General features: G+C 41.8%; 1 long non-coding RNA gene across 1 annotated transcript; it reads left to right on the plus strand.

Moving 5' to 3' along the window:
* Nucleotides 1–19,141: 19,141 nt before the first annotated feature.
* LOC132251927 (uncharacterized) lies at nt 19,142–100,205 on the plus strand. The gene is made up of 3 exons (XR_009463669.1): nt 19,142–19,405; nt 20,526–20,637; nt 99,788–100,205. It is a non-coding gene; the product is annotated as an uncharacterized LOC132251927 (long non-coding RNA).
* Nucleotides 100,206–144,179: the final 43,974 nt, after the last annotated feature.

The following is a 144,179-nucleotide window of genomic DNA, read 5'->3' on the forward strand; positions in this document are numbered from 1 at the left end:
GTCTCCACCCAGGTACAAGATGACCATCAGTTTACTGTTGCCTGCACGCAACAGTATGCAGTCTCCATGGCTGGAGACTGAAGGATTCGCTAGTCCTGTCTCCATCACCACTCATCCATTACTGCAGGGCATTTGGAGGTTGGTACAGGAGAGTGTGTTGCTTCCTGTGATAGAAGTCTGTGTGTGACTGTTTAATGGGAGGAAGCTGGTGTGCAGAAACAGTAACCACATGATGTGAGTTGAGTGGCAAGAGAGAACCCTAGACAATAGACCTCCATCTTGTTGCAACCTTCTTTCATCTTTACAGCTGTTAAGATCCTGACATCTTCTTCCTGATTGAGGACTTGGATTTGTACTGTGGTCTGTCTGCTACCTCGCCTCAGGCCTGTTTGCCATGGATGATTCTGCCAGAAGTGTGAGACTGGGTGACATAATTCTGAGGATCATTGGGACACAAAAACCTTTCTAACACTACAAGGTCTCAGTCCGAGAGGGACAGGAATCAAAGTGGGGATGGATATGCCTGTGTCTGGAAACTCCTGAGAAACATTCACTATTGGGGTGGAATTTAAAGTTGCCTTCCCCTACTGCATGGTGCTAGCAATACCACTGCAAGCTCTACCACAGGGATAAATGCTTCCCCAGGTACAGCTTACCTTATGAATGGAGGATATGCTTACAGTAGGGGTGTCAAAGATCCAACATCCAGGGATCAGAGCCAGGTCTCTTACTGGTGTGCTGCATGCAACATGCGCTGGTCCTGGCTTCTCATACTACATGTAGCATGTATAGCCTGTGTGAGGTGGGTTGCAGTAGTGCAGGGCCAATCTGGAATGTTCATTGCATGTGGTGTCAACATCAGACTGGCCTTGCATGATGGATCATGGACCAGGTTGGATCAGGCCCAGACCCTGGCCCTGCATGCCAGGTCTAGTGTACAGAGCTGTGTGATGTGCATGTTCTGTGGAGCTGGCGCCAGTGCATGGGGCTGGATTTGGCACACACACTGCAAGCAACATGTATGGCTGGTCCAGGGTGCATGCTGCATGGGGTGCCTGCATCAGACCACGACTACAGATTGGAGCTGCCATGTGGGCTTGGTTGGTGGGTCTAATCCAATCAGCAGACTGACTCTGAATACTTCATCTGGCCCATAGGACCAATTGAGTTTTTCAACCTGGTTAGCCAGGGGTATTCTGTGTCCCCTTACTTCATATTTGGCTGGATGGACTTGTTGGGCACATCCACACATGCAAGCAAGTGCACTTGCAGGAGCTCAAATAGAAGCTGTGCAAATTTGAAGCAGGGGTTTTTGCTTCAGCACACGTGCTCAGACATGCACTTTGGTGTGGAGCAAATTGTTCCACTTGGGGCAAAATAACCCTGCCTGGTTCCTCCCACATCTGCAGTCAGGGGGAGCTAGAGCCTGGGGCCAGCACCTGTGCTACCCCAGAAGTATAAAAAGCTGCCCTGTCCTAGCCCCATCACTACAAAAAACTGCCCTGGTAAGTAGCTCCGGGATACTCGCTCTTAGGAGCTTCTGGGGCTGAGCCAATTGGTACCTGAGGACACTACCCCTTGTGCCAGCTGGACTGCTGAAGCAGCCCTGAGAGTTCCCTGCACCTTTTACCCAATGCAGCAGTCTGGCAGTGGGGGCTGCTGCCTGGCTGTGCACCTGCCAGACCCAGCTGAGGCATCTGCCCCTCTGGGTCAGCTGCCAGTGGGCTGTGGCTGCAGAGTTGGCCTTTGTGTGGCACTGCTGCCATGTGTGCCCCCTGCCCAGCCATCTGAGCAGCTATCACCTGGAAGATCTTCTGGGTGTGGTGGCCTGCTTTGAACTATCAAGCATGTCTTCCTGATCCCAATTGGCCAGGAGGTCAGCCACCTCCAGTTGGGTCCAAGGTGCCAGCTCTGAGCAGGCAGGGTCCTGCCACTGGCCTCCCTAGCAGGAATTCTGGTGTTCCCTATTGGAAAACTGAAAAATTCCTTACAAAATAATCCCAAAGTCACTCTATAAAATACCCCCAAATCCATGTTCCTTCACAATTAAAACAAAAGACCACTAGAGAGAGAGAGAGAGAGAGCGATCAGTTGGGCTATGTTTTATTAATATATCTACAGTTTTAGAGCAATTTGGAAGACTACCACTATCTCTAACATAATAATAAAGTGAGTTCTAAATGTGTTTAATGAATTCATGAATATATTAATATATATTTTGCTGTCCCCCACAGGGGTTACAGTCCCCACAACTGGGGCTACTTCCCCTTCAGGGCCCACATGCCCCACCCCACCCCCGCTTGCTCCCCCAGCCCCCTAGATTGCTGCCCTGCCTGGCCCCATCCCCCACCAGCTCCTGCAGCCCCCCAATGGCTGCCCCACTCAGTCCCTCCCGCTCCCCCAGGCCCCCCAATGGTGCCTCACCTGGTGCCATCCCCCACTTGCACCCTCAGCTGCCCATGACTGCCCCCACAACTCCAGACTCTGGCACTTAAAAAAAGAACAAAAAACCCTCTACTTACTGAGCAGAGGCTGTGGGGGCTTCAGGGCCTCCTAGCAGAGTCCCCCACCCAGGGCAGCATAGGGCAGCAGGGGGCAGCAGGGCCTGGGCTGGGGCCACTAGGGCTGTCACCCTGCCCTTCACTGTGTGGGCAGGGCCCCAGTAACCACTATGGCAGCTCAAACTTCTGTTAAGTGCCAGGGGAGTTGGTTCCCCCCCCCCCACCAAATGGGATGGGAGGCAGGGATTGGTGGGCTTCAGGGACATGGGGCCAGGTGGGGAAGGGATCAGGGGGCTCAGGGGGCAGGCAGGGGGTGGGGCCAGGTGGCGAAGGGATCGGGGGACAGGGGGGGAGTGGGGCCAGGCAGAAAAGGGTTTGGGGGGCTCAGGAGGCAGGCAGGGGATGGGGCTGGGCAGGGAACAGATCGGGGGGCTGGGAGGGTGGGGCCCAGGGGGGAAGAGATCAGGGGGCAGGCGGGGGGTGGGGCCAGGTGGAAAAGGGATTGGGGAGCTCAGGGGGCAGACGCATAGTGGGGCAGGGAAGGGATCAAGGGAGTGGGGGAGTGGGTGGGGCTGTTCCCCCCCATGGTCTCCTTCCCCCCCTCCAACTCCCCCAGCCCCTTACTTACCAGCAGTAGAGCCTGGGTCAAGCTCCGTGCTGCTGGCATGCTGCCTGACCTGCATGGGCAGGAAGCATGCTTCAGCACCAGGGTGAGGGATAACCATAGAGACGGTCCGCAGCCATAGTGTCTCTGTGGAGGACCCAACCTCCGGTTGCCTCAGGGCATGGTCTGTGACCATTCCCTGCCCTGCTTTTTTTTTCTGCATGGTTTTTGACCTCTGGATATCCAGAGGTCTAATGTTCTGCCTGTGCTGCAAATTTGCAGTGCGGGGAACATTTTCTCGTTTCTGCACTTGCCTATTGCAGTGTCTCAAAGGTGTCTGAGACACTGCAAGAGGCATGTGAGGGCTCATCTGGCCATGCCCCTTGGGTCCTCCAGAGGGATAGAATGCTTCACTGTCACTTCACACTCACTTCACTGTCCTTTATTACTTACAGTATAGTACAATATGGAACATGACACATCCTTCTGCACTTTTCTGTCTGGACTGGCCTATGCTGGGTGCTTTAGGAGGAAGCAGTTCTTTCTGTGCTTCAGAAGCACAGGGACTTGCACTGGGCCTGACCCGTATGTGGAGAACACAAATGTTGGAAGGGTGTGTGTGCATGTATATTTGTGTGTGTGTGTGTGTGTGTGTGTGTGTGTGCGTGCGTGCATGCATGTGTTTGTGTTTATAAAGTTTGTGTTTTTTTGTTCATGCTTCTTAAGATATGCACCTTGGTGATATGTTCCAGTGTTTACTTGATAGCAGTTGTCACATGGAATTATAATAATAAATATTTTAATACAGAAACAGTACTCTGTGAAGGAGTTTTGACTGCTGGCAGTGAGAGGAAGATTGTGGATTCAAAAAACTGGTGTCAATGAATTTTGCAACCTTCTTTTCCTCAAATGCCAGCACATAACACTAGCACATATCAGCCTTGGTTTATTGGCCAGAGAACTCCATCTCTTCAGAATCAGTGAAGCAAAAATTCCTGGCGCACAAAGCTATTTTTGTTCTGTTGGTTGCTTGTGGAACTGTAGCAATCTGATGACGATGAAAACATGTGCTGGGCTCATTCTATCCCAACCCCTTTGGCATTCCATTCAAAAAGTGACGTAAAATAATTTTGCTGCCCAAGAAAAGGGTATATTTAGTGATGTTAGACATTATATTTGGGGGTTTTTTATGTGATGAAATACGCAGTAAATACCAATCAATGCCATGCCTGCAGACACTGTAAAAATGTTCTGAAATTAATACAGCAGACTATGCAAAAAAATTTTGTATATTTTTTCCTTCCAAGGCATGCATGGAAAACCAATTAATGCTAATGTGTACAATGAGGGGAAAATTAAATGCCTCTGTGTGTAGACAGATACAACTAAGGTGCACTTGTACATGCAACAGAGGTTTAGTCCCCTAAATTGAAATGGTGGTTTTTAATTACAATGATTAAAAACCCACTGCTTCAATTTAGGGGCTTCCTTTACTGTTACAGTGAGGGGCCTGATCCTTTTTTTTTTTTCTGTGGCTCCTGCTCATGTCTCCCACAACTGGAAGGTGAGCTGCCAATGGGCCAAGTGACCTCTGAGCTGCAGAGGGCTCTGTTTCTTTCTTCCATGGTGGTGGTGCCCCAGGGGCTGCCTGGGTGGGCTGCTAGTAGGCAGGTGCTGCCCTAGCTCCGGCTCAGGGAACAGTTGGATTGGACTGGGCACTACTTCTGAGCTGGGGCAGCACCCACTAGCAGCCAGCCAGGTGGCCTTGGGGGGGGCACTGCTGCCTTGAAAGGAAGGACCAGGGCCCCCTGCAGCTCAGGACCTGCTGGCAGCTCACCCCCCAACTGCAGGAGAGGAGGGCAGGGTCTGTGGAAAAAAATAAGGATCAGGCCCCTCATCACTTTTTTTTTTCAAGTGGAACCTTCCTGCATGAACTGCTGCTTGGCTGTGCAGCTCCTGAGCTTCAAGGGGCCACAGTCCTCCCCTCTGCAGCAGTGGTGCCCCCCGAGGCAGGCAGGGCAGGGTGCTAACTGCACAGGTGCTGTCCCAGCCCACTGGGTGCTGCTCCCTGGGCTGGCTCCCAAGACAAAACACTTTAAAATATTACCAGAGGTCAAACAAAATCTGATTTTTTACCTAAATCCAGATTTTCTTCTGTTTCCTTTCTCTCCTTTTCAAATTTTGGAGTGTTCAACTTCTGGTTTTGCATTTGTTTTTGCTTGGGTCCAATTTAGTTGGAAGTAGCTTATTTTCATGTGTTTTGAAAATCTGGTTTTATAAAGTGCTGTTAATTAGCATCTCCCATTGAATTTTTTGCTGCGAATGAATTGGTTTTTATTCATAAAGCAGTTTTAGCTCATGAAATTGGAGTAGAAAACCTGTTACAATTTCAGCTGAATGCTTGCTATATCTGTGTTTCTATGCTGGTGGTACAGCTTATGAAGGCATATAGGACCAGATTCTTTTCAATCTGTTACATGAATAAGTGGACTCCAGTGCCTAAAGTGCTGCTCAACACCCTGAAAAATATTTAATGCAAAAGATAAGGTCATCATTCTCTTCCTCACTGCCTTGTGAGACTCAGTTTTCAGAGTGGTATGATGGTGTGCTACAAAAGTAGATGCATTAATGGATTTTAGAGCCTTGAACAGGTTGGAATAGAATTGAACTTTAATAGGTGAAATAGAATCTTGCTGTAAGAATAATGAATATACCATACACAAAGGCAAGTTAGTGTCTTCTGTCGGCACTAGGCCATTAAATTGAGTACTTAAATAAAATCATACAAATATTCTTTCACATATAAGTAGGCACTAGGTTATCTGGTTGGATGGAGAGGGAAGAGGGGGAGGAAAAAGTTAGTTATGTTCTTTTGCAACACATTAAAATGAGCATCTCTTTTTGTGGCTCTTCTTTTATATGGCAAAAGTTATGCCTTTACACTCACTTGCCTAACCAAAAAATGATAGCAGTTCCATAGTTACTAGGCATGAAGGTGAACCTTTGTGAAAAATCAAGTCTGGGTCTCAGTGGCTTCAGGTTCACTATAAAGACATGGGTTGGGATGATGTCTTGTTAGATATGAAAAAAAGTATTGTCCTTGTAAAAAAATAATTTACAGCACTAAGAATATACTGAAATAAAAAAGAAAGAGCATTAAGAAAAGTTTGAAGCCATAAAAGGCCTTCAGAGCCCCTGAAGAGCCTAGGCAAATGCACTTTGTCCTGAGAGATCTATGAAAAAAAGAATAATGGTAACCCTACATGCCATGTAGGGTTACCATTTCTCCATGTGACTACTATGCATAATTTGCATTTCATAAGCAACTCATACGTGGTGGATGCCAGCCCCAAAACATTAAACAACCTACTCTGAGGTTAAACCTCAAGTGACTTTATCATCAAAATTCCCTACTCATGGCCACTCATGAAGTACCTTTCTCAACCGTGGAGCCATGTTCTGAATGAAAACTCCACCTGAATTGTATCTTTTGCCCCAGATCTGTTACCACAGTGCAATCACAGCATAGCCATACTGGTTTTCTGTCATACGCAGCTGCAGAACTGGAAACTGGAATTAGAATTTGGATCTAATTGAGCAACTTAAATTGTTCAGGTAAATAGGTTGTGAAGTCTGGCATTAAAGATCAGAGCAACTTTTTGTAATGATTCATGGGATTCTGCTTCCCTCGTGTTCCCCCTACAAATGCTCTGGTTGCTTGATTCTTTATACACATCAATGAAGTCTTTTTATTGCCATTTAATAATGAATGGTATTTTGTTTGCCTACCTGACATTTTTATTAACTTCACTTTTTTTCTATGTGCATTTCTTCAGGCATGATAAAAACAACCCCTTCTCCCCCTGCAAAAAATAGTGAAGCTTTATTTGAAGAAAATTTGTCACTAATCTGTTGCAGCTGTAGGGGACTGCTCAACCAATTAAAGAGAACAGACTTTGGCTCCGGCCCAAATGAGGTGACCACATGTTGTACTTTGATTGGTCACCTCAGGGGAACAAAGGGTCACAGGGGCATCTGTTTGCCATTTCCTGTCACAACAATACAGTGTAAGGAAAGGGTAAAGCAGCAAAGAAGAAAAATGTGGATTTTCTTCATCTAATGTCTTGTCCAGCAACACAAGAGGATCAAGTAACATCTAGTTAGAATAGAAAGCCTTTTCCTGCATCATACTAGGATTGGAGAATCCAAACAGCACTTTCTACTACCTTGGTTTTAAAGTGTTTTGTAGGCTACTACTTGCTCTTTACTGAAATGGTGTAAATCTGAAGTACCTATTACATATTAACGTCAATAGAGTTACTCCAATGTAACTAGGGTGAACATCATTTTAACTAAGAACAGAATTTGGTACTATTATGCTGTGATTTTCTATAACTCAGGGATAATAGGGGAGGTACCTCATTTATGAGGCAGTAATCCATTTTCTTCATGGGCAAGCTAAATGGCTAAGAGCCTTGACCATGGGATGAGAGTTTAATGTGAGGACATGAGGATACTGTGTTGGTAGGGGAAAGGAAAACTCTGCGGAAAGAAGCTGTGAAAAGGTCTCCCATGAATTATGTCATTCATTAATCTTAACCTCACCATAGAATATACATGATAAAAGAATAAGTTTATAGTCTCTCTGTATTTTGATTTTCTAGAACAGATGTTCCCAACCACAGGGCCACGGCCTGGTATTGGGCCTCCAAGGGTTGGCTGCTGGGTCATGTCAGGAGCCCCCTGCTCAGACCCCCATTTGTCCACCTGGGCAAGTGGCTTCCACTGCCAGCAGTCACATGTGGGGTTAAAGCTGGGTGACAGGGAAGCCCCGCGAGGGAGGCAGCTGGCTCCATGTGCCCCATCCCTCTCCCATGCTGGTCCACAGTATAAAAGAGGTTGGGTATCACTGCTCTAGAAATCTTTACTTAAACTGACATATAAGGGTACGCATACAGAATCAATACTCTCATAAATTTTGGATCCAGCTGGCTCAAGCTTAACCTAAACAAGAATAAAGCTATACTAATTCTATAGCAGAAATGCTTCAAAATGTTGGCCATAATACTGAAGTCAACTTACATTCAATATGTCCCATACCAGTTGTCAAAGCATTGTGAAGCCCTGCTTGATTTGTTATTAACCTTAGCTAATCAAGTAGTGTCAGTAGTAAAAAATGCCACTTTGTTACTGGGAAGCCTTGTCCCTTTCTGCTAGCCACAATAGTCTATGTATTAACTATTTCTATGCAGCAGAATCTCTGAACCTAAAGCTAAAACTGGGGAAACAATAATGCAGAATTCAACAGCTCATCTTCTCGGGGGACAGACATTGTACATTGCGTGCTGCCTCTACATTTCATTTCTACTGCCAGTTCAAGGCCTCAGACCTGGACTTTTAAATCATGAATTGGTCAGGAACTGCTGCATCAGTGACCTCACATTTCTCTATAGCTTCCTGAGATAGCTGCATTCCTCTGAGAAAAAATAGTTTCAAAGCCCAGGACAGAAAGTAGGACAGATATTACCAGGGTTTTAGATATTATTAATTATTATATATATTAGTGTTTAGAACTTCTTGTCAGGCTGGCTGGCTGAAGTTTTATCTTTCCTTGGCTTCTGTCATTCCACCCTCTCTTGGTTCTCCTCCCAGCTGTCTAATCATTCTTTCAACATGCCCTTTAAGGATTCTTTTCTTTCTCCAACTTTCTTCAGATGTTCCACAGGTTTCTGTCCAATGTCCCTTCCACTCCCCTGCATAACTTACCTCTAGGCAGTCTGTTTTGCAAATACTAATGCTTTACATAGACAAGTCACAAATCTACCCTTCTATTCCAGGCATGTCATCTTCCAAATAATATATATTCTTTCTTTCTGTCACCCGTCATAGGTATCGAGTCATTGGCTCCAGCTCAACCTAGGTAAATAGAGAATTAATCTTTTCTAGCACATCTACGCTGCTGCTTCCTCCTTTGTCAATTTTTGTGATGACATCACAGTACTATATATTATTCTAGTCAACAGCTTTGGTGCCATTTTTTAATCCGACCTCACTGTACAAATGTCTGTACTGCAATGACTGTGTGCCCCTGACTGCTGCAGGTTACATACAGGTTACTTACAATCCTGGAGGTATTCCTGTGAAGGTGACACACCAAGTCCAAGACTCAGGTCTTAGAAGTGACTATGGCAAGATATGTCAGCAATATCAATAGCATATTTTTGAGTCTGAGGCGTGCAAGTGGGGAGAGGTTGGTAAGGCAAGCTCGGGAGTGTCTTCCAGGACATATTGCTACTTCAGTTTAGACATACTCTTGGTACTTGCAGTTTGAAAGTAGTCTTTCATATCTAGAGAGCAATTGCAGAAGGGCACTCCCAGACACTTTCTCCAATGTATTTTTGGGTGTGAGGTTTACAAGCAGAAGTTCATGGACAATAGATGCTTGAGGCTGACTCAGCTGGGGGCATGCTTCCACCATAATGTAGACATGCTCGCAAGGGCCTCATCTCCAGGCTATGTTTAAGCCTTCCATACTCCTCCTGCCTAACATCTTTAAGATGAAACTTTTTTTGTATTCACACAGCTAAAGCTCTCATCTAGGATTTTATTATTTCATATCTTAGTAACTGCAACATCATTTCTTCTGGCCTTTACAAATGCAATCCTATCTTACACCTAGCTGTTTGGAGTGCTGAGGCAAAAATCCATCTCCTAGCATGCTTCTTTCACCACATCACCATTTTTGCATCCTTCTACTGGCACTCCTTTGTCACAAACATCAACGCTGTGTCCTCACTTTCAAGGCTTTTCACAGTCAATCTCTATCCTACTTAGAATCTTCCATTCAGTACTGAGAAGTTAATATTCTATTTCCAATTGGTCTATGATGCCTATTATATAAGATGATTCTGCATGGGTTATATATTTTCCAGAAAAAAAGCATCACTACTAACTTAATATAAATAATGTTTATTAACCCTGCTTTACTTATGGTAATATTTTCTAAGGGAAATGTTTATATTTAGAGGTGTAGACATTTAAGAACAGACTTTGAGGTTGGGGGATATGGGTCAAGTGGCTGGTATTCCTGAAGAAAAGGCTAAGCTTTCAAAAGGAAGGAAAATATTGGGTTATGCATAAAAGAGAGTTAGTTTCAAGGAATGGACTAGGGGCAGAATCATGTACACTGGGTGGAGCATGAGAACAGGCCAAAGGAAAGCCCAGGTCTGTTCCTATTCTGTTTCAGCTTAGTGAGTGGGGAAAATCAAAGAAAGACAAATACTTAGTTTCCTCCTCTAATCATGATTTTTTTAAACTTGGACTGTATATATCTGAAGCCTATAACCCAGACTCAACCTGACATTTCCAGTGGAAATTGGCATATCTCCCATCTCATGTAAGTCCAGACATTTATCAAAGTGTTCCACTGCACTATTATTTGTTCTAGTTTTCCACATGGATTTTGCTTTTTAAGATCATGCTGTATGTGAAAAAATCTGTCTGACAGATCCTAGCTGACCCATCTACCTTCCTACTGGGTGCATTAATTTCCCGGGTGAGGAACTGTTTTTCTCTATAACTCATTCTAAATACGATGGGACACTGGTACTGAAAATGCACCCATCTCATTCATTCATTATTGATTCTTATTTTTCAGGCTTTAAATATAAAGTAGGAAAAAATTACTTTTATCATTAAATTTCACTCTTTCCTATTGTCTTTCAGCTCCCTTTTACCAATGACCACTAATGAAATCACTGCAATTTTACAAAAGCCTTATCTACATTTTTTGAATAAAAGCTAGAGGATCATTCCTTCAGCTGTTATTAATGTGAATAAATCTAGACCTGTGTGATTTTATGTGGTTTTCCTTTAGAGGCATACAGATTTTGAGTTTCTCACCCCTACCCAGCTTGAACTCTGGGTTGGTTTTAAATGGCCTCAACAGAACTTTTAATTAGACACAATGGGTTTTTATTAATCAGAATCATGCTAAAATTGCAATTTTGCTTGAGTTTGATTCAAAACCATGGCCACTGAGAGTTACCTCCAGACTGACTCAAGCAATGTGTGGACCTTATCAAACAATTTGGTAAACACCGCTTCTAAGGATGCATAAAATCAGTCATGTTTCAAGTGGTTTTGTGTCTCATTGTGAACTCCATTTTGTTTTCAAAAGGAGGATGATTGTGGTCATCTCAGAAATGGCATTTTCAGTTTTTCATCTGGAAGCCAGGTGCTGCTTATAGTTTCTTGCTTTGCTCTGTATTATTAATACATACACATCCTGTGGTCGTGCCCACTGGTTACAGTTGGAATTGTTAAGCTCAGTGTTAGGTGCTGAGCAAACACATAGGGAGGCTTGCCCTAAAGAATTTACAGTTTATTTTGTATCAAGGCCAACAAGTAGGAAGAGGAAGGACATATGGTTGACAGGTCCATTGTTTTAGTGGGACCTACCAGCTGAGAACCATCAGGGTCCCAAACGTGAGGCATGCTCTAAGCATGGGTGTTTTCTGTGAAGAGCTGTGAAGAGCATGCGAGAAACCTGATTCAGTATTCAGCAGAGAGCCAGTATAAAGAGCTGCAAAGTGGGGTGAAGAGCTTTTGGTTGCTTTTGCTACTAAGCAGAATAGCTGCTACATTTCGAACCAAATAGAACTTTTTTTTAAGTCAAGCAGTTTCACCCTTGGGTATACTGTGTTTCAATAATAAGATCTAGAGGTCAAAACACTTTCTAAGACTTTGATGTCCTTTTAAAATCTGAGACCAATGTCTGCAGCACTGTAAGTGAGGCCTTACATAATGAAATAATTATCTCCTTTGATATACATTTAATTCTCCAATTACTGCAGTTTGTTAGGAAGGTAAGAGGCAATTTTAGAATGATGATAAGGCATACTTAGCAGAGCTTTCTTTCAGATTGAGATCCTTGACAGAGCCTATTAAAATGCAGTGCTTAAGTAATTTCCTTTTTGACCTTTCAAGAGGAGAAGTATTTTAGTAATCTTTTCTGGAAGATGACTACAATGGAGCTATGCTTATTTACACCAATGGAGAATCTGGTCCATAGCATGTAATCAAAGATGGTAATTGTGCACTGTATCTTCAATCTGATACAATGCCAATGAAACTGTATCTCTAAGTCCTTTGAAGTTGATTGACATAACTGAAGAGCTAGTAAACTGTACTGAGCTGGTGTGGTTGTGTAATCTTGATTAAGACCAAGATGGAGTTTCACGTAGAAGTCTGGTAAAGGAGTTCATAAGTCCTATTTGATTTCATAAAGAGAATTAGAAAAAAGAAGAAAAGAATACATTAGTAGCTCTGAGAAGAAATAGTGAATTCAGCACAAATATTTTTTTTCAAATGCTTTCTTCTGGTATACAAAGATGATCAAATCAACCCCCAGTGTTTTAAAAATAAGGCATTGGATGAATACACTTTTTGCTAAGATTGTACGGTATAATAAAAACAAGTGACAAATACTGATCCTTGGCAGATCAGACTTACATTTTTCTTGTACAGCCTACAATTTTCCTACTGTATTTTGTGGTCAGCAATGCCAGTTTCAATGACTTTTCAAGTAAGAAAATGAGAAAGGACTGGAACTAAAACCTGTCTCTTTCCTTTTTGAGGCATAGACATCTTAATCCTGATTTACACATTTGAAAAAAATGTATAGCTGCCTTTAACCCCCTTGTGATTTATCAGTTTTGATAATAGTCAAAATAGTGGATAATACATGATACAAGACCATTTGCTCAATTTTTCAAATATTCCATTTGTTACATCTCAGATGCCATTCTTCAGAGTCTCATGGTTCTCACTGTTTTACCTGGTTAATATTAGAGCTTAAAGAAAACAAGCTCTGGCCTTCTAACCTTTGGAATTTGACTGACATCATGCTAAACTAACATACTTCTACCCTAAGAAAATACAAAGGCAGCTTTTTCCAAGGTAGGAGGAAACTTTTTTTTAGGTCAGGTTCATTTTCCCTCTGCATAACCTCATTCATAATATCTCTCAGGAGCACTGAGAAATGGCAGGTTTGTTTTGCATTATTAAATAACTGTATGGTATGACTCAAATGAAATATAAACACTAGTAAACATGACTGGAAAAAGTAGAGATATTGGGAGGCACAAGAGTGAAGGTGACTTGCACAGGGAACAAAACATGTTCTTTAGCTGTACGGATTCAGTGACATGTAGGACAGCTTGCTCATCTGATTCCCTTTCACTTTTTTAGATCAGATAGATGTTCTACAATGCAAATACAATATAAATATCTGTTACAATTTTTCAGTGTTAAATTAAGGCCCAGTCCTGAAACTCATGGCATTAACTCCAATAGCAAGACTTCATTATAAAAGCCTGATCGTGTGAGGTTGTTCGAGGTTGCTCTATGCTCTCTTCTCCCTTCCCCTGCCCTCTCCTTTGTAGAAAGTTTGTATAACATTCCAAGGAAAATATCCTATCAAGAATTATAACTTTTCCATATGACTTTCGTACTTTCTATAGTATTTACTGAAGAATCCTATTATAGAATTCTATACATTACAAAAAAATACAAAATATAATATTGTCTATTAAAGTGGTTTAGTATAATTTTTATAACAAACCTTAATCTTGCTATTTATTCCTAATAAATTGGATTGAAAAATTCTTTAAGAACAATATGAACTGATGACATTAAACTAAATAAACCAGACGCATGTGATGGCCTGAAGCTAAAGTCTCAGATCCAAGAAACTCTAAAATTTTTTAGACACCAGGAATCCAAATCTGGATCCACTTCTGAATGTTTAGGCTAATTTCTGTCTATGTGATGGGCTGAATTGAGTTCTGAACATCCATGACTTGTTGCATGTGGGAAAGGCTGCTTCAAGATTTGGAATAGTATTTTAACTTTCAGGCCCATCTCTAACATCTAGGAAGTTGCAATACAGAGAAGTGTCTATGCAAATGTTTCTTGTGCTTTCTCAAACATTAAGTAGAACAAAAAGCAACAGACTCAATGAAAATAAAATTAAATGAAATAAAACAGAAGCAAACAAAGGCACTGCAGATATCAGGAGGGTATTTGGGGAAGATTGTTTAGAGTCTTATTACTATTTTTTTATCGGTCTAGTACCAGAAGGTTGCTTTGGTCTTCCTTTAAAGACAAGTAGTAGCTTTGTATCAATATTATTGATTCCATAAGCACTATTGTGATATTTTATCTTATAAATCTACAACCTATGATGGATCTGCATCTATAATGTGACCGAAAGTTAAAATATACCTTAAGCTTGTTTAAATGAGAAACCTGTAATGCCTGTATTGTATTTTATACTTTGTTTGTGTAAGAACTCTAGTGAGCATGCACTATTTGTTTGGACAAGTGCTACTAGATTTCAGAACTGGCCTAGAGGTCAATATCAACACGTCCAGAGCATGACAGAAAATGTTCCAAGAATTTTCTACCCAGGTGTACCAGTCAGATTTTTCTGTTTGCCAGGGAGTTAATACATTCAACTCAAGCAAAACAAATATGTTACTTTTGTGTTTTCTATTGCATTTTGCAGTTAAAATGTAATGGTAATAACCTCCCAATATATACCTTTATATTATTATTATTCCAGCAAAGTAGGGCCCATTAATTTTACCCTGCAAAAGTTTTTAAATGTGTAAGTAGTTTCCACTTCTTTAACAAAAGATAAACAAGTCATATAAGCTTAATAGAACAATGATTTTGACCATGACTAACAGCCATGTACAGACATTCCACTGCTCTTCCAGGAGAAACTAAAAGTGTAAAATTGTTCAGGATATTTCTCCCAGAATAAAAATGGCTGCTCCAAGAGAAGAATAACTTAGCAACAACCAGGGTTAAATCACTCCCAGGAGAGCTCTCCTAGGAAAGACAATATCTGTATACATTTGTGAGAGAAGCCACAGCATAGTTCTCTGGCCATGCAAGGTACTTTGCTTCCCATCCCCCTCCAGGGAGACTATTGCTTGCTGTACTCTGCTTCTTCAGTCAAGCATGGAACAAAACACATCCTGTTCATGATCTCCTGTGCCTGCAGGAAAATACAGAGAGTATGAGTCAGTCAATCAGGGCTGCCCTGTGTACTATTGCAGTTCTATCACTGAGCAGACTGAGGGAGCCTATAGAGTATCCTGAGATGTATGCACAGTGGCCCCTGGCTGCACAATATCAGCACTGTAAGCTCTCTGCTCTTCCAAAGCTCAGCATTCAGAATTCTGTAAGTTTTTCTACCAGGAGAACAAACCTGGGAGAATTCTCACAGACTATTTGAATGTGTGCATGCAGCCTAAGACACAGCTAGCAATATCTGAGATGTCTGTAAGTGGATACAATTTATTGTCTCCATTTCACTCATTTGAAAAACTGAGAAGCTAAGTACAATCCTACCTAAAAACATCTTGAGAGTATCCAAGGTGATAGAATTTTTACTTTTTGCAAGTTTTCTCAATGTATTAAAACATCCTGTAGCTGTAGCTGAGTTACCCTAGTTCTGCTTATTCCTCCAATTTCTTCAATCTCAAAAGGCCAAATTCACAATTAATATGCAAATTAATGTTCCCTTTGGGTTGCATAGTGTCGCAGGGCACCTCAGTGCCTGCTCCTAGAGAGGAGAAACTGCCAGGGAGAGAACCCTGGCAGAGCCAATTGAGCACAGCTGTGGGTTGCCGGAGCAACTAAGGGGAGCCAGCTGGCCAGAAGGGGGCAGGGCCTGGCCTTTATAAAGTCCAGGGCCGAAGCCAGGCTGGCAGTTCTCTGCCAGCAGCCAGAGAGGCAGGAGCTCTTTTGGCTGAGATATGGGAAGGAGCCTAAGTCGCAAGTACAGCTCATGATAGTCCTGGAGGCTTGAGCTATGATGATGAGTTATGGCCATGTGGCTTGCATTTATGTTACAGCCTAGGGCCTTGTGGTTTTGCTTTGTGTTTGTATTATTACACCCGGAGGCTTGGGTGAGGCTGTAGGGGTTGGAGGAGGCCTCAACTATAGGGACCCCAGAGAGTGTGGGGTGCCCTAGCGCCAAGAGGGCGCATTATTTGCATAGCGCCAAGGAAGGCGCAGCTCGCACGCCAGTGTGTGAGTAACTGGCGGCGAGGAGCGTGGCCAGTGGGTCGCAGGCGCAACCCGTAGGTTGCGGACGGGGACCGAGACCCCGGATTGCATGTGGGGGAACATAGCCCCCGGCCCCAGGAAAGGGGTGGTATTACTGAGTAGCCCAGTGTGGGCGCGGCGAGCCCCAGAGAGGGGGAACATCATTGTGCTTTGCTGAGTAGCCCAGTGTGGGTGCACGGGCATAACGAGCTCAGCCACAGGCTAGTGCGACAATACCCCTCAGACCAAGGCAGGGCACTGCGGTTGCCCCTGAGAAGACAGGGAGTAGCAGCACAGTGAGCCAGAGTCAGGGAGGGTATCCGTGCGGTTGGCCCATAGGACCGGAGGCCCGCTAGAGAGTCCTGGAGTGGAACCACACCGGCAGGGGAGGCCCAGAGTGGGCTAGACGGGAGTCCCAGCAAGAGGCTGGGCACGAGAGAGGGAGCCCAGAGTGGGCCACATTAGAGAGGAGGCCCAGGAAGCGGGCGTATAGACTGGACAATGTCCATTACATCTGCAAGGCTTGGGGCGTGGTATTGGGGCTGGTAGGAGCCACGCATAGCCCATAAGGCTGGGGCGCTTGGGTAGCGCCCATTGTACGGGGAGACCCACAAGGGGTCCAGGAGCTGACAGGCCCGAGGAAACACAAGGCAGCCTCCCTATTACATATTCGATCAAGACCTGGCGGGCGAGAATGGAGGGTGCCCTCAGGCCGGAGTAGCGTGGTGAGAGGGCCTCAAGGAGATCACGGCCCTCCGTGAGGACTCCACCGTGACACATAGATACAGTGAAATCATGCAGAGCTCATTGTAAGACTGTAGTCTGAGACTTCTTTTTGAGCTATTTCTATTTATCCTGGCAAGGTTTGAAAAGGTGCTTCTCAGCAGAGTGAATTAGTATGGGCATAACACCCCACTTACATGGATGTGTTGGCACATCTGGACCTAGTAAATGCAGGATGTGTCTGCATTGTGTTGCCTTGTTTCTTTTACATATACTGTAAGATTAACATTTTTTAAAAAGTTTAGACACATAGAGGCAGATAGGCAGTATTTGGCAAAACATCAGCCTACCTAAGATAGATGGAGGAAAAGTAAAACCAAATAAGCAGCCAGAAAAATGTACAACTCTCTAAACAGCTTCCTATGAACTTTCATTCTAAATTCTATAATCCTTGATCTTCCAAATTCTGATTTTTGTGAAACTCTCATTACTCTACTCTAAACATTGTCATATTCTTCTAGCAAATGATTTTTTTTTTTTCTGGCAATTTTAGGAAAGCTCCGTGGACTGCAAGGAAGACATCTGATTTTGTTTAAGGAAAAAGGTGTCCTGAAAAAAATCTCTAGCTAATAAGATGCTAAAGAGGGAGAGCACTGAGAGAAGGAAAAAGGAGGGCAAGCAATTTTCTTTTGTGAGAAGACTTTGCCAGCATTTCAGGTTATTTCTAGAAATGATTGTGATGCTTTTCCATTAAAGAGAGTTCAAATAGCACAGAATTCTATACCCTTTACAACTTTTATCAAATCAATACAAAAACATTACCAAAGCATGATCCATACTACTACTGCTGTTAATAGCTTAACAATTACAACTACAAGCATATACTTTACGTTGAGTCCACAGGCACATCAGCTACATTAATAACAAAGTTTCATGCTCAAAACAAGATACAGAGAGACAGGAAAATGCTTTTGTTGATGTGAACATAATGAAATCTCTGCTTGAATAACTAGCTGCAAATATGTCATGTCAATACATCTTTCTACAGGAGTAGTCTCACACTAGGGTGCCATTTTTGTCCCTTTTAACATGCTGCTTTAATCTCTGTGGTCTGACCTAGCTCCCAAAGGAATTCCGTGAAAAAATTTCCTTTAACTTCACTGGGGGTTGGATCAGACAGTATAGAAGACCAGCCTCTCTCTCTAGTGGACAAGAGCTGTCAAGACCTCACTAACAACATGCTTTGGAGTTGCAAAAGTCAAGGGTTTACTGCTAATTTTCTCCAGATCTCTACTGATCTGAGCCTAGTGTTTCTGGCAGCTTTCTACCTCCTAGCTACCTTAGAGACTGGAGAGTATGAGCTTAGAGTTTGTCTTTGAAACTCAATTAGTGTAATAGCTTGAACATTTGCTACATCTACAGTCTATTTTCATTTGCATGCTCTATCTCTGCCTGTCACTACATTTAAAAAAAAATGTATATGTGATTCATACAATGAGCCCTTTTTTTCTACTCCTCTGTGGGTAAGAAAACGGATGTTTTATAGAAACTACTACTTCTTCAAAGCTCCATTTCTTTGAATAACAAACAGAAACAAGGTTTTTTCTTTACCAAATCACTTCTCTTGCAGATTTTACAAAGGGAGTCAACTACTGTATTTAGCTGCTATTGAGGTGCAGCATAAGACAGTTAATAAACAGTTAATAAATACCACCCAAAGAATATTTCACTTGACCTAGTTATTGTCATTTACATAACATTTCAAATTGACTTGCTAAGGCTGAGAAAAACAGGTTGACTGCAATGCATGCATGAGGGAGAGGTGCATTTTTCTTTTCCAACCAGGAAGTACTTGTTCCATAAAAGAGAATACAGTATCTGATCAAATATTCTGTGGATTTAATACAAGGAAGGTCATTGGAAGTGTAACTCTAAGTATGACAAAACCTGAAAGTGCTATAAGGAAGCATTGATTCCTTAATGGAAAGGCTGCTTCCCCACCTCATGCTAGAGGGGAATGAGTAAGAACATGCTAGAAAGGCTAGGGATTTGCCAGCAGAACAGGTGATAATGTAACTGGGGAAAATTAAAGTCTAATTATGTGAGGCTAGCAATTGGCTGTCAGGTGTTCTGAGCCACATCAAGAGACTAGAAGGGGTAGCAGTTGAGTGAGTTTTGTTCTTGGCTCAGGGAATGGGCTGGAATGGAGGTGCTTTAGCTGCACTCTAAGGTCTAAGAGTAAACTCATGTTTGTTATAGCTGTTTAAGTCAAGTTGTGTGTGGAATGGATATACAAGCTACTATTGAAGTATAGTTATGCTTTGGTTATACTTTTCCCTTTGAAGTGTAAAGGGGCTAATTTTTACTTTAGCTTTGGTTTATGCCCACTGTTGTGTTAATGATTGTTAATGGACAATCATTGTACTTGCTGGCACGTGTGTGGAATATGGAAAGGGTGAGTAGGCCTGTGACTTTTTTTTTTTTTAATTGGAACATAGATGTAGTTAGTTTATATTGTAATTAGAGATTTTGTCACTAGCTGCAGGCTTAAAAATAAATAAAAAAGCTTGTGGGGGCTCTATTATTTAAATATTTTAAAATTCCTTAATTCCAAGGTATAAACACTGTAAGAGTGAGATAATTAGATACACTAAACAAAAGTTACAAATTCTAAATTCCTGATGTCTATGATAGGCAAACAAGATAGTGGTCCAGCAGACTAGGCATAGAACTGAGAAGCAGGTGTTCCTGAGATGTAACCCAGACCCTGTTCCTTCCTCACTCGCTATGCTATGTCTCCCTGGGCAGTTGCGTACTTTATATGGATCCCTTATTAATTAGGCAATGTCTAGAAATATGTCAAATATGTAAAGTGTTGCAGGAATGTTTCAGAAGCATGTTGCTTCTCCCTCACTCATCAGGCATAGGAAAAAGTTCTGTTGAGACATCTGATGGTAGACATGCTTAAAAAGGGGTATTAAATGATCATTTTTGAATCTTCACCCTACTCAAGTAGGCTATAAGCTATGGCTGCTACTCGTTTATATTACTTAGGCTTGTATTGTAATCTTGAATGTATTTGATAGATAGCTGACATAGTAATTGGCTTAGTATTATATGTTGGTCTCAGCTACTGATATTGATGCACTGGTAGGATCAATACTTCCTTTTATTTCACCATAAACTTTATTAACACCATGAATACTATTTACTGCCTGGCAATGCAGAATGGTGAAATAAAAATGTACTATTTCTAAATGGCAGGGAACAGTACACATCTTAGATACCCTTGTCTTTTTCTCTGAATGTCTGTTTGCCTGACCAAGAGGCCAATATAATAATGTGCGTTTGTCTTTCAGTTTATTTTATGAAAATAGGCATAAATATAGACTGTTCATTTTTATTTCTAAAGGTGTTAGGAAAGATGATTCTATGTTTTCAGCCAAGTCTTCTCAGATTTCCCGCAGTTCTTAATTCAGCAATTTAACTTAGTTTAAAAGGAGTAAGTTTTAAAAAATGCTAGAATGTCAACCACGTCACTGCTCAGTAGTGTGATATGCTTGTTTTAAAAATAGGTAAACTTCAAGATAATGGAGCTGGCTTCCATTTTTATCTGTAACTGGAGGAAATGTCCTTTTCCTAAAACTGGTAAAATGCAAAGACAAGTTGTGGACAAAAATCATAATTGTAAGTAAATATAAATTCATAATGTACTTGTATAATTGCTGAATATCTTCTGAGTATCACAGGAGCCCATAATGTCCGAGGCTCAATAATTATATTTGGTGAATAGCATACATTTCACAAAAGAGTACAAAGTCTTCATTATTTCAGAAGTGTGATTATATATTTGAAGATACTTTTTGTTTTGGACATAAGAATGCATATGTCAGCAAATCAGGCTTGCTTACATTTTGAGTCTTCTGTAGAAGGGTCTTTCTCCAAAGGTGACATAATCAGGGGTAAATCTACTTTATTCATTACTACAGGATATCTGTAACAGAAGCTAAAGGAAATAATTGGGTTTCAGGTGTTGTCCAAGATATAATGTACATAAAAAATTAGTCGCACCTCTGTAAAGCACTAATTCCAGTCCAGTGTGGAAGCAAATGATTTCAATTAGTTGATGTTTTCTGTTTCTTCCTCCCTTCCCCTCATTAGAAAACTTGTACTTGGAAACACTGCCAGAATGAATGTGTGAGGGTTTTCTACCCCCTTCTGTCTTACTGCTTGAGTTTCTAGTTCTTTTTGGCATAAACATAGTCTATCTAATCAGAAATCCTGAGGTTTAATTGCAAAACTTTAAATAAAAAGTGTGTGTGTACACGCGTGTATTTCATGTATAATAGTTACTTTGTCATTGAGTTTAACCTTTTGATCGTCAATGTAGTGTAGGATATTGTATCAAGCATATACCTTGTTTTACTTCATGGGACATCCATCAAATACCAAATGTTGAAACACTTATGCTAATGTAGCTTCATTAGCAGAAAGATTCTATTATATGATTCCAGATACCAATTATGCTGCCATAAAAAAAAAAAAAAAAAAAAAAAAAAAAAAAAAATGAAGACCCATATCTGTGCCAGCCGGATTAATGAAACTAGCTTTGTTTATATAGTACAATCTGGTCTGTGTTCCTTGAAACTCAAGTGTCATCTAGCCTCTTCTCCCAAAGAAAGGGCAAGATGATGTTTTATTTGGAAGTGCTGCCCTGTATTTATGAGGGGGGTAGAATATTTTTAGTTAGTCTCCAAGCAGAGAAGCATTTGCAATAGAAGTGCAACACCTCCAAATTAACTTTTCAGTGCCAGATTGTCAGATTATGTTCCTGCCTCTTTTTCCTTTTTTCCTTAGGGGTATCTTTAAAACAGTGTTTGTAATCCTTGGAAAATAGCATCATGTACTAGCAAGCCACCCCTGCACTCCTGGGTATTTTCTACTTTGTAAGGGTAGATGTTAAGACATAGTACCTTTGGGATGATACCAAAACAAACAACAGTCTTTTAGTCTGCCAGTGACCTGAGGTCAACTAGGTCAATCAGATCCATAAGAGAATATACATAAGAGAGCAAATTCACATGTTTGAGGAATCCAAAAAAAAATAAAGGGGGGGGGGTAGGGGAGGGGTTAAAGCCCAACATGAATAATTCCAGCCACACACTTTATAGGTCCCTCTCCAACCTGGCTAATGCACTACTACATACAAATAATTGTTGCTTTGTAATTTATAAAGTTATCTGAAGCCAAACCAACTCTAGTACCACTGAAAGAACTAAATGGTGCATATACTTCCTCTTTCTTTGCTCTTGCTGAACCAGAATATTCCAATTCCTTTGGGGGATCATACAAAGCCTATTTATTTACAACATTCTTTTCCTTTAGGGGAGGATTAGTGGTCACTTCTTGGATGCTTGAGGACTGACTGCACTAACTTTGAATTACTGCTTAATAAGTGTATTTAACACTAAATTGTCCAAGAGTTTTGGGGAAATAATCATGAAGCAATCGGAAACGTAATGTGCATAAATTAATCTCCAGTACTATAAAGTCTGTTAGCTTTTTTTTTTTTTTTTTCATTTTAAAACTATGAACACAAATGGAATATTAAATGTCCTCTTTTCTTCTAGCTCTGGATTGTATTAATTCTTTTTGTCAGTTTAATCTAATTCAGAATACCACACTAGCATTTGGGTCTTAGATTATAGCTCTTTTCTTTTGGAAAATTATGAGGAAAATGCTCATTTTCCAGCCAGTTACATGTCTTGCATTGCATCTTCACAACTTTTTGTATGTAACCTGATATCCATTTTTCCTACTTTCTAGGACACACTATCCCCCTCCCCTAACATTTTCACAAAATTCTAAGCCAAGTGAATATCATGTGGTCTCATTCTTAAATTTTACTCTTAGCATTAATATAGTAATAACTGCTATAACAAATACTAATACAGACTGCAAACAAAATCTTTGAAATAGAGAAATATTCTGAATATTAATTTCGTTGAAGAACAATAACTTTGTCTCAAGTCTACAGATAAGCTCATCAGAAGAAAAAATTCTGCATTCTTTTCGGCTATGTAAGTCCATACCTTTTGAGAAGAATTAGAAAGAGCTATTCAGTCCAATAAGCCTTTACATACCTTTCTGTCTTATGCAGTTATTCAACATTAGGGATAAAAGACAGAGAAAATGAATACGTGTCTTAGGAATTAGTTACCATTAGCTTCTGTTTTTTATGGAAGTGATGATTCAGCCTCAGTTAGAGGTGCTACCATTAGTGCTATCATTTGCATATCAAGGACAGCTCCTCTGAAGTTGAGGTAGTTAAGATCAGCACCTGCAATGGGATTCAGCCTCCCTGCTCAGGCACAGCCTATATAATAGTGATGCATACAAATAAACCCACCAAAATCTCTTCAAATACTGTGTTAGAAGTTAGAAACAGGAAATAATTTTATCTGATTTTTTTTTTTGTCAGATTGAGCCAAAATAAGCTTGTCTGGTAAATCCTCTACTACTTTGTACATTGTGAAACCAGCTCTTCTACTTATCCACTCAGTAATTTATTTATAATAAAATAAGTTGCAGTATAGGTGTGACTATTTGGGAGGCAGGGGGAAGGACAGAGAACAAAATCTCATACCCTGAATTAAGGATTTTTGTCTTTGTTTCTCCTTATGTTTTTACAGAGAATATTAATTTTAAACAGTATTGGATTTTACTTAACATGTTAGGATTTTGGTCGTGGACTTTTAAATATCAACAAATACAAATTATCAAATGGTGAATTCATTTACAACGTATTTAGATGTCTATTAAAATATAGCTGAGTAATTAAGGTTAAAAATAGTCCTTTGCCATGTGTATGTTTGTATGTTTTTAAAGGAATCTTCTCAACTAGAGTTGATGCCAAGGGTCGCTAGCCTGCAGCGCAGTGCCATAAGTAGCACATGCAGCCTCAGTGTGTGTCATGTGGCAAACTGTGGAGGGGACAGGTGCCACAGTAGCAGACTGGGCAGAAAGGAGAATGAAACAATGTGCTGCTGACAGGAAGCAGATTGCTACTCCAATCCCCTCCTCCTGTCCATTTGGGGAGGGTGTGGGGTTAACTTGTTCTCTACTTCCCAGAAAGATTGCCCAGTGGTGGGTGCAGAAAAGATCAATTTCCCTTCCCCTTCCCTGCCATGCTGGGTAACCCCCTTCTTCCCCCACACTGTAGCAGGCTGGGTCAACACCACCCCCACCTGCAGCAGCTCACCAAAACTCCCTAAATGGCCCTCTAGCTGAAATAATTGCTCACCCCCTGGATTATACCTTATAAAAATAAACCTGTATTAGATTTGTCACTTCAGATTTCTCAATTTTCTGAATTACAAAATTAGTACTTGTCTACATTTTTGAGATGAAGAACTATTTTCTTATCACTTAATGAATGCACTAAAGCTGACTATAAAGATTCAGCTGATTAAGAGGTATAAGATTGAGATCATGTAATTATTTTCAGTAGCCAGAATGTGGGTAGTTGTCACTCGCTTAGTTTGCAGAAATAAATATCTGATGCCATCATATTTTCATGTTTACTCCTGACAGCAATCCACAGTGCTTGTTTTTCTTCGTTTTGTTTTGGGTTTTTTTGGTGTTTTTACCATTAACTTTTTTGTTAACTTTGTCTTCTGATTTGGCCACCCCTGACTGGGAAACCATTCTCGCTGTTCTATGCTTTTTGAAAAATAAGGTTCAATCTCAGTGATTGTCTTGATAATGAGAACCTTATATGACACGGTTGTTTTCTGAAATTGCTTTCTCTTGCTGAATTATTATTGCTTAAAATTGTAATTTGACCTTTATTCTTTGCATACACACCAGTGTTTGAGTGAGGTGACTTTTATTTACAAACAATATTTATACTGGAATTACTTGTCTGACAGATGCTTCCCTTGTATAAAGAAAGTGAATTCATATTCTCAAATACCAAAGGCTCTTTTTTTTTTTTTTTTTTAAAGTCCAATCGTATGTCCCCTTGTGGTTTGATGCAGCCTAGCTTGTGCTTGTGCAACCAAAACAGCTTCACTAACGTTGTCTTATCCATGCTTCCATGGGACTGAATAAGCCATAGACTTAGCACCCCTGAGAAGAGTTAGTTCAGATTATTTAAAATGGAATAGATTATTTAAAATGGAACAAATAACCATGCTGGAAAAAATGGAAGTTGTAAGTAAGCATCCAGAACTAGGAGTGTTTTAAAAGCATTACAGTAGACAAAATAACCAGATTTTAAGCCATACATTAGCTATAGACTTATTTCTATTTTCAGAGATGTTCCATGAAAAAAACACATTTGCTGCCAGTGGGGAAAAACAGATAGAGTTATCAATAGTCATGATAGGTTGCACATTGGTCTTTTTAATGTGTTGTAATCCTATGATGATTTCTGATACTCCTATGTCTTTGACCTAGTGGTCATCTAGCCATGTAAACATGCTATCTCTTTCTATCCTGGGAGATGCTGCTTCTACGACTTGTAAGACTAAGAAATCTAAGCTTGTTTGTGTTTATTTCATTTGCTTTCATAAAGCAGTTTGGAGTTGTAAACCCAAGTGTAATCAATGTTGCATGATTTTTCTTTGAATGGCATAATTATATTCAGATGCTAAGTGCGAAGTGCCTTGACAGTCTCTCAAAAGCCTTTCTTCAAGGCTTTGATGAAGTAAATTCAAGGCATGGAAAGCCACTATTGAATCATAATCATTACTATTCCCATCAAAAAACAATTGCACTTAGCCACCAAATTCCACATGGAATGGTGTTCGTTTGATCTGAACTGTTTACAGTGTGCTCTTAAAATAGCAGCTTATGGGACCATATCTCAATGCACACTGCTAGGCTTGGGGAGCTTACCAGATAACATCAGTAAAATGGACTATAAAAGCAATCTGTTAAGTAAAGTTCTCAAAGATGCTTCAAAAAGTGGATTTTAAAGATACACAGAAGAACTGGTTCGCCTCTTTCCTTTTGTCTGGCAAATAAAACAGAATGTTGAGAGAAGCATGAGCACATGATGTTAGGCTAGGACTAAAATCCAGGAATGGCTTGCTTCTATTGAAGGTTGTGCAGAAGACAAATTCTGTGTTTGTGATGAATTTTAAGTTCCCAACACTTTTTTTTGTTTTCTATTGTTCCAATTTTTTATAAATAAAAAAGAAATTGTGTATTATTATAAACTTATTTGAAATCAAATTCAAACCTGTTTTATTCCAAAAAATTATCAAGTCAGCTAGAGGAAAGAGATTGAGGCTAGAATTCTAAAATACATTCACTAGTCACTTTGCCCAGAATTTGTAAGAAATGAAGCCTCCTAGGTGGAACTTTAGCAGTTTAGAAGCAAGTTTAAGGTTTTTACAAAGAACTTGCAGGCCCAAAACCAGGCATAGCTGCAATATGCCTAATATGCAAAAATAAAATGAAAACACCTGACAGCCCCAGCCGTATTTCAGGTGATGTAGAATGTTACCATAGTATGGAAAATATAATTACTTCTGCTGTCTGTTAGCTGACTTGCACTCTTCTTTCAAAGAAGCTAATCAGTACATATCCTGAGGAAAAGGCTTAACTGAGCCTATGGGCCCTGACACACATTACATTTAAGGTATGACTATGGTGTTAGTTGTGCCATTAATAGCAATCCTGCCAAACTTTTAAAGCCAATTTACAATGTGATAATATAGCAAACAGGCCACAAAGATCTTCCACATATAGTGTGTTACATCTTTGTGTCTTGTTCCATTTAAGCTGCGATACAAACATGTGGCATGTCCAGGCTGACTTATTCCAGACCTCAGCACTCAGCTGAACACTGGATCTCAGCATCTGAGGAAACAGCTACTTAAACCTGATACCAGGTAGCATCTCCCTGATGTTGGGCTCACTGTGATTCAGACTTTTAAAAAGCAGGCATGCAGCTGGGAACCCCTGTGGGAGCTAGAGCTGGGGAGCGGAGAGCTCCCAGCTGCGAGCACCACTTCATGGTGGGGGCATGGGCAGCTGGGAACTCCTAGCTGCCGCTGTCCTGTGCTGTAGATCCTGAAGCCAGAAAGCTTAAAAGAGTGTGTCTGCAGTTGGGCTGCAACCCCTTTTTTTGTGTTAAACCTCCTCAGATGTTTGAACACTGACAGTGGTGGGAGGCTCTGTGGTCTCTGGGTCCCAATGACTGGAGAGCTTCAAAGAGAGCACCAAGGCATACATGCTCTTTAAAGCTCCACAATTGCCAGGACCCAGAGACCACTGAGCCTCTCCTAGCAGTTCAGGAGGTCTAACCACCATGGCTACAGCTGCAGGCATGCTCTTTAAAGCTCCCTAACTGTTGGGACCCAGAGACTGGGTAGCTTCCTATCCTTCCATTTCCTGCCAATGAGGAAGCAGCAGGTGGGAAGTGGGGAGCTCCCTGTTCCCCAGTTACAGCCTACTTTATAAAGGTGCAGTGCACTATGACCCCAATGCTGGGGAGACTCTCCCCAGTGTCAGAAACACAGCACCCTGCAACTTTGAAATTTATGCCTGCTGCTGGGAGCTTGAACTTCACACCTGGGTGATCTTAGAAGTCCCCATGAAAGCAGCATATCAGGAGTGAGGAGCTCTCCACTACTTCCCTCCCTGTCCAACTTCAAACTGCCTTGCTCTGAAAGTCATGCAGGGGCTGCAAGACAAGGCAGGATTCCTGACAATGCTGGAGAAGCCTTGTGGGCTCCGGACGCACTGTTTTCCCATGTGTACTCCTTGCATAGCAGGCCATGTGAATTGGAGGATGGGGTGTAAAATTCCTCAAACACCAATTGCACTATTGTCTTAACATCTGCCAGTAGCTTATGACTCCAAGTACATTCTTGTATGCTTCTCACCCAAGGGGTTCAATCTACACATTAAAACAGTCCTCACATTCTAGCTCCATCTCTCTCTAGCTACTGCATGCTCATGTAAAGGTATACTAGTTCCTTAATTTCTCATAGAAAATATGAGATGGAAGAATAAATCATATGAGCAAAGTATCATCTTTAATCATTACATTCCAAAGCTACTGAATAAAACCAATTCTTTCAAAAAGGACTGCAACCTGCACAAGCAGAACTAGGGAATTTGAACTGTTTAACAATATTGCAACCATATTGTGGTTATACATACTGAAGCTGATAATGTGGTTGAAACTAAAACTCTTTTCAGAAAAGAACAGTTCTAATGCAAATTTCATCAGGGAAGGTTTCTCCTATCCAAGATGAAATTTCTAGTAAAAATATAGACGGCATAAAGAATTGCTCACCTCACAATAGTCAATAACCCTGAGTTTAAGGGACTAGCCTGTGATGTGCATGACTGGATCAAGTGGTCTAAATATCTGAACCTGAAATTCCTACACTTTAGCTGAGTCCAATACATTGCAGAATAATGGCTGTTTGGTGAGGTTCTCCTTCATTTCTTCCAAAAAAAGACCTTCAAAATTTTGGTTTCACTCTGAGGCAGAATTGGGAAACTTTTGAAATTTCAAATTTGCATAGCAAAACATTAGACAGGAATACTATCCTCCCTAACTTATACAGATTGAGTACTGGATGCTTAGGTCCAAGTGGTAGATGTTGATACTGATAGTCTACACTCTTTGCACATACAAAGCTGAAACAGGGATCCCTTGAATAAGTGAAGAGTAGAATCATGTGAATGTAAGAGGAGAATTTAGCCTTGAGCATGAATCGGTTTCAAAAACAAAATTTAAAGCAGGCTACACATTAATGAATTACAAAGTCTTTATTTTTAAACACTGAAAGTCTGCCTGACTTCCCAGAAGGAACTCATTTCTTTGTACATGAACGCATGGAAAAAAACGGAGAATATGTAAGTGGTACTTTGGAAGAGGTGGGAAGTCTGGTTCCAATATGGATTAAGTTAGTCACTTTATGTGCATGAAATTGTACTGTAGTTTACTGATTAAATAGAATGTGCATATTAAAATAGCTATTTGCCCTCATCAGCGATGATGTATGTTTATGAATATCTATAGAATTGAAAGCTGATGTTCTAAGCATCTATCAGGCACAGCTTGATAAATAGGTTGTTGAAGGAAATGGGATTCTTAAAATGTGAAAGAATATACAAAGCAGGTAACTTGCTTCTGTAGATGCAGGGTGCTGACAGATGTGAAAGTTTGTTGTGCGATCAGCCACTGAAAGTACTGTACAGTCATGCATTGACAGAAGTGCATAGCTGCAGAATACTTAAAAAATGTCTGATTGAATGACTATCTGAACCCCCATTGTATGTCAGCATAGTTGGAAGCAGAGTTTGGTTGACTCAGTCCAGCTCTGCTCCACATGCTATCTTCAGAATGGGAAGGTGGGGTGCTCTAATCCATCCCTTACCCTCCAGTGAATAGGCCTCCTTCCCCACCCTGCCTTCCCCCCTCCCATCCTGATTGAGCACAAGAGCTTGGAGGTGGAAGCAGGGCTAGGGGGACAGGTGTTGCAGATATGCAGTTTCTCTCCCCAGATTGGCTCCAAAAAGGAGTTTGATTGCACACCTCCCTAATCCAATAGTGAATGTCTGTTGGACTAAGAGGGTCAGTCTAACTCATGGCACTTTCTGTGAATCACCGTGAGTTAAAGCAGGGATCTTCAAGTCTGTCAGTGGCTGCAGAGTACGTGGCTTTCATGTGGTAGTCAGTTTTCATTGCCACTGCCCTGCAGAGTTCTTGAAAAGATATTTAAAGGACAGGTGCTTCCATTTCCTTTTAAAATCAAGTAGAGATTATAATTTTTTTCTAAATACAGTAGATACTTTTTCAAGATGAGCTGCACAACTAATATGGAATTAATTTTTTCCTGCCCACAGGAGTACACTTAGCCAGAGTATGAGGGATAAGGTAGTCTGGTTTGTTTGTTTGTTTGTTTCCCCCAAAACAAACAAATCATTCACTCCATGAAATCCTTCCCAGCAATTTTCCTGCTTGAGGAACATACCTCAGAATGTGACAGTAGAGCTTAAAACTGCTAGTGCTGCTCATGGGTAGCAGCTGTGCCATTTTAAGCACCAGTTCGACAATCAGCGCCTTGTGGGCTGTCTGTCATGTCCCACATAGGCAAGAGTGTTTTATAGCTGACTCCTGTCAGAACTGAAGCCATCATCTGAACTTCCCAAAACCCGTAACAGATTTAAGAAGAACCTGCTCTGTAAACTCAACATGGAAACAAATATTCTTGCTAACTGTCCAGCAGTTCATTAATCCAGGAAAAAAAGAATGCTAAATAAGGAAATAATGATCTGTTCTGAAACGCAAGGAAAAGGGGAAGAGGTTTGAGACGTGTGCAGATACATAGATAGAATATTCAGCATATGAATATTATTTAACTTTATAATTGAACTTGATTTTTCTTTAGCTTTGTAGTTTACCTTTAAGAAAAAGCAGAGCACAAGCTGCCACCCAATGAGTGATTTTGTGCTAGCTGCTATGGAATGTGAAGTCTTTTATATAAATTAAAACCAGTGAGCCAAAACATCTGCCCATCTCCTTCAGCGTTCCATTTGCCTGTTGTGCCATGATTATTTTTTAAATTTAATAGAATTTTTACCACATTGTCTTGTTTTCAAATAATTTTTTTCAACTTTTGCATTTTAGCAGTGGTTATACTGTATTGCTAAACATAATTTTTTTAATGACTCTTTTATAAATATTAATTAACAATTTTATACTGAGTTTCTTATGGTATCACAGTTATAATTGAACCTTCTATACACTACCTTTGTATAGATTTATATTTTTCTTAATTTGATTTTTAAGGGAGCTTAATCAATAAATGAACTAAAAATTCTTAATCTTAAGAGACTCCTAGGAAAAAAGCATGTGTGTATATATATATGTATATCTTTAGCCTTTCTAATGTATGTGTGTATGTAATAGAAAGGCTACTAGTAGAAGCATCAGTGTAGAAAAAAGTCTGCAGGCAGTAGTTTGAAAATAAATAGTTTAATGAGTGGAATGACAAGCTAGGATGCATCCAGCAGTGAAACAACAACGTGCATGATTCAGACAAGTGTTCTTAACCAAGTATGGTTAGTATTTAATTTTTTTAGATTTGCTAAATAAGCATCTTCCCTTGAAAAAGAAACAAAACAAACATTGTCAATCCTGTTAGACCCTATTTGTCAGAACTTTAGCTGATGGTAATGTGTGTAGCTTCACTGTCTTCAACCAAGGTATACTCATTCACCTCCATAAGAATGTCTTGCATTCAAAAGTTTGTCTAAGCACAAGAAGGAGGGTTGTTTTTGAAAGGGTTTCCCTAATGCAATTATTGTTCAGAGTTCATAGGAATAACCCAGGGTCTGTGCATCATCTCGATCAAACTAAGCCCTCCTTTGCCCATTAAATCAGAACTTCAATTGCACAAGGTCTTGTGCAATTCACCCACTGTATGTCTGCCATAGATAATATGGATATTAACCTTCCCAATTAATCTAATATTGACATCACTCAATGCCAGTGACATGCAGGCTAATTAATTATGCTTTAGAATGTATACAGTGCTTTTTTTTTTTTTATATATCTTGGCTTCAGCTTCCTGCAGTGGAACGTAGGAACTCCAAATCTTGAAGCATTTTTTCCAGGATTCTTTTCCAATCTGATGTGAATCCCGTGTTGGGAAACTAAAATCAAGAGTGGGAGGGATCACAAATTCTTGCTTCTTGACGTTTGGGAATTTATGGAGGTTTGTCTGGTTTTTTTCAGGTTGATGTTTATAAGTAGCGTGATAAATTTCTTTGGAGGAATGAGTTATGAAAGCAATACTAATATCAGATAGACCTATATTAGTAATGAGGAGTGATTACAAATATTGTGGGTAACTTTAAACCATTTATAGCTGGTAATTCTTAGTGGATTTCTAGATCTTTAACTACCCAATAAAACTATAGAGAATTTTCTCTCCAGTTTTATTGGAACTTGGACACTTTTTGAAGTTTGGTAGCTGACCATTAAAGTATTTTCAAGATGACAGAATTTGTATTTTACTTTTGTGTTATTGGGTTACTGTTCAAAAATGAAAGCAATTAATAGGGTTTAAGTCGGTTATGATGCAGGGATTCTGGTTTTCTCTTTTTTTTTTTTTTAAACCAGAGAATTTGAATTTTTTTAAAAACAACGTTTTGTTCCACAATTAAAATGTGTGTAGCTTCACTGTCTTCAACCAAGGTACACTCATTCACCTCCAAAAATGTCTTGCATTCAAAAGCTTGTCTAAGCACAGGAAGGAGCACTTGTCTAAGCACTATATTAAATATATAGTGTGCATAGTGGTGCGTACACACACTGCAGTTGAACACAATGTGTTATAAATATATTTACAATTTGAAAGCCTCCCAGTGCCTCAATCATGAGAATAAAATAAATCCTAAATACCTATATAGTTTGGCTTTTGATTTTTTTTTTTGATTTTTTTTTTTTAATCCTAGAAAATCAGAACTTGCCCTGCCCCCTTCATTTCATGACAATATGGGCCCAGCTGCAGATGTCTCCCCTGCTGCTTTTATGGTGCTGAGCAGCCCTTATATACTGATGCCCCTTACTCTCAAACCACAGCCCCCCCCCCCCCCCCCAATCCCTACTGGTGCCCCCTACTCCTATTCCCAGACTCCAGTCCCCCAGTGTGTAGTGTGGGGGTGGCCAACCATAGTCAACATCATAGGTGATGCATGGGAGGGTACATGCACCCACTGTGAGCAGGGGGCTGCAGCTTCATCATACCAGCATGGGCAGGAGCCACCTTCATAGCCCAGCAGATGAGACCCAGTGTGGGTGGCTGAAGTGGGGCAGCAGCACTCATTGCCAGTGCCACCACCAAGACCCCTGTGCCAGCCATGCTGCCAGCAATGCAAGGAGTAATAGACTGGGTAGTGAGCCATGCTGCCCTCACCTCTTCCTGCCACCAGCTGCTCACAGGCTGGGCCACAGCTGTACCACAGTGTCATGGCCTAGCTGCTGCTGCCACTCCCCTCAGCCCCCCACTCTGTGTGGCTACCTCTTTAAAAGCAGTGTGTGTGTGTGTGTGTGTGGTTACATTTGCCCAGGGGTTGCAGGAGGGAACAGCACATCAGTAGGCTAAGAAGGCTCACTGAATAAACAAGCATTATCATTTTATAAGTTTAAATCCTTGGTCTTTTGAGAATAACACAAACCACACCTCTCCTCTGGGGTAGAACTGGCTTGGGCTCTCCACTACGCTGCCTGGCTCCCATGTGTATGTGTGTGTGCCAGCATGCATGTGATGTCCTCTGCCTGTGATGACTCTTCTACTCTACCCACTGCCAAGCAGCCCCTTGCAGGGTGGAACTCTGCCAGCCTGCAAGAGGAAACCTACAGTTTCCTGTGGGGCTTTTTTCTCTTTTAAAAGAGAATCCATGATTTTCTGCCTTTTTTCCATGGCAAATGGAAAACCTGCATTCCTAGTTATGAGGTTGAGAAAAATGAACCAAACCAGATCAACAGTGGTCAAGAAACTATTATCTGGTGAATCGAGAGCAAAAAAAAGAACTGAAAATAAAATCGTTGGGAAAGAAACCCTCATTTAGTAACATTAAGCCTTAGGATTGTGCCAAAGCTGATATAATATTGATAAAAGTAGAATCTTGAAAAATAGTTTCTAGCTCCATAATTGAGGCATTCTTTTCTGGGTTTTTTTTGTTTTGTTTTGTTTTGTTTTTTGTTTTTATTGAGAAAAGCACTAAAATGGCCAATGCAATGGCTGGGACAATGTAAGAAATTCCTGTGGGTACTTGAGAACCTACATCATTGGCTAAGAATGAAAAACTAGGTAAAAATGTAGAGATTTCTGTGGAGTTGGTGATATAGGATGAGGTTTTTAAAGACTTAGCCTTTTAATATGCCTACCTGCATTTAATTTAGTTTGTTTAGTAGAATACATCACATCTACCCAAAGAACCTTGTGCATTTACCAAACAGATTGACTTCCACTTAGGTTTAAGCCAAGATTTCCAAATATAACTCCTTAGTTTGGCTCCCAATTTGAATTCCTAGTGCTGAAAATCTCGATTTGAAAATCTAGCTCATATTTTGTAAAACACTCTGTAATTAACCAGTAAGAGCTGTTGAGTATGTAGAACCTTTGAAAACTGGGTCACTTCTACATACTCAACCAATGTTTTATTTGGCCTATACATCATTAGTAGTGGTCATTATGTTGTAAGTTTGACCAATTGCAGCATTTGAAATGTCCATAGTTCCATCTTATCTAACATAACTGCCTACAAGGCAAAGTAATGAAGTCTAATAGCAATGGGACCTGATTTGACTGTCTCACATAGGTAAATCGCAAGTTATTGAAGTCAAGTGGCTTGCAATACTATGTAAAACCAAGATAGAAAAAAATAGCTTAGTTGCTACACACCTTAAGAAAGCATGATCTTACAAATGCATTTTAAATCACTAGGACTGCTCACATACTTAATTAGGCATGTGCTTAAGTGCTTTCCTGGATCAGACTACTGTGCTCAACACCTTTTTTTTTAAAGATCAAATTTGTAGTAAGCTGACTTCCTGGCCAGGCAGAAACTGCTGCAGGCGTGGTAAACTTCAGTGAACAGGGGTCTGGAATAGGGAAAGCTATGAACGGTCTTATGTTATTGACTTGTTGTATAATTTCTTGTTTCAGTAGCTCTCTGGGGGGGGGGCAGAGAGAGAGAGAATGGGGGAAGGAAGGGATGGTATTTGACTGTCTTAGTAAGGTGTTTTAAAAGACAGTGATAAAAAGTTCTTAGATATGTGCTGAATACTGGGAATATTTTTTTCTTTGTCTAAATCTGATAATATAGCAAAAGTCAGAAGTAGAGCTTTCCTTGAAAGAGGAAAGAACAACACATTTTAGATAATTTATTCAAAACAACTGAAATTGAGCAAATAGAAAATAAACACCTATTCTTTCTTCATGTGGAATTATCAATATGAAGACTCCTTATAAAAATATTTCTGAAGGGAGGAAAGATTACAGAGAATTACTCAGAATAATTGTATAGACTCTTTTTCAATTACCTTTTAAAAAAACCCTGAATATTTGCAGTTTGCTTTATACTGGCATAGTCCAGACCTGCTGGGCTAGCCTTGCATTGAATGGAGCATAGAGTACTCTGTGCTTTTTCTTAGATCAACGTGCTCGGGCGCAAAGATCAAGCTGCCTGAGATATTTTTGTAAGTGCTAAACTACTCCCCTCACTACAGATTGAGTTTCTTTTCTCCCAGGTCCATCAAGGAGTTACAATGTTTGTGTGGGTTTGGAACAAGTTCCCTGTATAAAGTCTTACTCTTTAATTTATTGAACCCAATAGAGTTGGTGCCAAAACTTAATGGTATGTACGTGAAAACTATTTTGAAGCCAGTGGAGATTTATTACAGTACCAATTTGCCTGGTAGAGACCTTCATTAACAGAACTAGGGCAAAAAAGCATATGTATTTCCAATTTTCTTCTTCTGCATTAATAGCTATTCTACATATAAGCTAATAAACAACTGAAGAATATTTTCATCTGAAAGCCATAACTTGTATCTGCCATTAGCTGCCGATCATGTATAGACTCACATGATTACTACTTTGTCATAGCACACTGTACAGTGATGTAATGCATTGCTATGCTTATGTAGGGTGACATGTTCACGTGCCCATTAAATTATTGTATATCATTCTCATAGCCCTACCAGATTCTCAGGACAGGAGGTGGAGATGGAAATAAGATTTAAGTCCCTATCCATGTGTGGGGGAGAAGGAGAGAATTAGCCAAGACCTTTTTTGCTTCTTCCACCTCTTTCCCATCTGCAGTGAATATCTTACAGCAATATAGATGAAGAGCTAGGAATCTTATTGATAGAACTCATCAGAAACTTTCTTAGAATTGTGTTTGTTGGAAAATGGCAATTTGTCAAAACTAAAATGATGGCAGCAATGTAACTGTTTTGAACTATGATGAAACACCAGAGGCATAACTATCTCTATCAATGCCTGAGCCAGAGGTTGTGTCAGAGGGGTATTATGTTGACCATTATAGGTTGGGAACAGGAAGGAAGCAAGGAAGTGTGTCTTACTTGCCTGGCTTTCCTTACTGCAGCAACACGGGCTTGGGCAGCTGCTGCTAGAGGACTGGGATAGATGTGGGCTCCCCTCTTCCCTCCAGGTGCAGGGCTGTGCCTCCCATGATGAAGTCTCCTGGGGGGGGAGGGGGCAGGCAGTGAGTCCTTCTATCCCCCTCCCCTCAGATACATTACTAGGCATGAAGCTGTATCTGTCTGGTTCCAATAGCCAGGGATGCAGGGTTGTCCTTGCAGTGTTAAAGACTCCAGTGTTAAAGCCACCATTTATAGAGACTAATTTGCTACATATCTTTTTACAAATTCAGAGATTCACAGAAGTTTAGGGCTGGAAGGGACCTAATGAGATCACAAGGTCCAGCCCTCCTACTCTGGACAGGAAATACTGCTGGGGTCAAATAACCCCAGCAAGGTGTGCATCCAGTCTCCATTTGAAGATCTGCAGGGTAGGTGCCTGCACCACCCCCACTGGGAGTCTATTCCAGAGTCCGATCACATGAACCATGAAGAAGTTTTCCCTTGGTATCCAGTCTGAAACCTTCTTCTAGGAGTTTATGACCATCGCTTCTGGTTTTCCCCTGGGATGCTTTACCTAGCCCCTGATGCTCTCCCTTGATATATTTGTAAGCTGCCACCAAATCCCCCTGAATGAAGTCATCTTTTTTTAGACTGAATAGTCCCATATCTGTCAACCTTTCCTCATATGGCTAGCTGTTCAGGCCTCTAATCATATGAGTGTCTCTTTTCTGGACTCTCTCAAGCTTCTCCACATCCTTCTTGAAGTGTGGTGCCCAGAACTGGATGCAGTATTCTAGCTGTGGTCTCACCAATGCTGAGTAGAGCAGAAGAATAACTTCCATAGTTTTGCTTGAGATGTGCTGGCATGCATCAACCAATGCATTGTTTGCTAACTGTAGCATAACACTGGTAAAAATAAAATAAACTTAGGGAAGTAAGAAGAATTGGACTCTACCAAATAGCATTAGACATCCTAGGGACAATGTAAACTTATATCTTTTCTGGTTTTGCAAAATCGCGGGAGCATTGCTGTAATCTCTGTTCTGTTCTGCGCATGTCAAACCTGGAAATGTGGGAATGGAGCTGTTCTGAAGAGGTCCCTGCCATGGTCCTTGACATGCGACTCCTGTGTGCTTTTAGCAAGATCATTGAACATACCCATAGAACTGTTTTGCCACCAAGTTTCCAGGTGTGGCTTATGTAGGGTGCATGAGTAGTGTATATTTAAAGAGTTTCATCCTTTGGAATACTGCAGAAACTATATAGAACTACCCCGGTTAGGAGAAGACTAACATGAAAGGAGTGCAGTGAGGAGAAACCAGCATGCCTTCTGTAGGAGAAAGTGGTTAACTTACTGGTGTGAAAAAGTTTTTTAAAATAGTGGCTACGTAACATTTTACTTGGATTCCAGAAAATGTTAAAAAGTTCCTCAAATATGTATAGAAACATAAAATGTGGAGCCAAGTTTATTTTAATTAAAATCTCCTTAAGGTTTGCTAATGGCTTTTCTAATGACTACTAATAGAAAAGTCCATGGCATGGACTTGACCCATGAGTCAGTATTGGGACCAGTATTTAATGTCTTCATCACTCATCTGCTGGACTAAGCCAATAATGAAATAGTGAAGATTTCCAATAATATAATCTTTTTGATTAATAAAACTGCACAAATTCTAATATGGACAGATAGTGGGAGAAGCTAGGAATACAGCAGATAATATTTACCTCCATGTGAGGAAAACATTCCTAACCAAATGAAATATATATTTAAACCAAAATTCTCTTATACGGTAAAAACTTCAAACCTATTGCAATGTGAAAGGCTTGAGTATCATAGAAACAGGTGATCAAGACACTTTTTAAATGAAATGTTCTGAATCGGAAGGGGATGATTTCTCAGAAAGCAAACACTTTGTGGGTATGTATCTAGTTCTGATGGCAAGGCATTTTGGGTCTATAAGGGACTATCTGTGAGGAAGACTCCCTCTACCTGCCCTCTAGTGAAGACAAAGCCTGGGAATAATTCCACTGAAGCTAAGAATGTGTGAAAGTCTTTGCAGAGTTAAGATGTATGAGTTTCACCTTTTACCCTTTGTGTGAATAAAATTGCATGCCTAGTTGGAAATTAAAATATAAATGCCTTTCAGTGATGGAAATTGAACCAAGTAGGGTTTTTTCATCTTTGACTTTGGTTTTATCACTGCTTCTATATAAAATTCACACACACCTTACTGTGAGTGCATCCCATGCACTACAAGGTCCCAAAAGCAGGGAAGAAACCACATTTTAATGCTTGAGGAGAGGGAGGGATCACCCACATTAAAAACCTAATTTCTAAGGTCTAATGCTTGCTCCTTTTTCTTTTTAAAATTTATCTAAATAAAATAGAGCGTCTGATTTTAGATTTCTTATTTAGAAATATCTGAGGGTAAATATAAACTAAAATGGAAAATATTTATAGTTAGATTATATGTAACGTACGATTAACAAGGCAAACAATTTCTAATATATAATGATTAAAATTAAACATCACAAAAAGATTAAATAGCTGGCTGTAGGTTTTTCTTTTTTTTTTTTTTCTTTCCTTTCTTTTTCCTTTTCTTTCTTTTTTCTTTCTAAAATCCAACTCTGTATTTAATACATTTGGTGTCGGGTACCACTTAGTTTTTCTTCATCCTGTAGTATCTTTGATTTTATAATATATGATAACCTTTCACATGCTGAAATAAAATCTATTAACTGCTGAAACATTGTAATTGCCCTGTCTTGTCTTAGTTGATTTGATAATAATACTTCAAATGGAAGCAGTCAAATGAAGGTGTTTAGACCAATAACAATTGCTTGAAGCACTTGTAACACTAATTCTTAATGTGTTAATTTTTTTAGAAAAAGCTTAGTCACTTTAATATTGCATATACATTTTCATTCATGCAGTGCATTGTAAACATTTTTACACAAAGCCCACCAGAATTGATAGAAAGCCTTTCAGTAAGGTTGCTTATCTTTGGATCAGGCACAACAAGCATGCATACACTGATTATATTCAAGTCAATGTAACAAGAAGTGATTTCTTTAAGCATTACATTTGTATGTAGCTTATTGGTACTTCAATAAAATATATCAGCAGAGTAATATTTCCAAGGAAGATCTAAACCAGGCTTGTCCAACATATGGCCTGCGGGCTTCCATGCAGCCCTCCAAGCTGTTTTCTGAGGCCCGAGGTGCTGTGACAGGAAACAAAAGTAAATGCTGTACTTTCATTTGGGGGGGGGGGGGGGTGATGTGATACTGCTTCCTGTGAGGTCTTTGAATATGGCTCGCCAGCCCACTGGGTGATAAAGTTCATGATCCGGTCCCACATTCAAGAAGGTTAGACACCCATGATCTAAACACTTAAGCTAAGTAAAGACAGTCCAATATCTTGAGGTTGAATCAATTCAATCTTCACAGGTTAGTCTAAGTTGTGTATATTGAACCAATAAGTAAGTGAACAGGCATTCATTTTTGGTTCTGGCAATGCAGCCACATGACTGCAGTGGCTCAGTCATCAGAGCCATGGCCATTATATTTTTCAGGGCCTGTCCACATTGTCTTACCATTGTAAGGTGCCTGTAGAAGTCTGTAGGCTGGATATGACCTTCCTAATTTTGGAGTTACTTTTGCCATTGGGGAATATTATAAATTCTTATCATTAGAACTAGTTAAGTGATTATTTGAACTAAGAACATCTAGTGCCATGGGGTTAAATCAGTGGTTGTCAACCTCATTAGACTCAAGGAATCCCTTGGAAAATGCCAGCTCTTGGCTACCATTCATTTCTTAACTATGGAAAAATAATAGAGCAATTCTCCTCTTGCAGAGCACTCAGAAAGACCACAAGTCAGAATTTTTTTGACACTATGGATTCCTATTTGATATCTCTGGGTTTATATCCTGAATCATGTATTGTTTGCATACCCAAGATTGGTGATATTGTGCAGCACCTCACATCACCCTTAAGGATCTCGTGGCACCCTGTTTGAGAATTTCTCATTTAAATAAAATAACCTTCTCCCTCCAACATCCATATAGGTTTGAGTACATAGTACTAAGCATGGCATATGTAACCAGACAGGATTTATAAAATGTTATTTAAGCTACAAAATTGTATAAATGGAGGTGGGCTAATGTCAGGCATCATGTTACAGATACTTCAAACTTAAGCTTGTTATACTTTGATCACTGAGTAAGGTCAGATGAATAGAGTTGCACCTAGAATTTGGAGATTTTTTCCCTAGGAAATGAGACCACAATGCCCTTCTTCCTAATTAATAAAATGCCTTCCACTCTGGCTTTTCAACAATGATATTACTATAATTAATATTGATTATAAATTAAGCTGTCTTCAAACTAAGATAATTTAATTATGGCCAAAGTCATGTATAATATTATAAGTTATTCATTTACTTTGAAGTAAAAAAAATTATTTGAAGTGTCCCTGAAGTTGTTGTAGGGTCAAGGAAACCCTATTGTGTCCATTTATTATACTTGGAGTTAAGATTGGATTTTTTTTCTCCTTGCTATGTCCTCAGATTTTGCACCCATGCTTGTGGAGACTTTATAAAATGCTCAAATAAATGTCTACTGTGTCTACTGCACATTTGCAATATTCAGTGCTTTTTCCCAAGAGTCTTCACATCTAATACATGAGTTTAAGATCTCATTTTATTTTGACAAATGTGCAGAATAAAAGTGTTCAGTAAAACTTGAAACAGTTTCTAAAGTGGATTATGTTTTGGCAGCATTTCCCCTCCCCACTCATATTCCATTACTGTAACAGCGGTTTTGCTGCACTGCATGATGCATCAGAACACCACACTGTGTAATTAATGTTAATGTTTTAAGTCTATCTGGAAACCCCAATAGTTCTTCATTAAACAATGCAAATTTTCAAAGCTCAAAAACAAGTAAAAAATGTACCTGTGTTGGTGATGAATAAATGTTATACTTTTTTTTTTTTTTTAAAGATGTGTAAAGTATGATGATGTCCTTACATGAAGGGATTACAAATTAATTGGAAATGTAATGTTCTGGAAGCATTTAATTAGAGAGGGAGGTTAGGGGGGGAAATGAAGGTTCTTCAACTAAACATGATACATGCTTGGAGAATTCATTATCTGCTGCATCACAGAAAACTAGCTGATCAAGAGAGCTCACAGTATCTGTCATGATTGCTTTTTCCAGAAACCAATCACATCTATCAGCACAGACACTGATAAGTTAATCTTTTTTTTTTTTTAATTGATGTTGGGTAGAGAAAAGTTGCCATAGATACTTTCTGTTGTGATTGCTCCAGGATTTTGTAAGTTTAGAATTGGACGTGACAGATTTCTTCATTGCATAGTTAAAAAGCCTGTGAAGAGAAAAGAAGGGGGGGGGTTGAGTTTTTAGGATGTGTATAAAAAGAGTGAGGTGAAATGCTTAAAATTTGCTAATAAGCACTTCAGTTGAACAGAGCTTGATAATACTTTTATTATAGTTACTGTAGAGTAAATTGTTTGCTTGAGATTTTTGCTGTGGATAACAGCTCCCGTAAAGCTTGCTCATTTGGTATCATGTGTCCGTTGGGTTTGTTAAAATTGTCCTGTCATGCTAGTGGAAGATTTCAAATTGTCTCTGTTAAGCTTGGGAAGTAGCAGATGCACTGAAACCATCACTTTCAAAATCAAATTGTGCATCATTCTTTTTTCCCCCAAACGTTTTGGTGAGCATATTTATAAAGCCCTTCACTAAAACTTGCTGGAGCCCTGCAGAGAAGTGTATGCAATTCTGCTGGGATCCTGCTGAGTTTCTTTCTATGGTACTACTTACAGTTTTGTGATTTCCCTCCACTTTTTCATCTGCAGACACTCACCTGTCCACTTGCAGATCATGCTGCATTGCAGTGCATTCATAACACAAATCCCACATCTCCCAGCTTCACTCCCAAATAGGGGGAGTTTAAAAACATGCTGAATTCTCTTATTTACATTGCTGTACAACCCAAGTACTCCATTCAAACTGATTCTCTTCTTCCACTGTTTCTACATATGTCAAACTCAATTAACATCTTGTTCATACACCAATATAACAGGGAAAGGATATGGTACAAAATTAAGTAATATTCTACAAGATGTTGCCTTTTTTTTCCCTGTTCTATATTTGTTCACTGACTTGATAAAGCCTAAACTAGAACTTTATTAATTTAACTCATTCAGCATAGAAAATAGAAAACCATGAGGCTAATCTTTATTGTGATTAGTGGTCTTGGGGGACACAAAATAAAATAATCAACATAAAAGAATACCCATTGGGCCCTCTGTTTTAAAGACACATTGGCTGTCATATTGGATGTATTCATCACAGTTTCCTCAACAGATTCCTTCTAATATCCCTGTCATATAGGTATATATTTTACTAAGTCAGCAACTGCTGTAGGAAACAAAGTCCTTTTGTCTTCTGTGGAGATTGGCCATTGTTTTCCACAGAGCTGCACTTTAAAATTATAACAGGATCTGAAATCATGCTTAACTTTGCTTTCAGATTTTTTCACAAATTTGAAAATAAACACTATGCTCAGTGGTGACACACAGGGGGTGCAGGGGCACCCCCTGAGAGTGCCTGTGCACCCCCGATCATCCGTGCTTGCCACTTATGTGATGGGAAGGAGGGGGCAGGCGGGAGCGGTGATGCCCTCCCTGCAAGTGCTGGCTGATCTCTGTGATCACTGCAGTCACCTCTGGGAGTGGCTGTGGCCGCTACAATCACAGCGATTGGCTGCAGCAATTGGCCATTGCAGGATCGTCCGCAGGGGATCCACTTTCCCCCAATCTGCAGGAACACCCACTTTCTCCCTGGTCTGCAGGATTGTCCACGGGGGGTCAGCAGGACTGGTCGCAGGGGGGCATCAGTCACCCATGACTATTCTGAAGGGTTTTATTAGCAAAGTTTCAAGCATTCCTAGCCTTATTTCAAAGCAAATATGGACCAATTAATTTTGTATTCAATCTGTAAATTGTGGGATGGGGTGGGGCATTGTGAACCTAATGGGAAAGTTGGTGTGTGTGATGGGGATTAGTTTTTGGAATTCTTTTTGTTTGAGCCTGAAGCTCACAACTAAATATTAGTAGGAATTTGTATTTGAGTAGGGGAAGAACATGTTTCCTCAAATGTCTTCAAAACAAATTATGGAGATTCTGTTGCTCTAATTTAACCTTATTCCAGTTGAACCAGAATAACATTTAAAGATTATGGCCAGGTACAGATATTACACTTTCTGGTGTAGGAGGTTGGAAACTAGTCTATACCTATAATAGAACAGAAGTTCAGAGAATATAGATTGCTTTAAATTGGTGGATCCTGGTCTAAGGTAGACCTGGATCGATGTGGTACCAGACTTAATTGATCTAAACTAGACTAGTAAATCAAACTTCACTACCAGGTCTGTTCACAAATCAAGGTAAGTCATTGTCTGCCAGGCACCTTGGCAGCCTTCCCCCCCCCCCCCCAGTTAACCCTTGCTCTCTCAGGGAACTGGGTAAGCTGCAGAATGATGCCACTGATGGACTGTGGGGAGCGGGGACTCGGCTGTGCTGGCTCCCAGGCCCTGCACTGGCTCAAGGTGCCATGCTGTCTTGGGGGGGGTGTGGAAGCCCACTGAGAGACGCCCATCATACCACAAGCAGGCAGAGTGATGGATCCAGGCAGGCTGTTGAAGCCTTCTACTGACAATGCTGCTGGGGAGGGGTGGGGAAGAGAAGAGGGATTTGGCTGTGCCTGGCTCCTTGGCATTGTGCTGGCTTGCAGGAGGTGTGGGTATCTCTTGGTGGGTGTGCAGGACCCCACCAAGAGGCACCCATTTGCCACAAGCGGGCAGTACCATGGAACTAGGCAGGTTGCAGAAGCCTGTTGCTGCTGCTGGGGTTAGGGTTGAGGGAGAGGGGGTGTGGAATTGGGGCTCAGCTGTGCCTGGCTTTTTGTCACTGAATCTGCTCATAGTACCATGGAGGTGTCTTGGTGGGCTCCTGAGAGGCACCTACAGTGCCATGAGCTGCTGCAGTGCCAGGGAGCAGATGCCTGTCACTGGCAGGAGATGCCTGTCACTGACTCAACAGTGTTAGGCAGTCTCTGGCAGCCCAGGTATGCCAAAGGTCATGATAGGAGGTGTGTTTGAGCTCTCTTAACTTGCTGGCCTCAGGCAGTGCAGGCAATCTTGTGTCCTCCCTGCTCCCCTCACCCTCTACCCCTGACTGAAGAGTAAATTTCTGTTTCATAGGACACTTACAGAAACCTATGTAGGTTTGTTCCCTGGGCTTTTTTTAATGTCTGTAACCAGACTATAGGTAAGAATTTTTTTTTTTTCCAAGCACTTAAAGGGCTTTTTAGGATAAGTGATTTCACTGCCATTTGGGCCTTTTGAAAATCTCCTGCTTCATAAACAACCTTCTCTTTTTGTTTTTCCTCTCAGTTCTTTTGTGTATTCACTCTTGTTTTTCCACACTAGACACATTAGATTTATAATTTGCTGGGTATTATGTCTTATTTCTATATTACTATCCATCTGGGTATTTTAGACTGTTAATTGTTTAATGAATGAAATTTATACATACTGTGGAGGCCTCGACTAGCACTGTGGGTATCCCCCTGCTCCTTGTGTCAGGCCCCTAACTTGTCTGCCATGACTTGATGGAATTTGAAACTAGAAGGAGGGGTTCAGTCATGTTCTCCTCCATGACCCAGAGGTAGGGGTACTTGCAGACTCACCATGCTTGGTCCTGGGGCTCTGCCTCCCCTACACCCTGTCCACTCCCCAACCGCCAGCTGTGTTGGGCTGTTGTGCCAGCTCCTGGCACGTATCCATCCAGTGGATCTTGGACTCCTTGGCCTCCACTCAAAGTGCTGGCTTGTAGCCACAGCCAGCCCTTCACTTATGCCTCCCTTCTCCTGGCTCTACCCTAGGATTGGATCTCTGTCTGCTGGACCCATGGCCAGCTCCAGGCTGGATATGCCCAGCCTGGGCTCCAGGGGTGATAGCCAACCCTGAGCCCCTTCCCCTGGGACTGGAGATAAGGATGCCTTGCCCAGCTCCCAACTGCTGCTGCTGCCCATTCTCGGCAGGGCAGTGCCGTGTGGGGAGTCAGCTCTTCTGGGCAACTCTCCAGCAAGCTCAGCATCTTGCCTTCTGCCTTTTTCCCCTGCACCCAGCTCAGGGGTCCCTGACCCCTCCACTGGGAGTGTTAGGGCTTGTCCCTCATGCTTCCAGACCCTGAGGACAACCCCTGCCGCTACGCATACATATATAATTTAATGAAAGTATAAGTATATTTCATTAATTAAACTCCACATGTGTATACATTAGGGCTGTGTGAAACAGTACTGTTTCATTTTGACTTCTGTTTCACCATTTTGAAGGGACAATGTTTTTTGTTTTGTCCATTTCATTTCATTTCACTTCAAAGTACTGCTCCGTTTCATTTGATCGAAACTGTTTCTCTGTTTCACCCATAAGATATAATGGGGAATCATGAAAATGCCTGTAACTTTGTCATTTCTTGTCTGATTCATATGATAATTGCAGAGGTGGTAGTCACTTCTAAGGGCATGAAGCCTACCTTGTTTCAAGGAGATAGGTGCCAGGGTTCTGGAAAACTGCACCTCAAACTGTTCAAAGCAAAACTTATATCACCCCAGGAGGGCTGCAGGGCTGTGCTAGACTCCTCCTGGGTGGGGGAGAGGGGGTGGATCTGTGCATCAGATGACATTAGGCTGCCACTACCAGCTGGGGCCAGCAGCATCACCAGGCTTCCTAGCGCTCAGCATGGGCTGTGCCCAGCTCTGTTCCCAGATGGCAATAGCAGCCTGCTGTCATCCCGCATCCTCCAGGGGCCTGTGCCCCTCAGAAGAGCTGAGGGAAGTGATCAGAGAGCTATCAGAAAGACTGGGGAGCTGGGGAATCCAACTGGGAAATGGGGGAATGTTCAGGGACCTGAACATTCCCCCCAGCTCTCTGATTGCTTCCCCAGATGTTCCTGGGGGGTGCAAGACCCTGGATTGGTACGCTGGGTTTCAGCAGGCTGCTGCTGCAGTTCTGAGGCAGCCTGCTGAAACCCCATGTGCGGATCAAGGGCCTGCATCCCCCCAGGAACAATGGGGGGAAAGCGATTAGAGAGCTGGGGAATTGAACGGGGAGCTAGATGTCAGTATTGGAAAGCAGTCCTTCCTCCCTCTTCCCCCTCCCTCTCCTTATTTTCTGTTTAGCTGCAGCAAGCCAGGCTTCAAAACTTGAAACATTTCAAAACTTTCAAAGTGTTTTGAGAGCCCTTGTTTAGTTTCAAAGCCTTTTGTTTCATTTTGATTCCACTGTTTCAAGCTTGAAACGCATCGGAAAGGCTTCGAAACAAAACACCAGTCAAAATTTTGCACTGCCCTAGTATACATCTGTGTATAATATCTGATTTGATATAGCACAGGGCTGCCTGGGTGCTAGGTCCTGGGAGCTGGCTGGGGTGAGGGGGGGGAGGATGAGGTGAGAGGTACATACAGCAGAGCTTTCCTGAGTAGTGCAGTCCGCAGCTGTTCCCACTGCACGCCACACAGGGCTGAGTCTTGCCCAAGGCAGCCCACACTGCCCTCCTTCTGGCCTGGACCTGGCCTCAACCCCAGCCCCAGCTGATTGTGCAACTTCTAGCAGAGCTGCTCCTGGTGTGGCTGAAGCCAGCCAGGTGCTGCTCTGCTTCTCTCACCTCCAGTGGGAACCACCCATCTTAAGCTTTCCCCCTGCTCTGGGTGGTGCAAGAGGGACAGGGGCAGGAAGAGTAGCCACCACTGGAGGCAAGGGAAGCAAAGAAGCACCTGGCTGCCTGTAGCTGCCCTGGGAACAGCCAGGCTGGAAACTGACCCAGGCAGGTGGGTCTGCTCTCCTCTGATATCCAGCAGTGGGTCCTGCCCCTGCTACACTGCTCCAGGCAGGTTAGTGGGGGGAGGGGAGGAAAGCTTCAGTTGGGCAGCTTCTGCTGGAGTCAAGGGAAGCAGAGCAGCACAGCAGGCTGTTTCTGGTGCAGCTGCAGCCAGTCAGGTGCTTCTCTGCTCCTCTTGCTTCTAGCAGTGGTTCTTCTTCCTGTTCCTGTTCCTTCTGTACTACTCCGGGGGGGGGGGGGGGAGCAGCTTCAGCTGGTAGGATCCAGGTGGAGGTAGAAAGGGAGCAGAACAGCACCCAGAACACCCTCACCAGAAGCTGCATGTGCTGGTTGGGGCCTGGGCTGGCAGATGGAAGCATGGCGCAGGCTGCCCCAGTAGAGCAGGTGGGGCTTAGCCCTATGCATAGTGGTGTGGAGACAACCATTTGCTGGATCCAGCCCCTAGGCCATATTTTGCCCACCCCTGTGATATATAGTGTATCATATATGATGTGATATAGTATATTGTATAATCCCAAAAGATGTATTTTGGAGTGAGAGGACAAGGTTTATGAAAGTGTTAAAATTGACTTTTGATTGCAATTAAAATAACCTGCTGGATGAAAAAAGCTGTTTCCTCAAAAAGCATATCTTTTTCTGTTTGGTATACAAAGACTTCAAAATGAATAAAGTTAGTTGAATAACAGAGTCTCCCCACATTCATGAATATACTCATGAATAAACAATTCAAATGTGATTTGATGTTGTTCATGTGGTCAATGCTATTTGTTATTCATTAATACTTAGGGTACTGCTACATATTCTAATGCAAATCTGGAAAGTTTTGAAAATTTGTACCAATGTACAATTTATTGGTTATTCTTTTATGTACCATGTCACTTCTGTTTATCTCTGACACCCAGTCAGGTAAGGGAAGTAATACCATGTGACCAATAGCACAGTGAAATGTTGAGCATCAGACAGACATTGTGAAATAACCAAGATACTGAGAATTATTTTTTCCCAACTACTCAGTGAATCTTTATAAATTACTTTTTGGTAGTGAGGAAAAGATTAGCAAATGTGGATATTTCACAAGATTACTCTCCCAAGTAAAGCCTAAATTCAATAATTTTATATTATTCAACCATTGCTAAAAAAGAGGTAGAGATTTTGTGGCTTTCATTACTATAGTAGCTGAGTCCTCTCAGAAATGAAATGAGCAATATGACTAGCATCTGTTGTGTGAGATTCTCTCTCCATTTGGGAAGATGGATGAGCAACTTTAAATGGGTTGGTTTGAATTCTGTACCTCACAAATCTTCATAGTTCTTTCCTTTTATGCTGAAACATGTACCTTAATTATTTAAAAAAAAATAAATTAAAAAACACACATACACCCCCCCCCACCCCCCCAGAAAAATATATAATGCTTCATATGTAATGGTAAGTTTACAGGGGAAGGTACACTAAAGAAAAAAATCACTATTTACTTAGCTTGTATTTAATGTTATAGTTTTATGATTTTTTTTTTTTTTTTTTTTTTTGAGACCACCCTTTCTTTACTATCCAGGACATTCACTTAGCTTTCTGAAGTATAGCCAGATACAATCCTCATGGTTGAAGCAGATGATATATAGTGTAAAACTTTGTAATATTGCTCTAGGTCAGGAGTTTGCAACCTCTTTGGCTCAATGTACCTCCGGTGGCTGGACCCCAGGGGGGGCTGAGGAGGGGAGGGGTGGCCAGGCAGGGAGTGGTGGCATGTGGCTGGATGCTGAGCGGGGGGGGGGCATGCGACTGGACACAGAGGAGCAGCAGCTGCTGCATGCAACCTTCCCCTGCCCCCCATGTCCAGCCAGGTGGGCGGCACCTGTGTGGGATGGTGCATGGCGGTGCTGCATCCTGACCCACCCACATGTACTCCCTAGGGCCTTCTCAAGTACCCCTGGAGGTATGCATACCCCTTGTTGACAACCCCTGCTCTAGGTTATTTGTAATACATTGTAAAATGTCACTTTGGGCCTTGTTACACACTATGCTGTGAGCCACACAGATATTGATCAGTGGTGGTGCTAGCTTGAGTCTGAAGCAGTCATACATTAAGGCCAGTAGGATCCTGGAGGACTGAAAGATAAGAATCTATCCAGTAACAAGTAAATTGGTCAATGTCAATAAGAACTTGGGCACCCAAAAGAAGGCCGTAAGGGCATTCACAGATGTGGTCGAACATCTGAGCTTGAGCACCACAGCTGTATGCTTGCCTTAAACTGCCCAATGCCCATTCTGAGATGGTTAAAGGAAGTCCAGGCCCTGTGGAACTACCCAAATACCACACATAGGATGGCTGTAGTACAAAAAGAAAATCCCCATGAATTGCATACCATTAGTTATCACTTACCATCCTTCCCTGGAACATATATAGAAAATCCTCAAGCAATTACAACCACCCATCCTAGCTTTTAAACAAGCACCAAACTTTGCTAACCTGATCATCAGAAGCAAACTCCCTATGCCTCAAAACCACACCAAATGGATCTAGACCATGCCAGACAAGAAATTTAAAACCTGCCAACACATTTCTGCCACTCCCACAATAACTACACCTCACAACAGGACCATCACCATTCCTGGATTTTATACCTGTACCTTTCCAAATGTAATATATCGCATGCAGTGCACCAAATTCCCCAATGGAAAATATGTAGGAAAAACCAAATGTCAACTGCGAACCAGAATAAATGCACATTGAAAATCCAGAAAAGACAAAAATATCCAATTACCTGTGGGTGCCCACTTCTCTCTGACAATTGCTTTCTCTCCAGTCTCTCATTTCTAATCCTCAAAGGGAACTTAAAACACCTTTCATAGATGAGCCTATGAACATCACTTCATAAAGCTACTGGATACAAAAACATCATGGACTTAATATAGACATTGGATATATGATATGTTGCAACCTGCCTGACATCTGATTTACTAGGTACCTGCCTGAAGCTTACCACTTTCATTCCTTCACACATTTCCCAACCCCTTGGCCCCCTCCTCTCCTGTTTCTACCCATTTTCTTCCAAACTTCCACCTATTTACATTTTCACAGACTTCTTATCATGCTTTTAGCTTCTTTTCTACCTTGGAGAACTCAGAACAATGACAGAGTCTCCCAATGCCTGCAGAAGGGTGTTTGAGCCTGAAAGCTTGCCAAGAACTCTTTTCTACCTATTTAGTTGGTCTAAGAAAAGATATCACATCTACTCAAAGACCTGTGCCTGCCTAAGTTGTTAGCAGTGTTGTTGGTTGCAGCTGTGTTGGTCCAACTGAAAAGAGAAGGTTTTGGTTTTGGTCTTTCTGAGGGAGATTTTTCAATGCATCACTGACTCTTCAGTCCGGTTGTGTACCATCAAGCTGACCAACCTCTCTGACTCATTTTGGTCTGCCTGACTCTTTGCCAAAGCCCTGACTGACTAGCTGGACCTATACTCTATCCATTTTGCTTCATGCTTTTTGGCTGAAGTGAAAGCTGTCCTTTTTGTGGATGCACTTGCTACTCTAAAGTACTAACTCTGCACATGACATGACCTCCCTCAATAGACAACCCCCCCTTATTGCTGCCTTTTTCTTCATCTGTGGACAGAAATGATTAGCAGATGCACCACTTTGTTGTTCCTCCCCATGACTAACAAGAACATTGGGGAAATACCTTGAGATCCTGTCTGGGAGGGTGCTATACACATGGACAGTTAAATTGCATAATGTCCACGCCTTTGCTGCCTGCCCTGACACAACCTGCAGGTGGCACCTAGTGGCAACTGCACCAGAGCAAGCCCACCTTGTCTTGTACACCCTGTACAATCTACTCATCATCAGGATAACTGGTGATTTCCAGTGGCAGCTGCTGCATGGGGTATTAGCTATAAGCACTCTTGTCCACTGGTTGGACCTAGTGGTGTCGGTGGCCTACCTTTTCTGAGGGGAAGGTGGAAAAGACTCTTTTCCATGCCTTTCTGGACTACCCCGGTATATAGCTACTTTGTTGTCTTCAGGTACCCTCTTTGACACATGGATTTAGACTTCTCTGAGACTGGGGATAAAATCAGGAAGATATACAAAGTGGAAAAGGGAAGTGTGAATTGCCTGGCTAATTTCCTTCTGGGCCAGGCCAAGATGGTAGCAGAAAACAACTTGCAGGGTCCAGTTCTAATGACACCCTCTCACTCTTTTGCTTCCTAGTCCGGGCACATGTCACATTTAAATTTGCACGCTTCACCTTGGAATGATGTAGGCCAGTTTCTGTCATGTTAGGCCAAGGAGGGTACTCTCTGCAAGGTGGAATATGGACAGCTAGTCTTACATCTGTAACCCCATGATAGGCATGGGGGAAGAGGTTTTCAATCTCTTGTGACATGGTGTTTCTTGTTGTTAACAAGTGTGTCATGTTTGGCTTCTGGAAGGGTCACATACCTTTGCACTTTCACCATTTGTTTTTAACATTTGTTTAATAAAGTTTTAAAGAGGCAAAAGTTTGCCTCTGCCTCTCTTTTTAAAATACAGAGCTTTTTGAATAATGTCCTGTGTCTTTGTCAGGCTATCTATAATGATTTCTGATGGTAATAAAGAAGCTGCCATTTGCTAATTAGTAATTATATATCAATGGCATGTATTCTATGCAGTGACCACTAACTCAAAATAGTTAGCGCATATGTTTTACTTTTAAAATACAGTGCACAGTCACCATAGTACAGTATATGAATAAATATTGCAAGGTAGATTGCAAGACTCCACATACTTCACTTTATTGAAGTGTATTTCCATTCCCTGAGTCCTAGGGTTGTTTCTTCCACTGCAGCATATGAACTTCCTTGATATTTGGTAACATGTTAACTTATACTCTTCGTGTGTGCTTCATAAATAAATCAGGTGGTTAGTTTTATCCTGGGAAAATATCCCTCCCATCCAAAGCACTTGTTCAATGAAGAGAGTGATTACTTTTAGCTTGATTTTTTTTTTTCCCTACTCCTAAAATGACTTACACTATTGTCTAATACTTCTTGATTTCCTCAATTACATTGTATTGTGTTGGAGAGAGAAGCTTTCTTGAATAACAAAATCAAATGATGCAGGTTAGATATTAAATTATGGACAAAGTTCATCACTTAACCAAATTTATAATCTTATGACAGTTGCTTTCAGATAATTTTATTTGTATCTTTCATACATTCTACATAATCCACTGCTTACAGAAGCAACCACCGCCCCCCACCAAAAAAACCCAACAACCCAGTGCTCTAAACTTCATGTGCTCCCACACTGAGCCCAGCCTAGAGTCTGCCAGAAGAAACGTCTTATTAGTGGGACCTGGCTTGCCCAATGTCTGTGTAGATCTGGCATTTAGTGGGGCTATTTTTGGTGCTTTTATCTAATAGCTAATTAAATGAGTAAGTGCTTTTTTTCCACATCTGTCAGCATCTCGGGTTACACTATAGAAGCCAAAGCCAATAAAATATAAATAGGGGATGAACTTGGGGTTCTTCCTGGCTTGTTAAAAGTGGACACATAGCTTCCTTGGTCCTTCTTTTCTGGTCAACATACATATAGAACCTCTTCTTGTTGTCCTTAACTTCCTTTGCCAGATGTAGCTCATTCTTTGTCTTTGCCTTTCTGATTTTTCCCCTGTGGGTTCTTGCTATTTCCTGGTACTCTTCCTCCATTGCCTAGAAGCTCCTTGTGCAGCTACATTAATCTCTTGGCATTCTTCTTGTGCTTCCATCTTGTCAGGACAGTGTCTTGTTGGGCTTCCAATACTGTGCCCCATAGAAGCTCCCAGAAGCTCCTCTGCATCTCTGTACACAGGAAAAGCTGGGCAAAGGCACCCCTGTGGCTTGAGGGACCTTTATCATTCTAGCTGTCCTTTGATGACACCATTACCTCCTTAAGTTGGATAGAATCCACCTTTTTTAAACCTAGCATTATAATTTTGCTTTCCCGTGTCTCAGGATCTGGAATTCTATCACATTGTAATCACTCTTTTTCCTAAGTTACCCATCCACTTCACATGCTTCACCAGTTCTTCCCTGTTGATCAGAGCAAGATCCAAGACAGATGATCTCCTACTTTTCCTCCACTTTCTGGAAGAGAAAATTGTCTACCATGCAAGTTTGAAAGTGGCTTGATGTTTTGTTTGGCTGCATTGTTCTTCCAGCAGATGTGTGGAAAATTGAAGTCTCCCATCAGTACTATCCCATAGCTTTTCAATAGATTTACCACTTGCTTGAAGAGTGTGTCATCTACCTCCTCTTTTAATCTCCACCATTATATCGGTGCCATGTATTTCACCTTTCATCTTCACCCAAATGTATTGTCTTCTTCCTCTTGAACCATGGAACAAGAGTATGTGTGTTTGACATACAAGGTAACACTAATGCCTTTTCTCCCTACCTTATCCTTCCAAAAGAGTGTGTAACCTTCCATATTGACATTCCAGTCATAAGAGCTATCCCACCAGGTCTTGGTGAGGCCAAGCAGATCATAGATCTTTTCACAGGCTGCAGTTTCCAGCTCTCACTTATCCCCTATGCTTCTCACATCTGTATAAAGACATCAGACATGTTTTGCATTTTGACCTCCTTGTTTATCTTTTGTACCACTTGTTGCAATCCTGTAGCTCTCTGGCACTTTCCCAGAATTGAGTTGTTTCTTTGAGTCTTTCCCTAGACTGTGTGCTTTGTTGTTGGAGGGTTTTGATCACCATCCCATGTGGAACCTAGTTTAAAGCCCTACTTACTAGGTTGGCCAGGTGACCAAAGATAGTCATCATCAGTCTTGTCAGATGCATCCCATCTCTTAATAGCAGCCCTTCTCCCAAGAAAAACTGCCCATTGTCAAAAAAATCAGAAGCCTTTACTTTGATGCTATCTTGTCATGCATTTATTTCCAGGATATGATGGTCTCTGTCTGGACCCCTGCCTTCCCTGGGAAAGATCAATGAGAACATCACTTGTTCTCCAAGCTCCTTAATCCTCCTGCTAGGAGTCTCATAGTCACCTCTGATCTGGTCAGTATGATCCCCAGAAGTATTGTAGGTGTCTAGATGGACAAACAAGAAGAGATAGTGGTCCAAAGGATGGATGAGCTTTGGCAGACTCTGTGACATCCTGAATTCAAGCTCTAGGGCAGGCAGCACACCTCCTGAACATCCAAATCTGAACAACATGGTGCCTCTGTCCCCCACAGAAGGAAGTCACCAATGAACACCCCTCTTTTCTTCCTTTTTGCTGCAGTGATTGTGGAGCCCCTGTCCTGGAGGTCTTGCACTTCCTGTTCTCCAGGGTGCTATCTCTTCTGCCTTATGCCTGCAGATGTCCTCTCTTGTGCCTTTTCCTCTGCAGTTGTACCACAGAGTACTTGAAAGAGGTTGCTGACTTCAGTATGCTCCCCTTTAATTACATAGGTTCTCCTTCTGCAATCAATGTTAACACTTCTCATTACCCTGTGGGCTCTCCAGTACCAGCCTCTCTTAACTCTTGTCCAAGTAATCTTCCTGATGCAATCTTGTCCCAGATGCAATGGAGCTTGGATACCTGTGGCTCCAATCTGAATCTCATCCTCCAGGACAGACATCAGCTTACAGTTTGGTGAAGATGAAGTACTTGTGACCCTCTGGGAGGAACGCAAACAGCACATCCCACCCAGGTCACAACAGGTAACCTAGAATCAATTTGTGCCTCCTTTGCTCTCTGGAGCACACCCATGCTGTTAGGAGGCACCAGTCACCCCTGCCCCTTCCTCCCTCTTTTTTTTTTTATCCTGAGTTAGGGAGCTGGGGGGCACAGTTTGTGAGTGGGCACAGGGGTAGGCCAGAAGCCCCATATCAAGTCCTATACTTCTGTGCCATGGCTTAGTGCCCCCACCCCAAAATGCTGCTGGCTCACGCAGCAAAAAAACTGCACCATCCCAAGTGTCCCCCGTGCCCCTCCTACCAGTTGCCCGTGGGAAGGGAGGAGAAAGACGCGTCATGAGAATCTTCTCACCAAGCACCTGCACCAGGGCCCTTGCCCACATTCCTACATGCATGCGCACACTGTCTCCGGCTCCCTCCTCAGGTGCATTCCCTAGACAAACTGTGTTATCTGCCCTCTGTTCCCTGCTTACATGGTTTGCTAGTGGCTGCCTTTTTTATAAGACTACCTATCCTAGGTTCAGTTAGCTAAACCAGCCCCACAAAGAACAACTCCTGTCTCTCACTCACTCCAGAAGGGGAAAGAAAAGAACAAAAAGAGAGAGAGAAGGGGAAAGGAAGGAAAAGCTATCGCACACCACAGGCAGGGAAACAAAATCCAAACACACACAGCACCCACTAGACAAGCACTCCAGCACCAATAAGCCAATCCAAGTCACTGACACAGAAAAGGCAGTCCTACACCTGAACTACTTATCCCAGACCACAGCTTTCTGCTTACTGCTCAGCTTACAGCTACTTGCTTTAAGTTTTTGACATAAAAATTGTTATGGCAACACAAAAATATGATCAGTTTCCAGACTACATCTATCCCAGGATTAAGTGAGCTTGGGCTCATGAAAGCTACACATCTCTGATTTAGTTAGTCTTCCAGGTGAAAATATACCCTGTTTTCTGCCTGATTTCAGACCAACACAGCTAACTACCTCTACACATCCCCAACCATACAGTTGATCCAATAAAAAATATCAGCCACAAGAATTCTTGTCTCTCTCATACTTCCTGGACCATCATGGCAACAGCATAACTTCAGCACTATCACAGGACAGGAAGACCTACTTTCTTTTCACTTGTATGTGAAAAATAGGTAGCTGGTTTACTTGTATCTCAGTTCTGCAAAAGGGGTCTCCATTACTCTGACTGATAAAAGGTAGTTTAGCAGACCTTGTTTATAACAAGCTGTGGAATGAAGAATTGAAAAAAAATGGAACTTGTGTCCTGAAGGTATAACAAGAAAAAGCATTAACTATTAGATGTGGAACTCTTATTTTTTTTTTTTAAATTGTTGGCTTATTAACTAAGTTTCTAATTTTTACTTGATTTCCATATGTTTGTTGAAAATTTCAGTCCCTAAAATTGAAAAGAATAACTCCACCCCCACCCCCCAGTCAACTACACTTTTTGTTAATATATACCAAACAATTTCAGATCGTGACTTTTATAAATGCTTGCTTTTTTTTATGAAAACGAAAAGCTGCTTTGGGAGAGAATCCCCTTCCCTGTCCAGGTCCAGCTGTATCCTGTCCCTCCCCTTTTAGTGTGTCCACCTCACCCCAAATCATGGTGTCATCTGTGAATTTTAACAGGGTGCTTTTTACCCCCTTGTCCAAGTCGCTAATAAAGAAATTGAACTGTGTGGGCCCAAGTACTGAGCCCTGGGGGACTCTACTGCTCACATCCCTCCAGGTTGAATATGACCTGTCCATCACCACTCTCTGAGTGTGGCCCCTCAGCCAATTTGCTATCCACCTGACTGTGTAAGCATCATGCCATAGTCACCTAGCTTTTTAATGAGAATGGGGTGGGAGACAGTGTCAAAGGCCTTCCTGAAGTCCAGAAGGACTACATCTACTGTGCCACCTGTGTCCAATGATTTTGTGACCTAATCATAAAAGGTAATCAGGTTGGTTTGACATGACCTGCCCCTAATGAAACCATGCTGGTTACCCCTGAGCATCATCCCCACTGCTGGCCCTTGACAGATGTGCTCTTTGATAATCTTCTCAAAGAGCTTTCCCAGGATCGAAGTAAGACTAATGGGCCTATAGTTGTCTGGGTTCTCCCTGCTCCCTTTTTTGAAGATGGGGACCACATTGGCCCTCTTCCAGTCATCCAGCCACCTGGCCAGAGCATTACAAGTGCTTGTAAAGCCGTGCCAGGGGCCCTGTGATAACCCCTGCTAACTCCCTCAACACCCTGGGGTGGAGAGCATCTGGACCTGCTGAATTGAACACGTCCAGTCCCTCCGGAAGTTCTCTAACCCAATCCTCCCTGACTCTAGGCTTGGCGGAGTTTCTCCCAAGTCCATCCTGAATCTCAGTAGGGGAGTCCCGGTCCCTGCACAAGAACATAGAGGGGAAGAAATTGTTAAAGAGGTCTGCTTTCTCCTTTGGTGCATCCACCAGATTGCCAAGCATGTCCTGCAGGGGCCCTACATTACCCAGGACCTTCTTCATTCTCCCTATGTATTTAAAAAAGGACTTTTTGTTATCCTTGATCCTTGATGCTATCCCTAGTTCTGTATCTGCCTTAGCTTTCCTAACAGCCCCCCTACAGACCTGAGCGATGGAGATGTACTGCTCTTTGGTGATAGCCCCTCTCTTCCACTGGGTGTATGCCTCCTTTTTGGCAATCAGGCATTCATGAATGCCCTTGGTGAGCCAGGGGGACTTTTGGGTATGCTTGCCCCCTTTGATTCTTGTTGGGATTGTCACACCTTGGACCCTGAGTATTGTCTCTTTAAGGAATGACCACTCATCTTGGGCACCAAGTTCCCCTACTCTCCAGTTTCCCAGTGCCTTTCCTACCAATCTCCTCAGCTCATTGAAGTTAGCCCTCTTGAAGTCAAGGGCTACTGCCTTGCTGCAGGCCCTTGACACCCTGCGCTGGATGTTGAATTCCAACAGGCAATGATCACTGTCACCCAGGTGGTCAAGAACCTGGAGTCCCCTCACCAGGTCAGGACCAGGTCCAACAGGGCATTTGCCTAGTGGGACTGTTCACCTCATGGGTTAAGTGGAGGTCCTGTATCTTGGCAAGGAGCCTTTGTGAGCATTCCGACCTGGCTGACTGCTCCTCCCAGCAGATGTCTGGGTAATTTTGATCACCTGTGACTACTACATCCCTTGCCTTAAATGCTTTTGCAAGCTAATTCGAGAATTCATGGTCCCCCTTGGTTGGGAGGTCTGTAGTAGACCCCCACCTTTAAGTCCCTTTCCCTACGATCCCCCTGTATTCTGACCCAGAGCACTTCAGCCTGCACCTTCTCTGAGCCCCTCCTTCTAGTTGAGGATGTGTATTGCTCTTTGACGTAGAGTGCCACACCACCGCCTTTCCTCCCCACTCTATCCCTCCTGTATAGTCTATAGCCCCTAATGTTAACTGCCCAGTCATTATATGAATCCCACCAGGTTTCTGTGAGCCCTACTTTGTCCAGGTTTGAACTAGCTATCCAGAGGGCGAGTTCTGCCTGCTTATTCCCCATACTATGAGCACTGGTGTAGAGGCATTTAAGGCCTTGAATTGGTATGTGCAACCCCCTGATTCCCAGAACTATCTGGACCCTTGTTATTTACCTGGGTACTCCTTGTGCACATCAGCTGTCTTGGTTGGGAGGTGTCCTCAAGTCCTCCTGTGGCCCCATCCCCCAGTGAAGCTAATTTAAAATGTGCCTCATGCGATCAGCCAACCTGGAACAGAAGATATGCTTGCCTTTAGGGGAGAGGTGTAGCCCATCCCAACCAAGCAAGCCCCCTGTGCAAAAGTATGGGTCGTTATCCAGGAACCCAAGGCCTGCCTGGTGGCACCAACTCTAACCATCGGTTTACCTTGCCAATGCAGGCCTCATGTCGCCATTCATGTCTACTCACCGGGAGAATAGAGGAGAATACCTGTGCCCTGTCTCCTTGAGCTTGGCCCCCAGGGCCTCAAAGTCTTTCATGATGCGGTCTGGGTTGCCTCTGACCACATCATTTGTTCCCACATAGATAAGAACTGTGGGGTACTGGTCTGAGGGTTGAATGTAGGCTAATCTAATAGATTATGGTCATGTTAAAATTATGTTGTTGTCATGATGGTCCAGGAAATATGTGAGAAGCAAGATTTTTTGTGGGTGATACCTTTTATTGGATTGAGTGTGTGGTTGGGATAGATTTAGACAAGCTTTTGGCTATCACAGTATCCTTTCTTGGTCCAATAAAAAGATATCGCCCACAAAACTTCTTACCTCTCAAATAGTTTCATAGTAGCTAGGGTCAGGAGGGACCTAAACAGATCATCTAGCCTGACTCCTGCCACAGGCAGGAATGAATTATGGGTTCACAAGACCCCAGACAGCTGATCATTCAACCTCTTGAATTTGAACAAGGTAGAGGCGAGGACCACTTCCCTGGGAAGTAGGTTCCAGATTTTGGCCACCCTAACTGTAAAATATTGCCTTCTAATCTGTAACCTAAATCTATTCTCCATCAGTTTATTACCATTGTTCCTTGTCACCCCAGGTGGTGCTGGGGAGAAAAAAGGTTCTACCTATTGGCTGTTGATCTCCCCTGATGAGTTTGTAGGCAGCCATCAGGTCCCCCCTTAGCCTTGTCTTGCTGAGGCTGAACAGGTTCAGGTCCCTCAGTCTCTCCTCATAGGGCCTGTCCTGCTGCCCTCTCACCAAGTGGGTGTCTGTCCTCTGAACCCTCTCCAGGCTGGCCACATCCCTTTTGAAGTGCGGCACCCAGTACTGGACGCAGTACTCCAACTGCAGTCTGACCAAAGTCACATAGAGGGGGAGTATCACCTCTCTGGACTGGCTTGAGATGCACCTTTGGATGCATGACTAGGTATGGCAGGCCTTGCTGGCTGCTGTCTGGCATTGGTGGCTCAAGTTCATCTTGGAGTCAATAATGACTCCAAGATCGCTTTCTGCCTCTGTGCTTTCAAGAGGGGAACTCCCCATCCTGTATGTGTGCTGTGGATTCCTTCTCTCAAGGTGCAGCACCCTGCATTTGTCTACGTTAAACCTCATCCTATTCTCATCTGGCCACTTTTGTAGTCTGTCTAAATCTAGTTGCAGGCTCTCTCTCTCTTCAAGTGTGTCCACCTCACTCCACAGCTTAGTGTCAACAGCAAACTTGGACTGCGTGGTTTCCATCCCCTCGTCCAAGTCGCTGATGAAGATGTTAAACAGTGCAGGCCCGAGGACCGAGCTCTGGGGTACCCCACTGCTCACATCTCACCAGGTTGAGTACAACCCGTCCACCATTACTCTCTGAGTGTGCCCCGTCAGCCAATTTTTTACCCATCCAACTGTGTAGGCATCAATGCCACAGTCACTTAATTTATTGATGAGGATGGGGTGAGAGACAGTGTCAAAGGCCTTCTTAAAGTCTAGAAAGACTACGTCCACAGCGACACCATCATCCAAGGATTTAGTTACTTGGTAATAAAAAGCAATCAGGTTGGTCAGGCAAGACCTGCCTTTGATGAACCCATGCTGATTGCCCCTGAGCATGATCTCCCCTGCAGGCCCCCCACAGAAGTGCTCCTTGATGATTCTCTCCAAGATCTTCCCGAGCACCGAGGTGAGGCTTACAGGCCTATAGTTACTTGGGTCCTCCTTCCTCCCTTTCTTGAAAACTGGGACCACATTAGCCCGTTTCCAATCCCCCAGCACCTGGCCAGATGAGCACAAATGCTCATACAGCTGGGCCAAGGGCTCCACGATGACCCCTGCCAGCTCCCTCAACACCCTTGGGCAGAGGGCATCTGGACCTGCAGATTTAAAAATGTCTAGCCCCTCCGGAAGGTCCCTTTCTACATCTGCACTGACTGAAGGCCTGACAGAGCTATCCCCAAGATTGTCCCTACCTCTGGTAGGTGGGATATCCCAGTCCCTGTTCAGGAAAACAGAGGCAAAGAAACTTAAAAATATCAGCTTTCTTGTCTGGTGTAGCCACAAGATTACCATTTGCATCTAATAGATCATACTTTTATCTGAAAGATGGTAACAGTCTGAGAATCAGATAATTCAGTCCTATAACATTTTATATGTTATGGCATAGGACTGAAAAAGACCTTCCTGGGATTAAGTCTGGGTCCCTGATTTCAGATAGTGGCATAATGTCTGTAGAATTATCAAGGTGAACCTTCAAATTTAATTACGTGTTTTGCTTCCACTCTTCCTATGGGAAAGTTGTTTTAGAACCTTACCTCTTAAATGATTATGTGAGAGAGAGACCTTTTGTACAGATATATTTTTACAGTAAGATTATACAACTATTTTATTTCCCCAAACAACAAAATATTGCATTTTTAATCAAATGTACCAATATAATTTAGTACATTAGGAAATATATGTACACATGGTTTATTCATAAAGCGTTCAAACTAACACATACAAATAGAAAAAGGAAGTGGAAAATTCAGGTTCTGACGTGGTTGATGACGTGTTCTCTCCTCTCCTACTCTGACATTTTATACATTTAAGCTAAGTATAGACATTCAAAAAGCCCAAGGCAGAGTCGTACCAATTTTCACAACTTTTTCTAAGTGCCCTAGATTAGATTGGGAGTGAACAGAACTCGCATTCACCCTTGGAGGGGGAAGCATGGAGGTGATCTGCAGCAGCCAAGGCCAGCAAACTAGGCGTGCTTGAGCAGAATACCAGAAAATATTGAGCCTACCTGAGCAGCCAGCCACCCTTGATGGGCTAGAGTGGTCCCACTCCCACCCCAACTCTGTGCCACCTGTTGGCTGTCAGCACTTGCTGGGGGGGGGGGGGGCAGGAATGGAGTCCCACACTGTACAGCCTGCCCCCACCCCCAAGCTATGCTGGCTCAGATCTGGGTGGTCTGGATCCATACAGCTGCCTGCCAAACACGGGTCCAGATAGTCTTCCTAATCGGGGGGGGTGGCACCCACAGCTATGCAAGGCCTTAAATGCCTGTATACCAATGCTCGGAGTATGGGGAACAAACAGGAGGAACTCACCCTCAGAATAGCCAGTTCAAACCCAGACCTATCAGGGCTTACAGAAACGTGGTGGGATTCATCCCATGACTGGGCAGTTAGCATTAGGTGCTATAGGCTCTACAGGCGGGATAGAGAAGGAAGGAAGGGAAGCGGTGTGGCACTTTATATCAAAGAGCAATACACATCCTCTGCCAGCAAAATGGGGTCGGAGGAGGGGCAAGCTGAAGTGCTCTGGGTCAAGATACAAGGGGGTTGTGGGGAGAGGGATTTAATGGTGGGGGTCTACTACAGACCCCCCAACCAAGGGGACGAGCTGGACCAGGAATTTTTGGGCCAGCTTGCAGAGGCACTTAAGGCAAGGGATGTAGTTGTCATGGGTGATCTAAATTACCTGGACATCTGCTGGGTGGAGCAGTCAGCCAGGTCAGACCGTTCCAGGAGGTTTCTGGCTGAGATACAGGACCTCCACTTAACCCAGGAGGTGCACAGTCCCACCAGAGGAAATGCCCTGTTGGAAGGGCATGTATGAATGCCCTGTTGGACCTGGTCCTGACCACAGGTGATGATTTGGTAAGGGGGTTCTAGGTCCTTGACCACCTGGGTGATAGTGATCATTGCTTGCTGGAATTCATCATCCAGCACAGGGTGACAAGGGCCTGCAGCAAGGTGGTAGCCCTAGACTTCAAGAGGGCCAACTTCAATGAGTTGAGGAGATTGGTGGGAGAGGTGCTGGGGTTCTCAAGGGCAGGGGAACTCAATGCCCAAGTTGAGTGGTTGTTCCTTAAGGAGACGATACTCAGGGCCCAAGGGGTGATGATCCTAAAGAGAAGCAAAGGGGGCAAGCGTGCCCAAAAGCCTCCCTGGCTCACCAAGGATGTCCGGAATGCCTGGTTGCCAAAGAGGCGGCATACACCCGGTGGAAGTTGTGGGGGCGCTATCTCCAAAGAAGAATATACCTCCATTGCTCGGGCCTGTAGGGGGGCTGTTAGGAAAGCTAAGGTGGACATAGAGCTAGGACTAACATCCAAGATCAAAGATAATAAAAAGTCCTTTTTCAAATATATAGAGAGGATGAAGAAGGCACCTGGAAATGTGGGGACCCTGCAAGATACGCTGGGCAACCTGGTGGTTGCGGCAGAGGAAAAGGCAGACATCTTTAACAAATTCTTCACCTCTGTTTTCTTGTGCAGGGACCGGGACTCCCCCACCGTGATTCAAGATGGACTTGAGGGGAATGCCTCAAGACCTAAGGTTGAGGAGGACCGGGTTAGAGTGCTTCTGGAAGGGCTGGACGTGTTCAAATCAGCAGGTCCAGATGCTCTCCACCCCAGGGTGTTGAGGGAGCTAGCAGGGGTTATTGCTGGGCCCTTGGCATGGCTTTACGAGCGCTCGTGGTGCTTGGGCCAGGTGCCAGATGATTGGAAGATAGCCAATGTATTCCCCATCTTTAAAAAAGGGAGGAGGGAGGACCCAGGGAACTATAGGCCCATCAGTCTTACCTCAATCCTGGGGAAACTCTTTGAGAAGATCATCAAGGAGCACATCTGTGATGGGCCGGCATCGGGGATGATGCTCAAGGGCAACCAGCACGGTTTCATTAGGGCAGGTCTGTCAGATCAACCTGATTTGCCTTTTACAATCAGGTCACAAAAGCATTGGATACAGGTGTCACCATGGATGTAGTCTTCCTGGACTTCAGCAAGGCCCTTGACAGTTGACCACCCCATCCTCATTAAGAAAACTAGGTGACTGTGGCATCAATGCCTACACGGTCAGATGGATTGCAAATTGGCTGAAAGGTCATACTCAGAGGGTGGTGGTGGACGGGTCATATTCGACCTGGGGGGAGGTGGGCAGCAGAGTCCCCCAGAGCTCGGTCCTTGGGCCCGCGCTATTCAATTTCTTTATCAACAATTTGGATGATGGGGTGAAAAGCAACCTGTTCAAAATTGCTGATGGTACCACAATTTGGGGTGAGGTGGGCATGCTAGTAGGGAGGGAAAGACTGCAGAAAGACCTGGATGGGCTAACAAAAACAGGATGCGTTTCAATACTGACAACTGCAGGGTGCGCACTTGAGCAGTAGTAACTGGCAGCACACTTATAAGATGGGAAACTCCCTTCTTGAGAGCACGGAGGCAGAAAGGGATCTTGGAGTCATCATTGACTCCAAGGTGAACGTGGGACGACAATGTGAGGTCACGGTCGGTAGGGCTAACCGGACCTTATTGTGCATCCACAGATGCATCTCAAGTACGGCCAAGGAGGTGATCCTCCCCCTCTACGCAACACTGGTCAGGCCACAGCTGGAGTACTGTGTCCAGTTCTGGGCACCCCACTTCAAAAGGGATGTGGACAACATTGAGAGGGTCCAGAGGAGGGCCACCCGTATGATCCAGGAACAGCAGGGCAGACCCTACAATGAGAGGCTACAGGACCTGAACCTGTTCAGCCTTCACAAGAGAAGGCTGAGGGGGGACCTGGTGACCATCTATAAACTCACTAGGTGGGACCAGAAGGGTTTGTGGGAGACCTTGTTTCCCCTAGTGCCCCCCATGGATAACAAGGAATAACAGCCACAAGTTGTTGGAGAATATTCATAGATTCATAGATGTTAGGGTCAGAAGGGACCTCAATAGATCATTGAGTCCGACCCCCTGCATAGACAGGAAAGAGTGCTGGGTTCAGATGACCCCAGCTAAATGCTCATCTAACCTCCTCTTGAAGACCCCCAGGGTAGGGGAGAGCACCACCTCCCTTGGGAGCCCATTCCAGACCTTGGCCACTCGAACTGTGAAGAAGTTCTTCTAATGTCTAGTTTAAATCTGCTCTCTGCTAGCTTGTGGCCATTATTTCCTGTACCCCTGGGGGTGCCTTGGTGAATAAAACCTCACCAATTCCCTTGTGTGCCCCCGTAATGAACTTATAGGCAGCCACAAGGTCGCCTCTCAACCTTCTCTTGCGGAGGCTGAAGAGGTCCAGGTGCCCCAGTCTCTCTCTCCTCATAGGGCTTGGCCTGCAAGCCCTTAACCATACGAGTGGCCCTTCTCTGGACCCTCTCCAGGTTACCCACATCCCTCTTGAAGTGTGGCGCCCAAAACTGCATGCAGTATTCCAACTGCGGTCTGACCAGCGCATGATAGAGAGGAAGTATCACCTCCTTGGATCTGTTCGCCATGCATCTGCTGATGCACGATAAAGTGCCATTGGCTTTTCTGATGGCTTCGTCACACTGCCGACTCATGTTCATCTTGGAGTCCACTAGGACTCCAAAATCCCTTTCCGCTTCCGTTCCACCAAGCAGGTCATTCCCTAGGCTGTAGGTATGCTGGACATTTTTCCTCCCTAGGTGCAGCACTTTGCATTTCTTCTTGTTGAATTGCATTCTGTTGTTTTCCGCCCATATGTCCAACCTGTCCAGGTCTGCTTGCAGCTGTTCCCTGCCCTCCAGCATGTCCACTTCTCCCCACAGTTTTGTGTCATCTGCAAACTTGGACAGAGTACACTTCACTCCCTTGCCTAAGTTGCTGATGAAGACATTGAAGAGTATTGGTCCAAGGACCGAGCCCTGCGGGACCCCACTGCCCACACCCTTCCAGGTCAAAGCCGACCCATCCACTACAACTCTCTGGGTGCGACCCTCTAGCCAACTTGCCACCCACCGGACCGTGTAGTCATCCAAGTCACAGCCTCTTAACTTGTTTACCAGTATGGTGTGGGATACCGTATCGAAGGTCTTCCTGAAGTCTAAGTATATGACATCAACCCCTACTCCTGCATCCAGGCGTTTTGTAACCTGGTTATAAAAAGAGACTAGATTAGTCAGGCACGATCTGGCTGCTATGAACCCATGCTGGTTCCCCCTCAGCATAATTTATCCTGCCGGGCTCTCGCAAATGTGAGCCTTGATAATTTTTTCAAAGACTTTGCCTAGGATGGAGGTGAGACTGACTGGCCTATAGTTGCCTGGGTCCTCCTTCCTCCCCTTCTTGAAAATGGGGACCAAATTGGCCCTTTTCCAGTCCTCCGGGACCTGGCCCGTGTGCCACAAGTGTTCAAATATTACCGCCAGTGGCTGTGCAGTGACGTCAGCCAGTGCCTTCAGTACCCTCGGATGGAGCTCATCCGGGCCTGCCGACTTAAAGACATCCAGTTCCTCCAAGTGACTCTGCACCATCTCAGGGTCTACACATGGTAGTCTGGCGTCTTGCTGCTGCCTCTCTACAATCCCAGTGAGAGCCTTGTCCTGCCCCTCACTTAGGAGCACTGAGGCAAAGAACTCGTTGAGGAGTTCAGCCTTGTCCCGCCTGTCCGTCACCAATTGTTTCTGCCCATTTAGTAGGGGTCCTATTCCACCCTGGGCCTTCCTTTTCCTCCCTATATATCTAAAAAATGATTTTTTGTTATCCTTTACTTGGGATGCCATCCTCAGCTCCATGGTAGCTTTGGCCCGTCTAACTGCCTCCCTACAAGTGCGAGCAGAGGAGGTATACTCCTCTTTGGTAATCTCTCCCCGTTTCCACTTTTTATATGCTCCCCTTTTAGTCTGCAGGCTGCCCTGGATTTCTCTGGTCAGCCAAGGAAGTCTCCTGGCCCCTTTTCCTCTTTTTCCTCGCATCGGCATCATCTCCCTCTGTGCCCGAAGGATCATTTCCTTAAGGCACAGCCACCCTCCCTGGGCTCCCATCTCTTCAAAACTCCTACTCTGCAGTGAGTCCTCGACTAATCACCTGAGTTCATTGAAATCAGCTTTCCTAAAGTCTAGCACTTTCACCCTACTAGTTACCTTACCCACTCAACATCTTATGGTGAATTCTATTATTTGGTGATCACTGTCCTCCAGGTGACTATCAATCTGTAGGTCTCCTACCATATCATCCCCCGTTGCCAATACCAGGTCCAGTAAGGCATTCCCCCTAGTGGGACTGTGTTCCTCCTGCGTCAGGTGGAGGTCCTGTACACAGGATAGGAACATGCGTGAATGGTGGGACTTTGTTGTCTGTGTCTCCCAGCAGATGTCTGGGTAGTTTAGGTCCCCCATGACTACCGCCTCTTTAGCTTTTATGGTTTTTATGGTCTCTGAAAACTGCCTCAGGAGCCCCGAATCTAGTTCTTCCCCTTGCTGTGGGGGTCTGTAGCAGGAGGTTTAGATTAGACATTCGTAAGAAGGGGTGGGGTTGTGGAGAGAAGCCTGATTGGCTGAGGGTCCCTGGCAGCCCCAGGGAAGCCACAGCCATGTGGCCTCTCCGGATATACTGGCTTTTAGCTCTGTGGCAGCCTGGGGGTAGGTCAGACCAGGCACTCTGCTGGAATGGAAGTATGGGGGCAAAGGCTAGCCCACCTGCCCTGCAAACTTAGTTTTGGAGGGAGCCACAAAGGCTCCTGGGATACCAGGGGACTGCAACTTATCTTGAGTCAGAAGAGAATCTGGGATGGAAGTTTGATATACTAGTATAACCTAAACTGATTAAATCTGATACTACCCAGAACTGTCTTAGACCAGGTTCTGCCATTTTTACACCAGTCTGTGTGCACTGAACCTCTGTTCTGTCATAATTTTACACATATTTCCGATCATTTATACTGGCATACATATAATTTGTGTACCTAGCCTTAGAGAAACCTGCTTTCTGTAGTTACCATCTTTAGAAATTTGTACATGAGTATTACTTATAACCTTTGTTTCATTTCTTTTTTAAGTTTATGAAAGGATCAGTTGAAGTGGTTGTCTGCGGTAATTGAGCAGGGGTGGGCAAAATGTGGCCCAGGGGCTGGATGCAGCCTGCCAGGCCATTCTACCCAACCCACAGGACCACTAAAAAATTTAGAAAATTAATATTTATCTGCCCTGGGCTGCCTGTCATGCAGCCCTTGATGGCTTGCCAAAACTCAGTAAGCAGCCCTCTGCCCAAAATAATTGCCTGCCCCTGTAATAGAAGATCGGATATGATAATGAAGGAGGGCCTTTCCAGTCCTTTATTTCCATTTTTTTTAATTGAAATTATCTTTTATCATACAAATGTTTAGTAGCAGTGATCATGTAAGAAACATTCCTCAGTATCTTCAGAGAACACTTATGAAGTACTTTAAGACCTATAACTCCATAACGAACTGCCACAAATCCATATGAAAGGAGAATGAGAAGAATAATCCCTTTGCTGATGGAAATTGGCAGCTGCACTGATCGCTTCTGTTATGAAATGGATTCAGGAATTAATGGAGGAGATAAAATAACTTCTGTTAAGATATGAAGTTTTTACTGCTTAAATGAAGACCTCATTGGTATGAAAACCCTTCTATAGCAGTCACATCTGAGGAGTTCAGAATAAAATATGGACTGTAACCAAAACCAGTATAGATGTGCAAAAGTGAGAAAGTACCCGGTTTCAGGCACTGCATACATGGCTATTGTGGTGTTATGAAAGTATTTTCTGCTGCAGGCATGCCAATATCACATTTGCTGCTGTCTGACTGATTAATTAATTCATTGGTGACCATACATTATAGGTTCTCCTTTTCTGCTCTGTTCACACAAGTTATGAGACTGTTACAGGTCCTAACAAAAAAACTTTGATTTTAGCTAAATCTGTAGCTCCCCAACCCTTTTGCTCCAGAGGTCTCTAGATCTATTCAAACTGTTGGCCAAAATGTGAGATGGCAGACATGACAATCCCTAAATAGAGTAAATAGTTTTCATTGGGAATACTCTTTTTGCTATTCCTAATCAGAACAACTTTTTTTTTTCAGATTTCAAGGCATCTGCTTCCTTTTTTCTAAGACATGCCTCTAAATCAGGGATAGGCAACCCTCAGCAGGCATGTCAATTCCAGGAGGTATGCCAAGGAAAATGTTTATAAAAAACAATTTTTTTAAGTTGCTGTTCCAGGCTCTCTGGAGCAGCAACAGCTCCCAACACTGCTGCCCCTGCCCTTGTGTCTGTGGTGGTGCACAGGGACACCTACAAAATCAAAGGACCCTCCATGCACCCCACTCCCACCAATTTTACAGTTCCCCCCATGCACCCCTGCCTACACACATACCATTCGCTGCTCCCTCCTGATCAGCGGTTGGGTGAAAATCAGAGTTTTAAATATGGCACAATTTTTGCCTCCCAGCCAGTTGGCAACAAACAATGGGGCTGCCAGGGTCCCTCAGCCAATCAGTGGTGAGAGGCAAAAACCGTGCCACATTTAAAACTTTAGTTTTTGCCTCTCCACCAATCAGGAGTGAGTGGTAAGCAGCAGGTCCCCTCTACCAATCAGCAGTGGGAGGAGCACAGGGAACTCTGCAAGATGAAAGGAGCTGCTGTGCAGCCCCACACCCTCCATTAATTTGGTAGGTCCCTAATCAAGGGTGGTACTAGGAGGGGCTTGTGGGGGCTATGGCCACCCCAAAATTTGTCTTAGCCCCCCATAGCCACCCCTCACAAAGCTGCCCCATATACCCCATGCAACAGAGCCTGTCCTGCTCCTACCTGTAGAGCAGCCACATCAGGAAGAAGCTGGTGCTGCCCCTGTCCCTAATCATGGGTGACTCCTAGGGGAGGCATGGGGGGAACGTCAGGGTGAGACTTGGGCATGGGTGCCACCTAGATGGTATGGGTGCTGCTCCTACTCACCTGCCACATCTGTGATGTTCCTTGTTGGGGAGGCAGTTCCCTTCAGGTGGCCCCCAAAAGTCAAGAGGTCTCGACCCTGGTCTTTTCTTCATGGGGCTCCAAACCTCCCCTTTACACCACCCTTGCCACATCCACAGCCTGGACAAATGCTTCACTCTGCAGGTCTTCCTCTGGATGATATCTCCTTTCATCCAGATTACCCGACCTGGGATGGGTCAGGCCTTCTTGACCATTACAATCTTCCTCCCACAATTGGTTCCTCAGCTTCAGGCTAACTTGGGTACATAAACCTGCCCTGCCTTAAGGCTGACTAGGACTTCACATAAATCTAATAGAAAGCATCCGGCGTCCACTGACAGACCCCTGGAATCCTGCTTCTTACTCAAAACAAAGGAGAAAGGATATGGGGGGGGACTTGCTTGTCCCTTCCCTCCTAGTGATTATGGGGGTGGGCAGCCGCCCTGTGCCCCTCCCCGATCCTTCTTCCCAATGCAACCGCCTCTGGATCCCTGCTGACCTGGGGTCACTCTCTTGCTCTTCCTGAGCTGGTGGTCCATGCAGTTCCCACGTCGGGCTGCTCTTTTCTCCCGACCGAACTGCTTGTGAGAGCTAGCAGCTCCCTGCTGCCTTCCCCAGCCACTGTACCTGTATTCCCTGGTGGGGCTGTGGCATTGTTCTTGGGTGTCTCTTGTCTCCCTAGGCTTGGGTTTCTTCCACACCGCCCTGCCAGAACCCTCCAGTCACCACTCTACTCCTCTTGCCTGCTCTCCAGGTGGGCGATCCTCTCTTCAGCTCCTGCTGTATCCTGGCCGGCATCTCCCTCTTCCCCCACTGGCTGCCCTCTTCTCCCAGCTGCTATTTGAGCAGCCTGCATCTCGCCGAGGCTCCACCCCCATCCCTCACCAATCTGCAGCTTCAGGGAGCTCTGGAATTGTGGAGCCTGTGTCCACATTCCTTCCCAGCTGCTGCTCATTTGGGCCTTTGCAGTGAGTATTGGGGCACATGGGGTGGGAGTCTGGGACCCACTAGTGGGGCTTTTATTGTCCCTTTCACACTGCCTACATTGTTGGGGTGGAGGAGGGGAAAGAATACCAGCAGCAGTGGCAGCCACCGCCACCTCATGGGCCCATTTCTCATGCACCTACATTGCTGGGGGGTTGAAGCAGCTGGGCTCTGGTGGCAGTTTCTTACTCCTATCTCCCTCCCAACTCTTTCTCTTTTCCTCTCTCCCTCCCCCCTCTTTTTCTTTTCCTCTCTCATTACAGCATGTTTAACCAAAAAAAAAAAAAACCAAACAAAAAAACAAACACAACAAAAGTAGTATATGAAGTTTTATTTATTGTCACCTAGCTTAGAAGTTTTAGAAAACCTGGTATTTACTGTAAAACAAAAACCAGAAAACAAAAACATCAACAGCATTTATGATTATGGGTGGTAGTTGACAGAACCAAATCAACATGGCACTCGGTGACTAGTGGTGTTCTCCAAGGCTCTGTTCTTAGACCTGTACTCTTTAAAGTCTTCATAAATGATCTGGACACTGGTGTCAAAAGTGGATTGGCCAAGTTTGCTGATGACACCAAACTTTGAGGAAGAGTCTTTACACTTGAGGATAGGCTGGTGATCCAGGCTGCCCTCAATAGGCTTACAAGGTGGGTGGATGAAAACCTGATGGCATTCAATATGGAGAAATGCAAGGTGCTCCACCTCAGGAATAAAAACCCACATCACACTTAGGCTTGGCAGTGCTACACTTGCTAACACCATGACCAAAAGAGACTTGGGGGTCATGATTGACCACAACACGAACAGCAGCCACTAAAGTGTTACCACAAAGTGAACAAAACTATGGCTTGCATCTACCCATGCATCTTGAGCAAGACCCAGGATGTCATCCTCCAGCTCATGAACATCGCATGCCCCTGGTGCCTGGTGGGGCACAACAGCCGTGGTGTGAGCACTGCGGCAGTAAATGGGGGAGCTCCCTCAGATGCCGCTGGCGCTGTCTGCAGTGCAGGGGGGGCGTGTGCCAACCAGGGGTCGGCGACCACCCACAGATGACACTGGCAGCATTGGCAGTGGCCATCGGGGATTGTGGACCACCCGCAGACACTGCCAGCAGTGTCAGCGGTGGGGTGGTGAGTGGCAACTGTCCGCAGGCACCACTGGCCCTTTTTGTAGCAGGTGCACTGCCACGCTTAGGAGGTGTACATGCACCCGCCTGCACCCTCTACACGTTGCCCCTGCTCCCACTGTACTCAGCCTTGGTAAGGCCGCAGCTGGAGTACTGCATCCAATTCTGGGCTTCACAATTTAGGAAGGACGTGGAGGAGCTTGAAAGAGTCCAGAGGAGAGCCATGCACGTGATCAGAGTGCAAGAGAACAGGTCTTATGAAGAAAGGCTGTGAGCTATGGGACTCTTCACCCTGGAGAAGCTCAGGCTCAGGGGTGACTTGGTGGCAGCCTACAAATACATGAGGGGTGTACATCAGGATCTGGGGGAACAGCTGTTCACCAGAGCACCCCAAGGGATGACAAAGTCCAATGGTCACAAACTCCTGTAAGACCGTTTTAGGCTGGACATAAGGAAAACTTCTTTACTGCCTGAGCCTGCAAGGCCTGGAACAAACTGCCCAGAGGTGGTGGAAGCACCTACTCTAGACACTTTCAAGAAACATTTGGACATTTGCTTGCTGGGATCCTTTGACCCTAACTGGTGTCCTGCTCCCTTGCACAGGGGGCTGGACCCAATGACCTTACAAGGTCTCTTCCACCCCTAATGTCTATGAAATATCTATGAAATATTATTAACTATATTAATATGCAGTGCATCTTGCCATATACCCCCTGTCCTGATTTTATTTTTCTGGTATGCTGGCACTCCAGCACCTCAAAAGGTAGACATTGTGGGGTTTTTTCAGCACTCTGGTCAAAAACATTGCCTATCTCTGCTCTAAATGCATGTCTTAGAAAAGCACCAATTAAAAAAAAAACACAGAAAAGGGATTCTATCTAGCATTTTGGTCAAATGTGTTAATTCATTCTTTACTTCTGAATGGAGTAGACTTCTTACCCCTTAGAAACTGATATTCACTTTTCAAAAAGTGTTTCTTTATAATGCAAAATGAACAGTTATTGTTTTTGGCACTGGTGGGTGGTGGTTTTGTTACAGTGATGATTATTTATTTATTTACTCATTTATTTATTTTTAAGGAAAATGACCTTTAGGCACAGAGAAAAAAAATGCATTACATTCTGTTAATAACATGTTAGCATTATGCCTGTGGGCACATCAGGTGCTATCAAAGTTTCAAAATCTCTTTCAAAAAGTTTAAATATTGTGACACTTGAGGAACACACGTTTTCATGGATATCTTTTAGATATTACAGATTTTTGTTTTAGACTTCCACAAGGTCCATAGCACTGCTATCATCCATTGGAGTTAGATCATTTTGGTGGGGTTGCTGTTCTTTCATTATCTGCAGTGTACTGTGTTCCAACAGAGAGATTTAACTGTTCTACAGAGGTAGTTGGCAACACTAAAATTGTCTGGGTGGAATGGTGCTAGAAGAGAGAGAGAGAGAGAGAAAAGAGAGAAACTTTCCCCATATATAATATGGGAAGGGGCAAGCTTACAGTGTTTGGATCTGGATTAAAATGAGCCAAAATTTGTGTTTTAGGTGTTGTTCTACTTTGTCCAGGGTAGAACCAGGTTGCATAAATCATTCCTTCCTTCCATGACTCCTCCTAGTTTCCTTTTGTTGTAAATGGTAACAGTGTGTTCAGTGAGTTCCCCCAACATCTCTGTGGCACAAAAGGCTCCTTGAGTTCAGTGAACGCAACAGCTGGAGTGCCATTTGCTAAATGTCTATCAGCACTTGTCACCTACTGTTGCTTAAGTACCCTTTTAAACACTGATGCATTAATCTAGTAATGAATTAATGAGTATAACTAATAACTGTTTCCTGCAGCAGGTTTCCATCTTTGTCTACACTTGAGGTTTGTCTAACATGGGAACATTCAGCAAAGTTAAAACGAATCAAGTAAAGGTGTAATGTTAACGCACATAAAGTAAAACTATTAAAACTCTGCATTAATACTCTTATTCAGGAGCAAAGTGGCCTACATTGCTGTAGCTTAATCCTCCTCTGATTATCACCTGACATCATGTACTCTGAAGCAAATTTAACTATAGTAAGCAAAGGTCATTCTGGTTGTGGAGCAAGCACCCACATGGGTTTAACAAGCGTTAGCTATGAACATTGAATTTATTCTCTTAGTTAATTTGCCTTGAGTGTCCCCATAAAGATTTTTAACTTGAATTAATCAATTACCAATTAACTTGAAGCAGTTAACACTAATGTGTGTAGACCTAGTATGTATGCTCTGCTAACAGCTGTTCAAGGGTAGACACCCAACAGTACTTTACCTTATATTTATAGTCTAGAATAAAAAGCCTAGACATCACCTCAACTCTTCAGTGAAGATCTCATGTCTTCATTACTTTATCCACAATATGTTGAAGGTGCTCTTCCTTTATCAATTATTAGACAGAAAAGTGTTTTAAAATAAAAGGTAGCAAAAGTGACATGATGAGTAAGGTGAAAATGGTCTGCATTTGTCTTGCTGGCCAGGTTGTTGATGACAATGCACGAATGCAGCTATTTCAGTGTGGTCTCAATGGAGTCATGCAAGAGGCTGTTGGCACATTCAAAGGAGGCAAGTGGTAGTGAATCCAAGAGTTCAAAATCCACAGATATAGAGGGAAACAGATTTGCTTTTAAAGTATGTGCATTCCAATGTCTTCAGTATGTGTGTACCCATCTAGCTGTATGTAGTACAGCACTAGCATTATTCCATATTCAATACTTGTATTACAGTATCTTGCATGAGGGCTAGTTGAGAAGTTGGTGGGCCTGCCTTGTGCCAGGCATGATATAGACACAGACAAGTAGCCAATCTGAAATTTCCAGAAAAAAATAGCTTTGTAAAATGTAACTTAGCATCCTCTAGTTCCTTGTAAAGGGCGTAACTGAGGTACTCTCTGCATCCTGCAGGATTCTCCTGAGCCCTGATGCAGACTCCTATTTATAATTTATTTTTTTCCTTAGAGCCGCATGACTGGGAAAAAGGACGAGATGGGCTTGCCTGCCATGCAGTTCTTAATGTCCTTGAAAAGTAACAGTGTCCTCTGGCTATGACAGGAAAACCCAATACAGACTTTTTTTAAAAGTTTGAATTCTCCAAGATTGTGGTAGGTCTCTTCACATTGTGGAAATTGCTAATTCATTAATAGTCTCATCAGAACTACATTTCTGTTACCCAAGTTCCCAGCTCATTCATTGATCCAGAGTTCACAGCACAAGGAAAATTGCAGTCTTCAAGTTTTCTGGTTTTGACCACACTGTACTGTTTTATTTTATTTACACTGATGAGCTGCAGTCCAGAAAAGGAGTAATATGTTCCTTTTCTGTATGGAAACATAAATGAAGGGGAGATTATTTTCAGTTTTTCAGAACAAGCTCCCTTCAGTCTAACAAGATCTATTGTTAATTGGATTACAATCCATGTGAGAGTTGGGTCTAACAATGAACACTGACAGTGCAAGAACTTGTGGTATTTTTGTCATTGACTTCACCGAAATTAACTCAACAATGTTGACTCAACATGCATCATTGCACTTTGTTCTAGCAGAATAAAAAGGGTAGGATTTGCAGAGGGATGATATGGAATGGACAAGTAATCTTGGTGGTACTGTGGGAAAAGAATACTTTAATGGGGATCAACTAAAAAGAGATGAAATCACTGAAGGAGCCATAATGATCTGGCTTTATGAGGGTGACTATTCTGCCAGATATATTCTGACTACAGAAGAGATTGAGTGGAACACACTTGCCAAAGAAGAAACAGGAAAAAATGAAGGGAAATTTCCATGTATATCTAAAGTGCAGAAATATTGTAAATAAATGAACGTAGTGGAATACCATATGCTCATCTGGAAATGCTCTACATAGGTTTTTCATGTGAATTTTCTTGAGAGATCATTTACCTGAGCAGAGTAAAATCTACAGGGAATAATAGAACTTCCAGACTCTGATCCTTTATTATACAAACCAGTTACCCTTTTCCTGCAACAACATTTTTTGCTTTCAGTTGAACATAGATACAAATATTATTTCAATATTAATCATTTTTATTGGAAGAGGTACAGGTTTTGCAGGGAGAATGTTTGGAGGATTTTCTGTTCTTTGGTAATTTTTTTCTATCCATCTAACTTTTGGTTTGTTTAGTTATAAACCAAAGTCAAAATAACTAAATTGGCTTTTATTTTTGCTTTAAGGTATTTTGCATAAAAGTCAATTTAAAAAAAATCAGTTTGAATCAAAATAAGGTTTTGATTTTAAACTGAGAATAATCCACACACACAATTACACCAAAGCAACTGAACATATGAGTTAAGATTGACTTAAAAAAATATTCCCCTATTTTGCATTTCCACTTAAATTGGAATGCAGTAGTTTTATCCATTCAAAGATGGGTCAACATCATTGCATGAGTGATCATTAAATAAAAGCATCAGCAATATATTTCATGCAAAATAAGCAATCCCTCTTCAAGACCAGCCCCTTATATATTAGGCTATGTTTCATGTACATGCACTGTATATCAGTTAAAACATTACGAGTTGCATGTTTCAGTTCTTTGCCAGATGTCCTTGTCTTTATCTTAGTAATTTTAATTTTATTACAAGATCACTGTACCTGAGCTCAGCATTGACTCTGTGCACCACTTTCACTGTAAACTTCTGCTAAAAAATCATTAAAGACTAGTCTAGGGACAGACGGTCAAAAAGCCTGAGCCTGAATTGATTCAATCTTTTCAGGTTAGTCTAACCTGGTTAGGTTGAATCAGTTTTGTAACCAGACAGACATCCCAGAAATGCAGGCACATGCCTGCAGTGGCTCAAGCTAGAAGCTGGGGCGAGGGGTGGGGAATGGCACTAGAGCACCCCTCCCTTCCCTTGCGCAGTGCTGAGCTAAGTGGGGCGGGGCCAGGCCCTGGTAGGAAGCTGTGGTTAGGGAGGTGCCCCTATGGTTCCCCTCACCCTGCCCTGAACGGCCCAGTGGGGAATGTTTATCATCCTTAACTCAGTTTTTATCACCCCATTAAGAAAACAGTGGGGCATTACCAGTTACCTGTTGATTCTGCCAATGGACTGCTAGCTAATGATGAGAGGTGTCTGTGAGGGACGGGGGGGGGGGGTGCTTGCTTAGCACAAAGTGTGTGTGTGGGGGTGGGTGGGGGGAGCAGAATCCAGGCAGATGCTTGCAGGGACTGTCAACCTGCAGCCAGGGAGCAGAGGGGAGGGGCCAGTCCTTCTGTGGAGTAGAGAGCCCCGCCCAGCCCAGGAAGCATACTGGGATGCTGGGGGAGTCTGATTTAACTTAAACCAGCAAGGGGTTTGGGGCAGACATTGCATAAACTGGTTTGACACAGTATAATGTATATCCTCAGTTAAAATCAATTTAGAAACTTTAATGGTACCTCCCCTTTATCTGGATTTGTTCCCTTTTCCTATAGATAAACTAGTTGATACAGAGGGAATTGGCTTGGGACATGAGAAGTCTGGGTTCTGTACCAAATCCTGACTTTGGCCTGTGATCTTGGTCAAGTCACTTCACCACTCTGTACCTTATCTGCTTCTGCATCTGTTGGTATTATTCATTAAACATATTCAATCTTCTTTGCAAAGTGCTTTGAGATCTATGGATCCCTCTGTATCAGATTGTATCCTGTATTAAATTGATCATCATCTCTGGTGGGAGCAGAATAAGATCACTGTTCTTCTGTTGAAAAATCTTATCAAGTTGTAGTGTATGTATGTACACTTATTGCAGTCACAAATAACTTGCTCTGGAGAAATAGAAGTCTAGGCTTAGGGTTCCTAATCAAACCCTAGATCAGTGGGGGCCAACTTTTTTAGCAGGTGTGCCACAAATTTTTGCCCCATGCCCTCCCCAAGTGCCACTCCAATCCACTTCCCCTGTTGAATTTACTGCTCTGCTTTGAGCTCCCAGCCGTCTGCTTCCTGCCTGATCTTCTGCTCTACTTTCTGCTTCCTTCCCTGCACTTCCTGCTCAGTTTACTACTTTGCTTTCTGTTTCCTGCCCTATCTACCATGGTGTTGCCTGTTCCTTCCCTGATCTGCTGTGTGCCTCACACATAAGCTGATAATGCCACTTGTGACACCCATGCTGCAGGCTGACCACCCCTGCTCTAGATATCCTGGAATAGAAGGGTTTGAAAAGAAAATAATGTATATCCTCGGTTAAAATCAATTTAGAAACTTTAATGGTACCTCCCCTTTATCTGGATTTGTTCCCTTTTCCTATAGATAAACTAGTTGATATTCAGACTTTCCAGTCTTCCTAAAAAACAGGGAGTTGTTTATTGTTTAAGTCATTCCTCCATTGACTTATGATACCCTTGCTTATTTTTAAAGTATCAAAGGGAGAACAACCCCCTCCCCCAAAATGAATGTAGCTTGGACAATAAGGGAGGAATTTTTATTAATCTCCTTTTTTTGCCATAAAAATAAAATGAAGCAAGTGAATGCAGCTTGACTCTGGCACTGTGAATATTTTTATTTAACAGCTTATTGCTGGCAGGCAAAGCTGAGTTGCCAAATATAGGAAACCACTTCTTTAAATATGAGTGTCTACCTCCTGAATTCTTAATCATAGTTTTACAGGGGCTGCTGTAGATTTCCAATCCATTATAAAGTGAAAGTGTTTTAAATAAGGAGCAGAGTAGTTCTTTTTTTTTTTGGTTAGGTTTTACAAGTATAGTTCATTCTTCTGCATGTACTCCAGATGTTTGCCCACATTAATACCAAGAATTCTAAAGCTCTGTCTTTTGCTTTTACATCCAGGATTTTTTTATTGGTACACCACAAACAAGACTACTATTTTTTGCTATCACAATACACTGAGATAACTAAAAAAGATGGTTCATCTGTGGTTTTCCACATGACTCTTTCATTCCAATCTTGCATATTAGAAAGAGGCCTTTGGACCTACTGTTGCCTTGGCGTAAAGCCACACTGTCTGGTCTGATATGTATTACTGGAAGGAACAAATACTGGGGCTGTGCACAATTTCTATGGGTGTTTCGTTTCAAAGCTGTTTCAATGTGTTTTGAGCTCAAAACAGTGAAATCGAAATGAAACAAAAGGCTTCAAAACAGCTTTGAAATGACACAAGTGCACTTGAAACGTTTCAAAAGTTTTGAAACGTTTTGAGTTTTGAAGCTGGGCTTGCTTGCAGGGAAACAGAAACTAAGGAGGAGAGGGAGGGGGCAGAGAGGGGGAGGACTGCTCTGATATTGACATATGTAGCTGACTAGTAACTGTGATCCTTCCTTGAGGTCCCTTCCAATCCCAGTGCTCTGGGGGAGGGACAGAAAAACAGCATAAAAAGCATTGTTTGAACTGAGCTTTATCTGCACCTTCACACTTACAAGTGACACGAGTTTTGCTCTGAACAGTTTGAGGTGCAGTTTTTGAGAAACCTCTGCACCTATCTCCTTGAAATTTGACAGTCTTTGTGGCCTCAGCACAGAATACCACCTCAGCTGTTTTATTTCAAATCAGGAAAGAAATTACAGTTATAGGCATTTTCATGATTCCCCAGTATAGCCTATGGGCAAAACAGCAAAACAATTTTGACGAAATGAAATGGAACAGTGCTTTGAAACAGCAAAACAGAATGCTGCCCCTTCAAAATGGTGAAACAGAAGTCTAAATGAAATGGTGCTGTTTCGCACAGCCCTAATAAATACCATCTACTCCTTCCTTTGAACAGCAGGGATAGATTCTATTGATTTTGTGTATATATAACCCTCATCAACTTAATATGTGAGAATCCCATAACCATACATGTTTCCTTACAGTGCACCTAAGATGTAGGGAAGTTCTGTTATCCCAATTTACAAATGAGGGACTCAAGAACAGGGAGAGGGTAAGTGATTTGTCCAAGTTCACACAGAATGTTTGTGGTACAGAGTAAGCATGAATGACACGTGCCCTCTGTCACATGGGGGGGGGGGGCATTGGCAGCAGTGGGAGTGCAGCGGCATCATTACGGTGGTAAGTGGAGAGGTCCCAGGGGTCAGCAACCACTTGCAGATGCCACCGGCAGTGTTGGCGATGGCCAGCAGCAATTGCTGTCCACCTGCAGACATTGCCAGCAGTGTTAGCGGTGGGGGTGGTGAGCAGTGACTGTCCGCAGGCACCTCTGACAATGTCGGCAGCACCTTTTCATAGGAGGTGCACAACTATGCTCAGTGGGTTCACGTGCACCCCTACACATTGCCACTGGGAGTAAGGGAATTGCACCAGGGACTTCCAAGCTAAAGCTCTAATCTAATTCATTTTGATATTCTTTGATTGGCCCTCAAACTTCAAAGAGAGGAACCACACTGCATAGGCAGTGGAAGGGGTAGGCTAATGGGGCTCAGCCCCCCTCCTCCCCCCCAAACACAGGGCAGCAGCAGAAATTGCCTTAGGGCTGCCCAGCTGCAGGGTCCTGAAGCAGGGGGAGAGGGGTGGGCACACTGAGCTACTCTCCACACACACTCACAGCCAGGATTGCAGCCAGCCCAGCTGCAGGCAGATAAGTTTCTGCTAATCTGTCTTTTTTTATATCCACAGGCAGATAGAGACCCCAACAGTGCAGGAGAGGGTAGGGTAGGGGAAGAGTGAAACATTCACCCCTGCCCCAGGCCTGCTGCCGCCTGCACTGTGGGGATTATCCCACAACCTGACCCGGCTGGGGCCCTGTTCACTGTGAATGGGGCCCTGGCCCAGCTGGGTCATGGGGCAATCAGAGCCAGCACCTCCTCCAGATGTGCAGTGCTAGACAGTCAAGGAGGGGTCAGGGTATGTGGCCCCCCCAATCTTTGTACACATGAGCGTGGGCCACAGCTGTAAGCTGGGCTTAGCCTCTGCTCCATGTCTCTGTGACTCACCGTTACTTCTTTGAAAGTGGTGGGCACCACCATGTGCCTTGCTGCCCGGCTTGCCCAGCAGGCAGATGCACATGGCGGCGCCCACCGCTTTCAAAGCAGCAGTGGTGAGGTGCAGAGACATGGAGCAGAGGCTGAGCCCTGCTCGCAGTTGCAGCCTGCCCTCTCCCATGCAAAGATCAGGGGGCCACATGCCCCCCCCCCCACTCCTTGGCTTCTTGGCATCGTGCCTCTGGAGGTGCTGCCGGGCTCTTCCTGGGGATGATGAGGGGCGAGGTATGGTGGGCTCAGGAGTCCCAGGGGCTCCATCCCCTGCAGCCTGGTGGTGCAGCCAAGTCTGGCCCCACTCTGGCACCCAGTCCTGGGCCCTCCTGGCCAGTGCACAGCTGGGACCAGTGCAGCTAGGAGGCAGCTGAGGCAGGTGTGGCAGTTGGGTCTGGGAGGTAGCCAAGGCTGGCACAGCCAGTGCGTATGACCGGGAGGCAGCTGGGGCCTGGAATGGTGCAGCTGGAGCTGGGAGGCAGCCAGGGCCAGTGCGGCACCTGGGGTTGGTGTGGTCAGCACCTGGAAGCAGCTGGGGCCATGAGATGGCTGGGCAATGCCACTCCCTACCTTGGCCCTTTCCCCTTCCATCTCCGACTTTCCCATGGCAGGGGGGCATGTGCGTTTGCATGTGCGTGCACATGCTCATCCACCCCCAAATTCTTTTTCTTCCTCTGCCTATGCCACACTGTGGTCAGAGTCCAACTTCTAGTGATGTCAGTATGTTTTTATTTGTGCTCTTTGACCTCTTGCATGCTGAATACTCAAACACCAGAAGAAAAAGGGACATGTTGCTCCACTTGGGAGCCTTTATTGAGTGGGATGAGTGACTACAATTCATTTTTCTACTGACCCCTCATTTTATTTATATAGTACATTTCTTTTGGAACTATTATATAACATTTATCACATGAGAGAGCCTTGTAAAACACACAATTTGTTAATTACAATCTATTAATACCTGGAAAAACAAACGGAAAGATCAATATCATAGGGTGCAGACAAAAAATAATTTATGTATCAAATTAACTTGCTTGATACTTTAGTATCAATCCTTCATTCACTCACATGAATAAAACAATCCTTTTGACGTCAGTGAATGTAGGTTTAGGCCTACATTGTGCTTTTGTTCCAAGTGAGTATGGAAAATGACCTATATGGATGGATGGATGGATAGATAGATAGAAAGATAGATCTATATCTCTTTAAGGAGAAGATATATACAAGATCTATACAGCAATAGCTTTTTTATCTGGCACCCATGGAGAATGGGGGGTGCCAGATAACAAAATATACCAGTTAATTGAGAGGCCTGAACAGGCGTCTTTGCCTGTTCAGGCCGCTGCTTCTCCCACCGCATCCAGGGCATCACTGCCCCTCCCGCCGCATTGCCAACCCTCCCGTGGGCCCCATGGGCCCCAAGGGACAGTGAGGTGGGCCCCGTGCAGCCTGCTATGCCCGGGTTGTGGGGGCTCGGCAGCACAGCCTGCTTTGCCCTGGGCCATGGGGGCTCAGCAAAACTGAAAGTGCCATGGTGGGCACTTCCAGTTTTCTCTTTTACCTTACAAGCTGGCATGCGGGTTAATAGAGCATGCCGGCTTATAAGGTGCTGGTTAAGGCAGCTTTTACTCTATATCTTTCTGTTATATATATATCTCTACATATATGCATCTCTTTAAGGTAGAAAAGAGATGAGCAAGATGCTTGGCTCTTTTTGTTGGCCTTAGAGGGACATGCATGCTTTTCTGCCACCTTTCCAACTTCATGATGGTGGGTTAGAGAAGGCTTGAATTTATTCTATTCTACTTGCCAAGAATAGTTAGTTCATGTTTCTTTTCATTTATGATATACCTATAATACCCACTAATCTAAAAGCTACTAAGATTTAAATATAGTCATGGTAGTATTTCCCTAAGTAGAAAACCACATTAACTTTTCACATACTTTCCTGTTCAGTAAGGCATGAAGCCTTAGAAAGTTGCAAGACAGGTAGATAGGATACCCTTTTAAAAGCTTGTCTCACTTAATGTGTGCTGGCTAGTATAGAGTAGATTGTTGTCATAACCCTATACAGGAGTCTATTTTAGCCCTAACTTGATGCCTATTCTGCTCAGTGTGTTTGAGGAAACTCAAAAAAGTAAGCAAACATAAAATAACTTTTCTCATATTCTGTTTACCTATGTTACGTTCTCTATTTTGTTTAATATTGATTGTGCCCATCTTTATCATGGAGCATGTAGAAAGGAATATCGAATCAAGATGCATGAAATGAGTAGTATATTTTTTTCATCCTTTTTCTTCTTCAGTACTTAATCTGTTTGATATGTTGGAGCTTATACCATAATAGAACAAATGTTAAGGTTGCTCATGGACAAATGTTGAACCCTTGTTGATATGTAAAAGGCTTAATGGTATAATGCACAGATTCTAAAGATCATTTAGAGTTACTGTCTATTACAAACTGGTTGTGTATCTGTGATACCATTATAGCAATGTTTTAATTTATTACCCATTTCACTGTGTGGTGGGAAGTGCTTTTGTTCAATTCCCTATGTGAAAGACAGTGGGTAGTTCACGCATCTCATGGAATTTTTTTTTTTCTTTGCTAGACCTCTGTTATATAACAACTTGCATCTAAACATTAGCACCTGAACCTTGGTGAGCGGGACCATAGTGAAGTTCATTGACTTACTTTTATTTCATTGAAAATAATTTTGACAGGCTTAAAATGTACTTAAACAGTTTAGTGCAACTTTCACATGTGAAAATTATATTACATTTCTGCAGTTTTCCTATACTGTTTTCACCTTGGTTGAGTAATTTAAGTTCTGTATTATGCTTAAAATGGCTATCTTTGCTACACAGTCCTTCCTACTTAACAACTTTGGAGCAAGGTTGTCACCCCCAAAAATTGGAATTTGTTTTGTTACTGACAATCTGCAAACATTTTACTGATAACCAAACATTTTTACTTACATGTGTTTTTACTGATACATATTTTATGTAATACAAGTGCAACTCTTCTACCAGAACCTACCCTTCTGCCAGGCCCCAGTTAAAAGGACTGGGTTAGACACCAGCCATAGTAAAATAAATAAATAAATAAATAAATAAAATTTAAAAGGTTGATTTTTCAGTTAAAAAAAAAAATTCTTGTGTTGGCAACCCTGTTTGACTGAAGCAATGGTTTTATACCAGGTGTGGGAAATTATTTGCTTAGAGAGTTACTTAAGGAGTTTTAGTGAGCTGTTGTGAGGTGGGTTGGGGCGTGGGTGCTCACCTGGCCTGGTGCAGTGCGGTGGGGGTGGAGGCAAACCCACTTTGGGCTAGATAGAATCCCTTGGTAGGCTGGATCTGGCCTGTGGGCCATATTTTGCCCACCCCTATTTTATAATGTTCTGCCCCCACCCAGGTGGCCCAAACTATGTCCTTTCCCAAACTATGCTGTTGCTCCCTGGCCTGGCCTAGGTAGGCCAAAAAAAGCCTACTTGTGACCCAGCAGTATAACGGACAGCCAAAAGGAGAAAGCAACAGCAGCAGAAAAAGCTCTTGGCTCAGGGGTAGTGGGGGGGAGAGGTCTACAAAGCCCTAAAAGAAGGCTCCATGAAGGGTAAAGTGCTCCCACTCCAACACCAGGTGGCAATGTTATACTCGGTCTGTCCTTCAACACTTTACCCAGCTTCTTTCTAATCAGGGATCTTCAATCAGTTCTGACTGATTACTGTTTTTACAGACACCTGAAGGGATTTTTTTTTTTTAAATGAACTTTATAGACAGGTGTATTTAGCCTGAATTTTTACTAACTGCCCACAAATGTAAGGAATTTGTGGACCATTGCCAACCCTGCTTTACAGTTGGAGAATACAAAGTCTGACCCTAAATATTCTCTTCAGAGGAACCTAGATATAATTATGAGTATTATTCATGCAGATGAAGGGATTGACTTGGCCATTCCTACCTTTTCTATGAGCCATTTCTCTTGACATTCTCTCAAGGCAGCCTTTGTTCATAGAAACTGATTTTACTTGAAGTCATTTTATAAATAGATGCAGCAAGATGCATGCTGCAATGCAGGCATTGTTAGCATTACAATATTTGTCTAAAAGAAAGAATAGAATTTTTGTTGATATATCAGGTTTCAGCTACTTAATATATAACACTCAATCAAAATGGCCACTAACCTCAGTTTTCCAGATAATGAAAGCAATTGAAAGTATGAGGGCACTAGTTCATTTATATCAGAAAACACCCAGCATCTACTAATATTCAGCCTTTTCAACTCTAGCTCTTTGAGGAAAAATGTACTGCTTACATAAGATGCTGATTAATCATGAAAAATGTCACTTCACTGGAAAGGCTCCCACTTCCATGTTTCAAGACCAAGTTAGCTTTGGAAGAAATTTAGTATGTCAATGGTTTGGAAGGGTATCATTTATTGAAATGACCTTTGTTGCTAAGAAACAGCATGATTTGCAGACTATATTAGAAAATTATAATTAGCATCAGTTTAGCATAATCTGTTCTTGTATTAGAAACATTAAGTCTCACTATATGGATGTAAATTAACATGGGGAAAGTTCACATGGGGGTCAACACAATTGTCAGATAAGGCTGAGCCAAGTCAAATTAATTTCTAATCATTTGTAGAAAGTCCAGTTACCAGTCAGCAGAGAATATTCAAAATTCTGCCAACTAAGGGACCTTAAAAGCCAAGATGTCAAGATTGAAATATGACACTTGTTCTAAAAGAAATGAAATAAAAGTAAAACTAGAAATGGGAAACAGAAAAGCAAATTCACTTTTATTTCATATAAATACTTGGAGGCAAACACATTCTTATGTTTACCCCTTAATTTTTAAAATAATAACTAAAAAATATAACTGTCATTTTAATTTTTTTTAAGATGTGTGTAAATGCTCCTTCTGAGTTGGTTCATGCAACCAAGTTTTTAACTGACTATTTAACCGGCTTTAGCCACTCTAAGTTTGGCCCAGTTAAATCAAGAAGTAATAACAATTGTGGGGGAGTCTCTTCTTCCAAGATTCTCAGTGGAATTTAGCAGACATAATTAGTCTAAATCATTTTGATAGGCTTTAGAAAAGCATCTAATTGAACTATATTCAGAAGTTTTGTGGACCATTTTTCAATTTACCTGGTTTCAGTGAAAGTTTCACCAGATTACAATATCAAAAATTGGAACCTTGAGATAAGAAATATGCAGAAATGTATATTTCCCAACCAGATCTCCAAAGGACCCTTTACTGTTGCCATTGTAAATGCAGGAAATTATGATCCTGTCCCTTCCAGTCCACACAAGGCCAGCCAAGCACATCAAAGAAAGCACATACAGAAGATTAAACAAAATCACATGAAAAAAATCATCTCTTCACACATGAATAATGCTTCTGTAAGTGCTTTGCATGTGATTTTTGTCTTCTGTATGTGCTTTTTTCTTGATGTGCTTGGTAATCTTCTGAGTGGTATATAATAAATAATGTGTATGTATAACCCTTGAGGAAGGATACTGGGGAAACTTTTTTCATTTTCTCCAATCCATCAGCAGTTATGATTATATTACATTCATGCTTTTTTTCTGATAGGATGCAAAATACAATGACACGATTATCCTTTAAGACCAGAACCATGTTTGTTTGGTTTTTTTTCTATACTCAGAGGAGTAGCTTCTTCTAGGCATGAATACAGAAGGTAGTGCATCTTGGCAATGAATATCTTCCACTTAGGATTGTCTGTGGCTTTTGTAGTTGAAAAAAACAAATGATTCAAAGATGCCCTCAAGATTCATAAAGTTAACTGCACTTTGTCTGTAAAGATATACTCATGAAAAGGATCCTTCCAAACATTGGATAGCAATATAAATTTTCCATTTTCATGCTCTGAAATATTCCAAGAAGAAAGCTTCTTATATGTATCTCTCTCTTAAATTCTCTAGAGATGGAACTGCCTTCTCCATAAAAAAATGTAACCATAATGCCAAAGGGGTATTAAGAAAAGAATAACCCTAGGTACAAAGTTGTTAGAATCATCTGAATCTTTTGCAAACAGTCAAAAAAAAAACCAACCAAAAACCTTACTGTTAATCCTCATGGCTAAGTACAGACAGCCAAAAGCCAAAGGCTGAATCAATTCAATCTTCCCAGGTTATTCTAAGCTACATAGATTGAACTGATAACAGACATTCATTCTCGATTCTCGAAGTGCACTTCAGTGGCCCAAGCCAGAAGCTGTGGGGTGCTAGAGTACACCTCCCTGCCCAGCTTCATCCAAGGCTAGCCCACCCACCCAGCAAGGGGAGTAGTGGGTTATTGGGGGTGTGCAAAGCATTCTGGGAAAATGTGGGACTGTGAGTTAAATTGAATCTGTAGGAGATATAAGACAGAAGTTTAACCTACATCAGTTAAATATGATACTACATGAATCCAGATTTATCTTAAACTTGTTTCAGCCATTTTGAAGGTGATTTACATACACTGAACTTCTGTTGTGTTACAGATTTGAATCAGTTTCCAATCACTTATACTGGTTTGCGTGTGATTTTTGTACCTAGCCCGTGTGGCTTACATAGCACAGTAGGTTCGTTTTTGTTGTTGGTTTTGTTTTCTTAGTTTGAGTAAAAAAAACATAACGATGATTCTATCCAACTGTGTATTTTGACCGTTCTTGTTTCTTGCATGCATTTACCTCTATTTGGGAGTATTGCTTTGTTTTTGCTGTGCTTTGTTGTCTAGCGAGCACAGCTTGCTTTCTTTAAAAAACAGTTAATATGGACAACACAGCAGAGATGAAGCAGTCATTATACATGCTTCTTACTGTAGACACATATTGTAGCTTCACTTTTGTGGCATTCACCAAAAAAATCTATTTTTGTTCTCAGATTAAAAAGAAAGTAAGTACTCAATATGATTCTCATTTAAGTCAAAGGAATTTTCATGATTTACATTAGTGGACACAGGATCAGGACTCAGTTTTACAAAAAAGTTGTTCTACAACCTAGAATCTAGAAGGATCAAGAACAGTGAAACATTTTGGGGCTACATTCTTCCACTTCCACTTTAAAAAAAAGAATGCCGTTGTACATTAGGGCTGTGTGAAGCTTTGGTCCCTTATTCAATTCAGTGGAGATTCAGCCTGATACAGTGGCCAAATCCAAATTGAATCAGAAGACCCTTTAATCTCTCCAAATCAAATCAGAACCCTCCAAATTGATTTGGAGACGTTCAGAAAGATTCGGTGATTCGGACATAGACACAGCTTTAAATGTTTTTTCTACATACCTCTAGGTAGCAGAGGCTCGTGAATGGTGTAGTGCTGGGGCGCATGGAGCGTCCCACAGAAGCACAGAGGGGTGCTCCCCAGCACACTCAGCAGCAGACCCAGAACTGGACCAGAAGTACTTCCAGTCCACTTCTGGGTCTGCCAGGGAGCATGCTGGGGCCCCCCCTTCACCTCCGTGGCTTGGTGACTGGTGCCTCCTGGGTCTGGGGGGACCAAGGGTCCCCCCATGGCCAATTGCTGAGCCAGGGGGGCATCACTGAGCATGTGGGCCTCCCCCCCACACTCCTGTGGGATGCTCCATCTGCCCCACCATTGCAGGATTCACAAGCTGTTCCTAGTACCTTGAGGTATGTAGAAAAAACATTTAAAGCTGTGTCTATGGCCAAATTGCTGATTCTCAAAATCAGCATCGAATCTTCAGATTTGGATTTGGCCTAATCAAATCAAGGACAGTGTTCCGAATCAACAAATTGAATCACTGTCCCTGATTCAGGCCAAATCTGAATCAAATAGGGCCTGTTTCACACACCCCTATTGTACATGTCCCAGTTCTTGTTGAACACAAAGATTTCCTGTATCTAAAAGATGTCATACAAGATTTGTGAGAGTACTGGTTTTGTTTCCTTGAAAAAGGAAACATTTTCTGAACAATCAATTATCAGATTTGTATTATGTAAAATACACATTTGTTCACCCTGAGGAAAATATAGTAGCATTCACATTGAAATGTGTAAAGTTAAATATCACTATATTTTTGCATGCAAACTCTTCGCTTAAAATAGTATATACTGTGTTATTTATCTGACCCTGATTATTTTGGAGTCTAAGGCTGGAAACAGATATTGTAAGTGGAATGCTGTGATTGAGCTTCAGGGACATCTACAGACATCCCCATTTGCTGCACCCCAATTGAGGGGAAATCCTGAAGGAGATTTCCCTGCAAGCATGTGTGGGGGTCTGCCTCCTTATTTGCAGGTGCACTTGGAGACATACCTCTGCAAAGGATTTCCTGTGTCTGCCTACAAGTGTGTGCAGAGAAATCTTTTAGGGGGATCCCACCCCCGGGTTTTCAGGCTACAGGCTGCCCCTCTGCACTTGCAGGCACATGCAGGGAAATCCCCATGCAGAGACACTTACCCTGCATGTAGCACTGCTGCATGGGGCACATGCCTGCTTGAAGACATGTGTCCTGAAGATCCTGAAGGAGTTCCTGAAGGAGCTTCATGTGCCTGAACGGCTTCGTGTGCCCTGAAGCTCCTGAAGCTCTTTCCCTGACTACCCAGACTTGTCCCTGGAGGGATGCATCTAGGTAAGCAGGGAAAGCAAAGCAGGCATTCCTAAGGCTTAAGCAGTCTGATCATGCCCAGGAAGTCCTGATATGTGCAGGACTGGGCCCCTCAAGCCCATGGAACCCCTGCCCAGGGCAGCTGGAAGCCATGGGAAGCTTCACACTGTCCATACTTTCCCACCATAAACACAGACATGGGCCACAAAAGAAAGCAACCCTATTTATCGCTTTTTGCTGTGGTCACAAATTTGAGCATTTGGGGTGCAGCAGAAGGTATGGACATCTATGTGGCTTCACTTTTTGCCCCCATAAACATTTTTTTTGGAATCACAAAGGTGATGTGTTTCCCAGCTTGGAAGGTGGTTTGCCATCTTAGAATTGGAATATATATCTATATCTGTATATAGTGTGCATGGGTATATACATACATACACGCATGCACATACACTAAAAAAACAACCATTTACAATAACATATTTTAATTTTGTTTAAAAAAAATATTTTTGTCCTTATTGCATGTGTTTGCATTTCGTATATAGAGGTAATTGTATAATTGCTCAAAATGAAGTCTTACTCTCGTACATTGTAAGGAGGTGTGGAGGGGTTTTGGTGGGTAAAGGTGGGTGGGTATGGGGGAGGTTGTTGGGGGGCTTTGGGTGTGGCTGTTGGTGTGTGGGTGTGGGGGTTGGGAGTGTGTGTGCATGTGGGTAGGTGGGTATGGGGCTTTGTGGGAGTTGTGTGGGGGGGTGTGGGTACATGTGCATGGTAGGGTGTGTGTGTGTGTGTGTGTTCCCCTCCTACAAACATGCCCCCCATTATGCATAGCCCCTGGAGTCACCAGCAGCACCAGGTGGAGCCCCCTGGCAGCGCATGGTCCCAGCAATCCCCAGGATGCACATGACTGGAGTGCTGGCTCCATTGCACAGGGCTCACATGCCTGAGCTCTGCACTGCTGGAGGGAGGCCCAGGCAATGAAGCCAGCAGTGCAGATCATGGGGCATGGCTGAGGCACCAGGGAGAGGGGCAGAGCTGGCCTGGCTCCACAGCATGGAGCTCCCCACCATTCCTCATGACCTGCACATAGCAGTGAGCAGGACTGGGCCATCATTTCCATCACACAGGTCTCCCCCCCAGAGGTGCATGGCTTGGGTGGAGAACCTGGGAACTGCATGTGAGCTCTATGCAATGGAGCTAGGTGGACCCCATGCCCCTGCCAGCCTGGGCTCCTAGCTCCTGCTGCCCCACTCTGGGTCCCTGATAGTCCTAGTCCTAGCCCCAGGGCACTGGCATGGGCCCCACACTCCTGCTCAACTGCCTCTTCACTGCCCCCTGCTTGCCTACCTGCCCACTGCTGCTATAGCCACCACCACCACTCCCACCTCCTACTGCCACCACCACTGCCACCACTTCCCTTGCTGCCACTGCTGTCCTTCCCCTGCCTTCCCACCCACCCTACCTCCTGCCCTACCTACTTCCCTAGCTTCCCACCCGCCCACCACTCCCCTACCCCTTTCCTCCCCTCCCCTCTCTCTGCCCACCCACCCGCTGCCACCACTTACCGTTCCTGCTTCCCCACCCTCTGGCCACCTGCTGCCACCACCACCACTTCCCCCACCCACCACCAATTCCTTGCCTGTGGGGCTGGGGTCAAGGCTATCCTACAGGTAAAGGTGGGAGTGCACAGTCTGCTTCCCCCATGGGAGTGAGCAGGGATCAGCCCCATGTAATAACAGCAATAATGAATCAAACTTGAGTATTACAAGTCTGGACTTGATTTTCAGAGCTGACTTTACTTCCAGCTCTGCCTCTGACCATGTTTTGATTTTGAAAATACTATATTAATTCTATGTCTCAGTTTTCTCATGTGTACAAATGGGATAACAATATAAAGGAATGTCTACACAGTCTCCATGTCTACCTTCAGAGCCTTCAGACATTATGCCCTGCAGTGGAGGGGCTGCCTGCTGGTCTGGAAGTAGTGTAACCAGGTCCACAGGGAGTTTCAGGGAAACTAGTTAGCTTTTCTGAGTGACAGGACCAATTAACCTGCCCCACCTAATTAGCCCATGTAGGGTGTCAAATAAAAGTGTCTGCATGGATTCTGGTTAAGGAAGGAGCCTACCAAAGCAGTAGGGCTGTGTGAAATTTCACCAGGTGTTTCGTTTCAATGCTGTTTCAACTTGTTTCAAGTTTAAAACAATGAAATCAAAATGAAATGAAAGGCTTTGAAACAGCCTTAAAACAAAACGAGGGCAGTTGAAACATTTTGAGTTTCGAAGCTAGGCTTGCTTGCAGGGAAAGAGAAACTAAGGAGAGGGAGGGGGAAGAGGGAGAGGAAGGACTGCTCTGATATTGACATGTGTAGCTGGCCAGTGACTGATCCTTCCCTGAGGTCCCTTCCAATCCCAGTGCTCTGGAGGAGGGATGAAAAAACAGCTTAACACACAGATACCTTAACACACAGGCACACCATCACGGAACGAGTTTTGCTTGTCAGCAGCCTGAGGTGCAGTTTCCCAGAAACCCCTGCACCTATCTCCTTGAACCTTGGCAGACTTCATGCCTCCAGAAGGGGCTATAATCCCTGCTGTTTTCATACAAATATGCCAAGAAATGACAAAGTTATAGGCCATTTTGTGCTTCTCCATTATGGCCTACGGGTGAAACGTTGAAACAGTGAAACAGTTTTGATGATACAAAACAGAACAGCACTTTGAAATGAAGGAAACTCGAAGCGAAACACTGTCCCATTGAAACATTGATACAGAAGTTGAAACGAAATGGTACTGTTTTGCACAGCCCTACCAAGCAGCAAAGGGAACTTGAGGACACTGCTACGAGACATAGTAAGCTTACTGTATAGCCTTACTCTCCTTTGCATACTGCTTTGAGATGTACAGATTACAAGGTTAGCTTTATATATGTAATTTATCACTAACATAATCAGGAAAATCTTCCAACTATCTGGAGAGTTTTATATAGACATGTACTACAGAATTTGCCCCAAATTTACCAGGAATAAATTCAATCTAATTACACAATTCTATAAGTGTCTTATTCTATATAAAGACATTCTCATAAAAAACCAAGATAAGAGAAAATGAAAAAGATATTCAGTTTTGTGGAAAAGAAAAAAGTATCTGAAAAGGATATAATAATAAAAACACAGTAATCAATATAGACCTCTTGTGTATGAAACAATCTTTAAATAGGGACTAATGTAGGCCTTTTTCCTATGGATATCATTTAGCTTACAATAGTCATGCAATATCAACTGCTAGATGAGTAGTGACAAGCACATATGACTTTGATCTGAGCCTTAAATGAGGTTCTGTGAATGCAGCTATATTTTTCAAAATCTATCCAGTCAACAAGGAAATGAAGTTATATGGCTTAAGTTGTAATTAGGGATGGACACAGTCATTTTTCCTCATTTTAAATGCACTTGAACATTGTGGAGTTTAAATTTGACTCAAATATCATTGGCTTTGTGTTCTTAAAACAGGCTGTAAGGAGTGGACAGAAAATAGTAGGAAAAGGAAGAGAAAAACTCTATACAAAATAATACATTCAGCTAGTAAATTTTTTAATTAAATGATGAAGAAATCATTTTCATCCGCTTTTATTTTCTTGGGCACCCAAAAATAATAAGGGGCTTGCTGGTTCTTAGTTTTAAGGTGTTTCTCCATTGTTGGGCACAAATAATTCTTATAATTCTTATCTAAACTGCTCAGCATCATGGGTTTCTAAGTACTGATTTCAGGCTAACCTTGCAAAAATCAGTCCACTCTAACTATTTTCCAGTATCTCCTTATCTGCCTTAGACTGACCCTTGTTAGAAGAGGTCTATCCATTCTTGTTATTTGCTAGGGTACATTTAATATCTTAGAAGCCCTGTCTCCTGAAATATAGGAAGTCAACAAAATTATAGTTTAAAAAAGAATCTTTAATTTCATTGGGTGCATCTACACATGCTATTGGCATGGAGCAATAACCTCCAGCACATATCGTGCCAGAATTTATTGCTCCCAGGTGCCATGTCTTCATGTGTGCCTGGGACCACAGCATATTGAGCCAGATCAGAGCAGCCGTGGCTGGCAGGGGACCCAGAGGTTTAGTCTCCCAGCTCAGGGCTGCTCCGACCTAGCTCTATAAACTGCATAGGGGCTGGCTGGGGCAGGAGGGTGCTCCAGTGCAGAGCTAGCTGGCAGGCAGCCCTGCACTGATGAACCCTCATGGCCTAGCCCACTCTATCAGCATCTACACATGCATTGCTGTGCACTAATGAACACCATTGCAGTATAATACTTATATTTACAAGTACTAAACTATAGCAGAGTTAATTAATTTCTTCTGGCCTAGGACCACACGTGTAGACTTTGAGGTTTTGCTGTGAAGCTAATTAGGCAGCTCTAAAGTAAACGTCTCCTGTAGTTGTGTCCATTAAAAATGAACAGGTAATAAGGTGTGCAGTTTAAAATGCCACCCACTTGGTATTACTGTGAACGTTGCATAAAAATTCACTGAAATTCTCAAAACTAGACTTACCAAAGATTAACTCCTTCCTAAAGGGGATGCAGGCCACTGGTTGGGGAAGATTGGAGCTGATTCTCTCTGCAGCTTATCAGCTCCACTTATGTCATGCTTATATAGTTAGTTGAATTCTCCATCTCTAGAACATTTTTGATTATTTAATACATGGGTCAGTCAAAGACCCATAGGTTAGATCATGTGGCTCCACAAGCTGGATCCAGTCTGTGGGCCCCTGATCTATTTGATGTTATTCCTAAAATAAAATCAGTCCTAAGAATAACAAAAGATATTATATCCATTCTGGTTCTCAAGGCTGAGTAACACTGCTCAGGGAGCAGCTTCAGGGGGAAAAAGATATCATGGCAATCTTTATTACACAAACAGTTCTTTAAAGACTGATGGTTCTGGTTAGTTCGCTTCACAATTCGTCATTCAATAATACAAGCCATGTGACTTGATGCAGCCACACTTCTAATATACACAGGATTAAACCTTCAGGAAAGTACTTAGGCACATACATAACTTTGAATGTAACACCATTTAATTCAAGGGGAAAAGTACATGCTTAAAGTTAGAACACTCTTAATACGCTTCCCTGAGTCAGGGCAGCAGTTTTAAACCTCACAAGTGAAATGTAGTTGGCACTAATTATAGCCTGAGTGTGTTCAGCTATCTTCATACCAGAAAGAAAAGGAATTTTGTACCCAGTACCTTTACAGCCATAGGTTTTAATTACAGGGCCCCTTAAGCATATGTCAACCCACACTGGTCATTTTTGGGAAGTAAGGCTATTTTTCCCCTCCTCAGATACTTACCCATACTGTCACCAGTTCACACTACAATATGTACCCCCTTAAAATGGGTACCACTGAAGGGGCAGAGACACTGGAGTTGGGTACTAGACTAGTCACCAACAAGTGGCTTCCTCTAAACAGCTGTTCTGAAAAGTCCATGCATTGGCTGGTGGAAAGATAGAATGGGAGAGCTTACTGGAAATAGGAAGTAGGAAGGAAAAAGTGGCCATGTTAAACAGGACAGTGGCTTTCATTAGCTGGAACTATTCAACAGTTTATTAAGGAAATTCAGACCTGTTAGACTTGTCTAACGGCTGTCACTGGAACCTCATACTCCATGTCACACCAGTTATGGAGGGAAACTTGGGCATGGATAATTGTGGATCCAAGAGACCCCCAGATGGAACAGCACTTGATAATTGGCCAATGTTTTCAGGTTGCTGATTGCATGCAATCAGCTCATCCAAAAGGTTCTATTGTGATGCTATATGAGAAGCAGTTAATTTTAGAAAGTCCAGTTGTGTAGGTTGAGAGCAGCAAGACATTAATAAAAAATTGAAGTTGTTTTTAGGGTCGCTGTATGATTTATATTTAAAGGGAATCTGTCAAGGATATTCAGACAACAGATTAAAATTTTTCTTTAGGGGTTTTGCATGAGGTCTAAAATTCCTTAAGTATAAGACTAAAATATACATTCTTTACTTTAAGGAAAACATATTCGGATATAAAAGGAATATTTTGATAGTGAGTGCAAACCCAGCACTTGCTGCTTGAGATTTAAAGCTGACACTGAGTGATCTGTTTTTATTTTCCAGGCTAAATGATATATGGAAGATAAAGTAGGAGCATAGAAGATTATAATTAAAAAAGAATCCCTAGCTTAAAAATCCAATGACCTATTAGTAGAAGTGGAGGGTAGAGAATTTCACTGGCTGCTTCTAAAAGTGCGTGTGCAATGTGTACATTTTTTACTTGACAGAGCTTCTTTTAAAAACTGGCCTCTGTCCTAAAACTGCAGATCTCCTGCCTCAAAGATGGGTGAATACAAATAAAAGTTAGGGCCAAGGTATCCTTATTTGTTACAGAAAGGCAGATTTATGACTTGAGATCTGCCTTTATCTGGTTGATCTGTTTTATAGATAGAGTATTTATATGACGAGTTTTGGACAAATCCTTACCCTGCTGAGAACATTACAATGTCACAGAGTTTAATATAGAGTAATTGGAGAGAACTCTTTTTGAAAAGGGGATGAAGTAAAATTCCTTAAACAGATTTAGGACTGCTGTGAACCCTTTTTGTCCACTTTGAATACGTTTGTTCCACTTTAATGAGATTATTCTGATGCTTCCATCAGGTTTTGTGTGCAATTTTCTGCTGGTTTTACAACAAAGACTTCTTTCTGTTTTTCAACAGAATTTCATTTCTGTTGGGTTAACAGTAATGTCTTTATAGCTGATCAAATGCAGCCAAGTTAACTGACAGGAAAATGATTATAAACAATTGTTGTCCTGATTGATATATTTCAATTATGGCCATATTTGTTTTTTAGATTGGCTGCCTTTTTCAATGCAGCTTTACAACTTCTTTTTCCTCTCCAGGCTGGTTGCCTTTTTAAAATAGCATTTACATTTGAGACATACTACTGTTTCTCAACTATCCTATCATTCTGCTTGGGAAAGACAGAGCTGGCACCCTTTCAGGAATAAAGCAAATAAGAGAGGCATTAAGACAGCCTATGAACTGATGTCTAGTATCATTTACATACACTGTAACACACAATTCATCCAAGGCACTCCCTGTTGTTATAAAAGGAAAATAAAACACATCTTAATTTTCTACTTCGGCCACCATTTCTCCCAAGAGAAAAGGGGTTACTGTAATTCTACCTTAGTGGAAATATGTCTTGCTCATCTTGTGCATAAAACTGATAACCCATGCAGTTGGGACTGCTTATTTATTTCTTATTAATTCATTTCAGTCTTTATAAGTCAGCTGAGCATTCAGTATTTGTAAAAATGATTCTGGAAAATAATTTTGCGTAAGTAATAGTAAACACTGGCATTCCTTCCTGGCAGGGAATGAGAATGATTCATACCATTCTCAGTGACCTAATGAGTACAAACACTGACTGGAATCATGAATAGCTCATTGGCTGAATTCTGGCAGCAGAAAATCCTGTGGTGATGCCTCCACTCATATGTGTCTTTCAAATCAATTAGAAATACTTATTTTGAAACTTTGGAAGGGCATAAGGAGGAATTTTTAGCAGGGAAAAGTTTAAAATAAAACCCCCCTAAATTCTCTCATCTTTACAATAAAAATAAGCCAGCTTTTTCATGCATTTATTTTTCAGTATTGTTTATAATGATGCCAAGATATTTTTACTCTGTGAAGTCTCCTATCAGGCTATAGAAGCACTGCAAATTTTGTTTGTTTGTTTGGTTGGTTTTGGTTTGGGTTTTTGTTTTGGTTTTGTTTTTTTTGGGGGGGGGGTTCAGTGTATACAAATTTAGTACTGGTAGGGCTGCCAAGTTGTTGCTGGTTAAACAAGATCTTATTACTTCAATTAGTTCACTGTCATCTCTTACATGGGGGTTTTTAAATAAATTCAGGTTCGGGTTATTTGCAATTTGGAATTACCTTCACAAATTAGTAAATAATCAATGAAAGCTGTGTTTGAAATTGTATATAAAAATCCTGATGATCAGATATTACAAATAATAACAAAGGTAACAAAATGATCATAACTTTTTCATTTCTTTTTTTATTTTTTAATTGACTTGGTACTGTTGAATGATCAGATGACTCATCTGCCTTGGTATCCACTTAGTTTTGAAATATGGTGTGTGTATGTAGACTCACATTTCTATCATTACTTTTTCTCAATATAAATTAGGGAAGCTTTTCAAAAGCTATGTCGTTTAGAATACTTCAAAGTAACTATGCTATTGGAATACTTTGTTTCCTTCCCGTCTAGTATTATTAAGTGTTCACTTAAGTCCTTAACCAAATGCCACTGAAGCCATTGACTGCCTTTTTATTGATGACACTGGTATTAAAAAATGCTATGATCCAAATTCTACTCATTTCACTGATGCAGATCATCTTGATATTATCCTTGTATGCTTTATTTGCATTAATTCATTGATAAGCATTCAGACAGAAGTTCAGGAAGGCACATAAGCATATGCTTAAGTTCAAGTATATGAACAATCACATTCAAGTCAATGAAATAATTAAATAGTATTTAGCATAAGGCATGATTCTTTATGTACACACACTGGGATGACCTACACAAATCAGAATGACTTCTTTGACTCAGGTGCTCAATATAGATTCCTTTGTTATGGAAGTTACTCTATGTGCTGCAATCCATTAGAATTATCTGTATGCTGAACAGAAGAGCAGAAAAATGTCTAGAGACCAGGACTCAGTATAATTTGTTTCATGATTTCATAGAAAAGATTTGGAAGTTTTGTTAATTTCAGTCATTTACGTAAAGCATGTAAATAGAATGAAGATTAGAAACAGAGTTTGGTAATTCTAAATTGTAAATAGAATGAAGAATGGTAACAAACTGTGAATAAAAATGAGCATGGGGAAATGAAAATGCAACATTAGGGTTCTGTCTTTCCACTCTTGCACTGCGATCCAGACGCTGTTGCATATGATTCTGTGGTTCCTTTAACAAAAAAAAAAAATCATCAAGAAGTGTGCTGCAAGGAATAAAGCTACAAGTATAACTCCTGCAAAAGCTGCAGGGAAGCAGATTAGTAACCATTATGAACATTGCAAAACTAGTTACTCTTTCTCTATCTGCATATGGTAGTCATCCTTGCTCAGTGAGCTCATTAAGAAAACAAAACAGCTTTGTTTGATAGTGTACTGTGGTGTAAATGATACTCTACAGGGACCTCAGCAAGGGCTCTGAAACTCGAAATCCAATGTATAAAATCCACATACTTGGAAAAAAGTATGTCACCTAACACCATGCACCACAACAATACAGAGCAGTCACTCCAGGTTTTTTACTTACTGATCTCACAGCTAGTAAAAATGGCTACTATACATAATGCAAATACAAGATAACAGAAAATGTGTTCATATGTTTCTTCTCTGATTCCTTGCTTTGGAGAGCAGCATTTTCCTGCATGGCTTTACTAAAATCTTGGTGCTCCTGAGCTCTTGCCTCATGTAACAGACTTTTACTCTGGTAAAGAGTTTTCTTAATATTCAGTCTGAGAAAATATATTTAGAAATGGCAAAGCCCTATTGTGAATTTTCCCTTGGAAACTCGAAGCACCGCTTAGCAAAATACATTCTTGTGCTATTAGTAATTAATATGACATTATTAGCCTGATTTTCATTAGGAAGACCATTATCTTTCTGTTTAAAGTGTTTAATTATTAATCATGTCAACTAAATAGTTTCCAAAATCTATGTAAAATAAAATTCTGAATGTTTAATCTGCAACCCAAAAGGGGGGGATCTCCCTTTTTCCCCTGTGCCTCTGTCTCATCATTGTTTGAGTCATAGGGGGTTTGTACATGACACAGGGGTTTAATTCTCCCTAAATTGAAGTGGTGGGTTTTTAAAAAAATATTGTGTCAGAGCCTAATCCTTACCTGCCTTTCCAGCAGCAGAGATGGCAGAGTGAGCTGCTGTTGGGCAGAGTGATCCCTAAGCTGGAGGGGACGGGTGGTGGGAAGCTGGTGCTTCCTTCCATGGCAGTGGCACCCCTCCAGCAGCCCCCCCGCTCAGGCACCCAGCTCTGGCAGTCCCAGAGGGGCCCTACAGCCACAGAGGGAAGCATCAGGCCCCCACATGCTTAGGCATGCAAGCAGGCTCCAGGGGAAAAAGAAAGATCAGGTTTTCCACTTTTTTTCCCCTCTTCTGTGAAGCCTGCCTTCCCGGGCTGCTGCCGGGCTGCTTGCAGGGGTTGCCTGCACAGCCCCTGAGCAGCATGGGACTCAGTACTTCCCGCTGCAGCTGCAGGGTTTAGAAACTTAAATTCCTTAGAAGTGTTTTACTTTGCAGTGTCCTGGAGTCATTTGCTGTGTCCTAAAATCATTTAAGGTGCATTATGCCACTGAAAGTGCTACAGCAGCTAGAATTAATGCACAATGTACTGCCAAATGTGCAAACAGCAATGCCATTAAAGCAGTGCAAAAGACATTTAATGCACTTTAAACCTGCTTTAAAGTGTCATCTACAAACACCTCTAAGGACTAAAGTAATCCTTTACCTATGCCTCAGGGTTGTATTCAAGCTATTGCCCTTGCAAATGAGGAGGGTTAGACATAACTTTAGGTCATGACCTAAAGGTAATCTATATATAGGAAAACCTTGGTGTTCACACAAAGGTGAAAAATAGGTCTATGGAAAAATGTTTGCTATAAACCTTTAAGATACTAACACAGGGATAGATGGCAGAAGGGAATGAGGAACATTTGCCCACTTTTTTTTTTTTTTTTTTTTTGTAGTACCAAGATGCCAAGGGCTACTCCTATATAGCCAATGATGCTGGAAACCTCAAAGGGAGTGCAGTCATCTGCTTTTGCATTGTTAGAGGGAACAGCGCTGTATATATTCAGAATAGTAACTGCTCTTCAGCTCCTGTCTGTACTACAAAGAAAAACCATTTGTGATTGAACAGTGATGATTAACCCTTTACAGTACCCACTGCTCAGCAAGTCATGCTAACAATCTTTGCATACTAGCCCTGTGAAACTATTCCAAAGCCTGCATAAAGCCACTAAGTAACTGACAATAGCTCTGTGTCATGCTATTTCAGCTTTAAAGACCTCCGGGTACTTACTATGCTCAGTTCCCAGAAGAAGTGCTTCTGAAAGATTTTACATTGCACATATTAGTGGGAAAACCATCAGAATCATTTAATCTATTCTGCCTTGAATAAAATGTGTTAATGTTTGGCATTAAAATGATTTAGATAAAATAATCAAGCTTCATATAGTCCTGCTTGTAGCCTAAACCTAACCTTCGATAAACAGAGGAAAGATGATCCAGTGTTCAGATTGCTTCCCTTTGACAGTAGAAACCTGGGCTCTGTTGCAGACCCTGATGAAGTAGGGTATATCTATATTTCATTGTCAGTATGCCTGAACACAGACAGCCTGGAGCATTTCCCTACCTCTGACTCTTCCATGCTCTCAGGCCTCTCGTTGGTTGTCTCTAATGGCTTCTTTTAAATAACACCGGAGAATCAGGTATTGAGCAATCAAGGGCCTTGTTACATGGTAAGTTTAGGTGGCTTCTGGAGAAGTTAAGCCCTGGACTGGCTGCACATTAACACCAAGTGGTTTAAAGCATTCATTATTCAGTGTAGTTATGCTGCTCCAGGGCAGGTTTATCTACAATTTGCCTAATTTTGTTCCTGTTCCATTACCATGTGGCCCCTTCCCACCGTTATTCCACCCCAGTTGAAGTTTTCCAGTATCCTAGAATGCAGTGGCTTTTCCTGACTCAGGGCAAGCCTTGACCCCAAGGGACACTGGGCAGAGTGAGTGCTGTAGCCCCAGAACTCCTGGAGGCTGTGATACGTCCCACCACTGCCTGCACTGGCTTTGTTCCCGCCAGTGGTGGTGCAGGGAGCAGACGCTGCCTGAGCTCTGGAGAAAAAAGGATCAGGCTTTTCAGAGCTCAGAGCAAGTGAGCTTCAGGACTGCATCTCTGTAGCTCTCTGGTCTTGCTGAAACTGTCACAGCAGTTTAAACTGCTTCCCCAGGCATCTCTAGTCTCAGCAAAACTGATACAGTGGGTCTGCACTGACAGCAAGGCCACCAGGCTTAAGCCCTGACAGCCCTGCACTGAGCATGAAGCTGCCACAGCTTGACCAGACCAGAGAGCCTTAGGGAAGCAACTTGGTATTACAGAGCTGCAGCAGCTCCATACTAAGAGCAAAGCTGCCAGGACTTAAGCCAGACAGCACTGCTCTCAGTTAAGAGCAACTGCATTAGTTGCAGTGAGACCAGAGAGCCCAAGGGAAGCAGTTTCCCTGTGGCTCTCTGGTCTCGCTGCAATGGACCCACTCTCTGCCCTGCAAGAGCAATAAGTGTTCCTGCTCCTCATCCTGCCCCTGTTCACCAAGCTTCTAGTAGCGAGTCACAGCCGTGCAGATGAATGACAGTCAGAACAGGTTATTAATTTTATTGTATGACTGCTCCTCTAAACTGAACAACACTAAATTGATCAACATTTGTTTGGCTTACAGCGTAAGGTCTAACAAGGCCCAAAGAAGGGGGATTTTGTACCAACTTCAGCAGTACATTTCTGGGTTTGGAGCATGCTAGTATGAACAGAAGACTGGGGGATAGCATACTGGGAGTAGCTGGGACACTCTTGAGCTGTGGCATAGACAGACACCTCCTTAATCTCTGTACTTCCTTGCCCCATTTTATATTTTAATAGCATTTCCCTAACTCCTAACAGTTTTGTAAGGACAGATGTTTCCGTCCTTTCTTGTGTCCTTGTGACAAGGCATTTTGCAGAATTTGCAGATTCTTTGGAATCTGACAGGGCGGTGCCATGAGCGCTTCTGCTATGGCCTTAAACTTGTAATTTCTGGGCTGTCATCCGAGTGCCTTAGTGCCTGCACCAGCACAGAAGAACTGTATTTGGTGTCTCTTCCACACACATTCTTGCCTGTGAACCAACCACCTGGGGGAATTTTCATTTGTAGTAGTTTGGAAAGAATACATGTTCACTACTGTAAACTTTTCTAACTTGATCAAAATAAGCTGTTCCTGGAACTGCCGTCATTGTGCTGACACTTTTGGCCATTGGAGTGCCTCTGAGAAATGCCTGTAGAACAGTGCAGCTGGGCTCAAACACAAGACTGACATACTTACTTTATTTATTTCTCTGAAAAAGGCACCATGTGAAACTAGTTTTTCTTTCCCTTTATGTTTTTATTCCTAGCTCAGAGTTCAATAGGAGTAAGATGTCATGTTCTTCCTTTGAACTTGGGGATTTCTTTTTTTCCTTTTACTTGTACCTTTCTTTTTTTCAGAATATTATTTTGTTTATTAAATTCTTAAATGAATAGAACACAATGATACAAAGAAAGACATCAAAAGCTACTGCAAATACAAACTAATGAGAGAAACTAGTCAGAAATTCTTAGGTGACTTTAACTAACTTTTTTTATTTTGAAAGGTCATTTGAATGTGTCATGAGAATTTGGATAGGATGGCAATGTTGATTTAGGTGTCTTAATTGCATTGAGCTCTGCAGATCATAGAACACAAAAAATTGTAAAGAGAACAAAAGAAGCATGTACAACAAAGAAATACACATGAAAATATACATGAAAGAAGTATCCAAAAGAGAATAAATAAAATGAATTCAGGAAGTAAGGACTGAATAGATAATACATTAACAGACTAAGAAGAATCCACCAAACTTCTTACAGCATTTCTTCCTCAGGGGGCAAGTATGCTATTTTTCGAGCATTTTGCCCTCTTGGAGTGAGAAATGTGAATAAAATCTAAAAATCCTGTAAAACAGTGAAAAATTAAACAACTAATGCCTTGGCAAGAAACATGTATTGGGACAGTTTTAGCCTTTTCTGTTCTATTCATTTGTTTCAGTGCTTTATGTCCAGGTACAGAAAGTAATTACTTGTCTATGTGGAAAGAGTTACCTATGAATTGGCATAACCTCAATTTTATCCAAGAGTGAGAGCATTTCTTTCTACAATTTATTTACTTACAATAATTGCAGAAATTTAAAGCCACACATGGAGCCCTTCACCTCTTCATTTATTGCTTTCAAAATGCCTTATTCATGGGCATGGAAAGTAGGGGACCCATAGGAGTACTGCACAATCTGATTTGTGATCCCTTTTAACAATAATCATATTTTTTTTTTTGTTCTTTTTAAAATAAATATTTGCATGGCAACCTTTACTTTGTTGCTAATACCCTTGTTCAGTGCATGAAGGGAAGTGTTCATTATTTGCTATTCATTATATAAGATAGCTCCTTTAGTATACTCTTTTAAAATTAGTCATACAAACAAGGAACCAGAAACAAAAAAAATCTCATGAAGTTAGCTTGGTCCCCTTAATAGGAACTTCAGCATGGGCTCTGCAAGTCTGTACATGAGGTCTATTTAACTTCCAGGCAGTGGAGGGCCACATGTGGTGTGGGCCACTGTCCCGGGGGCAACTCATCATTTCTGAGTGTAAGGGAGTCCCCCAAAACTTTCCCCTGCCATATAGAAAGCTCAGCACTCCCACTCTGTACCCCCTCCTCCCCACCCTGTGCACAGCCTGGCTACTTCCTCCCCTTTTGACTGCACACGCCATGCATGCACCCTTGTTCCTGTCTGCTGCACACACAGCACTCTTTCCCCTCCTGATCATACATGCCACCCACCTGCAGTGCAAGCAGCCTGGCTCTTGCCTTTTTGTGTACAGTGCATATAGCACAGCATGAACGTCACCTGCCTTCCAAGACTGGGGGGGAACAGCGACCTCCCACCGGTGGTGGTGGCAGTGGTGCTGGCAGCAGGGGCTTGGCAGCAGTAAGTGGGGAGCTTCCGCAGGTAGCCGTGGTGGTGTCGGTGGCAAGGGGAGAGGGTGCCAAGCATCAACGGCAGCCGGGTTGTTGACTGCTAGCAGACGCCGCAGATAGTGTTGGCGGGGGGGGGGGGGGGGAGGAGTGGCAAGCAGCGACCACCTGCAAGCACCACTGGCAGCGTGAGTCATGGCCAATCTCAAGGAATACACTGTCAATCTCAGAGGTTGCACATGCACCCATGTGCACCCCCTACGCATTGCCAATGCAGCACAGGCACCCTGGCCTTCCTGCTGCACCATGTTTCCCTGTCCCTGGGAGCAGGAGCAAGAATTAGAAGCCAGAAGAGGGTGGGAAGCTCCAAGAACCCAACTGCTGTGGTAGGAGCAACAGTCAGGGGGTGGGGGAGAACAGTGGCTCAATGGGAACCAAGCCATGTGCAAATGCTTTAGGGGGCCACCAGTTGGACAGCCCTGCTCTAGGGCTCGAGCATACTCAATCCCTGAAGTCTATTCCACAATATCCTCACTGATAATGGTACTCAAGTGATCCAGATCAAAGTTACATAGTTTAGGTATGTCTGTTATGTCCTGAAATCATCCCTCTAACTGCATAGACATAGACTTAAGAAATCAATCATACGAGCATCGACTTGTCCTATTTCTCAGTTTACTGCTAACCCACAAGTGACAATTTCTTTAGTCAAACAATAATGAATGATGGATGTGTTTATAAAAATAATAATAGTTTGTGCATAAATTAAAAGAAGATGAAAGTTGCCTTATTGAGTACATTGTTAATTCCAGATTGTCTGCCAGCTCTAACTTGGAGAAAGCAGATGCCTTACTGATTAGAGAGTAAGAATACTCTGTTAGTCCTGGAAAATTGATGTTGTTTGTCCTTTGAATTCAAAGATGACCATGACATCACTGGTTGGTTTGTTTTCTGTGAGCATGTGAGTGGCTGACCAGGACAATTTGTGTTTTGAACTGTTCGTGGCACTCTGAGAAAGAGATGCAACTTTGGGTTGCTTGATCAACAGCAGACAGGCTGCTGTTGCAAGATTTATGCTGTTTGCACTTCTGCTCCGCCTCAGAAGTTTTCCTCCACTCATAGACTGTAGCTCTATTATGGAGGAAGCTTCACCAGGAGGAACAATCATGAGTGAAATCTTTGCAAGGCTTCAGTTCAGTGTTGAAACGTTTCAAGAATGACTTCAGGGAGTCCTTGAAATGTTTCTTCCGGCCTCTCTGAGAATGCTTTCCCTCCTTCAGCTTACCATAGAATATCTTTGGCAGTCGCTCATCTGACATCCTGGTGACATGGCCTGTCCATCTCATCTGTGATTTCATCAACAGAGTATGAATGCTTGGAATGCCTGCCCATGGGAGAACCTCAGTGCCTGGGACCTTGTCTTGCTATTTTATCCTCACCAGTTTCCTTAGACAGCACATGTGAAAGTGGTTTAGCTTCACAGCATGGTATCTGTCATATTGTCCTGCATATATCAGGATTGGCAACACTGTGGCTTTGTAGACCTTCTGTTTTCTTTGTTGACTGATGTCTCTGCATTCCCTCATGCTTGTACATAGTCTGCCAAAGGCCATGCTTGCTTTTGCAGTTCTGGCATTGGTTTCATAATCAATGTGAACTGCACATAAAGATAGGTGAACTTGTCCATTGCCTGGAGGGTTGGCCCATTCACTATGATGGTAGGCTCTATGTAAGGCATACCTGGTGCAGGCTGGTGCCTCACTTCTGTCCTACTAGTGTAGATTGTGAGACCAAAATTGTCGCAAGCTGAAGAGAAATGGTTCATACTCTGCTACGTCAGTGTCAGATTTGGCATTCAGGGAGCAGTTGTAAGCAAACAGAAGATCACAAACAGCCAATTCCTGTAACTTTGCCTGTACTCTCCTTAAATTGAAGAGCTTGCCATCAGTCCATTATCTGATGTCAATCCCAGTGTCACAGTGGCAAAAGGCACCTGTAATCGTGGCAGAGAACATTCTACTGAAGTGGGTTGGGGCCAACACACAGCCCTGTTCGACTCCATTGGTGACTGGGAATGGTTCAGATGACTTGCCATCATCCATAATGCAAGTGAGCATGTCATCACAGAATTGCTGAACAATCGCAATTAATTTCTCTGGGCAACCAAACTTTGTCATGATCATAGATTTTCATAGATTTCATAGACATTAGGGCTGGAAGGGACCTCAGAAGATCATCTAGTCTAGCCCCCTGCCCAAAGGACAGGAAGTCAGCTGCGTTCATAGGATCCCAGCAAGATGAGCATCCAGTTTGCTCTTGAAGGTGTTCAATGTAGGCACTTGAACCACCTCCGGTGGCAGGCTGTTCCAGACCTTGGGGGCTCGGATAGTAAAGAAATTCTTCCTTATGTCCAGCCTGAAACAGTCTTGTAGTAGTTTATGACCATTTGACCTAGTCGTCATCCCTTGGGGTGCTCTGGTGAACAAACGTTCCCCCAGATACTGGTGGTCACCCCTGATAAACTTATAGGTGGCCATCAGATCACCCCTGAGCCTGCGCTTTTCCAGGCTAAAGAGCCCCAGGGCTCTCAGCCTGTCATCGTAGGGTCTGCTTCCCTGACCTCTGATCATGCGCATGGCTCTTCTCTGGACTCTCTCAAGCTTCTCCACATCCTTTTTGAATTGTGGAGCCCAAAACTGGACGCAGTACTCCAGCTGCGGCCTCACTAAGGCCGAGTACAAGCGGAGAATGACGTCCCGGGATTTGCTTGAGAAGCATCTATGGATGCAAGCCAGAGTTTTGGTCACTTTACTAGCCGCAGCATCGCACTGCAGGCTCATGTTCATCTTGTGGTCAATGATGACCCCCAAGTCTCTTTCTTGCATAGTGCTAGCCAACATAGCACTGCCGAGCCTATAAGGATGCTGCGGGTTTTTCTTCCCAAGGTGGAGAACCTTGCGTTTATCGGCGTTGAACACCATCAGATTCTCGTCCGCCCACTTGCTGAGCCTGTCCAGGTCAGCCTGGATTACCCGCCTGTCTTCTGGTGTGGATGCTTTTCCCCAAAGTTTGGTGTCATCAGCGAACTTGGCCAGTCCACTTCTGACTCCAGTGTCCACATCATTAATGAAGATGTTGAACAGTATGGATCCAAGGACAGAGCCTTGGGGGACCCCACTGGTCACAGGACACCATGATGAGTGACTTCCATCAATTACTACCCTCTGGGTCCGACCCCGGAGCCAGTTTTCCAGCCAGTGGATCGTGGAGGACCCAAGGCGACAATTGGCCAGTTTCTCTAAGAGGTGATTATGGGAAACCAGGTCAAAGGCTTTTTTGAAGTCAAGATATATGACACCAATCTCTTCTCCCTTGTCCAGGTGATAGGTCACCTGGTTGTAGAAGGAAATGAGATTGGTCAAGCAAGACCTACCCACAACAAACTCGTGCTGGCTATCCCTTAAGATGTTGGCGTCAGCCAGTCCATTAAGGATGGCCTCTTTAATAAACTTTTCTAAGATCTTCCCCGGGATAGAAGTCAGGCTAATGGGCCTATAGTTAGCCGGATCCACTTTCCTCCCATTCTTGAAGATAGGCACCACATTGGCCATCTTCCAGTCTTTGAGCACTACACCAGAGTGCCAAAAGTTTTCAAAGATCCGTGCTAGAGGCTGGGCTATGATGCTCGCCAGGTCCTTGAGTACCCTGGGGTGAAGATTGTCAGGGCCGGCTGTCTTGAAGGTATCCAGCTTCTCAAGATGTTCCTTCACGAAGTCAGCATCAATGGAGGGCAGGGAATCACCCTCACCCGGACTTCCCTGTCCCGTAGCAGGCGTGGGCGTCCCATGGGACTGATGAAAGACCAACGCAAAGTACCTATTTAATAGGTTGGCTTTTTCCTGGGCGTCAGTTGTCAGTTGCCCCATCTGGTTCAGCAGGGGTCCAACGTTGCCCCTGCTTTTCCTCCGACTCCCGACATATCTGAAAAAGGACTTTTTATTGTCCTTGATGCTAGTTGGAGTTCAGTTGCAGCCTTGGCTTTCCTGGTCTGCTCCCTACAGGACCGGACCAGTGCAGAATAATCCTCCTTGGAGGTGACTCCCATCCTCCATCCTTTGTAGGCCTTTCTTTTCAGCCTCAGGAGGCCTGCTAGGTCCCTGGAGAGCCAGGGGGGCTGCTGTGCCCTCTTGCTTCCTTTCCTCTGAGATGGGATAGACTTAGTTTGTGCATTGAGGATCGCTCCCTTGAGGAGCAACCACTCTTCTTGAACTCCCCTTTCTCTGTGGTCATGGTCCCTTAGGGCCTCACTGACAAACCTCCTGAGCTTGTCAAAGTCGGCTTTCCTGAAGTCAAGGACTTCCGTGTTGCTGACTGACTTGCCAGCTTTTCGGCGGATGGTGAAGGTGATCAGCTCGTGGTCGCTGTCACCCAGCTTCCCATCAATCACTAGGTCGCCGACTAGGTCGTCCCCAGTAGCCAGTACCAGGTCGAGCAGCGCTTTGCCTCTCATTGGCCCATAGACTTCTTGAGTCAGGTAGAGGTCATCCACGCATGAGAGGAAGCTTTGCGACCGCTCAGATTTTGCTGAGCAATCCTCCCATGAGATGTCTAGGTAATTGAAGTCACCTATGACAACCATGGTCCTGGAGCATGCGGCCTCAGCCAGTTCCCGGGCAAACTCCTGGTCAAGCTCAGGACTTTGGGTGGGAGGTCTGTAGTAGACTCCCACCATTGTGTCCCCTATGCCATGTTCCCCACGGATTTTAACCCAGAGGGTCTCCAGCCGTCCAAAGTCCCTCCTGACTAACTGTATCAATGCTTTTGTCAGGTCAATAAAAGTCATGTACAGGTTGGAGTTCTGTTCCTGACATTTCTCCTGAAGTTGACCAGCTGCAAACACCATGTCTATGATCCCACATCCTTTTTTGAAGCCACACTGACTCTCAGGCAAGAGCCCTTGTTCAATGTGTTGTAGGATTGTCTGTTGCCTTTCTGCTTTTACAAGTGGACAATGGATGCATCCTTGTACTCCTGGGGTATAGTTCCTTGAGTGAAAATTGTTAAGAACGTAGAGGTTCACTCATTTTGTTGCTTTTTTTTGTTTTTTGTTTTTGTAGTCTTAGATTTATCATATTGGACAATTATGACTGTTTTCACATTCCAGGGAAAAGCAACATATTTTGGATGACATTTTGTTAAACCTATGGCAATTTAATTTCAGTTAGCTGCTGCTAATGGTGTGAACTCTCAAAGAAACAAGCAGGAAATTGTATCCATTGACCATATTATTAATGATGCAATCCAGTGTGTTGGGTCATTGCAGAGGAGTCTGATTATAAAAATGTTCTTCCCCTTCATGATAAAAGCCTTATTGTATGACTGACACTTTCCAAATACAGACAGTCCTTGGACTTACAACACAATTCGTTCCTGAAAACCGTGTCTTAAGTCAAAATGTCATAACTCAGAACCAATTGTCCCATAGGAGCAATTTTAAAAGTGGGGGATTGGTTCCTGAACCAAAGTCTGATACCCTACTTTCACCAAAAATAACTCAGAATTTTGTACTCAATCAATTATAGGTGAGCAATATAGCTACATTAATGTATTTAAATTGTAAATAGCAATCATATTGATCTGGAAGGACTTCTTTGAGGTGACTTTGCTGGACTTTTTGAAGGGCTCTTGGTTGGACTTTTTGAAAGGTTCTTGGCTGGAGTCTTCTCAGGAGTCCTGGCTGCAGGTTTTTCTGGAGTTTTGTCTGCTTTCTTAAAGAAAGTGTCCAAGGAAGTTTGGACAGATGTTCTCTAGGGAGATGGGTAACACAGCGAACTTGTTCACTGGTGTCACATTAAATCAAACATCGTAAAGTTGAAACTGAGGTCAGAAAGTCAAAACAGGGTGTCAATTTATAAATGTCATAAGTGCCGTTCATTGCAACTCAAAATGTCTTAAGTTGAGGACTTCCTGTAGACTATATATAGTCAGGCAGAACTACCTAAATCTGTCATAGTCCAGGTGCTTTATGTCAGGGTGGAATCTTAAGAGTCACAGTGTTTGCTGATTCGATTATCCAACGGTATCTACCTTAACCAACTCCCCATTCTGGGGCCTGTTTTTTCACGTTCAGATGGGTTGCTGTTTGAGGTGCTTTAATGCCCTCTCTCTTTTTTCACTACATTTGCTTAATAAGCTTGGCTTTCTAGAGATCTTAAATCTGGGCTGCGCTTTCCCTGCTTTCAGAGGACTAGAAACATTTTTTGTGTTACATCTGAAACAGTCAGAAGGATGAATACTGAACAACAAAAAATAATCCTTGCTCCACGATCCTTGCACTACACATCTAAGGGCACATCCATGGGAGTGTGCATGTGCACACTGCAGCACCTCAAAGCTTTTGAGGCACTGCAAAATGTACCACGTGCACATGATTTGGTTCTCTGTGCTGCATATTTGCAGCATAGAGCCAAACTTAGATACCAGGAAATCCCAGTATCAAAAAAAAATTAGGAAGTTGCATGTGGCTACAGTGTGCCACCCAAAACTGGAGCCTGGCCAGCCAGAGTCAGGCTTTGTGCACTGGAATCACCAGTGCTGCAGCCCTGGGAGGACCCCAGGATCCCTGATAAGGTTTCTGGGGCCAGCCCAGGTGCTGGCCCCAGCTTTCTCTATTGCACCCGGGGCAATATGGAGAGCATGCCTACAGGGGTGTTGACCAGGGATAACAAATATATGTCATTGCTAGTTGTCCCCAGGAAAATGTACATGTGCACTCATTTGGACACGCCCATAAAGATTAACAATGAGTACTAAACTGGGACATAAACTCTCTGCAGGGCAATACTGAAAACTATTTCTATGCAGGAGAGGTAGCCTATTTTTTCACCCAATGCTTTAATAAAGTTCACTTCATTGTAACTCCTGTTCTGGCTTTTCCCCTTTTAGGTTTGTAAAGACAATGCTTTTTTGTTTGGTTGTTTTTTTTTTCCTTTGAAGTCCCATTAGTCTCATGTACTCTAAAATTTCTGAAAGTAGTATACAACTGAGAGGCATTTTAGGCTAGGGGCAGAAATTACACAAAAACTGCTATAAGTGATTGGAAACTGGTCTAAACCTGTAACAGAACAGAAATTTAGTGTATGTAGACCAGTTTCAAAATGGTGTAACCTGATTTAAGATAGATCTGGATGATGTATTATCAGATTTAATCAGTTTCGAGTAGACAGGTCTATTGAACTTTATTACCAAATCCCCTCCTCAGTCAAGTTGAATCACAGTCCCCTGGAATCCCAGGATACTTTATGAGTCCCTGCTAACTTCCTTCCACTGAGTGGACTCTGGGACTTAGCTGCACTTGGTTGCTCTGTAGGCAGAGAGGTCGGGGAAAAAAATTGGACAGTCTGTAGCTCTGTACATGTGAAATCCCAGCATCTGTGTCCCTGCATGTGCTCTCTGCACAGCAGAACAGTGAGGGGAGGGGGACTTCTCCTTTACTGCTTTGTCATGTGGGGATGTGGACATAGATGCAACCACAGCCAGGTTGGGGTGTGCACGGTGAAATCCTAGTGCCCATGTCCCTGCATGGCAGAGTGGTGAGAGGAGAGGAGACTGCTCCTCTTGCTGCTTGGATGCAGGAACAAAGATGCAGGTACAGCTAGGTAGGAGTGGGGAGGAAATTAAATCCTTGGAAACGTTTACACATGCTTCAGGGTTGGTGGGGGAAGCATTTTAATTAAAGTGGCTCCAAGAGCCTCTCTAATTAAAGCGTCACTTTGTCTCCTATATCAGTGTCCCCACACTTAAAAATGGTAGTGGGGGCACTTGAACTTGTTCATTGAACTTTAGTTCAAGCATTCCTACCACCATGTTTAAGTGTTGGGATGCTGATACATGAGATGCGGGAGGCTGTGGGCATGCAGAAATTGCCACACATCAGCAGATTTGATTAAATGAGTCTGTTCTGATGTACTGGGATTCCAACATGTCGAAGCAGCCTCCGTGTTCATGTATAGGTGCCCTTCGAGTCTGTGCCCCTGCGTCTGCTCCCTGCATGGAAGAGCGGTGTGGGGGAGGGTTCTCTCCCCATGCTGATCACAGGGAGAGCAGTCTCCCCTCCCCTTGCTGCTTTGTCATGCAGGGACCCAGGCAAGGGAACATGGACACCAGGATTTCACTTTCCCCTCTCTGCAGCTGACAGATTCCTGTAGCTGACAGAGCAGTACAGGGGAGGGAGAAACTACTCCCCCATGCCCAGCTCAGGTCCACTTGACATTCTCTGGCAGTGCTCCCAATCTGTTGGCCTGGCCAGAGCAGACATCCTGTGTGCCACCTCTTCCCAAAGGTTCAACATCTGTTCTGTTCTCTCCCCACCTAACATAAGGCATGTAGAATAAAGTGTAAAAGATTGCTTCCACCTCAGGCTTTTTGAACCTCTGTACTTAGCATTAGTATCAGTAGTTCTGATCTTCTACTACGCCAAGAACCCAAATACAAATGATCCAGTGAAGATGGAAGCCAAGGGCACATACGAGATCATCTCCTTTATGTATCAGTGCTGTGTGCTGAATTAGTTTTGCTGACCTTAATTTTATTCACTGACTAATACATGCTTTTCATTTTTTCCTTGGGAAGAATAATAGTGACATCCAGGGTCTTAGTAGGTTAATGGAAGGGCATAATTCGCTATAGAGACCATTCTTTCTCTCTCTGTCTCGCTCGATCGCTCTCTCTCGCTCTCTCTCTCTTTCTTTTTTTCTTTCTCTCTTTCTCTTTTCAGAAAAGAAATGTCCTGTGCAATATTAATAAAACAAACAATAGAATTTGTAGGCACAGATATTCTGATCTGACTTCTGCCAACTGTTCATGCCAGTATCTTACTCTGTGAGCTGTAGTCCATTGACTATCTCTAGACATAGGTACTAATCATGAGAAAAATGACAGAATTGGTCCCTTTGAAAAATTGGTTTTCTTTGAAGAAAACTTTGAATGATTTCTACCATCAGATTATTATTTTTATAGTGTTAACCATTGCTGGCTGCTGTATAGCCATACCATTTTATGGGGCACAATCCACAGTTGATAAATCTTGATACTGATTTTATTTAATGAGTTTTGTGTGAGGACTATGGAAAACTAACTGTAAGGTGTCAGATAAGCGTACTTTCAAGAACAGATTGATCCAATTCATTTGTAGTGATTTTAAATGTTGTTTGTGAATATATTTTCAAATTCAGACCCTTGTGAAATACTCTGTCATTTGTCACTGCTGTGGTTATTCCTACAGTCCTGTAAAATTCTTCATGGCATTTTCCATTTCATAGTAAGCTTAGCCATTCTTAATTGATTAAGCAATAGGGATCATAATGGACTTCCAGTGAGTGGAATACCTTTCTCTGCATAGAAGGCTAAAAATGGAATGAATCATTCCCAAATTGTATTTTTTTCCTGACATACAAGGAGTTCTTTTCCAGTTCTATCCCCAACAGATATAGGAATAACATGATTGTTATGTATGGAATAGAATGAGAATTTATAGTACTGTTTACAATACTGCAGCACTTAGAGGCACCAGTCAGAATGATGACCTTTCAGTACAACAGCCATACCCTAAGATATGATCCCTGCTCACAAGGGTTTACAATCTAATATAACACAATGTATTGGCACCAAGTATCTATCTGATCTATATTCGTATTCTTTCCAGTAAACAGAAAACTTCAGTTTTCTGCTTACATTTCCCAAAGTGAAGCTGATCTTTTACAAAAAGAGCATTCACAGATTTTAATTCTTCTTGTACAGGAACTCTGAAATCACTTGCAGACTTGGATTTTTTTCCTTTTGCATGGCCATTGTTACATTTGGTCAGAATTACTAGTAACATATGGGATTGTAATATAGCATGAAGGAGAACCTCTCTAAGAGAAGATTTTTCTAATAACAAGAGTATAATGCCATGTTCATAGTTTGTTACTCTTGATATTGTCTGTTGATTTGGTTATTACATGTTTTTAAACAATTCTAAATACCTTCAATGTGAAATATCTTTAGTCATTATTATTGTGTGCCTGTCTACCACAAAAACACTAACAAGGGATAAATTAATATGATTAATCAAAAACCTTACGTAATGCCAGACTTTATTATAGCCCTATGATAATATCCAATTATCATCCAGTAATAAAAAAAATTCCCACATTCAGTTATGAAATATATGTACTATGGGATTTGTCTTTAAGATAGCATTATATGTATGTTCAAAGACATTTATTGATAGCTATTCAGAGCAAAATATTAATTAAATATATACATAAATATATGCATACATACAGAGTAAAGTAAAGGTATTGGTAAATAGTCACAGAAGGTGATGATACTGTTTCTTCTGGCAACATTTTTTATACCTGTTAATATATGGATGACTGGCACAACATTTTTGTGTGCCCATGTCTAAGTATCCACAGCTTACTTATTTGTAAATATTTGCACTGGCATTCATCTGGGCAAGGTAAATTGAGAAAAGGTAGAGGTCTCCAACTCTTAATTATATTCTGATTATCTTTTTATTTATTTTGCAAGCAAAATACATTGTATTTCCGGGAAAGATTCCCTTCAGAATGTTCTCTGCAAAACTTCTGACCACAATAGTTTTTTTAAATAAATGTTTAATTTTGATGTAAGCCCATACATACATGGATAATTGTTTCTTATTGCTTGTTAATTGGAGCGATGCTATTTGTAGTTTCCAGTGTTAGCCAATATCATTCCCACTAAGAAGTGCCTAATTTTATCTTCATCAATATGCTTTCCTATCAAAGAGGCTAATATAAAAATTGATTACAATATGTATCTTGTCTTTCCACTAAGATACACATCATAAAACAATAATGACCACCACCAAAGAGAAAAAATAACTAGATTTTTATTAGCTGTTTTCCTAAATCCTTGAAACTCATCACTTTTCCATTTCCTTCTTGTATTTTAGTGAAACAGAGAAAATGATATAGAAAAGTTTCATTTTAAACTGCTGAATTTGGAAAGACTTATTCTCTTTCGATTAAGTGTGTTCTTGAATGCTGTATAGTATTTCTGCTTGCCTTCATGTAACTTCCTTTAAGGAACTGTTCTTATCAAGTTTATTTTTGCTTCTTTTCATCTGACTAACTGATATTTGCATAATAGAAAAAGACCACTGTTGGTCTGACGGCATGGGCTGTGTTGGTGTCATATTAAAAATGGATGTGGTCTATTGTGCTTATTCTCATGTACAACAATATGATTAATACTTCCCTAATTCTTTCTCTAAACAACTGAAATGGCTAGACTTCCTTCTGAAAGGCCTCAAACTGCTGCAGAGAGCTAAACAGGCATTGCATTCTTTTTTGGTTTTTGTTTTGTTTTGTTTTTTTGCATGAAAATCAAAGAATTTCCACTTTTCAAATCTGAATGGAAAAAAAAAACCAGCAACAAAACCTGAAATTAGAAACAAATAAGAGGAATAAATCATTTTTGGCCAATCAAAACATTTTATTCAAATCCTGAATTAAAAAAAATATAAAAGAAAAAATTGAAATAAATTAATTTAATAACAGAAATTTGAAATATCCCCCCGCCGCCCACCCAAAAGGAAGTTAGTCTAAATATGTACAGGTTTCTACAATATCTCTCAATTTTTGAAAAATTGGCATTTTTCAATGGAATAATATTCCATTAGAAATTTTGGACTAATTCTTCTGTTGGGCTTTATATGTCCTGCTCCTGATTTGACTGAAGCACTCCATTAACAATATATGGAAATCAGAAAATCCCAAGCTCTAGCGAAAATCCTTATCTCAACAAACAGCATGTGGTCCTTAGTAAGGAATGTGTTTATTTAAAAAAAAAAAGTTTCAGTGTTTCACCTGAAACATTTAAAAATGTTTTTAGTTAATTTGCTTCACTGTTTTTAAATGACTACCATTCTATCCCATAGGACCAGAGAAGGGGCCACTTTGGTAATAAAGTCCAGTCTCCTAAATTTACAGGCACTTATTGACCAAGGGATTCCCCCAAATCTCATCTTCATACCTAAAACATCAGGAACACTCTATAACATGCCATAAGTAAAAGAACAGTAAAAAAGAGCACTGCCAATGTCCTGCCACTGCAATGAGAGGGAACGTTTTAATATATGCTTAGAAGGTTCTCAGAAATGGACTATGCCCCGTACCACAGAAAAAGGCACACTGCTCTCTTGGCTCCTGCCACCTCAAGTCCTCACCAGTCAGACTGAGGAGAAAAATTCCTTCCTGACCTGTAATTCACTTGGTATGATCTGAAATAGAAGACCCTCTAACCAGTAACCTCTGAGTTTTCTAAGCATTGCCAAAGCTTTCCATCACCCTGCTCAAACACCCTGAACCTTAAGTGTGGCCAGTGTCCCAGTGTTTCACAGAAAGATAAAGACAAGCAAAACAAACCAAGACAAAAAAATAGTCAACAGAAGTCAGTAGCACTTAATATTAAAAAAGAAAAATCTCTCCTGGCTCCAAGTGGTAACGGGTATGGGATTACCAGAAAGCTCCCTCTGTATCCCAACCTGTGGCCTGCAAACACATGACTGCACACATCACACTCCCAGTGTTGAGCCACAGCTCCTTTTCCAATCATACCATCCTTTCCATAAATGTTTCCAGTTTAAATGTGAAATGATTTGTGTTGTTTGCCCCTACTATCTTACTTGCAGGACCACAATAAAACTTCAGTTCCCTGATCATGAGAAATCTTCCAGTTTCCCAACTAAATTTTTCCGAAGCCATTTTTAATAGCCATTTGATCTCATGTCATTGCTGTTTTTTCAACCTCAAAAACGCTTCTCTTTTCATAAGATTCATGCTACAGGTACAAAATGCAATCATATCCCCTCACAAAGATTATTAACTGTAAAGGGCCTGAATCAGCTGTTTTTTCAGGTTAATGGGAAAGCTCTCGTTGTCACAGACATACGATTAAGCTCTAGAGCCCTGATCTGGAGCTCTGATCCAGAAAAGATGTTTACAGCTATCCAACTTTGTGGACAGGATTTACCCCATTAACACTTAAATGTGTAAAAGGAATCATGAATATGTGCGTTTGGATCAATATCTAAAGTAACATTGGGAATAAGGCTCCAGATCATCATGGTTAGTATAGCAGTTTTTATCTACCTTGACTGGAATGACAGAATGAAAGCTGCTTTTGAATAAATGAGGTTGGGATTTTCAGAAGTGCTCCGGTAACTTGGCTGAACCATTCAAAAAAGCCTTTGTTGGGAATGTCCCAGCCTGACATACTGGTACAATATCTGAAGATGGTATTTCTATATGGCTCTTATTGATTTTAGTATGTGTCAAGGCTGTTTTAGGGTAAGAGCTAATCACACCTATAGAAAATGCAAATCTGCCTCAAATAATTTATTTTTCAGTAGTTTATTCTTTTTTGCACCTAGTCCTGCCTTTAACAGTGTTGCCCTGTGGGGTCAGGCCAACTCTCAGGATCTCAATATTGTGCTGTTAGACAGGAGGGTATGACACAATTACACATGTACAAATACACAAATCAATTGGGTGCACACACAACACACACTACCAACTCAGACACGTACACATCCAAACCAGCCTAGGCACATGCATACCTATCACCAATTCAAGCACATACACTATACACCCCAAAAGTTAGACAAAAATCAATTGTCCATACCCGCACACTCAGTACACATACATAGATCACTAATTCGTATGTCATGCACAATGACATAATATACATATATACAAACACACTCACCATACACACAGGTAAGTTCCTAACTTGGATGGTATGGTATGTATGTGTGTGCTTGGAGTACCTGGGATATTTGGGGGAAGGTTAAGGGGAGAGAGAAAGAGAGAGAGTTAAAGTGTAGGGAGTGAAAGTTGCCAGAACCAGGATTAGAGAAGCTGGCTGAGGAACTGAGGCTTGGGGTTAGTTAAGGTCAAGTGACCTCAGGGTTCCTCAAGGTCACTGGTGCAAGGGGAAAAGCCTGGTGGAAAGGAGGAGACAGCCAGGAAATAGAGAGAGACAGAAACCTGGGAGCTTGGGGCTGGAAACTGAGGCAGATAGCTGAGATAGTGGGGGGGGGAGGCAGATAAGTGGTGGCAAGGAGGAAACAGTCAGGAAACAGACAAAAACCCAACTTGGGGTTTCAAAATAACAGCTTTATTAAAGAGACAACACACTACACAGCCCCATGAAGTTATTGGTTTACACACGCACGCACGCATGCACGCATGCATGCACGCACGCACACACAATGGCAGCAGGAAAAAGAGACTCAGTAGAAGGGTTGGAGTCCAGGTGGGGAAGAGAAGCAGAGTCCAAGTTCTTGGTTGAAGAGAGGGTGGGGGTGATAGCTACCTATCCAGGCTGGAAAGAGGTCCTTGTCCAGTAGGTGTTGTCCAGAGGGGGTCGCTGGCAGAGCCTCTGGGTGTATAGGTGGTGTGGCATGGTGCTGGTCCAGATGGAGAGGGCATCCCAAGAAGTCAGTCTTCACTACCCCTTTTTATGGGGCAGACTACCTCTGATCTCCTATGGGAGATCCAGGCAACGTCAGTCCTGTCCAGGCAATGGCAGTCCTGTCCCAGAGGGCTCCAGGTGTTCTTACTGAGTATGTGTAGCCTGGCACAATGGTGGGTTGCCTTATCTTTTGTTTCTTGAATGCTGAGGGTAGTTCCAAGAGCTGGGTCATTGTTCCAGGTATTGGTGTTGATGGTTTGGTCATTCAGAGGGAGCTATTTTTAGACCTACTGCCATTGTCTCTCAAGCACCCTCATTCATCCCCATTCATTCAGGAACCAAGTTACATAGGAGGGGTAGGTGTGAGTCATGGGTTACAGAGCTGGGCATAGGGATAAGATGGAGGCTTAACATGACAAGATGGAAACTTGATGCAACTTATGCTAACTTACATATATAGGCCTAAAACAGTAATCACACAATATAAAAGCAGTAAAAAAATCAATACAAACATCATAATTATCACTTATAAAACAGTGGATAGCTATATCAAAATAGCAGGGCACTTATTAGCAAAGAGGGGAGAGAAAAATAAACCTTACTACCTAAAATAAAATGTTAAAGCTTATCCTACATCTTAGCTTACTTATACTTATCTATAGGGAATAGAGAGAGAGAGAAAAAGTCAGAAATGGTTGGGGAAGGGGAAGGAATGCATTTTAAAATAAATAAAAAAAGAAAAACTGAGGGTTTTGCTACAACAGTGCAACCTCAAGAGTCATTGCTCCAAATCATACCACCTTTCCTGATCCAGTCCCTGAAGTAAAAGATCTTATTTGGCTCTTGAAAGAATGCAGCTTGTCTCTTGACCTGTACCTACCTACTCTACTAGCTGGCGCATCATAAGCAGAGCCATACCTCTCTGTCTAGAGTGGTCAGAGGATGATGCACTTATTTATTTTAATCCTCAAGTGTCCTTGTCAGATAGCTCAGCAGTCCCCAATTTGTGGTACAGGTACCACCAGTGGTATGCAGACAACCTGTCAGTGGTATGTGTTAACAGATTTATTATAATTACTTTATATGACATAAATTTGCTGGTGGTTCTTAAGGTTTTATTGTTTTAAATTGTCAGAGTTTGGGAACCAATGAGAGAGCTCATTAGCCATGCATCATAAGTAGCCCCAGCCAGTCCAAGGTTCCTATTAAACCCCCAAGAAGCAGGAATTTGGAGTTGATTGTTTCTTTCTAGCTGTTTGGGGATTTCTGTCATGCCCTTTCTGGGATATCTAGTTACATTACCATGTCCCTACTCCAGAAAATCTTTGACACCAAGGCTGTAGCCTGGGTTTCATCAGTGGATTGAGACCAACTGCTTTACTATCCATGTATAAACGTCCCAGTACTCAACACAGCTTCACACTTGGAATTGTCACAAGCAGTGAAATACACTTTCTAGCTAGTTTCTATGTGAATGGAAAAAGAAAGACTTGTTACTTCCACTATAGTGATAGGGTGAGCAGGCCTGAATATTTCTGTATTCTGAACCATGTTTCACCTCCTCTCCTCACTTCCCTTTCATCATTCCTTCAGTTGATGGATAAATTACTGTAAAGGAATATTTATGCTTGTAAATGCTCCAGGCCTTTCTTGCTGATTTCTTGCAATTTTAAAAGTGCTGTACATACATTCTCTGCTTTCTTTGTGAATGCAGACTACAGCATATCCTCACAAACCGTCAGTCTCCTACTCCTTTCATAGTATCACAGGCACTAAATAACTCAGCCCCACAGTCTATTTATGGAAAGAAAAAAGCCTTCTCAATGGGACGTCAGTGTCAGTTTTTCATGGGGTTTTCAGAATGTCATTTTCTTGGCATAACTGTTACTTTAATTAAGTATTCTCCATGCAGCAAAATTGATTCTCCATTCTGCAGTTTATAAACTTAAGTATTTCTTTGTGAATTCACATCTCATCTGCAAAGCAATGTGCCTGTTTCACTCAGCATGTTTTATTTACCTTTTACTAATAGAAGTGACTTTTTTAAGAGAAAAGAAAGTATTGAAATATAATCAAACATTTTGTGGGTTGTTATATTAATTCTATTCTAATTATGTTGTTGGCACCCAGATGACTCATGGTGATTCTACAATGGATGTTGATCACAATAATTCCCTTGTAGATAAAAACATTAATCAAATGACAGGAATAATGGATTATTGCTCTATCTATCTCTGAAAGAACAAATAAAATGTTCTTTTAACTTGCGTACTTTTCAAGCATGTGCACAAACAGTGTTAAAATAGGTAGTATTCTAATTTAAGAATGAAACATAAATAGATACTATTTAATCTATTGTTAATGGGGGTTTAGGATATGTAAAGAAAACAGGATTAGGCCTAGTTAAATTTCCTATTAATCTAGGATTTTATGTAGTACTTATCAAGGATAGCCATATCATATTTTTTGTTCAAGCGCAACTCAATGTATGAAAGAGACAGAAAGCAAGTTTGTATCTTTCAGTACACCTCACTTCATATGATTAGAGCTAACATCAATGAGTTAAATTTATATCGAATAACTGAGTGCAAATTTCTGAACCAAAATGAGTTGTGAGGGAAACTGTGAGGTAAAACTTACAGTATAACTTTTGTTGAATTCCCTGTCCCACTCTCACTTCCATTGCCCAGCTGGGTAACTTGCACTCATCTTCCCCTGTAGCATGCATTTTCACTTTATGTAACTCCAGACTTTGTACTGCTTGTGCCTTGATCCACCACTGGCTCTGTCCGTCTTTAGCTAGATTTCCAAATACAACAAAATGAGGTGGTGTTTGTGTTTCAGCTGATGGAACTCATTCATGGTAGCTAATGAACCAGTGTCCGATCAGTATTACAAGGCAGTGAGCTGCTGGAGATGCCATCTTCCAAATGAGATTGCAAAATCTTTACAGTTGGTGGTTAAGAATTTGCGACATATTTTGGGTAAGAGCTGGCCATGACTGCCTTGTGGTTTTATACAACAACTGTGTTGCACCTGAGAAACATCTTCTTTTCAGCTGAAAGTACAATAGCTCTTCTATGTGTTGTTACCTCAGAAAGATGTTGCAAAGCTTATTTAAAGTGCTTTGAGAACTTTGGCAGAAAGGTGTTGTAGAAATGCAGAGTGCTACAAAGTTTCATTACTTGGAACAACAGTATTAGATCCAAATTGCTTGAATTTATCCCCCTGTCTTTCCCTCTCTTCTGAAGGATAGCATTTTTGGGAATAGTTTTGACTACGTCATCCTGAAAAAGAAAACAATTAGGAGAGAGGTTAAAAGAGGGGATGCAGTGACTGGTGGAGCGATTTCCTAGGGCCAAATCACCTCTAGAATCCTAAAATGCTCAAAAACTATAAATAATAATACATTGTTATTTGTAAACATTGTAATACTTGTATAATAACAATAATAATAGCAGCAGCAACAACTGATTACTACTAATTATATAATGCATTATACTTAATAATACATTTATTTAATAATAAATTGTGAGGACAGCGACCCTTTAAATGCTTCCTTTATTCTCCAACTCAGAAGAGATTGTGGTTGTAGTTGAACTGCCAATTTTGAATCTATTTCAAAAGTATAGTTTTTCGTTAACTTTATTTGTTCCTTTTCATTAGTATTTACTTGTGTCAGTTTGAGCGTCTTCTGAGAGAGAGGCATACAGTGCTGACTTCGTACCTTGAGGAGAATAAAAATAAGTTTGGCTAGTTAGTGGACTAATTTCTGTTAATTCTATCACCCAGACAGACTGCCACTTGAACAGACATTCACATGCATGCATGCACATATATGCATGCATACCCTCTCTCCTTCCCTCGCTCCATGGCCCAAGAAGAAGAAATAAAACTAAAATACCTGCTACTTGCCTAACTGTTATAAGAAATATGAGTGAGATGCTCATATGGAATCATACACTATTCTGATAATCTGAAGGAGAATTTTCTTTCATCTGCTCAAAGAAATAAAGGGCAAACTCCCCGCTTGTTTGATACTTTAACACCAATTTCAGGAATTAAAATTAGACTTGGTTTGTATTTTAAGACCTCTTTTAAATGCCAGCTGGTGAAACGTTAATGATCAAGTATAACATTCTCAGCATACTGTGTTCTAATTCAGATTAGACCAGATGGGACTTTGGAATCATTATCAATTGATATACTGGGGGGCGGGGGGCAGAAACCCCAGACAAGGTGGGATTAGTGAGAAGGAAAATGAAAAAAGGGAAATGTCCATGTCAGCTCAGGTATGCTTGTGACAAAATAAAAACCAAATGCAGAACAGCAAAAAGAGGAAGGGAAGGGGAGAAAAAAATCTGCCAGCAAAATGTGAGCTCACAGTAAAGGGGAAACATCAACCATTGTTTGGTCTTGCCTGCTTGCCAATCAGGCAGTGAAGCTGGCTGCCAGTAAGGAATGATTATAGCGTTAGTTCCATGATTGCTCCTCTTTGCCTGAGAGTGTTCATTAGGAGGAATGTTACTATTCCATTCTTTCTTGTAGCTCTGTAGGATGCTATTTGATTTTTTTTTTTAACTGATTAGGGGAGGGAGAAAATATCTGTGAATTCAGTGCAAGAAAGTCTGTGATAGTTTTGTTCTTTTAATTAAACACTTTCCAAATGCCTTCAAGTCAACACATTCCTCTTTCTTCAATCTTCCTAACTTTTCTAACAAACTATTAAAACTAATCTTACTTGTAGGCCTGTGAAGCTCTGTGGGAGGCAAAACCAATTACATCAATATTTTATTTTTAAAAATAGCATGCATTTTTCCCCATTGAGACCTGTTACATTTCCAGCAGCATTCAATACAATAGAGTACTGTTAAATACACCACCGGCATACAATCAACTACCATTTACTTTACTGTTGAGTGATTTGTTACAGTAGATAGAAACCATTCAATACCATTGACAAACAACAGACAGTCCATAGTCCTGAATTACTGTTAGACTATTTTTGTAATGAATGGAGACTTAATTTCAGCTGTGTTGTCTTGGGAGTGCTAGACCAAATTGTGCAGTACAGAAGAAGAATCGGTTTATTTATTTAGTTTTGCAATGCAGTTGGATCTAACTACTGCTGACTCTGCAGGCAATATACTCAATGACCCTGATTAGAGAAAATGAAACAGTTGCCTGTTACCTGAGAAGGATCCTTCTAGAATCTAAGTAATCAAATCACCTTGCAAATAAACACTCTTTGATATATAATTACGTACCTAAAGATATTACAGTCTTAAGGAATCATTAGTCTCCATGCCAGCTTCAGCCATAAACATTTTTCTTTCTATTGAAATACTCTGGCAATAAATTAGTCATAATGGATCCTTTAGTCATGCGTTTGTTAGGAGCCTCAATGGGCCAGCTGTAAGTGGTTGGCGTGGTGCAAAGACATTGTCCTGAAATGAGTTCCTGAGGTTTGACCAAGTATTGCCTCATTCCCTCCAGTGATGCTGAGTAAAACAAATTATACACAAAATGTTTTACAGCTGGTTTAGAAGTGGCACATACATACACGGCCATGCACATCTGGTACCCAAGTGTTAATTTTCTTTTTTTTTTTTTTTTTACTTGCTGGATAATGAACAATACTTGTATGATCTGGGTGGGAAGATACCATACAGTTATACAGAGCAAGATTTATCCTTACTAGCTCTAATAGGTTCTTTATCTCAAACAACCTCTGGTGCATACACACAACTTGTATCATTACTGTCAGTTCTGAAATACTAACTTACCTTCTCTACCAGTTCTTGAGGAAGGTATTTTCAGGTAGGACCTAAACCTCCATTGGAGGTGACCATAAAATTAAAGGCCAATGTATGTCCCATAAGTGTCTTAAATGTTGCTGTATATACAAGAGTGCATAGAGAGATGCAATATGAGTTCTTAGTATCATGCATTCCAAGAATCAATGATTGTTGTGTATTTTTGTTTCTTTATAGGGCAGGGGTCATCTTAGACAGAGGCCTTCCCTCTCTCATTAGATCAGCAGGAGGGGAGGGATTCTGCAGTAGCTGAGAAAACAACTTGGAAAGTACTGAGTAATGATTACCCTTTTGAAAGGACTAAATGGAACTGCATATGGCTGGCAGTGAGATTGCTTTCCTTAACGGAATGGAAAGGTATGCCAGCTGTCCTGAGCACAGAAAGAATACATAGGTACTCTCGGTTGAAAATAGACCATTAATTCATAACTGTTGAGGAGAGTATGTTCTATAGAAACTGATGAAATGGGATTTTTGCCCCAGTGATTGTTTTCATGCTTTTTCAAGACAACAAATATGACAAGCATTTCTAGTTAGAGTTAAACAAAGAGACAAATGTGCACTGAGATTCTAAACCAAGGAGAAACAGGAAAACAGTTTGTCAAGAGTTGTAGAACAAATAGAGTGCCTCAGGAATATTGGACTAACATGAGAGCTACCCACAAACAGAAGCTCTTAAAAAGAAGCTGAGAGATTTAATAGTGATGCCACAAGGAATGCTTATATTTGATCAAATAGGCAGTTTATTTAGCCAGTAACCATAGAAATGTTAGAATCCAACATAAACAAGAATCAGCTATTCCCTGGGAACATCAACATTATTTCAGATTCCTTACAAAAAAGAAAAGAAAGCTCTTATTTGGAAACAAAAGACACTATGTAGTTCTTTTAGAAGGTAACTTTGTTAACTTCTTCACCACCTGCTTTCCCAGGAGCATGCAGTTGAATGAGTGTGTTAGGGGTTAAACTAATTAGAATAAACTATGGTTCCCCAGCCCCTCTTCAGATTGAGCCCTAGTGGTCCACTGATTTCCTAAACTGAATATTCCTGAAGTACAGGTCAAAAGCATCTTTCTGAAAGCCCTTTTCCTAAAAAATGATCTTTTAAGGATTTCAAGAAAAATTTTAAAGGTATATTCCTACTGATTAAATATTCAAAGGGCTCACAGATCAAGATCTAATGCAGATGATAAAAAAGAACAACAACAATGGAAAAAAGGAGTCATGGGTACAATTAGCATGAAAGCCTCTGGCACATCTTACGTTGATGAAGGCTATGTTCACTAAAAGGTATGAAAAATGTTTGCCATCTTTAGAGGCAATTTAAGAACAATAATGATGTGTTAAATTTTACTAAAAGACAGCTTCTAATCAAAAGATATTTTTCATCAAAATGCAGCCACAACTTTAATACCAGGAGACTTCTGGAATATTTGATCCTCCTGAAGGATATGTCTACCTGCCTTAAAATGACAAATTGTTATCAAGTATTCCATAAATTTACTTAAATAAAACAAGGTGATGTGCATAGCCTGGGGCTAAGGGAAAAGAGCTCACTGCAGCTTCCCTAAAGGCAGAAGCAAAGAGATTGTACTCAAGTACCAATTTAACTCTTTAGTTTGCATATTGTTGGCAGATTACCTGGAACACAGAGCCAAAATCTTTCACCCCTTAAATCCCTGTTGGAAACCCTCTCTCATACAATGGGATATTGCTGTAATTTAAAACTGAAACACACAGGAATTATTGTAATACATTTCATTTTTAAACATTTACAATGTAATAGTAAATATTAGTAAAAATTACATAGTAAGTATTATGATTACCTTTATTTATCTGTCAAAATAGATATAAAAGAATAACCTTGTCAAAGGAACATATACTGTAATGTGCCATGGTTTTGTATGTGCACTGAAGATAAAAAAAAAATAATCCTTGCTAACTCAGTTCTGTTAATTTTTAGTAATAGCTTCATCCTTCCCATAGCCAGGCATTAGTGGAAAACACTAAAACAGCAATATGCAAACAGCAGTACCAAGAAAACTTCAAGTGAAGATTAGGAAATTTAGAAATGGATAATTATTATATATTATAAGCAGATCCTCAGGGGCCTCTGGGTGCTACATAAACACTTTTAAATATTGCACTCTTAATAATTTCCTGGAATAAGCAGTTCAGAAAGATAGATTAGCCCACTGCAAGAGAGTCCTGCATATGGGTGAGGAAATCTTATATTCTTGTGAAATTACTTCCATCTTATTCTTAGAAAGAGATTATTACACTCATAGAGGAGAAAGCGTTCAGTTCCTACACCTAAACTTGTCATGAGGAATACACAGATTGTAGTATCCTTCCCAGGAGTCATCCTAGCTTGCAGATCACCACAAATCAGGAGCCACATGTCCAGAAATCAGTCACACTGAGTTGAAGTTAAATCCCTTCCAAGGTAGATCTTTATTCTTGGAGAGAGAACCTGCCTGCCCTGTTATTTCATGTCCACCAATTTCTGGGCATTGAAGCCTTTTCACACCTGTACTCCCAGGCTCTTAAGAAACCAACCTATTCTGTTTGTACTCCACAGACACTTGACTTCCTTTCCTTTTTTGTGTCCCTGTGACAAGGCATTCAACAAATCTGCAGATTGTGCTAGAATCTGACAGGCTGCACTATGAACACTTCTGCTATGGCCTCAAACTTTCAATGTCAGGACTGACAGCCATGCACCTTACTACCCACGCCACCCCAGACACTTGTCTGAGACAAAGCAATGTGACACAAATAAAGAGATGGAGAGAGATTAACAATGCAGAATAAAGATTAAAGGATTGAAAATGGTGAAAACACTTCTCAAGACCAGTTTTCAGATGTTTTTGTTTACTGAAAGCTGTGAAGAACTTAAAAGCCAGATGTCTTGGTATGGGGCATTTTGATGCAGTATAAAACAAACTCTTGGCTGTTCCCTCCTTCGTGGGACCCTTGAAAGGTGGCTGGTCTCAGAGTGCCAGTACCAGCCAAGATGAGGTTCACAGAGGAGGTCTCAAACATGGCCAGGTCCTTCTCAATTACAGCGTGCATGTTTTATAAGAACGAACAGAGCCAACTGTAAAATCAATTTGCCACTTTACAGTCAAGGAGTGTAAAGAATATATACAAGGCAAGTTTAATATGATCACAGCTGTTCCCTCTGCTGACAAAGCAAGCTGTTGCATTTTTCAATAGCCACAAGCAGCACAGAAGCCCTCACGGTCCTGCCCTGTGATCATAAGGTTATATGTTGCTGTTGTGCGGACACTAGGATAAACAAGAGAGAAGACCAGTTATATTGTCTGAATTATTTTCTCATACATGATGCATAGTTCTCCATCCATAGAAACTGTGTGGTTAAAAATGATAACAAAGATTCTTTTGTAATTTTTCCTCTTCCAGACACACATCCTTCCAATAAGTAAGGCAAGAAAGGAGTAAATATACTTCTCGTACTGAGTTTTGACCCACTGATATTAGACAGGCTAAAAACAAAGGCCATATTTGACTTCACCTGGAAGTAAGTTTACAAGAAGTATGAACTTCTCCTACTTCTTTTACACAGGTTATGGAGACTTTGTATTTAGTTGGGCATATGTGACCATATTTACATAGACTCTCTTTTCCTCTTGTTGTGGTTGAATATGGAAGAGGGAAAAATGTAGGCATGGCTACAGCTCTGCCAGGGTGGAGGAAGGAGAAATGCTGATGATATCGGCCAGAGATGTCTAACTTCTAGGCAGCTGGGGGTTATATACCCCATGGGCTTTACTTGTAGGGTTCACAGAGACCCAGTACACATGGAACCCCCCCCCCTCCAACCCCCTTATGCCCACAACCACTGCAATGACCTTGTAGGCAAGCTTTCCCTACTCCAGTGCTGCACTTCATGCCAGTATGGGCAGCTCTCTCACTGCTACATCAAGTGGCTCTGGCTTCACTTTGAACACCCCATGCTGTGCCATGTAGCAGGTAGTAGGAGAGTAGCTGGCTGAACAGAGAAGCAACTTTTATTTCTTAAGGTTATGCCATACCATACTACCTACTGGGGCAGGCACAGAACATGGAAGTTGGGGGGGGGGGAGCTCAGAGACTGCTGCTGCTGCTGAAGCCAGAGAATAGGGGGAGTTGCAGCCAGGTGGGAGTCCAGGGACTCGGGTAAGCCCAAATAAGTCAGGATGGGTGGAGGGGTTGGTGGGGGCAGGGTTCGGGATCCAGCAGGTTGGAGGGGATTGGGGATTCACTGGGGGATGGATGGATAGATGTGACCTGTGGGTAGGGAGGGGTTAGATGCAATCCACAAGATTTTGCTGGAGTCTTGGACTGTCTGGCAGGATCACGGGGGCATGGAGGGTCCATGGAGGGGCTTGAGGGGATCAGGAGCTACTTTTAGCTCCAAGTCAGCCCTTCTAACCCCCATTCCTCCTGCCTGACCCCCCACTAGGATTTACTTGTTTGGTTTGAACGCTAATAAAAGCAGCTACACCTGGAATGGCTTGTGCGGTGGGAGTTGAGAGGGATGGCTGGACTGGGGTGGGAGGGGCAAGGGTTCAGGGGGGAAAAATAGCCCAGTGCAGGGGGAGATGGTGGTGAAAAGAGCAGTCCCAGGGCTGGGGCCAGTGGCTGGGCTTTCCTAGCCCTGGGGCTGCACTGGGAAAGTGGACAGAAGTTCCATGCACCAGTTTGACCTAAATCAAATAAGTTTGATACTACATAGATCCAGGTTTATTTTAAACTGGGTTCTGCAATTTTAGACTAGTTTTTGTACATGAAACATCTGTATACTTACAGGTTTAGACTGATTGCTGGTCACTGAGACAGTATCTGTAAGTATAAGGTCGGCACCAGGATGAGCTAAGTTAAAATCTGGCAGCCATTTTGAACCCAATTTAACCTCTCCAAATGTCCATGCTTATCTTTGGAGACATCATGCAACCCTTGGGCAGCCAGCTGGACAATACTAATATAGATTAACAATTCATTACAAATCCCTGGAGCAAGGAAGAGTAGGAGAGAAACAATGTCCTGGGATGGAATATGGTCCCTTTTCTGAAATAACTGTGAGATAAACAGTTATTTAGAGCTTCATATTAATTGCAAAGTCCAGTTCAAAGTTGTTCTCTTCCATTTAATACTGACCTTGGACCTTTTGCCATTCTTCTCTACTCTTTCATTTAATAGAAACAATGGTAGGAGAATAGAAACAGAAATTATGATTTTTTTTGGCTAAGACATTCTGGGTGGGGGGGAGAGGGACAGACATGGGAATAGGGAAATATTTCATTGCATTAAAAATAGTCATCCAATCAAACATAAATTGGGGTGGGGAGGCTAGTGGGAGGATGGGGGGACAATCAGGTTGGGACAGATAGGGGGGCAGGCAGGATCTGTGGGAGTGATAAGTGGGATCAGGGGCCAAGGTGGCATTCAGAGGGGATCAGGGGCAGGCAGAATCCATGGTGGATTGGGGCACAAGCAGGATCCACAGTGAGATGGGGGGTAGGCAGGATCTGTGGGGGGTTGCCGGAGTCTACTGGGGTTTTGCAGGGATCAAGGAGTCCAATGGTGTTCTGGAGGGACCCCCCATGAACCTACTCTCACATTCCTCCCACCCCTTCCTCACCAATACTTACTTCCTTGGTTCCCAGCATTGATGAATGCCGATAAAACCAGCATTGGCTTGCAGGATGGAGGGGTATTTTGTGGGGAGAGGGAGTTGGCTGGTACACAGGGTGGGGTGATGGGCCAGGAGTGCTAAAAATAGTTTGGTGTCAGGGCTTTTCTAACCCTCAGGCTATGCAGGAAACTGTACTGAATTTCCATTCACCTATCTAACCTAGATTGATTAAGTTTGTGTATATCAGGCCAGGTCTATTTTAGACCAGGCTCCACCATTTTTAGACCAGTCTGTGTGCATGGAACCTGGGTTATGTTACATGTTTAGATTGATTTCCAATCACTGACATAAGGTCTCAGTGTAAGGTCCTCACCTGGGTGAACTAAATTGAATTGGGTGGCCATTTTTAACCTGATCCACTTCCTGTAGCCTCCCTGAATGTCTGTACTTAGCCTTTGTGAAAAATATATTTATTATATTTTTTGTATAGATGGACATTTTGAACAGGTCTACTAAATAGCAGTGACCTGCTCTCTGTCATTTCTCATACAGTCTAGGCATTTTTACAATTCTTCTTTTTTTTTTTTTTTCTAGTGCTTGGGGAGAGATTCCCTGAACCCCTCTGACTCATTGACTTTTTCTACCGTTTCTGCAGTCATGAGATAGCATATGTATTATTTTCTTCATTGCTAACCTCTGAGTTAAATTGGTGATACGGATTTCATTTGAAAATTATAAAAATGAGGGCCTGAAACTGCAAATACTTCCATGAGTAACTAGTCCTTTGTCTTACATATACTCTTACCAAAATCAATGGAATGATTTTCTAGAACAAGGAAAGCTCATGTGAATAAGTGTCTGGGGAATAAAATGTTATTAAAATGTGTGTAGCAATTTTTATTCAGGGTTCTTAAACTAACATTGGAAAAGAGGTAAATATATTAGAGCTGTATAGAGAACAGAATATTCATTTTGGAGAGGATTGTGAGATTTGAGAATCTGTTTTTATTTTAATTCAAAATGGAAAACATTGCCTTCCCTATAAATTCATATTGAAATGATTGCTAATGATGTGCTTTTCTATCTGATTATAAATACAGGATAAAGTTGGATTTAATTTCTGATCAAATTTTCCTTTCTCCTATTCAGAAAGTATTGGTCTGCTAAGACCATAGGGAAAGTTATCTGTTAAATAACATCTTGCAGGGCAAGTTTAATGCTTAATACCAATCAAAACAATTATATTCAAAAGTAATCTCCACCGTGTACAGTTTGGACCATTCTTAATACCCGTTCATTTCAGAGACAGTTAAAACATTGTGTGAGATTGAGCCGACAGATAGCATACACACTGATGATACAAATTTAGCCATGTCTTTAAAAGATTGAACTTGAGTAAGTATAAGAAATAAAAGGTACTTTTCTGTTAAGCCAGTTACTTTTCTACCACCTGCTACATATATATTACTTATATGCTTTGGCATAAGACTTGCCCATTCAAAGACTTACCAAGGAGACCATACTTCCAATTATTAGAAGTAGGCTCTGGTCCTAGAACTGCACGTTCCTTGATGCAAGTACCTTACTTTTCTATAGCAATCCATATACTTTTGTAAAGCTTTGGAAATAATAGTGCAGCACATTGTTAACCAGGTTTAATAGAAAAAACTGAGTTTACCTTCACACGCTATCTGAAAATGTGATATATTTAGGTAGTGTTACTACATAGCACAAGGGAGAAATTCACCCCTTTTTTAAGCTCCTTAAAATTATTTGCTTTATATATGCATTTACATTTACACTATTTGGAACCAGTTTTCCATCTGTTTAGCCTCTTCATTCTTTTCTCTCTCTCAGTATTTGCAGTGATGCAAAGTGAGACCTTTCAGGCAAGGGGCACAGAAATCATGTGTCTGGCAATGATAAACAACATTTAGAACCAGCATAAAGAACAGAATGGTTTCTGTGGATCTAAATATATATCATTAAATCAAATAGCCTGAAAGGTGTTATATTTGTTTCTGATAAGAAGGCTTTTGTTCAGCATACAACATAGCAGACCTGTGTGCTACGCAGTAGATCTAATGTTGGGCAAGTCGGTCCAGATTTTTTTTTTTGTATACCAGCATGAGAGGCAGGAGGGATCATAGGCACCAAGTTGCATCTTCATGAATCTCTTGGTTTGTCTACTTCTGTACTACTCCTGCCCATGGGTACAAAAATAAAGTACATTTAGTGTAAATAAAAGTGCTATGACTGACTGGCTAAGTTTCACTGCTTATTGTAAATTGTCATAATTTAAGTATGTACCACCCCAACCTGCTCCTGGATCAGGCAGGGCAACTGAGGCAGTAGCAGGGTTTACTGCTTCAAGACACCTGAGAGCTTCTCTGCGCTCTAGAGGTAGTCAGCTGGCCAGTTAAGGCCAGATTCTGCCACTTCAGAAGCATAGTGGCTAGAATGGGGAAGAAAATGTGGTCTTTCATTTTTAATACCTTTGTACTATATGTGCAATTAAATTCAAAGGCTAAAATACAGTTAGGATCATAAGAAAATCTGTACTTCAGGATAAATTTCATCTCTGAAAATGATAATGGCAGGTATAGAAATTAAATGGGACACCTTTAGCAATACATAATCTATGCCTCAGTTGTACACCTTCATTATTTTGTCTGTAATTAGAATTTTAATTTCACTTGTATTTGTTCTGTTTAAAAATGTATTAACATCACAAAGAATTCCTACTGTTGTATTGATTTATTATGTGTATCACGAATGACTCCTGAGGACTATAATAATGAAGGGGATATTATTTAAATATATACAAATACTTAGGGATGGACCAATGTTATATCATTTTATTATGAAAAAAAATCTTCCAATATCAATGTCATCTTACAAAGGACAGAAAGAAAAGAGGAATATTAGAACTGACAGAGAAATATTGAGCTTTTCAGGCCTATTATACTTCTTATAATTATTCCTCATGACTTACTATAGCCAATACATGATCTTGAAAATGTCCCATGAGTAAAGGACAATTTAAATAGACAAAATGCTGTCTTAATTCTGACTCCCCAGCCCAACTGCTATTTAGAATTTTTAAAAAAGCCTGGCGTAAATATTATTTTTGGTTCCTAAATAATTTAACATGAGACAATTATTAGCTGTGAGTTGTACTTAAATTTGCATCAAATTGAAGACAGAATCTTCCTGTCTATGCACACTTTCCAGTCATTGACCAGGATTTCATCATGCAAGAAGACACGAGAAAAAGAATATGTAGCCCGAGCATTACTTAAGAAACCTAAATAAGAAAACTAAAAGGGATTTCTTGCAAAATAAAGAGCAGCATTATGTTTGTCCCATTCATTTTATAATTTTTGTTTTATCTAAGGGATGCTGTTGTAATTACTAGGCACAAATTGCTTTCTCTGGGGTACTCTGTTAAAGACAAGGGATGAAAGTAACATGACGCACTGTATATGTTTTTTAAATCAAGGTCTATTTTTCTAAAGATTGCTGGACTCACCAGATTGCCTCCAGTCTGATACAGCAAAGATACATTTTCCATATGGTTATTACTTCGTCATTCTGCCTGGGGCTTCAAAATCTCAGGCCTAAAAGATCCCTCAAGGAAAATATAGGATGCCACAAGAGCTGCTGGTAATGAGTCAGTGAATGATTCTCTTCTTTCTCGGTCACTACAGAATGTGTGTCTTGGTGTAACGGTGTTGGAGGTGTCATCTTCTGAAGAGACAGGGTTAGAATGCTTGCTACAATGAACTCTTTTTATAAGATGGTTATGGGCCCTGTTGTCTTGTTCTATGTAACTTTCAGTAGCAGAAATGTATTAAATTTACTCCATGAAATGCACATCTACATGTGAAATTAGTCCACATGAATAAACTCCAGAGCTTATTGCTCCAGAGATTTTTTGTTCCTGGGGATGCTGTTTGAACCTGTGCTTGGGAGCAATTAACTCCAGAGTTAATTCATGCACAGCATGTGGAGCTGGGTTAGAGCAGCCACAGCTGGCAGGGGGCCCCAGGGGTCAGCCTGCCAGCATAGGGTTGCTCCCACCAGGTTCAATGTGCTGCAGAGGGGCTAGTTTGGGCACAGGGGAGCTTCAGGACAGGACTTGCTGGCTGGCAGCCCCTACACTGAAAGACTCTCATGCCCTAGCCAAGTGGGTCAGCATCTACACATGCACTGCTGCACACAAAAAAACACTGCAGCCAAATAGTATTTGTATTTATAGGTACTACCCTGCTGTGGAGTTTATTAGTTTCCTGCACCCTAACAGCAGTGCACATGTAGATGTTGAGATGTTTAGTGTGTAGCTAATTGGTCAGCTCCACAGTACATGTCTTGTGTGGATGTGCCCACAGTGAGTGAACCTGGGATTAAAATTTACCTAAGAGAAGAATAGATGCGATGGATTTTACATTTTCCAGTATATATGTCTGAAAGGAAATAAAGCAGGTTTTTGTTCATGTGATCTATTAAAATAAAATTAAAAAAAAAATAAGTTAGAACTGGATCCCCAGGACAACACTCGGTGTATCTGGAGTAGACAGACATAGGTAGCTTTTGTCACTCTGATCATGTAGACTGTCTTGAGTATGCTGTAATTTACCCTGAGGTCCTCATGACATTCTCAAAGTATCTGAAAACCAAGAGCAGTAAAAGCAAAACTAAACAAGAAAGAAAGAAAAAACTTCCTAAATCTGCTGTGCAGCTGACTGGTAGGCTATTTCAATCCTCGGCAATGTAAATACAGTAATATAGGTATTGATGGTTTGGGAAGAGTTTAAGAGGTTCGAGTACAGAAAGAACCTTCCCATGGTTCATGCTTGGAGAAAGATTCCTTTCTCCCCTAATCAGAGGCAATAACAGGAGTATCCAGCTCTTCATTGTTCCTGGGAATCAGAGTAGTAGTAGAATGGATACCTTTACTGATCAGAGGGGAAAAAGTAAACACACACATACATACACAGAGAAAACCTTTTACTTGTATAGATACCAAAAAATAAAATAGACATGTAATAATGGAGAATTTTACACTACTTACAAGGGGAGAAATTCTGAGAAAGGTGATTGATATCAAGTATTTTTCCTACAGTTGATGTGTCAGCAGGGTTCTGGCAGACACACTTAGAAAAACAAGAGCATTTTGCTAGTGGACATTCCAAATTCCCTTTGAGAGGCATAGTTTCCTCCGGATGTCATTTGGTTTGCATTTTGCACCTGTGGTGTTTCATGGGATAATGCCACACAGTTTTGATAGGACAGACAGTGATAGGCTGTATATAGATGATGTTTGGATCTGGAGAAACAATAGAGAAACATGACCAGAGTTCCTGAGCAACTTTGGAAAGAACTTCAGTTAAACAAATTGTACATTCCAAATAATAGAAAAGACATGCCTGAGAGAAAAAAAAAATAGGTACATTAAAATAAATAGGTAGATTACAGTAAGGTTGTATTGACAGCAACATACTCTTAATACCAGCTTCATGATCCCTAAGGGGTTGCAAAAAAGAATGTTAAAAAAGAATATGTTATGGTCATGTAGGGATTGAAAATCTAAGAACCAGAGTGATTTTGTACTGGCCTTAGATAAACAGTGGCATTTTAGAAATTGTTAAGGCTTGCCATATATATGAAAATTACAAGCCAAGTTGAATAACTTATGTTAGGTTGCTGGTAGTATTAATTTAGTCACATAATTGGCACCTGATGAATTTTACCTTGGATCCCAAAAATTGAGCATCTTGCCATGTCATGTATACATGGCAAGGCACCTGATTTAGGGGATCTGGGAAAAATACCTTAGAATTCCATCTTGTTCAAGGACATTTAAGGCTACAACTTGAAGCCTGGCATCAGGGACCAGTGATTCGGTCTGTACAGTAGGACTGGAAACTTGCCAGCATGAGGTGAATCCATTGGATCCCTGGGCCACTTTAAAAGCCTTGCCATGCAGCCTGCATGTTGGTCTATACAGAAAAGGTGGAAAATTCCCAATGCAGGAGGAGCCCATCAATCATCCATTCTCTAGCACCTTTAATATCTTGGAGCTCACATGTAGGCTGCATGCTGAAGCTTAATGAGTCACAAATTAAATCACCATACAAACTAGCTACAAAGATGGTCCACATTAAATGTTTCCTGAAAGCTGTTTACCTTTAAATGCGGAACAGCTTTATGGCTGGTTTGCTATTTTATGGCACAGTTAATTAGCTGAATATGTTAACTGTTTGATAAATGTAATGTTTGCCACGGGCCTTAGTGGCCCAGGAAAAATTGGCTCCCCCATGCAAAATTAGCAGAGATGTATTTACACTGACTGTAGAAAAAGTAGTTATAATCTTATCCTAGACTTCTATTCTCATGTATGTTCCTGAAACAGCCTTACTAAAAGTTACTATAGCTAAACTGCGATCATGTATTCAAAATCCACTTTCACTAGACAGTGTCTACCTATTAGAGTTATGTTGGACAAAGGGCTATATTTTAACGAGCATGACTTTAAGTATTTTTCAGTGAATTATGTGCTTAGACATGTAATCATTGGGCCCTATGATGCTTAATCCTATAGTTGGTGAAAAATTGTCATAAGAATAATCATCTGCTAGACTTAGGGCTGCTTGATAGTCATGCTGCTGTTGTTTTAATGGGGTGATCTGCAGGTATAGGCAACACCACTGGGCACCTTAGAGACTAGATTCTACACCAGCTTTTGGAATGGGAGTAGGTTTAAGAGAAATTCTGCTCCATTTTGCCTGAGTCTCTTATAAAACAGTTAATGCACAAGGTACATGGCTTGTCCTTCTTGCTGCTTTTTTGTGACTCAAGATTCAGGATGTGGTGATAGTATATTATAAAAGTGTATGCATTAGCGGATTTTCAGATACCAAGTCCACCTAGATGCCTAATAGGTGGAAAGAATCTGACCCTAATTCAATGTTGCTTAGCTGCTATATTATAAATATTTAAAATTCTGTACATGGCTGATATTGGCTGAGAAAGATAGATGTGGGGAATTGTACCTTTTAAGAATTTCTGACATCAGCTAGTTAGAACCAGTTGTCATGCAGAGGCTCATGTTACATAAAGCTGGTGCATTAGTACTAAATGAAGCAGATTCCTCAGATTCTTTGCCTCTTGTGTGGCTATTGAATAATCTGATCAAACATGACCTCATCCTCATGGAAAACTTTAGGGCTTAACATTCCCTATGTGGGAGGGGAAAAAAATCTTCATAAATGTTAAGAATCTTCCTCCTTTTACTCTTTTCACATTAGTACTTGGCTACCAAAATGGAGTTGAAATATATTTATAGGAAGTGACAAGGGATGACAATGCAGAGTATAATAGATATCATGAATTGTAACAATATATTACATTATTTTGACTTCTACTGGTGCCCTGTAGTCAACCTTGTTCATGATATCTGTTCTCTAATGGTATACAATACAGAATGGTTCACATTATGTTAGTGGTGGACAAATATTGCTATTTCTTTTTATTTGGTTAACCCAACCTATACAAATGCTCTGCATTAAAAATGTGCAAGGTTTGAATCAGTCGTTATTGAATCATGACTAATTCCAAATCTCTCTTTAAAATAGCTCTATAAATTCTTGAATTGAGATGGAAAGAAAGGCAGGAAAAAACAGGAAACAGGGGAGTTACTTAAATTAGCAACTTCTGGATTTTATAGGGGTTTGTGACACTTGATCACAGTCTAGCCAGAAGCTACACCACAAAACCAATGGACTTAAATCTCACAAAAGAAAGGTCTGAAACCGGACCAAATTAGTGTGCATTTTTAAATTTTTCATAAAGGTTTGCAAACCTAAACTGTCCCAGATTTTGGCATATCAAAGCTTGCACAGCTCTAATACTAACATGAGTAGACAGCTGTGCACAAGCCTATCATATCAATATGAGGTTTGCTTGGAGTGGGGAGGGCAAGTCCCACTCCTGCTATTCTGAAACAGATGGAATCTTTCTGTTGAGTGTATTTATCAGTGTTAAACAGAACTAAATCCAGCTCCTTTTCAACTGGGCCCAACCTAATCAATCAGTTGGGTTGCATGGGGGGATTGAATTTGATTCTGTGTTTTATCTTGGATTTGCAGAAAGACAGACAAAATGTGAGGGATGTGGTTTAATCTGACCACAAATTCATTATCCCATCTGGGAATTACGGTGTAAAAAGCCACCCTGCATCAGCCAGTCTGGTAGTAAAAAAATTTTCCTACTTCCAGAAATGCAACTAGTGAAATGCTAAAGTGGAACACCAAAACTAGGTCTTATCAGGTGTGGGTGGTTAAAGCTACTGATCCAGGAGTGAGAGTGCACCATTTGACAGGAAAGGACATATATTTTATCCCAATGCATGAAAAGCCAAAGGCTTATCTAAGTCCTTTCTTTCTAGTTCTTAGCTCAGATGATGTCTCTTTCCTTTGCTCTTGCCTTCTCCAGAACTTCAGGGGTTCTCCTAACCTGAAAGAGAAGGAACTCAGAAAGGAGCAATTGCCCTTCTCACTTATGTAGACATAACCATCACATCTGAGTCCTGCAATATAGTATGTTACTCCCTGTCTCTTCAAGCCTTCCTAATAAGAGTATAAAGTTAGGTTTGAATGCACATTCATTGTACATTAAAGCTGGAAAAAGTAGTGAGTTACTAGGTATGATATCTTATGAACTGGTTGAGAATTTAGGATTTTCTAGTGAAATATTTTGACTAAAACAAAACATTGTTTTCTTTAATTAAATATTTTCTGTAGAAAACTAAATGAATGACTAAAACAAAACATTGTTTTCTTTAATTAAATATTTTCTGTAGAAAACTAAATGAAGTAGTTAAAAAAAAAACCTGGATTTTGGTTTGAGACTAAAAACACTCAATTTTTTTTTTTTATAGACACAACTTCGTTAAGTTTGTCAATGATTGATTTTTTTCCACAAAAAAAAATGTATATTTAATGAATCCCAATACTTTACCAAATATATTTTCATCCAAAAAGATTCAACCATCTCTAATAAGGTAGGTTTCATACAGAAGGTATAAATGAGCAAAACTTTACCCTCTCAACATGAAGTCTGATTTTAACCTGATGATAATCCATAAAGGGAGCAAAGTCAGAGGGGATATACACAAGGTGGGTGAGTAGGTGGTTCCATGTCCTTATGCATTTTTTTAATCTGCTGACTTATTGTCTGACTTCTGAAGCTTTTCTGCCTGTGTCTCTGTTGGAAGCACTGAAGTAATAAGCTTGACCCACTTACTTTTACACAGGTGCTGTGAGGATTAAATAGTTAATCAATGTACAGTGTTTTAAACATGCGAGACTAGACTTCACTTCTCAGCCAAGCAAAACTTAGTGTCAGAAAAAGGGACATGAGCAAAAGCCAGTTCTGGTCTGCTGCCAGGACCATTGCAACTTAAAGCTGTGTAGGTCACTATTGGCCTAAGCCTTTTACCTCCTTACCTGACACATCCTGTACACAGGGTTAGGATTTATAGCGTGTAGTGCAGATAAAGGATATGGCTATAGTGCACATGTGCCAGCAGGAAATAGTTCTGGTTTGAAACTCTTGTGACAGGCAAGGGTGAATGGGAGATGTATCACAATGGGACAAGCGGGTCATAATCCAGTTTATAAATTTGGTTTGTGAAGCTCTTTGCATTGTATTTATTGACTGAACACTTTTACTTGTTATATAATGCAAAATTACATAAAATGAAGCTCTTTTCAGCTCCACATTGGGTATGGTAAAGAATATATTCTTTTAAAGCCCTGCTCTGCAGGCACACGGTTCTATTTGCAGAGAGCAAAAGAACCAGTCGCCTATTAATTGGAAGATGTTTTTAAGTGCTGCCAAAAGGTCACTACTATCAATTACAGGGAATATTTGTAAAGAAGAAATCTTGCCTATATAGCAGTATATCCTAAATTGTCTAATTTGTTCACTGTAATAAGGCCATGCCCATTTATTGATTAATCAATCACCGTTGTCTGTTTGCTGATTATATTAAGAAGTGTCATACCATAGACTGTTATTTGAGTAAAATACTATAAAAATATTTATCTCAAATTATAGTGGAGGTTTAACTCCTCTTGTTGTGAAAAGGATATTTTTTTAAGTGCAAACCATTCTGATTAAATAGGATAGGTAGACTAAGGGCTAAAAGCACTGGACCAAATTCTGACTTCAGACACAACACTGGCATTCCAGAGTAACTATATGGACCCAGTATTTATTCTGGATTAATCCAATTAGCAAAACAATGCTTTTAACTGATTCATTCTGTTAAAAAAAAAACAAATTCTGGATAATAACATTACAATGTGAATGTATATTTCAGCACATGTAATACAGCAAATTCAAATACAATTCATATACCAAAATAATGTGGCATTGTTTACAGGAAATACATGAAAGTTTGAGATTAAGCTACACCTTAGATTCACTAACTAGAAACTAAGCATGTTATTATTCATTTACCAAAACAAAACATATTTTTAGGATTCTGAGCTAATCACAGATCCTAATATGATTTGTAGGCCACAGCGTACTGACATGAGTTATGTACATAGATGACAATGCTGTAGGAATACAGAGTTATGGTACACTTATAATTATCTCTATTGCAGTTAGTTTTTTCACAATTATTTTCACAATAGCTTTTTCATAGTTTTCACAAAATAGTGTGTCTCAATTTGCAATAATTTTCTGATTATTTGTGTTCTTGTATTGCATTGGATATAAATGTACCACATAAAACTGCCCAATGCTCACTACATGCGTGTTTAAGCACGTTAAGATGATGCAAATATCTGTGGGCATGATGTAATGGAAAAACAAGTACAAAGCACGAAAAACACATAAGCAGGTGGAATGGGAACACACCTATTATTTGGATTCTTGGCAAATACAAGGCATTCAGAAGTAAAGCTAGAGTTTTTGATAGAGTTCTGAGAAAATAATTGTATGTTTTAAATTTAGGAGGACTACAGAATCAATACTGTTCCCCTGTTGTTGTATTGTGAAGCTCTGGTGTTTCGCAAACCTTATGAATCACCCATTAAAATTAAAATTTCACGATCATTGCACTTAACTTGATGGAGATCTTTAAAAAATAGAACAGTTTGTTCAATTGCTCTTTATGTACAACTTAACATGGATGTGTCATGTTGCGCTATATTCATGAAGGTGAAAGAATTTGACATGATATAACCCTTGTAATGACTGAAAAAATGCAAAGAACAAATTTGACATCCTAATTCTGCCAATATTGATGTATGCTTTGATTGGGCTACTAGTTTGTACAAAAATCAGAGTGTGTGTATAAGCATTTGCACAATAATGACCCCAGAACAATAGTGTCACACAGGCTGGATCTTAGTCACCCTTGCCGTAGAAGGTAGGGTGTTGTTTTAAAAATAGCGGTGCCAAGTATTGGGAGTATAAGGTCTAACATACACACCATTTGCAGTATCTGTAATGCTTTAACATTACAAACCAACAGTTTCACCAGAGAGATACTTAAAGTTACAGATTTAACTAACACAGACTTTGAGAATGAAAAGGTAATAGTTCTCTCTAAAAATGCTAATATGTTTATTGATTCCCAGTATATTATAGAATGTGTATTCATTTTTTTTAAGATCTGGAAATGTAATGTGCAACGCATGGACACCTGCAGTTTCTTTTACCATGGTAAAATTGTTGTACCTTTCCCCAGGGAAAAATTGAGGTATGATAGCTGCTTTCTGCTTTACACATGCTATGTAGATTACACCTTAAATACATGATATGCACACTAATGACAGACAGATTTTTGGCACAGGTAGCAAGGTCTTGAAAAATGTTATGATGATTGCCACAAATTAAACTCATTCATGTGATAATCACAAATGGGAGAAAGTATAGACTGTTTGCTCTGCTGCATCAGGACTGTCTCTGCTTGTCTGCTGACCAAATAATCCCGTTTTTCAGCATTGACCTACTTTGGGAATACTGCAGTGCTATCGCATTCCATAACCCCAGGGGAACTGAAGTGGTGAAAGGGTTGTGTAGTTGTGCTGTCATTACTGTCAAAGGCCAGGACCAAACATCAACATCTCCATGGAGAAAAGAAATACTATCTCTGGAGGGTTTTATTATAAGGACTGAAAAAGTGGAACAGTATCCCAAAAACACATTACTTGTGTGTTATTACCACAGAACTCCTCCAATGTTTAAAAGGGAACATAAAATCTACATGTGTAATATAATGCTCTGCCTTTTTCTCAGATGGTTCCCAAAAAAACATAGTAATAGGATAATAAAATATTTCTTCTATAGCAGAACTGCTACGAAATCCAGATTCCTAAACATTATTAAAACATGAAAAAATGATGCTTTCTATAATATACACAGAGCAGCTCTTTCAAAACCTTTTAGTTATGAATTGTGCTTTATTCCTAATAGTTTAATTGCCCATTTCTTCTCAAATAAGAGTAGAATCTGCATTAAAATTCTTCAGAGAGAAATTCATGGCATTTTCCTCCTTTCCACCTTTCTTTAAAAAAAAAAAATCCCATTATATATTTTTCCATTTTCCCCTTCATATATGTTTGCTTTGATATAGGAGTTTATTCCACATGAGCAATTGCACTGGAGTTCCCTGAAGCCGTGTACAACCTCACAGAATTAATTTAGGGTCCATGCACATGAGGGCTGCCCGTGAAGAACAGCTTACATAGTTGGAGCCTATCTCTGTCTTTATGGGTGTGTAAAATATATACATATACAAATATATACATATATACATATGGGTGTGTTTTATGTATGTATGTATATATTTATGTGTGTGTGTATGTATTTATATATAATATATATGTGCATGTGTTTGTATATCATAAGCAATGTGTAGGAGGGACACAGGGGGAGATGTGTCCCCCTGAAATTGGGGACACATCTCCCCAATTTCAGCTGGGGAATGGGAAGTGCCAACCAGTGTCCCCCCCGAAAATCACAGCACTTCTGGTTTTGCTGGCAGTACTCCCAGTTTGTCACTGGCATTTCTAGGGTCGGCGATTGGCTGCTAAGGAACCCCCCCACCTGAACCCCCAGTCCCGGTCAATGATCAGCCACTGGGGACCCCCCCACCCTGGTCAGCAATTGGCCACTGGGGGACCCCCTCTCAGCCCCATCAGCGATCGACTGCTGGTGTCTCCCCAGAGCCAGGAGGTACCAGTCACCCAAGATGCGTATGGACGTTGGAACCTTCCTTAAATTAAGTTTTAATGAGGGCATCACTAAAAGTGGTTAGTGAAAAAGTGAGGGATATAAGTTTTCTGATAAAAATTGAGGAAAAATGTCCTCAGAAAATTGCATTCTCTTCTGGTCAGCTACCCCAGTTTTATCTTGTCATAATTCCTTTGACTTGGTTCCTAATTTACTCTGTTATAAGGGAAAGGATAAACAGTCATTATCCACAAATACTTGAGAACAATATTTTTGAGTGAGGCTGCCTAATAGGAGTGGATTTGTTTCTTGGGAAGAATTCACAAACATAAACACTTTTCTCTAGAAGTAAAAAATCACTTTAACAATGATTTGGGTGAGGCAGAGTAAAAAGATGATTGCATTTATTTAAGCCATTATTTAGTGTGTGGGTATGGGTGGGGGAGGGGATCTCTTACTGGGCCTTACACATGTATGTATTGTGTCAGCCTCCTATGTAGTGAAAGGCCTATTTTTCTTCAACTTGATTAAAAAAAATTATAAAATTTTCCCAGGATCAAGGCAAGAACTCTGGAGAAAAAAATGAAATGAATAGGAAAGGGATTTTAAAAACTGTCAGAGCAACTGGTAAATTTCTCCAGACAGGAGACATCTGGAGAATTAACAGAAGACAATAGAACTTTCATGTTGTTTAGGACTGTGCTTCATGACGGGATAAAGCTTTTAACAATAGTTTCTAATAAGGATACCCTCCTAAATATGTATTTTTGAGTCCTAATAAGTAGTCTTAGGGTCTGTCTATATGTGCAATTATGGCGTATGAATAAACTGTGGATCTTATTGCTGCACGGTTTATTGCTCCTGTGTGCTCTGTTTGAACGTGTACCTGGGAGCAACTAACTCTAGAGCAATAAGCTCCACAATTTATTAATGCATATCACATGGAGCCTGGTCAAAGAAGCACTAGCTCGTGGGGGGGCCCTGGGAGTCAGCATGTCAGCCCAGAGCTGCTTCCCCTGGCTTGTGCTGTGGAGGGGCTGGCTGGGGCACGAGGGTGGTGCAGTGCAGGGCTAGCCAGTAGGCAGTCCCCACAATGAAGCATCCTCATGCCCAGCCAGCCCCTTCA

This window comes from Alligator mississippiensis, chromosome 7 (assembly GCF_030867095.1).
Source record: "Alligator mississippiensis isolate rAllMis1 chromosome 7, rAllMis1, whole genome shotgun sequence".
In the NCBI taxonomy this organism is placed as follows: Eukaryota; Metazoa; Chordata; order Crocodylia; family Alligatoridae; genus Alligator; species Alligator mississippiensis.